The sequence below is a fragment of the Cupressus sempervirens genome, chromosome 11 (genome assembly GCF_028749045.1).
Source record: "Cupressus sempervirens isolate cs-2001-9-10 chromosome 11, ASM2874904v1, whole genome shotgun sequence".
Lineage (NCBI taxonomy): Eukaryota > Viridiplantae > Streptophyta > Pinopsida > Cupressales > Cupressaceae > Cupressus > Cupressus sempervirens.
The window spans coordinates 646956259-647100437 of NC_143128.1; the positions used below are offsets into that span (position 1 = coordinate 646956259).

The following is a 144179-nucleotide window of genomic DNA, read 5'->3' on the forward strand; positions in this document are numbered from 1 at the left end:
CGTATAATTATATATCCAATGTATCTCTTCCTATCATTTCTTCAATCATTCCACCATTAATATCCTAGTTCGAACTATCTTTAATTTGTGAAAATTATCTTCCTTGACTCAATCCAAATTCACCATTCTTATATGTGACCGTGCTAATCCTTTGTCTTTAGACACTATTTGACTCATTACTCCTTCCAATGTTGAGGTACCTTGCCTCGAGTCAATAAAATCTTGACTATGGTTTATTATTGTTTTATTAACATCGTGACCAAGCTTCTCAATAATTTGAAATAACTATGATAATAAATTCAAAGATATATCTTCTTGATTAACCAATGTTGACCAAGAATGAGATACTATTTCAAATAGAATCACTCGACCACTACTGATTGAGTGCTTGATCATATCGTATATATAAAACCTTCACTAATTTAGACTAGTCCTTTCAAAGATAGGGTAGATACATGGAAAATGTTCCCCTATTATTATATGATAGTGGAAACAAATTAAATAACAAGGAAATAATCCTCCACATGTCATATTGTTCTAAGGGGTCCACCAACACATAAGAATAAATGAAGCCTCTTGAAAGACCCAACTCAAGCTTCCAATATTCAATGTCAAATGACTTATAGTGTTAAGAGTGATCATGTGACTCATGTCAAAATCTTTCAAACCTTTTCTAGTGATTTTCTCATTACTAAGTTGTTCACTAGGACCTTTCATGAAAAATATTTCCAATGGTAATGTTCCTTACCTCCTTATTCCATTGACTCCTTTCAAAATATTATCACTATTTTCATTCAATAATTTAAAATTAATATTAGTCCTCAAGTTTCCTTGACTAATTTTAATGCATTGTAAACACGATGTTAAAGAAAAAGTTAGTGGCTTTGTTGGAAGATTTAAACATTTGCATGCTCAAATTTCTTATCATGTAATTGATATTAATACAATGCATATTTGTTTCCAATATGCAAAAATACATTAGAGATGGGATTCAAGGGTTTTTTTCTTTTTTCATAATTATATGAAGTGCTTCATCATTATCAAATGCAAGTGAGTAAGTTTGAGAGAAACAGTCCAATGGATTGTGTTACCATTGATAAGAGTGATGTCACATCTCATCCTAAAAAAATTAATAAGACTAAAAATTACATCAAGATAAACCAATCATCCAACACAGTAGATAATCAAGTGGCAATAGCATCTAGAGGTGTGGCTCCTTTGTCCTCTATTTTTAGACCTAACCATACTTGTACTCCATTATTTGAATCTTTGCATGCTATGACAATAAATTTAATAAACATTTATAATATTAATCTTTCTTCTATCAAACCAAAAAACTCATCCTAAATCCTTCGATTTCAAAGCCTTTTTCCATTCTGAAAAGTGTTATTCTTTGAAGTGCATTATCCAAGACCCCATTGACTCTAATGTTATACTTGTTGATATTAATACTAAATACAAAAACAAATTAGTTGCATCTCCTAATAATAATTTTTAAATTTACATTAATACTCTGCCATATCATTCTACAACTACTATTGTGTAACCTTTTTTTTCTTCTACGCACATTATTTATCATGATAAAGTTGAAGAAGTCAACCATGTTGTCAATCATGTTGAGTGTATCCAACCTCAACCTCAACTTTGCAATACCTTTGATAAATTTGAAATAAGTAAATAACCTCATGTTTATCTTTACATTAATGTTGGGTTTATTGGTATTCCTTCTCATAGTATCCTTGTTGACCGTTCTTTCATGGTGAATGTCACAATTAAATATGACAAACTTCAAAAGGACTTCTATGATACATTTGATTCTTAGATTTAAACATGTAATGGTTTCCTTTATCGTCCCCATGATTCTATCACTCTTCTTGTAGAACTTTGATATACAATTATGGACACTATCTTTCTTGTCATCCCTACTTCTAACCATGATGCAACGCAAGGCAAGAGAATCCCCAAAGGAGATTTCCTAACACCCATAAATTAACCACATGGTAGAATATAAACAATAACATGGAGATTTGGATCCATATATGTCAACTTTGATAATAGAATTGTAAGATTTTCATTCAACATGCTCGGTTCTAAGGTCTTTCGAGTAATGACCAAATACAATACAATTACAATAGTAAAATGCAAGACCTTGCATGATCCAATCTCCTAGCTAGTCCAAATCTATAATCTGGTAGAAACCCCAAAAAGAATCTAAACTTGTGCTCACAAGCCACCAAGAAATTTTCTTGTTTCCCAAGCCCCACTTAGCTATTAGCTATGCTCAAATTTCACTCCTTTTAGCTACTACATCTTCTCCATGCTGAATGAATAATGACTCTACACTCCACAAGACCCTTTACTTATACTAAACCAAGCCACAAGTTGTCCTAGCATAATTGACATTAAATAAATACCCTCAAGCCACAAGTAGGCTTGCAACAAACATTAAATACATGAAATAATTAAATACTTAGGATAGGCCCCAAGTTTACAATTCATAACTAACCCAAAAGACTACATAAGAATACATGCACTTAGACATAGGTCCACATGACATCCAACGATCCAAATCCAAGAGTGTACATGCTAAATCCCTTGGATCGAAGCTCATGAATACAATCTCCAAAGTCTTTCATTAAATTAGGAATAAGCAACCAACAATCACCAAAATAGCTCTAACTCCAAGATGATAACTCCAATCATCATGCACACTTAGGAAAAGGTTTCCCAATATGTCCCAAACACATTCTCAACCACATGAACCATAACTCCACAAATTTGAGCTCGAAGCCCCTACATACAAGATTGTTGACTTCCCTAGGATGCTCCTACATCAGATCAATTTTAACTAAAGCTTGGTAATCCTCAGTTCTCTTCCATGAAATTTGTAACTTATCCTATTCACAAATATATTGAGTTTCCTCATGATGGTGAGATAAAAACCATGAAGTATAGTCTTTAGTTTCCTTCTAGGCCATGAGACTATATTGAACTTGATTTCTTTTGACCTTTACTTCAATATCCTCAATTTGTTCTTATTATTTCTTCTGACCATATCAAGCTTTTTATGTTAAGAAGATTTTTGAACATATACAACCTAATCTTGATCCCAATCATTGTATTCTTTTGATACCACTTAATCATCTATTATCAACTTTCCACCTCCTTTTATGCATCCTCTTGTTGCTATATCTCAACCTACCATGGTTCCTTCGATTTTTCCCTCATAAGGATAAATGGAACCAATGTTGATTGATCATATCTTGCCTCAAAATATCTAGCAAGACTAAACATAGCTGACATGCTCCCGATCATATTTGCAAGAGTCAAGCTAGAACCTACACTTGTGCTTCTCAAACTATTTCATCACCTCACAAACCTCTCGCTTTACATCCCTTTTCCATACCATGATTGAGCCCATAGAGGAAGAAAAATTGAAAAAATATAATAATACTTGTTGATGTTTAGTATCTTCTATCGGATAAATCTATATATAATTATATATGAGATATAATTTATATACACATGATTATCATCTATAAGATATATGTTTATATGAGAGAAATTAATATGTGCGTGTGTGTGTGATCAAATTTATTATATTAATTATCTAGTTAATGAATCGACATGTCTTGTAAAGGGACACGTCTCTTCATCACTTATTCTCAATTTAACTAAGAGGTTGTTGTTGTTCGAAAAACACATATCTTCATAGATAGTGTCATTACACTTGTAGTGATCCTTAGAAAGACAACATGGTATTGGAGTAGGATTGCAAATGTAAGATAGATTCACACCTGCATTAGAGAACATGGCATTTCATGTTCAACTTTCTTAGGGTAATACTCCATCATTAGAGTAAGTGGGTTCTCCTATTAGGCTTGGCTTCTTCTTCTTCACACAATCAACAAACAAATTATGTTAGTAAACTATCTAGGCAGGGGCTTGAATTTAATGCCATATAGGAATTAATTCTCTCCTCCCACCAACCAAACTAAGTGATAGGAATAAGGAAATTGCTGACAAGGGAAACTGCTTATCAACTATTTCTCTATGAATTGTGGGTTCTCCTAACTTTTCACCAAGAGATAGGGTAGATGAGATGAATGGACTCTTGGATTAGCTAGAGAAAAAGAGTGTTTCAACAACTTGTGCATTTGAATTCATCAAATGTGATGGGTGATGAACTCATAAGAGAGGAAAAAGAGAATTTGACTAGAATAGAAACAGAGCAGTAAGACACAAATGAAGATGTTGGTGATGGATTTGAATTTGATTACTAGTTTTCAATGCTTATTCTTACATGAAATGATTGTATAGAAGAGAATATTGATCATTTATGGTCATACAATTCTCTTTTAGAAAATATATATCATCATTGCATACATAAAGGAACATAAAAACTCTTACCAATGTTCTCAGTAATATAAATAACTTCATTTTTGGATGGAAAATAAGGATCTAAATGATACATATACAAGTACTAATGATCGGTACCATGTATAACCTATGATGGTTCATATTAAACAAACATAGATGTAATAAACAAGAAGAAAATAGACAAGAGAAGAAGAACTAGCAACTTGATATAATTGAATAATGGGAGCCTATTTATACAACTAAATGAACAACCTACATTCCTAAAATATTGCAAAGGAGATTGAAAACAAACTGCTAAGAGTTTAACAAAACACTAAGAGAATTTGACACAAAAACAAGAGTAATGGACAAATGGACTACTCTAGAAAACTAAATGGATCTAAGAGAAGATCTGTAGTTAGTCATTGGTTCTAACTGGAACTCTATGATACAAGTATAATTAAACTGGACTCTTTCTACCAACAACTCAAACATGAGTTTCCACATGTGCAACATTATTATTCATTACTCTAGCACTCCCCCTCAATGAATAATTAAATTTTGTTTGACCCCTAACATCTCTCTAAATGTTGCAAACTTTATTTTTCTAATATATAAGCCATATTGTCATTGGTATCACATCAATTCATCTCTATCTCTTGTGACTGAACTTTTTCTCTTAAAAAATGATGTTGTGTTTTAATATGCTTTGATCTTGCATGATAAATATGACTTCTTGCAAGTTTGGTTGTACTTTGATTGTCACAATTGATTGAAGTGGGCCCTTCTTTCTTTTGTCCCATGTCTTTAAGAATTGTTCTAAGCCAAATTGCTTCACAAGAAGCACAATATAATGCTTTGTACTTAGCTTTAGTAGATGAAAGAGAAATAATTGTCTTTGCTATATTATTTTTGGACAGATTGTGTGATAATTTTTGCATCAACGTTTTGGATCACACTCTGTGGTCCATCATCGGGATGAAAGAGCTAAAATAGAAATGTGGTAAGATTGTAGACCCAAGCTGGATAAAGGGGGGTGGGGGGTGGGGGAAAAGGGGTGGGGTTGTTAGGGTGCACAATAGTCGAGGAGAGTTTTGAGGTTTGGCAACAAGGTGAATCAAGGAAGGATCACAGGTATAGGGAGAAAAAAGAAAAAATAAATCAAAATATGAGAAGACCTAAGCAAAAAATAAGGAAACAAACTTACTCATGAAAATAAAATAAAGATAAAAATAGCATGAATGGTGTATATATATATATATATATATATATAAAGAGAGTATCCCAGAAAGTAGATGTTGTCACTTAGGTTTGCACCCTTGTCCAAAGCCTATGCGTGAGGACAACCTAGTGAAACATGGAAACAACCTCCAAGTTGTGGGACTTGAACTGTGAGGTTGAGTCTCCAGAGAAGGCCGGCTTCCTCTTACTATCAGGATGCACCTAACTACTCTTGGAGAGGAAAAGGGAGAAGGAGAGCATGAAAGAAAATCTACCTAATCTAATCTAAAGAGGTGATGCACCAAAATAGTGTGTTCAAACCAATCTTTGCCCATATATGCACTATTGAACCAAAATGAAACTAAGGATATACACATTCAGACTTGCTTTTAATCTAATAACCACATGCAAACCAAAAAAGTTGAATGAATGACACAAGGAAAGAGAAGATTCACTTATATGTCATTCACAGGCTGAAAGAGATATAGTCAGGCAGATTACAGACTTTCACCTAACAATGACGAAGGAAAAGAGTTCTTGCACTTTCATACCAATGGCTGAAGGAGATAAGGTACAGAATCATACAATTTAGAGGCAAGGGGAATTTTACACTAGAATTGCAAAGCAATAGCAAAGAACAACAAAGAATGTTTCAACCCTTTCAAAATTTACAAAATCTGCCTTTATAGTGCAGGCATAACTGAGATATCCTCTAATTGTAGTTACTCCTCAACTACTGCATTGAAGTCCTACAAAGAACAATCATGGGGAAAATCTGATCATGGATACAGATCTAGGGCAATGATATCTGATCTTCTATGTCAAATAATGTCTCGAGAAGACAAAAACGGTCCCATAATTGTGCTTTGACTAGGTAGATGGATTATCGGAGGTGATGGAGTGCTCTCCTGCATTTAGCATTCATTTCCTGGTGGTTGGGATTGATCATGAAGATCGGATTCACAAAAAACCTTGATTTCCTCTATTCTTGGTTCATGAATTAGCAAGTTAACTTAGTCAATCTATCTTGGCACTAGGATGAGCCACGTGGGCCAATCAGCTCATTCCATTCTGCCACCTTGCGGGTCTTACATGGTTGACCATTCTTTCCTTCACTAACTGTGCCAACTTTTCTCAAAGAATCCTGACCGCGATGTTACACTAACCGTCGACTGCATCTATCCATTACTACCTCAACTGGACCCATAAAACTCTGAGGATACATGGAAAATCCTCACTATGTCACTATAGCTAAAGATCAAGCATCTTTCCATAATGACCTAGCGAGAAACATCGATCTTCCACCATTCGACAGTCTTGAAGATATACCCACTCTGTCAATGTGCTGACCAATAGAAACCTAGCCTTTCTCCAACTTGTCCAATAAGTTCTTGCTTTTTCCGCCCACTAAGGAAAATAAGACCCACAATCCATGTGTCGCCAGGTTGTTAACTTGCTATATCTAAACAGCATGCATCTTCCCAAAGCGAGTTAACAAGGACCTTTGATCCATGTTGATCTGACGATAGTGAAAGATGCACTGAAGGGACTGGCCCACTTTTTGCACTGTCATCGCCCTAACCAATGAGAAATTGACCAACCTCTGATGTGTCATTAATCTATACATTCATTCTTGGTGCATCATTGGTTCGAAGTCCACCCTGTGGCTTATGGAAAAAACTTGGCCCCACAAGACACGTGGCAAAAAATTGCTATCTCGCTATATATATCTTCTGAGCATCTTTCCATAGCGAGTTAGTGAGGACTGTTGATTTTGCATTGATCTGACGGTCAGAATCCCTCCTGAGCATCCACGTCGCATGAGGTACCACCAAACACTCATTTCACGGTGACTTGCTATGTTGCTAATGACGAGCTGTTTGAATTTTCTAGTAGCGAGGTAGTGAGTGCCGGTGACTTTATCCAAACTCGACATCGAAAAAAGAAAAAAACCACCGTTGCCAAATTGGGCCCGTCAATCTACGTGGCAAACACTCGCTAAGTCGCTATGCATATCTATCGAGCAACTTTTCTTGGCGACATAGCGAGGGTCGTAGATCTTGAGAAGATCCAACGATAGGATAGGATGCAAGCCAGCTGAAACATATCATAAGTTTGATTTTTTTTAATTTTTTCAATGTTTCTCAGTCATTTAAAATAACATTAACTCTGAGAACTAGCCATTGGTGGGTAAGCATTTAAAATTTGAATATTGGTAGGGCACAAAATGAGCAACATTTCTGGCGACTCACAGGGGATGCGAGCCTGCTACGCATAAGACCAGTGGCCTGAAGCATCCATTGGGTTATAGAGTCATAAAATATGTAGATTCTGAGCACTATGAAACCCTAACCTTACCTTTGAGATAGAAAAACACTGGAAAACCCTTGTTTCTGCAACTAGAACCAGAGACCAAAACCTTCATCTACAACCTTCAAAATTTCAAAACTTGTTGTCTTATGGAGACAACTGTGCCCGTGCACTTCTTGGAAAAGCAGAGAACAAACAAGAAAATGAAACTAAATTAACTATATACATGGAATCTCAAACCCTCAGAAACATGGCTTGAGATAAATCCCATTGACTGGGATGGGAAAAATTTCACCACCAGACCTGCTTAACTGGAAAGCATTGACTTGTTCACAACTTTCAATCAGATAGGGACCACTCCACAATGCATCAAACTTTGAGTGTCTTCCTAGTTTTTCCCTATTTGCATCCCATTTTAGAACCAAATCTCCCTCCCTGAAGATTCTGACCCTAGCCTTTTTGTCAAAACTCTTTTTGACCTGCTGTTGGTGTGTTTCTAGGGTCTACATAGCTTGATTCCTTTTCTCTTCCAGCTCCATCAGTTCTGCCATTCTCACTGTCATGGCCTTGTCTTCAATCAATTCCAACTGATGAGCTAACTCTAGGGCTGGGAACTCCAATGAAATTGGAAGCCTTGCTTCTCTACCATATACCAACACAAATGGTGAATTCCCTATTGATCTTTTAGGTGTTATCCTGTCAGCCCACAGAGTTGTCCTTAATTTTTTATGCCAACACCTCTGGTTATCCCCTAGTGTCCTTTTAATAATTCTAATCAAGTTCTTGTTAGATGATTCAGCCAGGCCATTACCTTGAGGATAGTAATTTGAGGATGTGCTCAAATAGATATTATGATCCACTTCCCATGCACAAATCTGAGCTCCACCAAAAGACTTTGCATTATCTAAACTAATGGTCAAAGGGGCACCAAACCTAGTCACAATTCCATCAAGGAACTCAACAACTAAAGATTTAGTGGCATCCTTCAATGCAACTGCCTCTGTCCATCTACTGAAGTAATCTGTAGCAGCTAAAATCCATTTGTGACCAGAACTAGAGGAAGGATTGATAGGGCCTATGAAATCCAATCCCCACTGAGCAAAAGGTTGATCCACCTAGATAGGATGAAGGGGAAGAGCTAAAAGTCTTTGTTTGCTAGAGAAGAAGGCACATTTTTCACATTTCCTCACATACTTATGATAATCATGGAACAAGGATGGCCAAAAGTAACCAGCCCTCATGATCTTCATTACAGTTGTCCTTGCTGAGAAATGGCCACCATCAGGACCATCATGAAGTTCTTTAATCATTCTTTCAGCTTGGTCTATATCAAGGCATCTTAATAGGGCTCCATTAAAATCTCTTCTAAAAAGGATACCATCAACTATGACATAAGGAATTGACTACAGTCTATATTGTCTCATTTTAGTTCTATCTAATCCTTGAGGGTATCTATTCCCTAATAAGAAATTCATCATACCATCCATCCATCTCTTTGGGTCACCATTTCTCACCTCTTGTTGCTTTGTCAGTACCATAGAAACCTCCTCATCAGGTTCCTGAGATGATAACATCTATTTACACAACCCCCTCCCTCTTACCAGCTTGGTAATCTGAATGTCAACATCATATTCCATTACCTTAGTAATCTAGCCAGCTCTTTTCTCACCAATATCTTTATTCAAAAGAAAATCCTTCACACTGGCATGGGGTACTAACAAATGAATCTTATTATCAGACAGGAGGTGTCTGAATTTCTCCAAAGCTCTGATGACTGCAAGAGCTTGCTTCTCAACATAATTGTACTTATCTTCATACTCTTTAAGCCCTTCACTAAAGAAAGCTATGGGCTGCTCGTCACCTTTATCATTTCTTTGAGTCAGGATAGCGAAAATGCTTGACTCACCACCTAGAGTATAAAGGATGAAATCCTTCTCAAACTTTGGGTTCATGAGAGTAGGGGTTTATACTATGGCTGCCTTAATCTCTTCAAAACTTTCCTTCCCTTCCTTGGTCCATGCAAAGACCATACCTTTCTTGAGCATAGTTGTAAGAGGTTTTACCATGGTAGCAAGATTAGGGATAAACCTTCTCACAAAATTTATCCTACCAAGGAAACTTTATAGCCCCTTCTTGTGTTTAGGAAGAGGGAGGGCAAGTATTTCCTTTTTTCTCTCTGGATCAATGGTTAAGCCATCCTTAGATACAACATCTCCTAATAATTTTCCTTGGCTAGCAGCAAAGACACACTTGCTTGGGTTAAGGGAAACCCCAAACTCTCTACATCTTAAGAATACCTGTCTTAGATGATCAAAATGATCTTCTACATCCTTTGAATACACAGTAATATCATCAAGGTAAACTAAGACAAACTTGTCAATCAATCTTTTGAAAGCCATCTCCATTTCCTTTTGAAATGTAGCACCTGCATTGGTTAGCCCAAATGGCATCTTACAATAAGCAATCTTGTATCTATCAAACTCCTTAACCAACACTTGATTGTAGCCAAAAAATCCATCAAGAAATGAAAATCTCTTTGAACCACTAACCTTGGACAAAATTTGCTCCATAGAAGGGAGGGGGTGGTGATCTTTAAGGGAAGCCTGGTTAAGGTCCCTAAAGTCCACACATAATCTAATTTCTCCATTCTTTTTCCTAACAGGGACAAGATTTTCTACCCATGATGAGTGCTTGATAGGGAAAATTATGTGGGCCTCAATAAATTTGGATAACTCCTTTCTCATTAAAGGTTCAATCTTGGGATTCACTGGTCTCTATTTTTGTCTTACTGGTTTTACATTATCAACTAGATCTATGGTATGTTGAAATAACCTCGGGTCAAAACCCTTTAAATCATCATATGTCTAAGTAAAAACATCATTAAATTCTTGACACAGATGAATAAAATTTTCTTGTTCAATTTCAGAACATACCTTACCCATATTTAAAGACCTTCCATCAAAAACCATGACTGGAATGTAGTCACTTTCATTAGCAGCTAGGTTCATGCCTCTGCCTCTTGTTTGGTCATCAGGATTAAAACCACTTTCTAAGGTGATGAGACCTTTAGGTAGCTTATTAGAACTAAGATGAATGATCTAATCACCATACTGATCCTACAGTCTTGACTGATTTCTCTCTAAAAAATCTGCCTCATTCTACAAGAAACTCACAATTTGCTCATCAGACTCAAACACTTGCCAATGGGTGTTGTTATCAGGGATAGCAGGCCTTACTACCACTCTGATTTGTTGCTTCTTCTCCTCCTCAAGATTCCCTGGCACATCATAAGATGCACCTATTGCTGCAAGTCTATCAACATGTCTATTTTCTTTTCTAAGGATGCTTTGAATGTTAAATGCATTGAAACCTTCAAGCAAATCCCACACTCTATGTTTATAAGACTTGATCAAACCATTATTGGTGGTATTCTGATTTCTCACTTGATTAACCACCAAATCACTATCTCCATACACCCTTAAGGCTTGGATTCCTCCTTTTTGAGCAAGGAGGAGGCCCTGAATCAAGGATTCATACTCGGTCACATTACTAGTGCAACTGAATTGGAGCCTAAATGAGAAGTAATACCTTACTTGTGCAAGAGAAATCAACATCACACCGACCCCTGATCCATTTTTATTTCTTGATCCATCAAAGTACATACTCCATATTCTGCTCATATCTTCTTTAGTACTCACAAGATTGGGAACTAGAGCATCTTTTTCCACTATGCAATATGTACTGAGGCCTGTCTCAAGGGTTTCTAACATAGGGTCAAATTGATAGGCATTAGCCCACTCATCCAAGAAAAAATTAGGTATCTCTGCTAGGGAAGCAGTGGGCTCATTCACTATGTCACTCTCATTCATCTCTAGGATAGGGAAATTCATGTTGATGGAGTTGGGGATGTAGGGTTCAGTATTATGGAGGGCTTGAGGCTCCGCTCTAATTGAAGCATTTGCTCCATATCTTGTCTTGAAAGACATATATGACCAATCAGAAGATATGAAACCACCTATTTGGGCAGTAAAGTCTATTGACAGACATATGGCAAAATATGGCTTGACTTCAGCAACAGAGATATCTTGGGTTACAGTACAACTAGGGCATGCGTGTAAGGCCATCTCCACATTTTTAAGGATCCCTACAGTCTTGACAGTACTACCATCCAACTGTAATACATCCTTGACAATGGGCTCATACTTCATTCACAAAGCATCAGCAACACACCTAGGCATCACTGAACTACTAGCTCCTGAATCAATCATGCAATTATGGACTAGCTTGCCCCCTATAATTAGAGAAACATAGAATGGAGGAGATCTAACCTTTTTACTTGTTTCTAATTCCCTTGATGGTTGTACTAGACTTGTGGCACTTTCCATACTAGGTGTCTGATCTTTTGGTTCAATATTTTCCAATTCTTGTTGCAGCAACCTCTTTTGCATAGGTATAATAGCAACAGCATCCCACATGGAGATATTCACATTTGTCTTCTTCATTTTCTCTACCATACTAAATGGCATAGCAGGTGTCTTGGTAGAAACTTTGGGAGCTGCAATTGTATGAGGTTGAGGTGGAATAGCCTGAGGATCACTTGTTTCCTTTCTGCCATGATTTTGTCTTTGTTGTTGAAAGGTAATCGATTGATTATTTTCTTCTTACTCATAAGATATTGCACTTGAAGTTGAGGCCTGATTAAGGGGAGGAGGGATAACATCTTCCATAGCTCTTCTTTTGCTTCTAGTGTTATGAGCAATGGAATCTTGGTTTACATTACAATGCTCCTCCATTTGATGATTCATAAAAGAGCAATCACCCTGTCTTTGCATATCTGAGGCATCCTTACGTTGGTCCTCTTTGTATGATTGTTTTGCTGCAGGCTCTTGGACTGTCAAAGCCATAAAAGATTTAGCCTTTTGACACATACAATAGGCATAGGAGTAGTTGCAGGATGGACAAAAATCCTGATCTTTAGCCATATTGTTTTGAGGGACTATGGCCCTACTTTGATTTACATTCGAGGTTGAAGCATGGCCACCCTGCCTATTCTGATCAAAATAATTATTCCAATGATTAGGATTTGGAGGCCTACCACCGCTTGGGGTTTGATATTGCAATTGATGAGGTTTACTACCTTGAGCTTGTTGTCTTTCTAAAGTCACCACCTTGTTGCTCACTTTCTACATCATAGAGAAATTATCCTCTAGCCTCTTTCCTTGATCTTGCAATCTTTTCTCTAGGTTCTTCTCTCTTTTGTCCATGTTCTGCATCAGAGATTGCATCATTTCTTTAACTTCGTCTATCCCATTTGAAGGTGTAGAAGCTTGAGGGACTAGGACAAGGGATTGTGATGTAGAAGTTGTGGGAAGAGGAGCCATTGGTTGATGATTTGGAACATCAGGGAAGAGGGGCATAGGAGGCCTTGGAGCTAACTTACCTCCTTGTATTAGGATGTTCTTTGATTTTATTGCTATTTCATAAGCATTAGGTAAGGTATCTCCTCCCATAGTTTGGATTGTGGTGGCAATATCACTGTTAAAAGCTCTAAGATAATGTAAGAAGGCATTACCAGGGGTAGGCTTCACTGAAGTCGATATTCTATCCCATGTCTTTTGAAATCTATAATTAAAATCAGTCATACATTCATGGGGGGCTCTTTTTATAGTAGTTAACTATTCTAAAAGTGACAAATAGTCACTTTTATCCTCAAAATGTTTGCACAATCCTGCTCTTAATCCATCCCAATCTGTTATAGAACCATGAGCTAAACCTCTATACCATTGTAGTGCTTTTCCTTTCAAGGATGAGGCTAGGAGCCTAACTGCAACATCATCCTCGATAATACCATGGATATTACAAACATTTTCAACCTCTTGAATGTGTTATGAGGGAGAGATAGAAGTTTCACCAGTAAACTTTGGTATACTTTTGAGAGCAGCTACTGGTATATCATGTCTTTGGGCTAATAGGAGAGGGCTCCCACCATTAAAGGTGGCAAAAGTATGAGCTCTAGGCAACGCCATATAGACAAGTGATCTATTGATATGTATTGATGGCAATCTAGGCTGAGATCTAACAACAGGAGGAGTAGAGATAGATCTTGCAGGGGTATTTGTTAGTATTGCACTCCTAACTGGTGATAAAGATATTCTAGTCCTCCTTCTTCTAGGATTTAAAAGCAAAAGCTCTTGGTAATGAAACTTACCTCTAGAAGATGCCCTTGTTTTAGCTCTGGGCATGAATCACTGCACCTTTGGTCTGGAACCAGATATGTATTGAAGCTCAGAGTCACCAAGTACTTTGAAGAATGAGCCTCTTGAAGGCTTGAACATCAAAGCTAGTACTATCTCCTCGGTATTGGTCTTGAAATCTTCCCTTTGACACCAGTAGGCTTGAAATTTTAAGATTTTTGTAGTCCCATCGAGCATGCCAAAAATTGTTGTCACTTAGGTTTGCACCCTTGTCCAAAGCCTATGCGTGAGGATAACCTAGTGAAACATGGAAACAACCTCCAAGTTGTGGGACTTGAACTGTGAGGTTGAGTCTCCAGAGAAGGTTGGCTTCTTCTTACTATTAGGATACACCTAACTACTCTTGGAGAGGAAAAGGGAGAAGGAGAGCATGAAAGCAAATCTACCTAGTCTAATCTAAAGAGGTGATGCACCAAAATAGAGTGTTCAAACCAATCTCTGCCCATATATGCACTATTGAACTAGAATGAAACTAAGGATATACATATTCAGACTTGCTTTTAATCTAATAACCACATGCAAACCAAAAAAGTTGAATGAATGACACAAAAAAAGAGAAGATTCACTTATATGTCATTCACAGGCTGAAATAGATACAGTCAGGCAGATTACAGACTTTCACCTAACAATGGCAAAGGCAAAGAGTTCTTGCACTTTCATACCAATGGCTGAAGGAGATAAGGTACAAAATCATACAGTTTAGAGGCAAGGGGAATTTTACATTGGAATTGCAAAGCAATAGCAAAGAACAACAGAGAATGTTTCGACCCTTTCAAAATTTACAAAATTTTCCTTTATAGTGCAGGCATAACTGAGATGTCCTCTAATTGTAGTTACTCCTCAACTACTACATTAAAGTCCTGTAGAGAACAATCATGGGAAAAATATGATCATGGATACAGATCTAGGGCAATGATATCTAATCTTCTGTGTCAAATAATATCTTGAGAAGATAGAAACAGTGTCATAATTGTGCTTTGACTAGGTAGATGGATTACCAAAGGTGGTGGAGTGCTCTCCCGCATTTAGCATTCATTTCTTGGTGGTTAGGATTGATCATGAAGATCAGATTCACAAAAAACCTTGATTTCCTCTGTTCCTGGTTCGTGAATTAGCAAGTTAACTTAGTCAATCTATCTTGGCACTGGGATGAGCCACGTGGGCCAATCAATTCATTCCATTCTACCACCTCGCGGGTCTTACATGGTTGACCATTCCTTCCTTCACTAATTGCGCCAACTTTTCTCAAAGAATCCTGACCACGACGTTACACTAACCGCCGACTGCATCTATCCATTACTACCTCAATTGGACCCACAAAACTCTGAGGATACATGGAAAATCCTTGCTATGTCACTATAGCTAAAGATCGAGCATCTTTCCATAACGACCTAGCAAGAAACATCGATCTTCCACCATCCGACAATCTTGAAGATATACCCACTCTGTCAGTGTGCTGACCAATAGAAACCTGGCCTTTCTCCAACTTGTCCAGTAAGTTCTTGCTTTTGCGGCCCTCCAAGGAAAATAGGACCCACAATCCACGTGTCACCAAGTCATTAACTCGCTATATCTAAACAACATGCATCTTCCCATAGCGAGTTAACGAGGACCTTTGATCCATGTTGATCTGATGATAGTGAAAGATGCACTAAAGGGACTGGCCCACTTTTTGCACTATCATCACCCTAGCCAATGAGAAATTGACCAACCACCGATGTGTCATTAATCTGTACATTCATTCTTGGTGCATCATTGGTTCGAAGTCCACTTTGTGGCTTATGGAAAAAACTTGGCCCCACAAGACACGTGGCAGCAAATCGCTATCTCGCTATATATATCTTCTGAGCATCTTTCCATAGCAAGTTAGCAAGGATTGTTGATTTTGCATTGATTTGATGATCAGAATCCCTCCTGAGCACCCATGTCGCATGAGGTCCCACCAAACACTCATTTCACAATGACTTGCTATGTCGCTAACGATGAGCTATTAGAATTTTCTAGTAGCGAGGTAGCGAGTGCTGGTGACTTTATCAAAACTCAGAGCTGAAAAAACAAAAAAAACCACCACTGCCAAACTGGGCCCACCAATATACGTGGAAAACACTCGCTAAGTCACTATGCATATCTATCGAGCAGCTTTTCTTGGCGACGTAGCGAGGGTTGTAGATCCTGAGAAGATCCAATGATGGGATAGGATGCAGGCCAGTCAAAACATATCATAAGTTTGATTTTTTTAAATTTTTTTGATGTTTCTTAGGCATTTAAAATAACATTAACTCTAGGAACTAGTCGTTGGCAGGTAAGCATTTAAAATTTGAATATTGGCGGAGCGCAAAATGAGCAACAGTAGAAAAAGAAAAAGATTAGAAATGATAGTAATAATGCTACTAAATATATATATATCTATATATATGTATGTGTATATATATACATATATATAATTGTAAATATAAATAAATTAATGATAATAATAATATTATTATTTTATATGTGTAACATAAAATAAAAATCAAGTACTTATATATATATATATATATATATATAAAATTGGTTGGTTGTTTCTTGCTACTCTGAGAGACGAATCCTAATCCTATGTTGACTGCATAACTAGTTGTTGATTTATGATCATTTGGATATTCTTGCCAATCAGAATTAGAGTAACATGTCAACACAATATTTATATGGTTAGTATATTCAATGCCAAAAGATATGGTGCCTTGTAGTTATTGAAAAAATCTTTTTTGGTGCATCCCAATGGACCTTGAGAGAATTAGCCATGAATTGGCTAAGTATGTTGGCAAAATATGAAATATCAGGTCTTGTAGTGGTCAAGTAGTTTAGACTTCCCACCATCTTCCTATACAATGTCCCATTGACTTCTGAAGTGTCATTATCACAAGAGAATTTGAAAATTTGTTCCAATGGAGTAAATATTGCTTTACAATCTTGCATATTAAACTTTTGGATTAACTTCTTTGCATACTTACTTCGAGTGATCGAAGTCCTACCATTTTGTTTCTGCACTTCAATTCCTAAGAAATAATTCATTTTTCCAAGATCTTTCATTTCAATTGCCTATGATAGAGATACATTGATTGCACCAATCAACTCTATAAAACTTCCTGTTATGATTAAGTCATCCACATACAAAGAAATCGAAACAACTTTCTCATGTTCATTATTCTTTATGTACAATTTTGGATCATTTTTGCTCTTCATATATCCTTGTTGAAAGAAAAATTTATTAATTTTCTCATACCATGATCTTGGTGCTTATTTGAGACCATATAATGCCTTTTTTAACTTACATACCAAATTTTATTTTCCCTATTTTACAAAACCTTTAGGTTGAATAAGATAAATGTCTTCTCTTAAATCACCATTCAAAAATGTTGATTTAATATCCATTTGATGAAGAACCCAATCAAATTTAGTAGCAAGTGCAACCATTAGTATAATATTATTCATTTTAGCCAATAGTGCAAAAGTATATTCATAATCAATTCCTTCCTTTTGTGAGTACTCTTTTGCAACTAATCTAGCTTTGAATTTATCAATAGTGTCATCAACATTAAACTTTGTTTTGAACAACCATTTACAACCAATAGGAATTTTGCTTGTTGGTAGTTCAATTAGTTCCCAAGTGTCATTGTTATAATTGAAAACTATTCTCCATGCATTGTATTCATCCATTCTTTATGATTCTTAGCTTCTTCAATTTTTTGAGGTTCATCTACACTCGTTACTCGAGTCATTAAACCATAATCATTATACTTTATTGGTGCCTTGATTTTCCTAGTAGATCTTCTGACTGCTTTATTATTGGTTGGAGTGGCCTCCACTTGACTTGTCTCATGACCACTTTGATCATGAGTTTGTTTATTTGCAATATCTGAACTTTCATTTTCTTCTTCAAGTAGTTTCAATGAAAGGGTTTTTCCCACCTTTTATTCTTCTTCAAAATCATTTGCAAATTCATGAAATACAACATCTCTACTAGAAAATACCTTATTAGTAGTAGGATTATACATATTGTAGGGTTTATGATCAATACAATAACCAAAAAATATACATTTGAATAACTTTGCACCAAGTTTTCTTCTATTGTCTTTTGGAATATGGCAATATACATTATTTCCAAAAAATCTCAAATGAGTAATAACTACTCATTTGTATTAATAGATTTAGCCCACACATTATTAGGGAGATTCTTTTCTTTCCACATACTCCTAGCACATTCAATTATTGTTCTATTTTTTTCTTTCAGCTACACAATTTTGTTTAGGACTACGAGCAACTGCATATTGCTTAATAATGTCATTATCTTTTCAATATTTCACAAATAATTTAGAAGTATATTCCCCCCTTGATCTAATCTAAAAATCTTAACATTGTTTTGAATTCTCTGAAAATTCAAACACATCACTCTTATTCCTTGAGAAATATACCCAAGTGTATCTAGTACAATCATCAACAAATATAAGAAAGTCAGATGCTCCCCCAAGTGATTGAATTTTCATAGGACCGCACACATCTAAATATATTGATTCAAGAATAGTTCTTTCCTTCACATTGGTTCTTACTAGAAATTCATTTTTATGTTATTTTCCTAATGCACATCCATCATAATTGATTTTTTCATCATTAAATATTGGAAGGCCTTGCACCATCTCTTATCTTTGTAGAGAAATAAGATATTTTAAATTTAGATGACCACACCTCTTATATCATAGATCTTCAATAGATGCACATGTAGTAATCATTACATGATGACTTTTTATTTTGACATCTAGTTTATACACACTTCCTATCCCAATTCTTTGAGCAATCACATTATCGTAATTTTCCATAACTTTAACTTGACAATATGTCTTCAAGAATTCAACTTTTAGATCTTGGTTAGCAATTGCTGAAACTAAAATCAAATTCTTCTTAACTCATGGGACATACATAATATTAGAAAGTTGATTTACATGAAATTTAGGTAGTTGAACACTTATATCACCACATCCCTTTACATCATGTGACTTATTATCTCCTAAATAGATCTTTTTATTGTCATCTTTCTCTTGAAAATTTTTAAACCAATTTCTATGACATGACATGTGGATTAATGCCCTTGAATCTATAAACTGATCTTTACAATCACTTGATTCAATTGAAAGAGCATAATCAAATATAGACAACTTTAAATCATGAAGGTTATTACTTATTTTATCATCACTATTCACAAAACTACCCTCATATTTATTGTTTTTAGATTTTTTATTTTTCTTTTTATAACAATCTTATGCATAATGACCAATTTTGCCACATTAATTACAATTTCTATTTTTTAGTGCATTCAATTTTGATGATTCTCCATTAAAATACATTTTTTCTTCTTTGTTCCTTTGGTTGTCAAACTTACCCTATCCTTTGTTCTTTGACTATTGCTTTCCTTTATATGGCTTATTGTCTCTCATCATCAAAGTTGGCTCTACATTTTGAGATCTGTTATGCACATGTTTCTTTCTCTCCTCTTCTTGTAGAAGGATACCTATCAAATTCTCAAAAGAAGGTGTATTTTCTCTTGTAGCCAAACCATAAATTAAAATGTGATAGTCACTAACCATTCCATTTGAAGTAATTGTTACTAGATACTTGTTCATCAACATTAGCTAACTTATCCCTCAATTCCTTAACTCTTGATATAAATTCACTAACACTTTCATTTACTTCCATTTTGATGGACAATAATTTGCTCTTTAAAAGAAAAATTCTATTTGAATTTTTAATCTCATACAAACCTTTCAAAGCTGACCAAGTATAATCACTAGAAGTAGTAATTACTCCTATGCGGGGATAATTGAGCCTTTTACTGACATGTGTAAGAGAATCTTGGCTTTTAATTCTCTTTTCTCCCAATCTTGGACAACAACTGGCATTATTCTAGGTGATGTAGGCTTGGCCTCTTTTCCATTTACAATGGCCCAAACATTATGCCCTTCTATAAGAGTTTGCATCTTAAACTTCTAATTAACATAATTGGTACCATCTAACATATTTTATTTAGTTAGCTAAGAATCTACAAGATTGGCCATAACAAGAGAAAACTAACAAGCAACTTTTACCAACTAAAAATTCTTACACTTGAGAGTATTGTCACAATGAGTACTCTTTCGCAATATCACCAATTAGATTAGCACTGCAAATCAATATAGGATCTCTAAAAGAGAATAGAAAGAATTATTTTAATGTTTCTCAAGTGAAAATATGATATGTATAATTTGTATGTTCAAATATGATATTAATTGTGACTATTTAGAACTATTTTAAATACTCTAGAACTGGTGTTAAACTTGATACAAATATCTTCAGATAAGCATGCAACTTAATGCAAGGAATAAGCTTTAGAATGAATGCATATGTGATAATGTATTTATTCGTTGTTGTAGATATAATACATGTTATAGATTGATGTGTATAACAACAACAATGTAGGCATGAAGAGTCATGCCCATGTGGAGACATGAATCTACATGGCACAAGTGCCGTATAGGGTCATGTCCCTACGTCGACATGAGATTAGTCAAACTAATAAGGTGTTGATATAACAAAAAAATTGATCATAAATATAGGCACCAACAACATGAGGTTTGATTGTTATATGACTTGTGATCATGATGTAGAACCTGATATTAATGATGAGTAATTCAATAAAATGAAGTTATATATATATATAGTTACTACATACTTCAATTTGACTGAAGGTACAATTTTAACACTCCCTCTTAGCGAGGGAGGATTGAATCATTTATGTTTCCTTACCATATTAATATTCACTTGATATGTGCACTGACATAAGACATGTGATATCTATCAAGAGAATAATTTATCTTATTTTCGGAAATCCAAGACAACTACTTGATGAAGTCAATCAAATAACAAGTAATCAAAATGTCATGAACTCTATCGTGATGGGTATCATGATATCCAACACTCCGAGACAAAAACTTAATGTAATATAATCATGACACATTTTTTATCATGACTACTAGCACTCTGAGACATCAACTTAATGTAGTCTTGTCATGATAATAGGCTCACAATACATAATTCTAGGGTTCAGAGGCTTCCCAAATAATCCAACTAGCAACTTTCTTAACTATACTGCTTCTCTAGCTCCCATAGAGGTAGCTATATATTTTGCTTCAGTAGAACTTAGGACAACTATTGACTATTTCCTACTAAACCAAGATATCATTGTTGATCTAAGAATAAAACAACATCCTGTAGTGTTTTTATGATCAATGGAGTTGGGAGCCTTATCAAAATCTGAGTACCCATGAAGTTCAATCTCAACTCGATCATTTTAAGACCAAAACCAATCATACCACATAGGTATTGTAAGATTTTATTGGCTTCTATGAGGTGGATCTTCTTAGGTTCACACATAATTTGTCTTAATGTATTAATTGCATAAAAAATGTTAGGATGAGTATTCACCAAGTACATTAGTGATTAGTTTATCTATTTGTAGTATATAGAATCAATAGGTTCATATTCAATTTCATTATTTTTAAGCTTGTGAATATTTGTTTCCATCGGTATGGATAAAGGCTTGTATTCCATCATTTCAAATTTGGTGAAGATGTCAACAATGTATTTTCCTTGGTTTAAGAAAATTTAGTTCTCATTTTTTATACTTCTAGACCCAAACAATAGTGTAGAAGTCCAAGATCTTTCATGTCAAATTCAGTTACCATATCTTGTTTACATTTTACAATGAGATGGTCTTCACCTATTATTAGTAAGTCATCAACATATAAAACAAGAATAATCATATTACCATTTGATATTTTAAAATATATATTAGGATCATCTTCATTTTTGGAGTACCCTAATTTAGTGAGATAATTGTATATCCTTTTGTACCATGCTCTGGGGGCTTGTTTAAGGTTGTAGAGTGTCTCCTTTAATTTGCACACATAGGAATTATTGTCATGAGTGACAAAGCCTTCTAGTTGTTCTATATATACTTCTTCATCGATAACCTCATTCAAAAAGGTAGTCTTAACATGTATTTGATGAATCTTCCATCCTTTAGATGTTGTAATAGAAATGATGGTTCTAACATAGGTGTATTTGGCAGCGAGATCAAATGTCTCTTCGTAATCAATTCCAGCCTTCTAAGAAAATCCATGGGCAACTAATATGGCTTTGTATTTCTCAATACTACCATATAGTGCATGTTTGATTTTAAATAACCATTTAGAGGAAACAATTGATTTGTCCTTAATACTACGTACGACATCCCAAACATTATTTTTTAATATGGATTGATATTCTTCAATCATTGCATCTTTCCAAGGTTGACATGATAATGCATCTTCAACACTTGATGGCTATGATTTGATGAGTTTGGATACCAAAGAAACATAAAACAAATGGCTTCTAGTTTTGTTGCTTTCTCTAAATATTTCATTAGCCTCTATATGGTTTTCTTCAATCATCTTTCTTGCCCATAGTGGCCTTTTCTTACTGTTAGGGTGTCCAACATTTTTCATATTTGGAGATTGGAGTTAATGATCTTTTGAACTACTCTCCCTTTGATTTTCAACTATTAATTTCTCATCTAATCATGTAGTTGATTCCTAATTTGATTCTTTAATATTTTTGGATAGGTTATAAGTAATATCTTCTTTAAATTTTACATCTTTGTTGATTTCAATAGTTCTTTATCTTGGAATGTAAATCATGTACCCTTTAGAGGATTCACTATAGCTTACAAAATGCATTTCTTCCCGAAGGGTTCGAGTTTGGTTTTCTTTTCTTTTGGAATATGAATATAAATTGGACATCCAAACATTCTTAGGTCACTTAAATCTATTTGATTTGTATGAAGGCTTCTTCAGGGGTTATATCCTCTAAAATTGAATGAGGGCATCTATTTTGAATGTATACTTTGGTATTAGAGGCTTCAACCCAGAATGAGACATGGAGGCTTTGATCATGCATCATAGCTCTAGCATATTCGATGATTATTATGTTTTTCCTTTCTGCTACTCCATTTAGTTGAGGATTATAAGGTACAATAAACATCCTCTTAATCCCAATAGAGGTGCATAAAAATTTAAAGTTCTAAAAAAAATATTCACGCCCATTGTTAGATCTTAGTGTTTTGATTTTCGACTAAATCCTTAAACTCTTTGAACTTTGATAATACTTCATTTGATTCCTTAAGTTTAAGAAGTAAATCCAGGTTTTCTTAGATAAATCATCTATAAATATTTCAAAATACAAGAACCCACTTAGTGAAGGGACTGACATAGGACCACATAGGTCAGTGTGAACAAGTTCAAGTGCAGTTTTAGATTTATTTTCACTCTTAGGAAATGATCCTTTGGTATTTTTCCTAAGGCACATCCCTTGCATGTTCCAATATGATCAATCTTTAGACTAGGTAGACCTATTACAATCTTTTTCTACAGATAGCAAAACACAAAAAATAAGGTGGCTAAGTCTTATATGCCATATTTCATTTAAGTTTGAAACTTCATGATTTAATGATAGGTTTTGAGGGTTATATATCTTATACAAACTTCCATCTCTAAGACCAATGGTGATTACACTCTTAATATTGGAGTTCTTGGGCCAGGATAGGACTTTATCTTCTTGAAATGTGATACGAAACCCTTGATCTGCAAGGTCTAAAATTGAAACCAAATTCATTTTGATACCAAATAAAAATAATAAAACTTCTAGTTGTAGAGTGACACCATTTTTTAGTTGAATTAAATAGGTTATAATTCCTTTTACTAGATAGGTGGAATTATCCCCTATTGTCACTTCTTCACTAGAGTGACTTTCAAAAGTTTCAAATTTGTCTTTGAATCCAATTATGTGACAAAAGGATCCATTGTCTATTATCCACACATTTTTATTGGTATTTATTTCACTTTATAGGGCTAAAACCAAATTAAAAATGTTTTCATAATTTACTTCTAATAGGGCAGCTTGAATTTTCTTCCTTTCTAGGCAAAATTTGTGAGTGTGACCAAATTTGTCACATTTGTAGCATTGTACTCTAGACAAGTTTCTTTTCTTATATATTTGATTTCCTTTTCCTATTTTCCATTTAAATTAAGCTTTATTTCCTTTATACTTCGTATTATTTTGTAGGACTTGAATCTCTCCCTCTTGATATGGACTGATTCCTCTTGTGATCAGTCTTGAGACTTCTTGTGTGCAATCATTCTTAAGTTGGTTGAAATTTGGCAATTCAGGTCTAGAGATCATTCCTTGAATAAAGGATTCCCAAGCCATGGGTAACCCTTTGAGGGATATTAGAGATAGTTCTTTGTCGTCTACCTGATTTCCAATGGTTGCAAGTTGGTCTTTTAATTTTGCAATTCTAAGGAAATAAGATGTAATGGTGTCACCTTTGCTCATCTTGATGTATAGTAGTTTCTATTTCAAAGTTATTAGTATACTAATGTTATTGATTTTGAATGTATTTTTAATATTCATGAACACCTTATAAGAGGTTTTGAGATTTGATATGGATGGAAGTACTTCATGGCTTTATTGTTATGTCTTTCCAAGTTGATTTATCTGGATCATTTTCAAGCATTTTCTTATTTTCTTTCACATACCCTTCTAATTCAAGTTCTCATAGAATCATCATAATTTAATATTTAATCTAAAATTTTAATGTATATATGCTCTATCGGTTAGGCTTCGATACCATGTAAATGAATATAGGATCTCTGATAGAGAATAGAAAGAATGATTCTAATGTTGCTCAACTTAAAATTTGGTATGTATAATTTGTATATTCAAATCTAATATTAACTGTGACTATTTAGAACTTTTTCAAATACTTTATAACTGATGCTAAACTTGATACAATGATCTACATATAAGAATGTGACTTAATGCAATAAATAAGCTTCAAATTGAATGCATGTGTCATAAAGTATTTATTCATTATTGTAGATATAATACATGTCATAGATTGATGATTGTATAATATCAACGATGTTAATTATTATAAATAAGGCACAAAGAGTCATACCCATGTAGAAACATGACTCTACTGTGTCTACCTGGCACAAGTGCCATATAGGATCGTGTTGTTTGAGCCCATATCTATGATCAAGTTTTGTTTGTATCAACATCTTATTAGTTTGAATAATCTCATGTCCATGTAGTGACATGACTCTAAGTCATGTTGTTTGAGCTCATAAAGTGTCACGTAGAGTCATGTCCCTACGTGGACATGAGATTAGTCAAACTAATAAGGTGTCGATACAAACAAGACTCGATCATAGATATGGGCTCAAACAACATGAGGCCCAATTTTTATATGATCTGTGATCATGATATAGAATTTAATACTAATGATGATAAATTCAATAAAATGAAGTTCAATATGATGTTAGTAAATCATATTTTACATTATATACAGATATATAAAAATGTGTGTGTGTGTGTGTGTGTGTGTGTGTGTGTGTGTGTGTGTGTGTGTGTGTGTGTGTGTGTGTGTGTGTGTGTGTGTGTGTGTGTGTGTGTGTGTGTGTGTGTGTGTGTGTGTGTGTGTGTGTGTGTGTGTGTGTGTGCATGTGTGTATGTGTATGTGTTTAGGTTATATGAAAAGATACATATATTGATTTACTACATGCTTCAATTTGTAATGTCCCTACTATTAGGGTTAGTTTCAAAGAAGTAATTCCTACAAAATAATGATTAGAATTACAACAATAACAAAACTAACTATATTTCTCTACCCACTAATTTAACCCCAATCTTAAGGATGTCTCCAAGTCAGGCTTCTTAGGTCATAGCTACATTGTCGTCATCCCAGGAGTGCACCCCTTAAGATTCTTCTTTGACGGGCATCCTCTATCCAAGGCCAACAACATATGCATATGTTTGACAACATCAAAATATTTTGGTACATTGATTATCGGCCATGGCGGACAATGAAAATCATAAATATCTCACATGCTCCATGCTTCGATATTGACTCTTGGTCATGGCAGACAATGGAGATCTTAAATATCTCATGTGCTCCATGCTTCGAGTTTCATTAGTATCCATGATATTAACCTCGTAGGTTAACACAATATTATCCACAAGTATGATTTATTAATATAAATAAATTCATAAATATAATTAAACAAATATAATCCATAAACATACCTTTCTTACCTTCTTCTTTTCTCGGTCCATGTGGCTCTATCCTTAGTAAGCCCTTTAATTAATTATTCCTTCTAGATTATCTCAACTCTATATTTACTTTTCAAAATTCTTCATTTTCTAATTATAAGGAAAGGACAAAATTATATTTTTATATTTCTTCTTTTCCAAGAGTCACAACCTTTCATAATACAAATGCTTTGAAAAGTCACAACACTTCATAATTAAAATCCTTTTGAAAAGTCATGACACTTCATAACTAAAATCCTTTTGAAAAGTCTCACTATTTTATAATCACAATATTTTTGAAGAGTCGCAACTATTCATAATTATGACCCTTTCGAAAGTTCACATCCTTTCAATATCATTGACACATTTTCAAAAAGTCACTTCCTTATTTTCTTCATGTTACATTCCTCTTCCATTTTTCCTTTTTGAACTCCTCTCTTCTCCTCTTCCTTTTTTCCACAATCTAAAATAAACTCTCCTTCCTTTTATATCTTAATTTTAAGTATTCATGCATATTTGTTAAACATCTCTTGATTTTTTATTAGATTTAGTTAATTTATATTATTTTATGTTATATTATTTATTTACTTACTTATTTGTGTTTATTTTATTTATTATTAAATTCTATTAGAAAGTTAACTCTACGATATTGTCTCTTAATTTTCTTTCTTTCTTTACTCATTGAAATTTTATTATTTAAAATGTCATACTAAATATTATTTTATTAATAATATAGATTAAATAATTATTATTTTCTTGTTTTATATTTTAGTATTAGTTTTAATATAACTTTACTGTTTATTTAATAGCATTGTATTATCTAATAATTATTAAAATTCTATCTTAAAATGGGGATACGATAGTCCACCCTTGCTCAAATTGCTTGTCCTCAAGCAATTAGATAATTTCTTTTGTTGAGTTGAAATATATATTTCTTTTTGTCCAAATTATTAGGTTTATATCATGGATATGTTTGAATCCTTTTTAATATTCATTAGCTTTCTACATTAGTATTTCGTATAAAATATTTTTATAGATCCTCTTTAACCCTAGAAGATGGCAAGATCATGCTTTGATACCACTATAATGTCCCCATTATTAGGGTTAGTTTAAGACAAGTAATTCCTGCAAAATAATGGTTAGAATTACAATAATAACAAAACTAACTATATTACTCTACCCACTAATTTAACCCCAATCTTAAGGATGTCTCCAAGTCGGGCTTCTTAGCTCATAGCTACCTCATGATCATCCTGGAAGCGCACCCCTTAAGATTCTTCTTGGACGAGCATCCTCTATCCAAGGCCAATGACATTTGCATATGTTTGACAACATCAAAATATTTTGGTATGTCGATTATCGGCCATGGCGGACAATGGAGATCATAAATATCTCACATGCTCCATGCTTCAATATTGACTCTCGACCATGGCGGACAATGGAGATCTTAAATATCTCACATGTTCCATGCCTCGAGATTCATTAGTATCCACGGTATTAACCTCATAGGTTAACACAATATTATCCACAAGTATGATTTATTAATATAAATAAATTCATAAATATAATTTAACAAATATAATCCATAAAAAATACCTTTCTTACCTTCTTCTTTTCTTGGTCCATGTGGCTCTATCCTTAGTCGACCCTTTAATGAATTATTCCTTCTAGATTATCTCAACTCTATATTTACTTTTCAAAATTCTTCATTTTCTAATTATAAGGAAAGAACAAAATTGTACTTTTTTGTTTCTTTTTTTCCAAGAGTCATGACCTTTCATAATACAAATGCTTTGAAAAGTCACAACTCTTCATAATTGTAATCCTTTTGAAAAGTCATCACACTTCATAACTAAAATCCTTTTGAAAAGTCTCACTACTTTGTAATCACAATATTTTTGAAGAGTTGCAACTATTCATAATTATGACCCTTCGAAGGTTCATATCCTTTCAATATCATTGGCACATTTTCAAAAAGTTACTTCCTTGTTTTCTTCATATTACTTTCCTCTTCCATTTTTCCTTTTTGAACTCCTCTCTTCTCCTCTTCCTTTTTTCCACAATCTAAAATAAATTATCCTCCCTTTTATATCTTAGTTTCAAGGACTCATGTCTCTTTGTTAAACATCTCTTGCCTTTTTATTAGATTTTGTTAATTTATATGAATTTATGTTATATTATTTATTTACTTACTTATTTGTGTTTATTTTTTTTATTATTAAATTCTATTAGAAAGTTAACTCTACAATATTGTCTCTTAATTTTATTTCTTTCATTACTCACTAAAATTTTAATATTTTTTAATTATTTAAAATATAATACTAAATATTATTTTATTAATAATATAAATTAAATAATTATTATTTTCTTGTTTTATATTATAGTATTAGTTTTAATATAACTTCATTATTTATTTAATAACATTGTATTATCTAATAATTATTAAAATTATATCTTAAAATGGGGATATGACACAATTTGGCTAAAGCTACAATTTTAACAAGTACACTAACTGATATAACTTGCAGTAGCTCCTTCTTTTGCAAATATACTGCATCTTCAACACTCGAAAGAATTTTGAAAATACCACTAAATGAATCTCAAACTTGGCGCTAATACCATATTGAAAAAATAAAGATGCAAGAAGAAAATAGATAAGAGAAGAAGAACTAGTAATTGATATTATTGAATAGTGGAAGCCTATTTATACAATTGAATGAACAACCCACAATCCTAAAATATTGCAAATGAGACTAACAATAAATTGTTAAGAGTTTGACAACACACTAAGAGGATTTGATACCACAACAAGAGTAATGGACAAGTGGACTACTCTGGACAACTAACTAGATCTAAGATAAAGATCTACAATTAGTCATTGGTTCTAAGTGGAGCTTTATGACACAACTTTCAAGTTGGCCTAAAATCCTCACTTATCAATGTGATAGTCTGGCATTAGTGGTCGACTACTTGAAGAGAAATTGGGATTTTGTAGAAGGAAATTGTAACCATCATTGTGATATATTCAAAAGTTCTTGGATTAAATTTGTTTTTTCATGTCAAAGTCCACCATATATAGGAAAAGTCAATTCCTATGACAATATATCGTGCCAAAAGAAGAAATCTCAATATCAGAAGAAGGAGATAATAAAGGGAGGAAGTCAATCAAAACAAATTGTTGGCATTGTATAGTGACACATCATCCACAATTTCACATGCTACGTAGATACCAAGAACCCTTCACAAATGAAGTATAGCTTGAACGAAAAGATATAATCTATAAGAATACACAAGGATGTAAGATGTGGGCCCTACATGTCATGTTGCACAAAATCTAATTATGCACACAGATGATAGAAAAAGCAAGTCAACTAGAGTGTGCAAAAGAAACATCAAGCACTAACCGATAAGTCTAAGTTTGTGTCATTACAAATAAGAATATTAATTACTATTTGGTAGTTATATTATATTATATTAAATGAGATATCATAACCAAAGAGTGATCAAGGCTTGGGATACCAATCACATTAAAAGGTAGGTATAAGAGGTATATTGTTTATGCTACTCTTTTTTCATTTGAAATATTTTACTTAATTTTATTATTTAGATATATGGTAAATATATATAAGAATCATAAGAAACTCATTTCTTCCATATGAAGATATAAAAAGAAATAAGAATTGTGAGAAGAATGTTTACAAAATATTAAAGTATATATAAGATTAAATATATGGATATATGTTAAGAGTATTTAAATATTTATCTATGTTATATATTGAAATGATCTTATATTATTATGCAAACTATTTCTTATTATTTGAGTATTATTTTAGAGCCCCTCTCTCTTTTTTTTATAAGAGCTATGTGTCTTGATCTTTTCCTCTAAGAATGTTATTGCATGAAAAGGGAGACTGATATCAGATTCAAAGGGAGTCTAACGCTTCTTCAAAAGTAAAGGAGCCCAGAAGATTGATGTTTAGAGGAAGCCTGACGCATTCATCTGAAGGAGTATATAGAATATATGTTTTATTTGATCCATGAATATTTGATCATATTAGAATGAGAGGGAGTTTCAACTTCATGTAAACTTTTGGTATCATGTGTGTGATTGCATTACTTAATGGGCCTAATCCCTGTGTACATCATGAGGAAGTGATGACATGCAAATGATCATCACTTGTATTAGAAGAAGTTATTAAAAGGTGATGATCTTATAATAACTTAATTTTATATTATGATGCATATCTTACGATGTCTATGCAGATCATGATAGATTATACTTTTGCATGTTGGATATTTATATGGTAAGCATTATGAGAATGTGTATGCACGGACTTTACAAACATTTTTTGAGTACATGGTGAATGTTATGTAACTTGATGTTCTAGAAGGCCATTACACAAAATACTTGGTGAATATCATGCAACTTGATGTTTTGGAGATCATTACTAACAATACTTGGTGAATATCTTGCATCTTGACATTCTGGAGACCATTACTCAAAGCATATTTGGTGAATATCATATGTTGATATTATGTAGACCAATACTTAAATGTGATATCAAAATGGTGAATATCATATGTTGATATTTTGCAGACCATTACCTTGTTGAGTATAGGGTAGCTATCAAGTGTTGATATTTCAGAGACCATTACTTAGAGTATTTGGTGAATATCATATGTTGATATTCTGAAGGCCAATACTCGTGATATCAAAATGGTGGATATCATTTGATCAAAGATGTCCTTAAAATTTGTCATGCTTAATATCATCAATAGTGTAATATATGTCGTGTTTATCCTCCTTGGCTAAGAGGAAGTGTTGATGTTTGGTAGCTTCTATAGGATAAATCTATACATAATTATATATGAGACAAAATTTGTATATACGTGTTCATCATATATGAGATATAAGTTTATATGAGAGAAAATAATATTATATATATATATGTGTGTGTGTGTGATTAAGTTTTTATTATATTAATTGTCCAATTAATGAGTAGACATGTCCCATAAAGGGATGTGTCTCTTTATCACTTGTTTTCAATTTAAATAAGAGGTCATTGCCATTTGGAAAATACACATCTTAATAGGAAGTGGTGCCATTACACTTTTAGTGATCCTCAAAAATCCAACAATACTATTTGTATATTGATTCTATTACAAATTATCCAGATGAAGAAGATATTCTTCGTAATAATCATGATACTAACAATGATATGTATGTTAGTGACTTTGATTATTTGTATGAGACTATTTATTGATCAACACATACCAAATATGTTTTCTAAATAATTATCTATCATGCCTATTGATGAACATAGTGACCTATTCACAACATGGTCCTTATTTGGAACTAGGTATTGTTCCTTCTACTATGCTTTATTTTCTCCACTTGTAAGTTGGTGTCCTTTTGTAAACACTATAGACCAGGATAGGGGGAAGGTAATGCACTTGATTAGATCCTCTTGTGTGATGGATTTTAGGTGTTTTCCTATTATAAATTACTTCTACCATGTTGTGTTACTTCTTTTATATTATGTTTATATTTTTTTAAATGGTCCTTGTTTTACTTCATTGATGTGAGGTGATAAATGAATTGAACATATCACAATCATTATTCTATCTGTACCTTACTTCTTATATTCTTTGTTACATGTTGTATTGTACATGTGTCATTGTTTGTAAATATTCCTCTATGCAGTCTATTTGGGATGATCCAGTATGGTAGCACATATTATTTTTAGCATTCATGGTGTAAACCCCAAATTACTCTTCTTCGTAACTCTTATGTGTCGTTCTCCTATTTTGTTGTAGTTTTGTTTCCTGTAGGGAATGATGGAATTTTATTTGGATGTAATATTTCATATATTATTATATGATCATATTGATCCTAGAGTTGGTAGATCCCTCATTTTATATTTTTGTCTTCGTGTGCTCATTTCCTTTGATGTGTCCTTAATTGAGGGCATTCTATAATGGAAGAATATCTAGTGGATACATGTATGTTTTGTTAAAGTTATTGCTTTTGTTAAGGTATTTATAATTTCTTTGATGTGAGGGCATACACTCCACTCACATTCTGCACACATGTACTATGTTTGATGATATTATACATTTTGGATCTCTTTTTGGATTACTAATAATCATTAAGGCTTGATCCTTGCAATTTGAATCCCTTCTTGGATTACTAACAATCCCTAAGGCATAATCCCCACATTTTGAATATCTTCTTAGATAACAATCCTTAAAGTTTGATCCATGTATTTTCATCCATTTTGATCCCTCGAGGATACACAAATCCTTAAGCTCAAATTATTTTTGTTGGATTCCCTTTTTGGAAACACAAACCCCTAAGGATGAATAATTGTGAAGTTAATTAGTGTGGCACATAATCCTATAGACTATCAATGTCTCCTTTTCATAGCAAGTCATTTTATGTGATTCACAATAAGAAAAACATTCTTACTAGCCAAATGCACTCACACCCTTTTTCATTTTTTCCTTTTTTTTAGTTACGTCTCCCTTGTAATTTTTAATTCAACGAGGACTCAATTCTACATGGAGCTTAATGTTTCTTTGTCTCCTCAATTTTGATAAGATAATCTCACACATTTAATCTACTTTACTACAAATACGAGTTAATCTCATGCTAAAGTGGGGGCTAAATGTGTCATGATAAAAGTTATCATCCATTAATTTGTAGTCTCAAATATTTCTTAGGTTGCACTTTAGTGATCTCCTAGAACAAGGATGCATTTATGATTGATTTTCCCAATTTTTCTTGTGTCTATCCATTTATGATTGTTTCTTGTCTACTCCCAAGATTCAGGAGATAATAGCAATGTTAAGGTGCCCCCACATGTAGGTCAAGTTTGATCTATACATGGTATAGGTATAGGTTTATCTATGTCTAAAGGGTTCTTTTTGTAGGATTGTAGGCCCATTTAAGGGTTTTTTATTTCTTTCCCATCCAATGTATTTGACCCTTTTTGATGTAGATTCCAAAATTGGTATTAAAGGAGGTTCACTCACCTCATTTTGATAGACACACAATACACAAGTTCTATGAGCATTTCATTAGTCAATTGTAAGCAAGTGATTGAGGTACATTCAAGGAGTTCAATCCAAGCAATAACTAATTCATTGAAGACCCCCATTCCATTCAATCGAGCAACTATTTCCTTCCATGAATATAACTTCTTTCTTAATTGGAGATGTTGGAGTTGGCCATAACAGGAAGGAGATTTGCATTCATTAGCATTTCACTTAAGCATTCAATCATTCAAGAATTTGAGAAGACTTACAACCATGGATTAGTTGCGAATAAATCCCACATCATATCTAGATCTACACATAAGCATCCATATGTCCTTGTGGTAGAAAATTTAAATTCATCCATGGAGGTTTGGCAGGTGAGGTGAATATTTATATTTTTCTTGCTTTTACATGCTTTCTCATTTTAAGGTTAATTCCTATAAAGGCCCCAACAACTTCCATTTTTATTACATGGAGGAATAGATTCACAAACTTTTGAATTTACAAAATTGGGGATTGTAGGTCCAGGGTTACAATCTCTATTAGAGCTTGAGATCTCATATTTTTCAGTAGATTAGGACCAATTGAACTCAATCTATACCTAGGTCGATATATACCCTAGAATTCAACCTTTTCCCAAGGCTTCCAAATTTTCACAACCAATAGATTCCAGCTTCAAGCTTGCAGGTTCTAGATCAAACTCGGTTTCTATTTCTATTGCAATTTGATAGTCCATTTTTAGATCTATTTTTGTTTCCTATACTAACCTTCAAGGCGAGTTAAAATTTATCTTTATCATTTTATAGCATTTATTTGGCATATCAGATTAGATCTCTTTAAGTAATTAATTGTCATGTAAGCTTCTACTTTACTCACATCACATTTAGTTAATCAATTTGCATTAATCAAACATAATCAATCAATCAATTAATTGAAGGGAAAGAATAATCATTGAAAGGGATCCTTTAGTATGCATGTTTGAAAGTTCTTGGGTTTAGCATTACCACCTCCATGTCCATTTTGGGTTGTGTTGATTTAATTTGTGTTCTCTTGAAGATTATGCTTGAAAGTCCCTCTTTCTCTTTCCCCATTGTGGGTAATAGGTTAGATAAAACTCCCAATTCCATGTGCATCCAATATTTTATGATATAACTCCTAACCAATTTGATGAAGTAAAGTGTTGAGATTCTTGGTGTTGCTTTGGAGATGCTATTGTGTGTTTGTGGTTGTTTATTTGGGTCCTATCTGAGTCTCGGACAACTTGATTTGGACCTCATTGGTGTTTGAGCGTAATGTTTGTATCTTTTATTGTAATAGGTCTTGGTTGACCTAATAAATGTTTAATCTATGTAACATGTATAAATGAATGATCATTTATAATTGAAAAGAAGAGAGGCATGTGTAGATGTAAGAGATGTGCAAAGGAAGATGAATAGATATTATATGCACTTCATTGGAACTACATTGAAATTGAAGATGTTATATATCAATTCACTTGTAATGGATAATAAATCCAATCTATTGTAATGGAGATTAGACCGGTGAACATGACCAATGGTCAAATTTGTGATCATATTGTATTGCAAGCAATAAGCGCTTGGTAGAGATCCTACATATTGGGTTGTAAGCCTATGGATGCAAATGCATTCTATTGATATCTATTTTGATCTTAACTAGACAATACTTTTAGCAGAGTACATTCATCTTTTGGGCTAGACTCTTTCTAGGGTTTTCCATGATAGTTAGCCCTTATTTCTAGGTGTACTTTATTTTTTGTTCCAACTCCTTGCCTAGGTCCTATACATTTATTTTTGACCTTGATGATTTGTCCAAACCTTAGAATGAGCCATACTTAGAAATCCCGTGCACATTCCTCGTCTTACATAAATGGCTAAATCATAAACCAAAACATAATGCTTACCAAGCGAAAAAAGTGAGTTACTATAAAAATAAACCAAGTGTCCCCCTTGGTAAGCGTTATGTTTTAGTTTATGATTTAACCATTCATTATGTTACTAACACCAAGATCAAATACAAGCTCATTCTACTAGGAAAATGTCACCATAGGTGAAATATCCTAGAAGGATGGGACCTAAATCTAGCTCAGAGACCCATGCTAGGGTTTTGAGGGGAAGTATGGACATGTGGTCAACCTACTTATTCTTAACACCCAAAATAATATGAGATGAATAAAAACCATCCATCTCTCCTCATTTTGTAATCATGATCCATTATTAGCGATCCATTATCTATTGTTGGCAACTATTATTAAGATCTTCTTCTTTTTTGGTCAATAATCGCTTTTGACCAGGGTTTTGAACCAGTGAGGCCACATTCTTGAGGGACCTCATCCTCATTGTTTGTTGGCATTCTATTTCTGCCATCCACTACCCCCATGCCATACACCTTATATCTCTTCAAACCTTTTCACTCCGGCTCGAAATCACTCTATACTCCTTATCTCTCCATACAACTTCACCATGTTTCTCCATAACCTTATCACTCCAAACTCCTTAGATCACTCGTTGTGAATCCCAAAATTATTGCTACTATACACCTTAAAACTCTCAAATAGTTTACAATGACCCCCTTGAAGCACATGAAACCCCTTGTTACTCCAACTCCATTTTGTTTTACCTCCAACTTCATTCACGGTTAGAACAAACTGGGGACCACCAAACACATCATGACACGAGGGACACATCGTCATGTGGCCATGAACCTCTATATTCCATGCTGACACCTGCAACACACTGCACACAATAGGCCATTAACGAGCACACAAGGGCGGAGGGAAAATCTTGGCCTTAAACGGCCCCGCCTGCAAATCATAAACACAACCACCCTGCCAAGAATCAAACACTAGACTTCATACAACGAGGCTTGTGAGTTCATTGTCACACTGCGGGGCCATCCCACTATTATTAAGATCTTCAAGAGCATCCATTGTCACAATTAATTTATCAAATGTAGATAATCAAATCAACAAAATCAAGAGCCATCAAGTCCAAGCTTAAAAGTATCCATTATTGTGAAAAGATCAAGGTGTTTTCTTGCATATATAGCTTATTTCTCCCATTAGAGGCCAAGTAAAGGAGATTTATATCAACAAAGGAGATCCATATTAATCTATCTCCATTCAAGTCTTCTCTTTATTCTCCTCAATCAAACATTGTGGTAAATGATAACATCTATTTTGTGGGTTTTATTTTTCATGATTTCTTTTTGAGTTTTTGTGTTTAGTCAAAGATTACAACAATGTATATGATCACACGTAAATAAGTATTTGCATCTGCAAGGTATGATATGATTCATTTTCTAGATCCAACCTCAACTACATGACAACCCACCTCCTTTTATTGTTTTCCTTGATTCCTAAACATGATTTTGATTGTGGCAAACTCCCCTCTCAACTTTTTTTTTTTTTTTTTTCCTTCTGTGTGTGCAAGAACGTGTTACAAAACTATCATATAAAAAATAAATAAATTTATGTATGTAGTCACACAAAATTCTTCAATCAAAATGACCAAATTGCAATGGCATATTAAGAAGCTTGTAATTGAAATATGTCAAATGTGTTCATTATTAGAGCTTAGAAAAATGCAATAAAAAAACACTTTTGCATACAAATATGCACAAAATAAGAGCTCTTGGAGAGCTTGAGGTATTGCCTTATGTAATGAGTACATGAAGCATCGACTAAATAAACATGAATATTTAATGGATGATTTCAAATCATAAACTTTGTTCGTATAAAATATGAATATTAATATTAAAGTACAATTTTATACGATCAATGCGTAAGTGAAAAAATATAATATTTAATAGATATTGTTTATATAATTTTTTATATAAAACCTAAACCTCAGCAAAAACATTGATAACAAGTTGTAGCTCTCATGCTCATTAAAGGTTTCATTTTGAGAGTTGCCCCTATAATGTTTTCTCCCTCTTCAATAGAATTGACACAATTACAAAAGACAAATAATAACCTAAATTTTAAATAACTACTGATAAATTATTTAAGAATAAATGATCATCCAATTTTTTCTATAAAACAACCTCTTACCAAAAATCACATAGTGAAAATCAATCTATCTATTAACTAAACTCCATCTCTCTCTTTCAACTAAATTCTCTCTCTCTCTCTCTCTCTCTCTCTCTCTCTCTCTCTCTCTCTCACACACACACACACACACACACACACACACACACACACACACACACACACACACACACACACACACACACACACACACACACATGTGTGTGTGTGTGTGTGCGTGAGTGCGTGTGCGCGCGCGCGCACGTGTGTATGTGTGTATATATGTGTGCATATATACATGTATATATATACAAATATATACAGACACACATGTGTGTGTATATATATATATATATATATAAGTATATATGTACACACACACACACACACACACACACACACACACACACACACACACACACACACACACACACACACACACACACACACACTTCTTAATAATATATTAAAATTACAAAAAAAAAAAACCAATATTGCATTGAGAGTAAATAACAACTTAAACAATGTAAATACCTTTCAAATTTTGTTAGATTGAAATGTTTATTTACATTGTTTATTGATCATCAAGGTTAAAAATGGTAATACGAATACCTTTTTTTACTTCTTTTATTGGAGCCATTTAAATTTGAACAACCTTCCATATTTGATACCATCAATGCACCTGCCACTCGTAAATGACGCACCTTGCATGTAGCAAACCATGTGATACGTGTTACATAGGGAAAGTGAATGGATAAGATTAAAATATGTACTCATTTCTATTTTATTCATCAACAAACTACTTTTAACTTCAAAAGGGTTGCCAGTGCACCTCCAAAATTGTGTCTAGTAAATGTTATGCTCAAGTCTTATCCTTGATATGTGTATTTCTTCACTAGTGTGGTTATCTCACCCATTACAATTTCCCCTGCACTAAGTGTGCATCTAATAGAGTCCACGTCAGTGGAGGAATAACAATCGAGAAACCCCTTTTCTATTTCGACATTTGGATTTGAAATGGTTTGGATGTTAGAGCATGTTGTCGCCTTTGATGTCATGATAGGAACCAATATGTCTCTGAGATTTTGCATCCATTCAAAGGGAGTTTGGGTGCCTCTCCATAACAACTACGTCACATCTTCCCAATCTCTTTATCTCATATGTGTTAGTGCAAACCATAATATAACCTATTTAGGCAATGGCTTCACTTGACTCCTCACAAAAAATGGAGTCCATTAGACTCATATTAGTGTTTATGTATTTGGTAACTTCATATCCATGTCTACAATTTAGCAATTCTACTCTTCAGTCGAGATTGCTTTTGTTGTGCGTATAATTCACATAGTATGCGGAAGAGGATTTGTTGTCAAATGAATCGTAGCATTGCTGTGCAAAATCGTTGTATCTGAGTATCTCTACTTTCAAAGTTGGGTTGAAGGGATTCAACATGTCATTCCAATGGTTGGCGCCTTGGATATCTCGCCACATATCACAAAGCTTTTAATTGGTTTGTTTTGCCTTCTACATCTCCATTAGTTTTGTTGTGTGCAAATTTCAAGTTACTATGACCCACAACTAAATGTGATAGCACCATACTCTCTCTCTACAACCTCTACTCGTTCATGGCACTGTCGATGGTGACTTTCATGTCCTTCCATGCACAAGGGCTCCCGTCCAATACAACAGCAATGAAATTTCATTCGTCACCAGAAGAAGTTTCTAGATATCTATTTTGTTTAATTTTTGTATGATCAAATTAATTTTACCCCTAGCAAAATTACTTCTGATCAATTAAAAAATAGTAATCAGTAATTAAAAATTAATTGAAAACTAAAGCTATTTTTAACTTTAGAGGTTTAGTAATTTTGATTATAAAATTTAATTGTGACACTCAATTGGGAAATAAAAATGACTCTATTGCAACCATGTACTAAAAAACATATAGGTAGTATTATGCAAATAAATTCTTACTTTATATCCATCTTCTAACAATACAACAAATATCTCGTCGAAATGTACCTATTCTTGCATATTTTTCAATGAAACAAGCACAATGTTAGACATTAGCGACGCTTTTAAATAAAAAGAATTGAACATCACATCCCACAACGGATCGAGCGACAACTAATTTCCACCGTCGATAAGGAAACCAGATCGGAGGGTGGGGAAACATTCCCTCCTCCCGCCAGTCATACAAAATTTGAATTGAAACGAAACGGTAACCATGTATATAACCCTGAGAAACCTATAATTTACATCAAACATTCGCGCTTTTACACAATATTTTCAGCAGATTTCATAGCAGAACGAGAGATGGCAAGAACAAAGCAGACCGCAAGGAAATCGACAGGAGGAAAGGCTCCTCGCAAGCAATTGGCAACAAAGGCCGCTCGCAAATCGGCGCCAGCAACAGGCGGAGTGAAGAAGCCGCACAGATTCAGGCCCGGAACAGTTGCCCTTCGAGAGATCCGCAAATATCAGAAGAGCACCGAGTTGCTCATCAGGAAGCTGCCGTTTCAGCGCCTTGTCAGGGAAATTGCACAGGATTTCAAGACGGATCTGAGGTTTCAGAGCTCGGCCGTGTCTGCCCTGCAGGAGGCATCCGAGGCTTATCTTGTAGGTCTCTTTGAGGACACTAATCTCTGCGCCATCCATGCGAAGAGGGTTACCATTATGCCCAAGGATATTCAGCTTGCCCGCCGCATCAGAGGCGAAAGGGCTTGATTATGTTCAATACCTTTCCATTTATTCTGCTCTTTGTTCCTTTTTAAGGTGTGTTTTCACACCATCTTTTTCAAGGAAAGTTTGTTTCTAGGGTTTGGATTTTGACTGTTGCAGAAAATTTGATGTCTCTGGTTGTAGCATCGACAGACTTTGGGGGTTAGCTCTTATTTTTTATGTTTTATGGTTTAAACTCGTCTCATTGGCAATTGTGGCTCATGATGTCTTTTAGATACGAATGAAAAGCATTCAATAAGAATTAGATGTTCAATACTTTGACCTTTATCCAAGAGGGCTTTGGTCTTAAAATGCTCTTTAGGATCTTGAGGGTAGAGAAAGAATGGTTAGACATGGATGGAAATTTGAGAAGTTGCAACATTTCAAGCATAAATGCATCCATTTTATGAGAGTTGTCAAAAGGAAGGCTAAAAGGTCTTACAAAATAAGTGTACACTTTTTGAGATATGTTTTCACATGACTAGTCCCATATAATTTCCATATGTAATCTTCAAAAGAAGGGCTAAGAGGTCTTACAAAGTATGTGTACACTTTTTGAGATAAAAAAGTTATATGGATATATTTTCAAAGTAATTGGCTACTTGGATTAGTCATTTGAAAACATATCCATATAACTTAGTACTTGCAACAATATTTTCGTATTTCAATTTGTGAAACCTTGTTTTAAATTGGGTGAGAATAGGAAATTTAAATATCAACATTTGTTAATTTGATGTTTGTTTGCAAAATATAAAATTGGAATTAGAATAAAGATAGTTTATATTTATTTAGTTTTTAATAAACTCAATTTGATGGGTTGGTGGGCTTGTGACTTTGTTATTTGATTGTATTTTGCCACTCATACTTTTTTGGACTATTTTCTACATTAATCATAAGATAAAAACTATGTCAATATTATTTAATGTTTAACATGTGTTTTTTTAAATGACAAAAAGACTAATATCAAGTTTGATATATTTTCTAAAATTTCATAAAATTATTTTTATAAATAAATTTTGTGTTTAGTCTTATAATTAAAACTATGTTGAAAGATCATTTAAATATTATATTAATGATTTTGACTTATTTGTATTTTTATATTCTTTAATATATTTTAAAATAAAATAATTTTAATTTTTATCTTATAAATTTCATTAAAATAATTTGATTTAATTTAGAACTAAATTTATAATATACAATATAATATGTCCTTTGAATTTGATGAATTTCAAAGGTTGTGGTATATCTTTCACATATAAAGTCAATTTAAAAATAAAAATAAAGTCTAATTAAATAATTTGGTTTTTTAAAATATTAATAAAAAACTAGTTTTTATAAACAAAAAATCTTGTTTATTTAAAATATTACAAAACTAAAAATAATAATTTAATTATTAATTTTTTAAAACAAAATTTATTTCAATTGTTGCAACCAAGCATAAAATATGCATATTTCAACTCCTCTTCTAGGTCAATCAAATATGTCCAATTATAAGAATGTACGAATACAAAAAGAGAGCTTATTCCAACATAGATGAATGATGCATATTGTAATTCTTGTAGCCAAATAGGTTAGAGGATGCATACTTTATTGAACCTTTATTCCCTTTTTAAATGAAGCTTTTAAACTTTGGTTCAATGGATGGTAAAATCCCTTTAAGCATTGGAAAAATTGACATTATGTAATTGAAATGCTAGCCAAGATATGATTTGACCATATGAATTTTTTTATAATGGGCTTCTAGAAGTGGCCTTTGTTTCTACTTGAGAAAAGATAGGAATGCCAAGATATATGCTTTGAAGAGCTAACATTTTAGTTGCAATCTTTGGAAATGCAATCGTAGATAGAACTACAAAGAGAAGAGATTCAAGTTGGAAAATGAAATTTGATCCTAAGTTATAGGAATGTCAATAATTGTAGTGGTTACCAACAAGAACTTGAGTCCACTTTTTGGCTAAAAAGTGAAACTGTTTTCACCATTATTTTAGATTTGTCCCAATTGACCTAAATATTTGAAGCATTTGAAGATTGAATCACCAAAAACATTTGTAATAAGAATTACAATACAATTGATATTTATTTTCTAAATCTATAATTTATATGGATGCCTAGATGATATAATTTTATATTCAATAAACATTACTAAAATATACTTTTTAAAAGTAAATTTTTATGACCATATTATGCTTGTGCTTGTGTATGACAAGCATAATTTGACCTAAATGAATGTAATTTTTAGAATCATATTGGAAAAACTCTAACACATTCAAAATTGATGATAATTATTTTGATAGCTTTTTAAATTAATTAATTTTATTGGACATAATTGTTGTTTTAAAGCTGCTCATGTATGACAAGCATACTTTTATCATTTTATCATTATTTTTTTCAAAGTAAATATATTTTTCTCTAATTTCATGCAAAATAATTTATTTAAAAATATATATACAATTTTTTTTTATTAAAACAATAAGAAATATGTTATTCTAGTAAAAATAAATTAATCAATTTATTTTTTAAAATTATATATTTAGAATCTATGTAATGCCCATCCCTTTGCTAACTTGTTATAACACTTCTCATGTGCATGCTAGATCTTTAGTTATATTTGATTATGTTTTTATGTTATTACAATATCTATTGATGATGAAAAACATTGATACTTGGAGTATTTGATTTATATCATGTTAGTTAGAGGATGATGATTAGTTACCTAATGCAGTTAAGGGACAAAGTTGTAGTCACTTGTTTGCAAAATCTAGATGATGTACAATCCCTACCATTGCTTGTTATATATATATATATATATATATATATGGTATAATCAAGCCCTTAGGGGGTGTGGATCAATAATCTTCCAATAATAAAAAAGTAGATTTGATCAAATCTATCCTTTAGATCCTCACCACTTGCATGAAATATATAATACTTGTAATAAAACATGCACCAAAAAATAAGCACCCACACACATTTAACACATAACACAAGTTTTTTTAATCATGGAAACCAAAAATGGAATAATCATGGTGGGAATCATGCCAACGAGTAAGACAATACTCTTCTAAAGTATGTCTAGTTAGGAGCTTAGTCTTGTTAGGAGCTTACAATAAAGTCAAGTTAAGAACAAACCTTGTTAGGAGTAACCTTGTGAGAGGGCTTCAAACCTTAGCTAAAATACCTTTGTGTTAAAGGATTTACGGTAAAGATATATTAGGATCTTCTTGATTAAGGTATTTAACTTACTATAACTATTAGGGAACAACAATAAGGTTGATTTGGAAAATAGAACCAATGCCTTGCTTGTACAATTCCAATCAAGCTCACACTTCTTCGTCATTACAAATTAGAGTGGGTTCACACAAGTTGCATTGCCAGATCGATCACCATTTGGTCAAAGATGATCAGATCTGTCGCCTTTGTACTCTATCTAAGATGGAGATCGAGATCCATGCCATCTTTATATGACCCATCTACTATAAGATCAGAGGTAGGTTTCACTGCCTATTTAGAGACTGTAGATCTCTGTCGGCCTTCTTCAGCTACCTTGACTAGCAGTGTTTAGCCCTCTACCTTTGTGAGACTTCGCAGCTCACGTTTCCTCAGAGTCAAGCCTCAGATCAGCTCATCACCACCTTCTTCCCCCCCTTGTCACCCTCCATAGGCAGGAAGCGACCACCACATACATCCACATTGGGACACACCAAATTTGTTCGATCACGTCACAGATTCATCAGGTAGCAACATTCTACTCCCAGTGCTACTTGGATTTCAGCTTGGGCTTTTAGTCTCCCTGGGTCTTATCCCTTAATGATGCATTTCTTTGTACTGAGAAAGGATATCTAGTCCTTCTTTCGTTTGTTCATTCTCGTTTCCTCTCTTTGTTTTGTTCTTTTTCAGACTTTGTTTGGTGCTCCTATTGGGTTGCTTTTCTGCCCTGTTGTATCTTCTAGTCCCTTGGACCCTTCATTGGTCTTTTTTTGGACATTAATATCATTATCTTATCTTATCTCCTTTGGATTGCACCTCTTGATTCACTATCTATCTCTATCACTCAGCCTCATCATAGGGCCTCTGGTACCCTTCCAGATCAGTCATTGTTGGACTTTTTCCTCGTGAGGATGGATACCTGATCTTTTCTGTGATGTCTCCTACTTTCTTCTTCATTTGTTGTACTTGTTCTTTTGTGGACATTGTTTGGTGCTCTGTTTGTCTGCTATCTTCTTGGTGTAAGCTTCCAGTCCCATAGACCCACATTGTGGTCTTTTGTTGGACATTAATAAAATTATCTTATCTTATCTACTACTCACACTCTTTTTGTACATACATAAATGATATTAGTACAATTTCAAAAACTAGGGCATGTAGTTGCCCCAACATCTCTTCTAAAATTCAAATTCTACTTCATAGAAGTCTACCAAATAAGTTGGAATGATTTTCCAGCTGATACTATCATTAGGATCTAGTCACACTTTGATTTGACAACAAAAAGTCAAACATATTACACTTCCCTAGGTTCATGATCCTCTTCATCTATTATAAACCAAATTGCCTAATAAGAGTCATATCTTATTTCTACAACATCTTGAACATGTAATCACATATTCAACAATCTTGAGTTGTCTTCACAAATCAATTTGCCTTCACCAATCAATGATCTAATTGATTGTTCTCTTCTTCACCATCTGAACTTTTAGATACATGCAACTTTGTCCATCGATCACCAATCTTGATGTAATAACAACCACCTAATAACATCATTGAGATCAAACATCTCCAATCACAATACCTAATTCTATTCATATATAACATAACAATCAAATCTATTGTCTCTATTCCCGCACTATTGAATCAATTCTCTGTCTTCAACAAATTGGTTGTAACTTGCATCAAACTCATCACACACATATTGGATCATAGACATAGCATGATACACACCTCTAGAGATTGTACCAAATCACATACCCCAATTCAGGACACAACTCTCAACTTATCTACTACATTATGATTTAGTACATAGTCGACCAAGAATGCCTAAGTTGACATCAATGAAAACAACATAACTAACAAAACACATCATTAAGCCAACAACATACCTATCTCATCTACATCAGTTATGCCAACATACATACATACATACATGTTAGATAGCTAAGAGGGGAGGGATGAATAAGTTATCGTCAAGTCCTTTATCTATTTGTAACAACTTAAACAATTTATACCCTCAATACACAAGCTCGGGTGGATGGGTTGGATAGCTCTTCTAATATCAATCTCACTTTGGATGAGGATTCTACTGATGCCTCTGATGATTTGAATGCTGTCCCTATGACGATTTTGACTCAGAATGTTGATGTTGACCCATCTCCTGCTGCTGACTCTATTGATTTGTTTGATGTCCCTTTGGCAGCTTTGAGTTAAAATGCTTTTGTTGTGCCTTCTGTTGCTGACTCTATCCAGAACACTGTTGTTGGTGCTTCTCTTGCTGCGAGGGTTAGTGGGGATTGGCAGAAAACTACTAGGAAGGTGGAGGATGGTTGGACATTAGTTAAAGGGAAAAAAGGAAAATCCTCCAAACCTTCATTTGATATTTCTTTACGTTCTCAGAAGATTGGACCAACATGTAAATCTTGATTGTATGTGGACTCTTAGGCTGTTTGCCCTCTAGTTTGTGAGGCGATTTTTCACAGTTGTTTTAAGATCCTCATTGTTATATCTTTCTTGTCCCTTTGTACAAGGTTTGAGGTCCTTTCAAAACTTGTTTTTACTTAATCAAAACATATCTAAACTGCTAACTTCATTAACTTCATCTACTAAGTACTAAGTATCAAAGCAATTAACTATTTGTATATACCGAGTTGTAGCAATAGAGAATGAAACATGAAATAACATGCAACAAATTCATCCACACATTTTGACACAAAATGTTTTTTAATGCATAAACTCTATAAAGGGAAAAACCACCTGGGAACTATCAACCCAAAAAATTCACTCTTCTGAAGTGAGCTCTATTAGGAGCCAACCTTGTTAAAGGTTACATACACATTGTTAGATGTGACCCTGTTAGGGGATTTACAAAAAAGATCATCTAGAACTTATCACTCCTCATTAGAGTGACCTTCTCTAAAGGACTTACAAACATTCAATGGAATGTTACCTTAAAAGGGGTTTATAAATAAGATTGTTAAGTCCACTTAGTTAAGAGATTTTTTGCTACAATTGTTAGAGAGTAACAATGCAATGATATGATAAGTAATGTAACTACCTTTGTTGTTCCAAATCTCTATTTCACTCCTCTTTCTTCTTTTTTTCTTCCTCTTTCTTCCTTCTGGCTGATCCACTCACATACACATCAACTTCATACTTCACTTGCTTGATTTCACAATGACGCTCTGCTCAATTTCACTTTTTGTCTTCTTCTTCACTAACAACCTGATAAGCAACAATGAACAAGATGTTCATCCCTTAAATAGACAGTTTATTGCTGGTTAAACACAATTGTTCGATCTCCATCCAGCTTAGATTCATTGTATCTAGACACTCAGGTATCATGCTTTCTCCTTGAAATTTGTACTCCATTTTAAATCATTAAACCTCCATCATCATATCTTCTTTGAATTTTTCCAGCTATTTGAATTTTTCTAGCTATAGATCTCATAACATAAGTTGTCCTTACCTTAGAAACTTTTCGATCAATCCATATTTTTATCAAATGTTAGCCTCAAACAGATTCTTTTGAAAACTGTTCATCTTTCCCTTGCTCGGCTAACACTACACTCGCTCGGTCAATACTTTGCTCAGTGACCACTATTCTAGCTCGATTAATACTGCTCATTCTTTACTTACTTATCTTGTGCTCGATGATTACTAGTCCTTTTACCAACCTCGGTTGTCTAGCTTGATGCAACTTACTTAACTTCTTTCCTATTTTGTCAACCAACATATCTCACTTATACATGATCTTTACACTTAATCAACTCATGTAAAACAATCAAATCAACATTATATAGTCAAAGTCTAACTCATCAAGGGCCCATTAAAATCCTTTACTTATCAATACTTTCTTCCATTTCCTTTTCAAATACTCTTCATCAATCAACATGACATCCTTTAGATGATTTAGCACTTTGCTGAATTAGCATAATGGCTTACCCATTCAAGCTTGACATCAATGAAAACTTAAAAATTGATACGACTCTTTCACATACATTATCTCCCTTATCTTTAACATTATCAGATGGGGCTAACAACACACACACACACACACACACACACACACACACACACACACACACACACACACACACACACACACACACACACACACACACACAATGTAATGCCCCCTCAAGGAATCCAAAAGAAAATCAACCTAAAGTTCCACTAAGTTTGTTAAACATTTTTTTTAAAGATAATAACAACAAAGATAATATAGTGAAAGCAATAACTCACATACATACAACCATCATAAATAGATTACATCTCTTAAGGGTCCCATGACGTTGAATCAAACATAAATAAGTTTTATTAATACTAAATTCAATACACAAAAATTCCAATTAAATAATATACAATTACATAAGATGCCGCTTGGCATAACTAGAATGCATAGAATGCATAGTCATCCACTATACAAGTCATAGGGTATGAAAAGCTCAAAAAATATACATCATGAATAAATACATCATCTCATACGATCTCTGATAATCAAATACAATATAACAGAATATAACCATCCAACAGAAATACAAGATTAGAAAGAAAAGAATAACTACACAAGTACAGCCAACAATGACATCCAGCTGTCGGATCTCAATGGTACAAGAAAAAGCACTACCACCCAACCTCGTGGAACCTAACTGGCCCACTCCCACTGCATTGAGGAGATACTCTCAAGTCCCAAATGAATATCAATCCACAAGTCATAACCAACATCTAGGTTAAGGAAATTTTGATAGCAATCTATCTCAAAGGTACCAAGACACAAGTAACATCTAAACCTAGAGGCAACAAAGACACGTAGGAAATCTACTATGTAAGTGGGCAAGTGTCATCACATGAGCCAACTCTAAAGTTACCCTGGCAGCCTCTCTAGACTTCAACCCCCTAGTGTCTATATGCAACATTAGTATCCTTTTGTACAAACAAGGCATACTAATGAGGCCAGGTTGCAACCAAGCATCCTCTCTACTCCCATCCTAGCCTGTACTAACACTCAAGGCATGGGCGAGGAAAAACATTGACTCTTATTAATTCATTTTACTCTCATTTAATGAAATGTTATCACTTATTAAAACAACTTACAATGGGTTACCAGGCAACCTCTTTAGGGCTCCAACCTCTATTGCAAGCCATTTCCCAACATACAAATAGATTACCTACCCTAAGCTCATGAAAAGTACAACTCATAAAATTACAATTTTCACCTCAGTCCTTTACAAGCAACTAGAAAGCACCTAAAGATAAATCACAATATTCATCCCAGTCCTATGCAAGCAACTGGAAAGCACCTAAAGATAAATCACGATATTCACCTTAGTTCTATACAAGCAACTGGAAAGCATAAAAAACTAATTGATCAAAACTCAAAATGTTACAACAAGAAAGTCACAAAAATCACCTTAGTTCTATAATAGCAACTAGAAAGCACCGACAAGCACTGATCGAAACTCATCATAGAAACACACAACAAATCACCATGGTCAAGTATAAAAGATCATATACATAACATCATCATAGAACAAAACTCTCAAAGCCTTTGGTAAACATCCTGACTGGTCAATGCACTAAGTCAAACCCAAACCCCAACATGAAATACAAGATACATCGTCATCAAGAAAATTTAACAAGTGTTTTCATACTTCATTTGGTTTTAAAATCACAAAGGTTTGATATACGAACAAGGTTTTCAGTTTTCATTCCATTTCCCAAAGTGTCCTAATTACTAAGTTTTTTTTGAACTATCAAAAGTAATAAAATTCCCTAGTAATAAACATCGTCTCATTCAAATTGAACCATATCACCAAATCCAAACTTATTAAAACCCATTAATTTTCCCAAATTAAAGTACTATTTTCAATTTACTTTATAATTATATTTTAAATAATAAAGTAAAAATTTCAAATAAATATTAAATTATAAATATTATTAATTATTAATAAAATAATTTATATTAAATTATTAATAAAACAATTATTAAATTTATTAAATAAATTAACATTAATTAATAATAATAATATCTATAATAATTAATACTTAACATATTAAAAAGAACATATATATAAGTTTATATATATAAAAACTAAATAAAAATTAAATTAAAAAAAACTAAAAAAAAACTTACCTTTAATTTTTTTAAAGCCTGTAGGCTGGCGTGCTACCATAGCAGCCCTCCTGTCATAGCAGCAGGGTATTGCATCAGCAGTACTATTGCTACAACAACAAGTCTATTGTGTGCAGGCCCTTTTAAAAAGGTCACCGACAAACCCAACATAGGAGGAAGGAAAGAAGGGGGGTGAGAGGGAGGTGGCCCTCGGCCACCAAAAAAAAATTTCTTTATTAAAACCAAATTTGTCCATCAAACGTCCAATGCAATTTTTTTTTTTTTTTTTTAGAAAAGAAATATTATTACCATAGTAACACACACACACACACACACACACACACACACACACACACACACACACACACACACACACACACACACACACACACACACACACACACACACACACACACACACACACACACACACACACACACACACATATATATATAAGTAAATGGCCAAAGCCAATAATTATATTAAAGAAATTATAGGAAATTACAAGATTCTCCGTTCTGACAAGCACTGGTAGGAAAGAATGGAGAAAGAAAAGCTCCAGTCTAGCCTGAGGCCGAAGTCCTTTATTATACAAAATTAAAAGGGGCATACCCTAGTGATTTTGAAAAAATAAATTACATAGCTTTCTTTATACAAATATTCTTTTAGTAATTTAGTTTTGATAATTCGCCTCCACTCTGAGGAATGTCATCTAGTATTTGGAATTAGAAACCTGCTAACATAATACACACCACCACTAACCACCATACAATTATTAATCCATAGTTAGAATAAAATTAGATACCATATCTTTACAATCTAAAAAAAGGAGAGTAATAATAAAGGGTCCGGCAGGCTTTAGTATGAAATCCAACTTTGAAAATATAAATGACTGAATCTTAGTGAATAACTATTTTCCTTAATTATTGAATGGCTAAGAGTTTGTGTCTAGATTAATTAATAGATTAAAACATAGAATAAGGATGAAGGTACTCTTAACTGATTATGAGGTGTATTAAAATGATTGTCCTCTTGTTAACTTTATTATAATGTTACTTGTGTTCCGTATTAATTCTGGTATCTTTAAAATTATTAGCAATCTTGTTTGCCCGTGCCGAAATGTAGCTTTGTAAACCAGATTAGGGTGAAGCTAAGATGAAAATAGATTAAAGATAAAATGCAGACTTTCGGAAGAATTTCTGGCCAGGAGCCAAACTAGGCCAAATCATAAATGAGTCAAGATAAGCTAAATAAGGATTTCGTATTAATATTGCTTGATTTATACAATACAAACTACCCAACCATAATACACCAAAAAACTATCCTAGCTACCTATGTAAAGCACAACACGATTGCATCTATTAATTTTTATACATAATATAGACAACCAAGGTAAAATGTAGCTTATGTATATCTAAAACTTAGAAGAATATATACATTGATAGGGAAATAAACCAACCAAACCAAACCTAACACTATAGACTAGCTACAGTTATATTAGCTTTGAAGCTATATTGACGGAAGAGGGAAAAAGCAAAAACCAAAGCAAGACATAGGTTTCATCCGTAGACTTGATAGAGCAGCCTAGTTCCATTTCTTGAATACCATGATAATTTTTGTGGCTTCTTGGAGGTTTCTCGCCCTTGAACCCGAAGGAAATTCGTAAGTATTCTTGGTCTTGCTTGACCTATCGTAGTTGGGTAGGCATAATTCTATTCCATCCAGATCGAAAAAATCCACCTCCAGGTGAATGTAGGCATCAAAGGCCTACAAGTAATTTGTGAGCCAATCCCTTGAGGGGTCTTCTATGATAGCTTGCTAATGCAGTAAAAATTGCACACTTGCCTCCATTCTTGGCCATTCTCTATAAAAGAGGATGTTGTCTCGAATCACTAAACTAGGCCATTTTAGGCTTCTAGCTATTTCAGGGCTGCCTAATTGGTACTCCATATATGCCTTCGGTAAAGGAATTTTTAATTTGTCATCAATGTTGTATAGTGCTTCCTCCAAACCTATCAGCCAACTTGGGTCGAAAAGGTTGAGGCTCAATTTGATAATATCCCATTTTGCTACTCTAGTCCTAGCCAGGCAACCTATCCATAACCCTAGTATATCACTGTTGGTTCACCACGGTATTCATAGTTAAAAAATCCTTCTCCTAGCACCCTACTAACAACCACTCTCCTCATGTCATCAATGGGTCGAAACAACCAGTTCCATCTTTCCGGCTTAACAGGGCCACAAAAGGCCATTGTTCTACTTTCAAAGGCATGGTACAAGAAAATGTTAGTTTCCATAATGCCAAAGCTAACTAGTGCCTATTGCGTGGAAGAAGTGGTTGAAATGAGGAGACCAGATAAGGGAGAGATTTAAATATCTAGATGGAAGGATCTAGAACTACTCGAGGTGACGCCATTCCAAGTTCTTTTAATGATGGTTCCTTCTCAAGTCATAATTAAAGTATCATTTTGATATCTTTTATTTCTGCAGGCCGATATTTTGCAATCATTGAATCGTGAGCCAATATAAACCACTTTGGGAGATCATAAAGCCAATTATCAAGGGGGATAATTGGAGTGTCTTCGAATAATATATACACTAGCAATGATTAAATATAGAGATGTGTTCTCCATCTGTACCTATGTTAGCTAGATGATCTACTTCATAGTTGCCTTCTCTAAATATATGGGACAATCTAACTTCTTTGAATTCTTTCAATAATTTTAAAGTTACTTCCAATCGAGAGTTTATAATCCAATTTGGGGTTTTCCCTTTCCTAAGTGCATTTAAGATTATCTGTGAATCTCCTTCAATTATTATTTTCTTAATTTTTAGTTTGATACAAATTTTTAACCCTTCTTCTACTGCTTCTAATTCTGCCATATTATTTGATGCAACTCCCAGAGGTTTTGCTCTTTTGGCTATCCAGTTCCCCAATCTTCCTTAACTATACATTCTATTCCAGCCTTGCCTGGATTGCCTCTGGAGGCCCCATCGAAATTCAAAAATTTCCAACCTTTCAGGGGAGGTTCCCATTTACATTTTTTTCTAGCCATTTTATTGTTCCTCATGTATATTTGAGGTGGATTGATTAGAAGTTTCCAGTGTTTTTTGATTTCGGCATCCCATTCTGTGAATGAGCCTTCTTCTATCATCTTTTTTCTTAAATTGCTATTTATAACTTCCACTATATTAGCTTCAATTTTATTGTAGAACGATAGTGTATTTAGTTCTTTGTCTTGAAAGATCCATCTATTTCTCTCTTTCGATATCTCCCATACCAGGATTGCTGGGGTGACGTTCCATAGTTTTCCATATACATGCTTGCTTGTTTGTTTTGGCCATCCAAATATATGATCTTGCCAATTTTTCTGGTAGGGGGGTTGTCCAATTTAGCTTTGATTTGAGCCATGTCCAGCACTCCTTCACAAATTCACATTGATATAGGAGGTGCTCTGTAGTTTCTGATTCTTTTTTATATAAGATACATCTTGATGGGCCTTCTAATCCCATTTTTATAATTTTGTCCACTGTGAGGATTCTTTTTTGGATACTGCCCAAAGGAAGATGCCAGCTTTTGGTAGCCCTATTGGGTCCCAACATAGGTTCATTAGGATGTTTAAAGTTTCCCTTCTTTGTGAGTTGGTTATTTGTTTATATCCTTCTTTAGCTTTATAGTTTCCATCTTTGGATGCTGCCCAGATAAGCCCATCCTCCCTATTTTAAACTTTAATCAGCCTATCTTTCAAAATGTTTTCTAGGGTTTCCTAGTCTGTCTAATTTAGGCCACAGTCTGCTAAGGATTTCCATTCCCAGGAGGTTTCTCTGAGGGTTTTGGTTACTCTTATGTAATCTTTAACCTTGGAGCCCCATCTATTTTTTAAATGGCAAATGACATTGTGATTCAGACCTAATTTTTCAATGGGGGGTATCCATTCCAGGAGTCTTCCCAGAATAACGCTTTATCTCCTTTCCCAATATCTTAAGTCGTATATTTGGTTATGAGGGGGCGACACTTCATTAAGAAATTCCAAGCTGCCGAGCCTCTGGGGGGCTTCCTTGTTCTAAATTATGAAGTGCTTTCATTTATATCTAGGTATTTATTGAAAAGAATTCTAGCCCATTTGCTATCTCTTTCTTGATACAATCTCCATACTTGTTTTGCTCCCAAAGCTTCGTTTTGCCATTCAAGGTTTTTGATTCGTAGATCTCCTTCTTCTTTGGGTCTGCATATTTTCTCCCATTTGATTAGTGTTGCTTTCTTTTTGTCTTCTAGGCCATTCCAAAAGAAGTCTCTAAACTTCTTTTCAATATTTTGATTTATGTTCTTAGGTAGTTGTAAACATGAGAGTTGATAGATGGGTAAGGCTGATAATATTGCTTTGATTTTTGTGGCTTTTCCTAACTTGGTTAGCCATTTCCCTCTCCATGCTTATGTTTCTTTGTCTATTCTTTCCCAATTTTGTTCCCAACCTTGGTTTTTTTTGTTTCCTTTTTCTAGATAAATTCCTAGATACTTAAAGGGGAATGTACCCTTTTTGAATCCTAGCCTATTGCAGATATAGTCTTCTCTATCCACTGTTGTATTTAAGAAAAAGATTTCCGTTTTTTCTACATTGACTTTTTGATCTGATGCCTCAGTGTAATTGTTTAGGATATTTTTAAAGTGATATGTTTCTTTCTTGGTACTTACTCCGGCTAGAATTGTATCATCAGCAAATTGCTGGTGAGTAGTATTTTCCACATTTTTGGTGACCTTTACACCACAGATTTTGTTTTGAAGTTGCACTGATTTGATTGCTCTTCCAAAGGATTCAACCATAATGATAAGCAAGAAAGGTGAAATAGGGTCACCTTCTCTGATTTCCCTTGATATACTAAAGAATCCTTTTGGGGTTCCATTGACGAGAATTGATATTTTAGGGGTGGACATACATTGAAAAATGATATTAATCCATTGTTTTGAAAATTCAAAAGCTTCAAGAGTTTTACATAAGAATCTTCAGTCAACTTTATCGTAGGCTTTTTGTACATCTAATTTTAGAAACATACATGCTTCTTTATTTTTGATTGTTGAATGGATTGTTTCTTGGATAATTGAGATGCCATCTAGGATAGATCTCCCAGGTACAAAACCTATTTGTTCTTCTGATATTAACTTAGGGAGAAATTTTTTGAGGCGATTAGCTAAGGTTTTGGAGAATACCTTGTATATAGTGTTACAAAGAGCTACCAGTCTATAGTCCCCTGGTTCTTCACTCTTATTTTTCTTGGGTATAAGAGTCAAAAAGGTATTATTGATTTCTGCTAGAAGTGTTCCTCCATTCCTGAATGCTTCCAATGCTTTCCATAAGTCTTCTCCTATTATCTCCCAACATTGTTGAAAGAAGAAACCTTGAAATCCATCAGGCCCGGGAGATTTGTCTAGATTGATATTGAATAGAGTTGTTTTGATTCCTTGTAGCGTGAATGGTTTGCTGAGAAATTTGTTTTCATCAGGTGTGATAATCTTAGGGATAGTTTTCAAAATTTCTTCTTGTTTTAATTTATTAGATGTTTCATAATTATTGAGAATATCTTTAAGGTATCTTACAAAAAAAAATTGCTATATTATCTGGATTATCTGTAAGTATTCCTTGCTTATTTTTTTATTTTTGATATGTTATTACAACCCCTGTGGTGTAAGGTGCTGTTATGAAAGAATTTCGTGTTACAGTCTCCTTCTGCAAACTATTTTTCTTTGGATTTTTGCTTCCAATACAAATCTTCTTTGGCCAATATTTCCTTTTGTTTTATCAAGTATTCTTTTTCTAGTTGGTAAGTTTCATTATTCATTCCATTTTTAATAACTTCTTTATTTAGTTTTTCCAGTTTCTCTTTTATATCTAACTTTTCTTTAAATATATTTTTGAATTGTTGGTTATTCCATTTTAGCATCTTTTCTTTTAAGCTCTTAAGTTTAGATACAAAGCAGAACATTTTGGATCCCTAAAATTGTTCTTCTTGCCACTAGTTTTTAATATTATTCATGAAGTTTTTATCCATAAACCACATCTTTTCACATTTGAAGGGGTTTCTACTAGGTTCGGTTTGTTCTTTGATTTCAGTTCTTACCAAAAAATGATCTGATCCTGCCATTAGTAGAATTTCTACCTTAATCTCTTTGTTTAGGTTGCTTGATTCTCCTTTGAAGAAAAACCTGTCCAGTCTTTCTGCTATGTAGCCAAAGTCTTTCCTTCTGTTGTTCCAAGTGTACATTCCATTAGTTGTTGGAATGTCAATGAGAGTGTTCCTATTTATCCATTCTTTGAAATCTTTTGTAGCTCTAGATATTGTTCTAGCTCCACCAATTTTTTTTTCTCTGTTTAAAATAGCATTGAAGTTGCCCCCAATAATGATGTTCTCTTCCTTTAATGTGCTGAGGTATGAATTAATCTCATTCCAGACTAATAATTTTTATGTTTTTTGTATGGGTCCATAGACATTAATTACTATCATATGTAAATTCGTCTTAGTACAGGAAACTCTACTCCCCATCCAGTTTGAATGTGAAATAATGTCTTCTATATTAACTTTTCAATTGTTCCAAATAGTGCCCAATCCTCCTGATGCTCCCTAAGATGGTTTAAATTCTGATTTCCAGATTCCTAGTTTCTATCCTAATTTGAGACCTTCTTCTTTATTTAGTTTTGTTTCTTGGATTAATAGGATCTCTGTATTGAAGATTGTTAGGTTATGCTTCAATAAGCATTTTTTGCTAGGGGCATTTCGACCCCTAGCGTTCCATGTAGTGACTTTCATTGTTCCTTGGGAAGGTTCTGCCCCTTCCCTCCTTGTAGGATTTCACTTATTTTAATTTGTTCCTTTAACTGTCCTAGCTTCCCTTAACTCTTTCAATGATTTTCGTCCTCTTTTCTATTTTTGTTTTCCACAAATGGGTGCCTTTATACCTTCTTGATTCATTACTATACCCAAGTTTTCCAAATTTGCTTGGTTGATTACTCTTTCTGCAATTTCAGATTCTTCTATTATTTGCTTATCTTTTGTTAAGAGTTGGTTATTTATTTGGTCCTCTTCTGCTTCCAAATTTTTCCCTTCTTCCTCCATTCTTATTTCTCTTGTTTCATTCTTCCTAGTGGTGCTTTCCACCAAAGATCTATAATCTTCCCCTATTTCCTCTTCTTGATTTTCCTGTTCTTCTCTTTGCATGCTTATTTGTTGTTCTGTTTGTCCTATTCCTAATGCCGCTTTTCCTTTTTCTATCTCCTTCCTTAATTCTCTTTTATCTAGATTGAACATATCCTTTCCGTCACTTGGTGTTTGGCAGAATTTGTAGCTCTTCTTTTTTGTCTTTTTCCTGATTGTTATGTTACTCCATTGTGCTGATTTTGCTGGTGGGATATTTGGGTTTTGTTCCTTTTTCTTCATTGCTTGATCCTGTTCTTGATTCGTTTCTGGCCCTGGTTCAAATTTACTATGAGTTCCTTTTTTTGATTGGTTGTTACAGATCTCTTCCTCTGCTTGTGTATTGTTGTTGTTTGATTTTTCTTCCTCTGCATCTGTTTCCAAAATTCTTGTACCTTTGTGTATTGTGTGATTAGCTTCAGCAATGATACACTGGTCTTCCAAATCATTTTGTAGTAGCAAGAACTCATGAGTGAGCATTTTTATTCTTTTGACGTTGGTCTCTATTTCGTCTATTGAATCCATCTATGTTTTGCAGTCCAGACATTTCCTGTATTTCTTTAGTAAATGTTGATAGTCTATGTTTGTTATCCATCTGTTTTCTGCCTCTTCTTTCCTTTCCAAATCCTCCGTTTGTGTCTCTTGGTTTATTTTTGCTTTCTTTACATTTTTGCTTCTGTCCTTATCTGTTAATCCTCTTGTCCTATTTTTCTCAAATTTTCCATCCTTTTTCCTGTCTACCCTTAATAATTTTTTCATGTTGTTTTTTATTGTAGTTTTATTAAAGTTCGTTCCTATAATATTATTGATTTCTCTTGTGTATTCAGTAAATGTAAGTTTGTATATTGATCTATTTGTTATGATTTTCTTATTTATGGAGTTATTATGATTAGTTTTGACTAGAAATCTTATTTTGCTTGTTTTGTTTTTATTTGATTCAAAACCTATTAATGTTCCCAACAATTGACCTATTCTTTTGATAATATAGTTTTCATTTAATTCTGATGGTATGTGTGCACATTCCATCCATTTGATTGTCTATTTATGCTTATTATCATTTTCATTGAAGTTTGGCTTCCATGCTATTAAATCTATATGATGCCCTTTGTAATAACAGTTTGATAATTCTAATAGTTCATTTCTAGATTTTGTATTCAGACATTGCAAAAACCTATAATGCTTAGTATAGGGTATTATGTTACTTACCTTTGCCTGTGAGATTTCTACTAGATACCTTTCCAGATTAGCTTTGAATTTGTCTGGACCATTCCAATATGCATACATACCTTTTTCTGCGCATTCCTTCCATTTTGCTTCGCTGTATATATTGCTAATGATTATAATGTTGGTATGATCTTTTTCCATAGAGCCACTTTGCTTAGGGTTTCTTCCGTCACTCGATTTGCTTGAATTATTATGCAACTTCAAATGAGGTGGACTGTAAACTCATCGGGCCCTTTCTTTTAATTTCCTCTAACTTAATGCTAGATTTTTTGGTCTAGTTTCATATACTTCCTTTTTATTAAAAGGAGCTCATGTTTGTGACGATGAGTGACCTAGTGGAATATTGTTGGGTTCAGATATTTGAGTGCGCTGATCTACATGCTTATAGTCTTGGCTTTGCTTCACCAGAGATTTTTTATTTACTTTGCTAGGGTATTTGGTTTTATTGAAAAATACCTCTTGATTTTTGAGCCGCTAGTTTATATCTTCGTTCCCTTTGCATTGTGTTGAATACTGGTTTCTATTGCTTTGTCTCTGCTTCTTTTTGTTTAACACTATCTTCCATTCTTGCTCTTTTATACTATTTTGGGACCTCTGGATGTTTGCATTGTGTTTTGAATGAAGCCGAATTAGAGTTTCGAATCCCTTTTTTTTTTGGTGTTCTGCCTTTTTGTGGGCCCTCTTGAGACTCTACGGATGCTTGAAGCTGGTGGCTAACTAGGTTAAGATGATTTTCCTTAGGATGAAAGTGAGGCCTAGTTTTGGCCATTAATATTTCTTCTATTATTCGTGCTTCGTGTTTTTTAACCATATCTCGAGAAGCGTTTTCCTTCTAGTCGCCTTTTGTGAGTACTTGAAATTTATTGCTGATTGGAATGCAGGGGTGTGCCTACCTTCCTCTCAGTTCCTTTGCCTGTAAAAACACTTTGTTTATGCAACCATTTGTAGGTACTTTGCTTCTAGCACGGGAAGGTTTGTGATTAGCTCGAAGGTTATTTTCACCACAGGCTGCTTTTTTCGCTTTCTCTGCTTTTTTTGCCATTTTCCTTCACAAGAATTTACCACAGTAATATATTATTACTGTGGTATTAATACACAGACACACACACATAAATACATATATAGTGATTTAATTCAATAATAGATATGGTAGGAAAATAATTGCAAAACTATCAAATTTGTTTAATTAGATTCAGATTTTCTTTTCCAAACCTTATCCCAATTTAGTATTTTCTAAAACAAACCCGTCCTCTAAAAAGAGTATTCAATAACAAAAATCAAGATTTCTCGTACGAGGGTTTCATATTGATTTAAATTCACAAACCTTTTCAAAGTACAGTAAATTTCAACACAAGGGTTTCAACTCGAATAATTTCTGAAAACAAATCCATACAAACACGAAGAAGATAGAGAAATTTCGAAGGGAAATTACTGTGCAAAATCAACAAGATCCTACCTTGATCTGATGCTAACCAATCGGATGCTCAGAGCTCGTAAGAAATTCTCGTCCTTTTGAAAACCCTCTTTCTCAAAAATTTACTCCTCCAAACCTATGTGGAGAAAAGCTCTAATTTCTTAATAAAGAGCTTTCTCCCTTTAGGGTTTCAATTTTGCAATCAAGCAAAACCTTTTCCTTAATTATTTTATTATATTTTAGTTTCACGTGCAACCTTTTTGTAATTTAATTAAAATAAAATTTATTAAATTATTTATTACTCTCTTATTAATTCACAAGGCGTCTTCAATAAAATATTTATTAATTTAACTAATAATAATATTTTGAGTTTATTATAAAAATGAAAACTCCTAAATAAATTATTATTAAATTAAATAAATATGATTATGTCAAATTTATAACTTTAATTGAATCTTTAATTTTAATTCTTTTATTTAATTTTCTTTATAAAATTTTCATTAAATTAAATCATTTAATACTCTTTTAATTTGATTTAATTATAACTGAAAATCACAACAAACAGACAAAACTAAATACAAAAATTCGTTATAAAGTACATAATACTAAATCAGACTCAAGGGTCAAAATCACAAATTTACATCACTTGATGAATTCGGAAGGGTAAAACTCAGATACTTGCTTAAGGTTAGGATTTGGACTTAAGAATTATCTCCCCTCTTTTACCATTGAGATACTACGATAGGGCATGCTTATCCTGGCAATTCAGGGAAGTCGATGCCCAGTACCTACAATCTGCACAAAATTCGAGCATGTACATACACATATAATCTAAACTAAACAGACAATGGTGAGAAGTGGTGCATCGTGTAGATCCCGATTGGGAGGTGATTACGACTCCCTCTTTAGAGTACATCAGAAACGTCAGACATACAAGTATACCATACGCATGCAAATATGGGGTAAGTATCCATAGAAACTGCATATAAATCATCCATCTAACTATCATCATGAAATAACTGAAATCACTATAGGCATCATCATCAAAAGAATAATTACGAATACATGAAATAACTGAGTATCAAGTAGCTCATCAAATATATCAACTGAGTATGAAATAACATCCAATCAAATCCGGTAACCAAATACCCCTAATCATAAAATTGGCCTAAAAGAATCCAATAATCCAACATGAAAAGTAAACTAGGGGGTAGGCATTACACACAACTTTGTGAGGCAAGTTTATAGGTATCAAATATCAACTTCTTTGGATTGGCAAGATGAGCACGCCCTATTGCATTATCTCAATGGCAAGACATGAAAAATACAATTCATGTATCCCATCATTTGTTCTAAATTAGTGGACAAGTATTTGATTGAGTACCTCACTCAAATCATTACTCAAATTCATTAAGGTGACATATATTCATAAAGCATTTTTTGAGCATACTTATGTTTGTTGTATCTTTTCTACATTCTGATTTCGTCAATGTTAGTATGCATGTTTGTATGCGAGTCAATGATGCTTTTTGTCATGAGGTTAGTAAAAAATTAGGGCACACAGTCACCCCAACATTACTTCTGAAATTCAAATTTTCCTCCATAGCCACCAAATAAGTTGGAATCATTTTCTAGCTCATACTATCATTAGGATCCAGTCACACTTTGATTTGACAACAAAAATTCAAACATATACTTCCCTAGATTCATGCTCCTCTTCATGAAATCAACCAAATCAACCAATAAGAGGCATACCTAATATTCTACACAATCTTGGACACTTCATCACATATTCAAAAATCTTGAGTCATCTTCACAAACCAATTTATCTTCATCAATTAATGATCTAATTGATTGTTCTTCTCTTCTTCAACGTTTGAACTTTAGAGTCATGCAACTTTGTCCACCAATCACTAATCTTGACGTGATTGCAACAACCACCCAATAACATCATCGAAATCAAACACCTTCAATAGCAATACCTGATTCTATTCCTATAGAACATACCAACCAATTCTCTATCTTCACCAAATTGGTTGTAACTTGCATCAAACTCATCACACACATATGCGATCATAGATATAGCATGATACACACTTCTAGAGATTGTAGCAAATCACATACCACAATTCATGACATAACTCTTAGTTTATCTACTACATTATGATTTAGTACATCAAGAACATAGTCAATCAATGAAAACAACATAATTGACAAAACATGTCATCAAGCCAACAACATACTTACCTCATCTACATAAGTTATGCCCCCCCACACACACAAATAACTTTGTGATGCAAGTTTATATGCATCAGACATCAACTTCTTTGAATTGGTGGGATGAGCATGCCCTATTGTATTATCTCAATGGTAAGACATGAAAGATAACATTCATGTATCCAACCATTTGTCCTAAATTAGTGGACAAGTATTTGATTGACTACCTCACTCGAATTCATTAAGACGACATGAATTGGTGAACATTTTTTGAGCATACTTATGTTTGTTGTATCTTTTCTACATTCCGATATGCTCAATATCAGTATGCATGTGGGTCAATGATGCTTTTTGTCATGAAGTTAGCAAAAGATTTATTAAAGGCTTATTATAAAGTTTGAATAATTAAACCTTCCAAAATGTTAAAGATATTAATATGAGGATATTTAATCAACTAGTATTGATTAAATACCTATATTTATCAAATGCTTTAATGATGTTGTCTAAAAAAAATTATTCAAAGATTTGATTGATATTAAATCAAAATTGAATTAAAATGCATAATTTCGTCATGTAAAATTTGATTCACTTATATTTTTAATTTGCATATTTTAATTATTTAAAAAATTATTCATATAATAAAAATAAAAATTCTTCAAGTTTAATTGTACTTGATTTAATAAATTATGCTTTTATTATAATTGTAAAATTTAGTTAAATAAGTCAACTAAAGCGAAATTATAATAATAGTATCTTTTAAATGATTTTTTGGGTTGAGTTTGTTTATTTTTTAGATTTATCTAATTTGAATATTAGGTTTTGGTTTTCCCTTCAAAACTAGTTGAGATTGTTTGTTTGGGGGTTCAATTTTTTAAGTTTGAAGTATTTTCAAAAAAATTGGAAGACAAAGAAATTGATTCAAAATTTGTTTTCTTTTTACTCAAATTACTTCTTGGATTTGAGGTAGGGTTTTGAACCTTTATAATTTACATTTGAAAAGTTTGTAATTTTTGTGTAGTCTTCAATAACAACTTATGCATCTTGGCGTCTTTTATTGCTTTACTTGCTAAATGTTCTTGAAGTCTTAGAGTTTGTATTGGACGTTTAATATAATATTTGGTTATCAATGTTTTAAAAAGTGTTGCATCATGCTGACTAGGTAGTAAGCTAAACACCAAACATTGCTAAGACACTTAAACACACACATGTCTACCTCACAAAAAGTATATTTCTAATTTTTTGTCAATAACATTTTATTCCTTGAAATTGAAATAATAAAAAACCTAACTTTGAACATGATTTTGTTGGCCACAAATATCTACATATATGAACTTTTCCAATTCATACCATCCTCTATTATTCCCTTCTTCTGAACATTGCTCTCATCTTAAACTTGTCAAAACCATCCACACACACCTTATTCCTACCCACCATAGGCAGGGACTATTGTTGCACACAAACTTTGTTCATTATATTAAGTCACATTTTTATATTCAAACAATAACTCTAAAATGATCTATTAGTGGGTTATAATATAAAGAATACCCTCACAACTATTGGGATGAATTGAACTATTAGATTATTTCCCATAATTAAATTGTATTTCTTTATTTCTTTGGATTAGTATAAAATCAGAAGAGGGCAGTATTTCATTTCTTTCCAGTACTAATTTACAAGATAAATTCAGGAGTGAATTACATCGTTATAGACTTTGTTAATCTTACAAAGCAATTTAATAAGAAGTCCTTATCACCATTGTAATAATCCATGTCTTCTATTCCTATTGTGATTGTGATTGGGGATTGAAACTTAGGAAAAGTATGATGAAATTAGTACACCTAACATCCCTTAGGGTCATCCTTCCAACCGATAAATAAATAATTTCTTTTCTCCTTTATACCCCTATGACAATTTGAAGAGTGACCTCCCTCAGTTCAAAGGGGAGGCACTATTCTTCAAATTGGTGCCTATGTCTAAGGTTCCACCTTCCTTTGAAAAAGTACCCCATTATTGCTGTGTATTCCCTCCCAAGGCCCCAATGAGACTCAAAACCACAATATTTAATGAAAATGACTATAGTATTCAGGCAGTTCTATAATTATAAAAGAGAACAAAACTAAGCATCGAGAAATAATAAATGAAAATCAAGCATATCCTTCCAATCTTTGTAAGTCTCCTCATATCTAAAATCCTTAAAATAAAGGGCATTGTTGGAGACATAATGCACACCTTTTCTTAATATTCATATTACCTTAGATTTCCTAATGTAGGTCCAATCCTTTAGAATTAACTTCTTGTTTGACCTTGGATTTAGTTTCTTGTAAGAAAAATAACGGGTTTGAAGTCCAATTTAGTTGTGATTTGTTAATGACTTTTTCTATTTTAACCATAATAATTTTTATGGGAGTTTTTGTGCAGGATTTGAAAATCACTAGTTTCCCAATCTCTTTCTTCAGTTTTTTTAGGCCAAGAGAATACACGATATATGTGAAGGCATTTGGGTGGTTAGAAAATTTAGTTTCCCACAAATCTGATGCATCAGACTCTAGTTTTAATAGTGTTGCTTAAGGTGAAAATCCCTTCCAATCACATGTGACTACAAGTTTTTGAAGACCATTTTGGATGTGCATGGAGAGGTGTTAGGTGTACAATTAAGCAAATGTAAGTCTAGATTTTCCTTCTTTGAACATGAATAATCCTAGCATCCTTAGGGTAAGGCAATAGTTTAATAGATAAGATAAGATAAATATATTAATGTTTGACGAGAGACCACAACGCGGGTCTATGGGACTGGAAGCTTACAGCCAATACAATAGCACTAGACGGAACACCAAACAGTATTTTTGAAAGAACAAGAACAAAGTCAAGCAACAGGCGAAGAAGAGAGAGAGAGAGAGAGAGAGAGAGAGAGAGAGCAAGGGAGTGAGGATATGTGTGTGGCAAAGCTGTATAGACTGTACACATCAAATAGCCTTAGAGGCTGACCTCGACTCCCAATCCGCAGGAAAAGCGTCTCGAATCAACGCCTTGAGGTTTCTGATTACTGCCCACTTACCCTCTTGTCGAGTAGCCATAACAAGAACCCGGGCCTGCTTAAGTTCTGTCACTTGAGATCTAGTAAGATCCTCATCAAGATAAATCTTGGTAGAGAGAGGGAAAAGCTTCCTCTTTGCCCTAAGAACCTGAAGTCGGTCAACAAGTGAGAGGAACTGGATAAAGAGAGTGCTATCATGCCCAACCCAAGCACAGTCTAGTGTGATGTCAGTGATATTCAATTGGTCCTTGAGAAAAGAGTAACCCGCCACAAGAGGCTCTGAAGAAGAAGGAGGAGGAAGAGGAAGAGGGAGACCATGAACTCGCAAGTTGAGCTCACAGGCGCCCCTGACCCTTTCATCTGCTATCTTAGTTTGGACCAACGTCTCCACTCCAGGGAGAGAAGTGGAAGTGGAGATGTGGTTGTTACAAATAGATGCCCATGATTTCAACTGTTGTTTTGTTTCCGTTTTCAAGGAGGATTGTTTGTTGTCGAGTTCAGATTGTTTCTTCCTCAGTTGGTCGATATCAGACAATTGCAAATTGATCATTTGAAGTTTGAGTTGAGCAACATCCATATTAGTTGTACTTAGCTTTGTCGGTACATCCAGGTTCTTTTGCATATGACAATCAAGTTGACTCTTCAAATTAGTCAGTGTTTCTGAAAGTGTCTCACGTAGGGACTGCACAGTACCCCGGAGAGATTAATTCTCTGCTTCAACCTTAATCAACCTATCACCAAGGCTAAGAGAGGGCGAGGATGACAAAAGAGCTGCGTCTTGCAGGGCCTTGTGATCAGTCTCCATTTTTGTCAAGCGAGCAACTATTTGTTGGAATGTGATTGGGTCGGATTGGGGATCCATAGCAAACGGATAAACTTGCACTCGTCCAGGAAATGTGCCCTCCATTGGATGTTGTTACACAAATTTCAATTGGCAATCTGTCAAACAGTTTGCAAACAACCCGTAGACACTAGTTGCACAACTTGCAACTTTCAAAACGGGTTTGGCAATCTGTCGAACAGTTGGCATGCAATCCGTAGTCACCAACAAATAGCGAAGAGAACCAGAGAAAACCCCGGCAGAAAACCCACGGCACTCGGCAGGTTACGACATCCACAACACAGCTCTCCCGGCTCTCACACGGATAGCAACAGTCGAAGGAACACCTAAGAAAACACACAAGAGGAGAGAAACAAACGATCTAGATCCGGTCAGAGGCTAAGATTAGGTTTCCCTATCTCTACTCATGGCATTATGGCATCATGGCTCCCGGCCTCTTTAGCAATGTTGTTAATCCATGCTTCCGAGTTTTGTAAATGCAGGTGTTATTCTTTCTGCAGAAGAACTCACAACTATCTCCTTCAAACACGACAACACAACAGGCTGCGGCCCTGCACACGACTGGCGGCTCCAGAGGAGGTTGGATCCACGACAGGCACGACACAGGTACGCCACGACACAATAGGCACAAGCACAACACGGCTCCCGGCACCAGAGCCGAGCACGAGCACGAGCAGGAACCAGCAGCTAGGGCATCACGACGGCAGCACGAGCAGGAACCAGTGGCTAGGGCAGTGCCATATTTTTATACGATACTGACTTCATTAGCCAACAAATTTAACTCTTGCTTCCAGCCTTCACTCTGCACTTTGTAGCACAAGCTTTTAAGTGTAAGGGATGATAGTACTGGTGGAAGTAGAGAGGGGAAGAGCAATCTTGCACATATGAACACCTGTTCAGTACTGAGATTTGTTTCCCGGGCTTGAGGAAATATTGAATAAATTGTATTTTACGCACCAAGATGTGGTTGTGATTGTGAGGGAGTTTGTAATGCAGCAAACAAGTACACAATTTTGCAATGACTAATTCTCAATGCGAATAATTTTTTATTCCATAAATATGAAATTAGCCTTCAAATTGTATTTCTTGTAATCAGTTTGTTCCCTCAAATAGTTTGTTATAGCTGTCATTCAGTAAATAGCATAGTTATTTTGAAACATCTAGAGTACCGGGGGGGTATTGCTACCCCTTTCCTACCTTGATCCATCTCCGTCCTTTACCTTGTTAAATAAAATCAACTTTATGGAAGACCAAATTTGATTTTCCCAGAATTACATGGAACCAGCTCAACAATAATAATTGAATAGTAGTCTCAAAATTGGCATGTTTGGCTTCACTTCCATAGTCTAAATTGGTGTGTGGTTAGGCTGTTGCCTTAAAGAAAATCCAACTCAGTTAAGTTCTGATTATAAGGTTTGACATGTTGGCATTGCTATCACACACCAAAGTTGTCCCAACCTCTGGACCATTTCTCAGTCAAAATTGGCATGTTTAACTTCACTTTCATTCTCTAAAATAGTGCGCTCGTTGGACTGTTGCCCTTATAGACTATCTACCTTGTATGATGCAGTTATTTTCTGATTATAAGGATTGACAATTAATCATACACCAAAGTAGTCCATCCTTGGGACATATGACTCGCTCTCATAATCTGTATTGTTGTACTGGTTGGGTTGTTACCATAAAAACCAGATCTGCGAACCTTTGCAATTTTTGAAAAGGGCAAGTAAATTAATATTTACTACCTAGACCAACTTCATGTCCTTCCTCAATAAAAACAAGCAATAAGAGCAACTTCAATTTGTCCTAGACTTTTATTGCGGCTCAAAGACCAAATGGCATTACACGTCCTTGATGTTTTTCTATCTCTGTCTTCAGCAGTATTTTGTCTCAAGATTCTTTGAACCTTAATCATTTATTGCAACCTATGTCAAATTACTGCTTTGAAGACTTTTAAGATTTTTCAGCATACAAACTAAAGAAGAACTCTTCATTGTTTCTCATTTTGAACCAGTAATTTAGGATTTATCACTTGTCTCTTTCTTCTATAAAAAAGAAAAAATATATATTATTTTGCCGACCAAGTACTAAATGTTTGTCCCAAAATTTCATGAAAGTCAACTCATCAGCCAATTCAAAGTAACTGTAAATCCAGAAAATACTACATTTTGCAATATTGTTGATGGTCATCATGGAACTAAGTCAGTTGTATGAGAATAATGAAACCCAATGTTTAGCATACTTGCCATTTTGTATGCCTTGTTTTATGAATGCATCGATTTACCTGGTCCATTTAATTATCAAAATACATTTCAACAGAAGCAGTATGCAGGGCTGCTCCTATAGGAAGCACATCTTCATCCAAAAAGAAAAATGGTGAATGTACAGAATGGATTGACCCAATATTTTCATTTCTAATACCAATAGTAAACATTACACCTGGTATAATCTCTTGATAGAATGAAAAATCTTCACCTACCATCATTTGCTGTGTAATTTTCACATTGTTTGAATTATGCAAAGTTGCACCAACCTTCTTTATATGCTCATGCAAATTTTCATCATTTTCAACAGCTGGGCATGTTGGGTACTCTTTCTCTAAGAAATCTACATAAGCCTTGCATCTGTGTACAGCAGCTTGACTTTCTATTATCTGCCAGAAAAAATATTAGTTAATACATTTCATCCATTCATAAGACTGGCTTAATATTTGAACTAATCATCAAAACAAATGAAATTTGATGGTTTAATCCAGCATAACAATCAGAGTAGGAATTAACCTCCTTCAGTCTTTTCTTAAGATCAATAAGATCTTCTGTTACTAAGCTCCGCAAAGTGCCTCCAAATTTAACCCTTCCTGGAATGACATTATACCCTTCTCCACCATTTATAAATCCAATTGATAGCACCTTATTTTATTAAACAAACTTGCATCAGTTCTCATCTTTATGGATGTAGCAAAACACGTTTTCACTTTTGCTTAGAATTAACTAGTGATGTAATGACAAAGAATGTGTCTGGTTCACAATAGCAGGCAATGGATAATATTTCCTTATTGCCCATGAAATCCATCTTATAAACAACTTATATTGACATTTTGGAATTTATTAAGATCTGACATGTTAATATATAGGTTAATATCTCTCGCAAATGTTTCAAATGTTCTGTAAGCAAGGGCTGTGTTGCAAATTTTAGAACAATTAATTACTGGCAAAAATTGGTGTTAAAATTAAAACAATATTTCTCTACAATATCATCAAATCCTGGTTATAGATACAAGAGCAATATTTGGACACTGCATGCTCTGAGACAAGAAATAGCGTGTACTGATTTCATAACAAGAGTAGACCAAGAAAACTAAAGAATACAATAAATCTCGATGTATTAAACTTTATATTCAATAGTATTCAATCTTTCTATTAATAACTCAATGTTTTGTGGCTTCTCTAGTGTCCTCTCATGGACAAAATATGTCTTTATAACCAACATACTTGACTATCAAGATTTGGAATAGTCTAGACTGCCCCCCAAAATTTTGCATCTGTGAAGCTTGCATTGTATTTTAGGAACAAATATTTGATCATGCAAACAGCAATAAATATTGAAATCTACTAGACTGATGTTCAGAAAAAGGTGTGGCTTTACAAATACATAACCATACCCTGGCTGTGTAGAAAATGATTTTGAATGCTTCCACTAACAATGGACAAGCCTTCTCTTAGTTAAATCTTCTAGATGGAGGCTATGCTCTGCGTATGTAATTTTTTTTATCAACTTTCAGTTGTTTATAATCTCAATTATTCGATATTACCTGACACAGGCTTCAAAATTCTGTTTTTCTGTTTTTAGGTTTATCATCATATTTGTAATATTCACAGGACTACCAAATACAATCAAAGAACAGACATAATGGACTGTATAGGATTTCCTATCTCAATGCAGTAAGAGGGTTGTGAGTCTCAGGCTTGAGACTTTGTTTTCACAAATGTTTATGGGTCTTGTAGCTTCTGGGAGCTCTTTTAGATAGCAGTTTCTCTTGTTTAAGGGTAATCTGTGCATGGACCATGGTTATCTTAGGAAAAAAGATAGTACTTACACATGTAAAGGATATTTAAAGGTATTTGTACACAATGTGGAACGAAAGGGAAACAGAAAATGCACAAACAACAATATTATTAGATGGAAAACATGTCTGAAAGAGTTAAAATGAATCTTATTGTAGAATAGTGATAGTACTGTCATATCTATATTATGATATTGCTATCAGGATTCAACTGTGTAGCATATTAGTTATGTCTGTCTGTCTTGTAGCATATGCATGCACGCAACAATCTAATAGTAATATAAATTGTTCTAAATTGTTCTGGAGAGTTAATGTTATATTACAGCTTATTTTGTTGTATAAATAACAGTTTGTGCACATTAATATCATATAGATTGTTTTGTGTAGCAATTCTATGAAGACTGTACTGGAGGATTTAAATGTCAATATTTTTGTTTAATAAGGACTATCCTATCCTTTTGATTGGAGTACAAACACAAGATACTGAACATTGAAATAGTATTGCATATTGTGCGATGAAAACCAAGGAGAAAGACAACGGCTATTCCAGTCAAAACAAGTCTATAGTGGTGGAGAGGAAGACTAGTGCTCAAAGCATCCTAAAGACTAAAATTTGAACAATGAAATGTGGAAACACAGCTCTAATACGAACCAATAATGTGTTAGCAATAAACACAGGTTGAGAATCTAAACAGAAAACCAAAATATCACTCCAAGGAACAAAAACTAGCTTAAAAATGATGCATTTGTATTTCCTAATTTATGGACAGTTATTTACACTAGAAGATGCTCAGATCATTAGATGAATACCACCTTATGTTAGAGTTCAAAAATACTGTCTAGATGTAGAAGCTACAACTATGCTTCAACAAAATATACTACTAAAACAAACTTACAGTTATACTAGATGAAAAAATTCAGCAAAGCAAAATTTACCATGACAAACTACTTGCTTACTATAAAAAATGTAAGGTGCACTTATGGGATTTATCAAATATCAATGTTATGCACAGTAGAGTCAGTATTACCTGGCTATGAAGGGGATCTGTTTCTCGAGAAATAATCTCCTGCAAACTCAAAATTATAAATGATGCTGCAACAATTGGGTCTATACTCGTGTGGAAATGCTGCATGCCCGCCTTTGCCATCTATAATTACTTCAAATGTAGCTCCACCAGCACATACTGGTCCTGGTCTTGAGGAAATGGTACCAGTTGGCAATGAATAATCAATATGCATTGCAAAAATAGCCTCAGCATCTGCAAGTGCACCTTCCTTGATCATAAGATTTGCACCTTCTCCTCCTTCTTCTGCAGGTTGGAATATAAGTCTTACTGTGCCCTTCAATGTTCAACAATAATCGTGTCGTGTACACAACCAAACACAGGAAGCACGGGTATTAAATGATTAACATGTGACAAAAATTCAATTGGGGAATCATACCCAGAATTTTAGGAACAGCAATATACCATAGTTTACAAAATTATGTATTTAGGTTTGCAAACTTTTTATAACTAGCCAAAGGTATCCTAGAGTTATAATATACTACTTTGAAGTGTCAAAATAAATTCTATTGGCTTTAATGGCAAGTAGAAAGAGAAAAATATTTGCAATGCCTACTACTTGGAAATGTTAGGATTAATTTTTTTTATTTTAATAACTAATTGAAATAGACAAAGAAGAGTATACTGTTGTAGCTCAAAAAGTATGGTGACTGAAAAATAATACATAACTGTGATAGATTACAGATATGTGGTTATAAACATTATACAAATTGACAGCAGAGTAACTAGGCTCAGGCAATCGTACCCAATTACTCTTGTGGAAATAACTCTGGACCATTACTTTGTACGAATGTTACAGCAAACATAGCCGTCCAATGCCACATATTTTTCTTAAGAAAAATATGATAGCTATCAAAATCTTACTCCATGCTCACGGAGATTCTTGCTAGTAATGCATGTGACTCAAAAGTACTACATTTGACATGAGCTTGATGTTTGTGGAAGAATGAAAAGGACAACATTGCATATATACCATTTAAATGCAACAATCATGGCAAGACTCTATTTGCATGAAACCACAGAGATTATAATATCAAATTAATAGGTATATATATTATAGACCTCTTCTGGTTATTATCACCCATCTTGGAAGCCACAGAAGTATTGAAATCTTTTCATTAAACCACTCGGATATGTTTTCATGTAAATAATGATCTGGATAATATGATACCTATACTTATGTTTGGGGTCTGTTGTACAGAGGTACTTATCTGGTATGCTTTAAGTCTCCTCCAATGATTAGCTCATTTAGCTCAATCAACTGAAGATGCAGAACTGAAATTACAAACTGAAATCCTCTTCAGTGAAGCCCAATTGTGATTCCTGAGTGAAACCACCTCCCATGCTAGATCATTCACCAATGAAGAAGATGTGCTTTGCAAGGATCTTCATCCTCACAAAACCACAGGATGAACAAGTTTGATCCAATTAGTCCTGTTTTCAATATCAAATCCATACTTAATCCAAAAAGGCCTCCATTCTTTTAGGGTTGCAACATTTTAAATTAAGTAAATTATCGCCTATGATTCCCTTTTGGGCACCCCAACCTAGGAAACATTTTATTAAACAAAACAACTTTAATCTTTCTAGGTGCCCACTTAAACAATTTATTAAATTAAACAACATTAAAGTTTAATACTTAATTTAGCTTTGATACTTTTTAACATTATCTGAAAATAATCGTTCTGGATCATGTTAAATGCCATTATCTTATCATCAAATGCATTTTTCATCACTCCTATTAGAGAAATACTACCAACTAATCAAGTTTGTGTCTGGATTGTGACTTACTAAAAACAGTAAAAAACAAATTGTCCAAATTCACTCCAGAAAAGGTCATAATGCAAGTTCCAACCAAATGAGCTCAGAGCAACACCTGCCATCACTAAATAAATTGAATTGAGTGGTTACGAACCAATGAGTTCCCTAACCCTTGCTCATTAGCCCATGAGAACCCATTGAATAGGCTAACAGTTAATCATGCTAAAATGCTTAGGAAAGGAACATTATAGCCCTCCCTCCCCAAAGTTTGTGCCCCCAAGGAATTTAAAGTTCAAATGCTGAAAAGTTTGTTCAATTTCCCATGTTGCATCCTCTATTGGCAAATTCTTGAACAAGTACTCTGTGATATTCTTTTTCCACAGAGTACACTCCCTGTAATTTAAAAATGGCCTCTGAATCAAAATCAGCTTCCCCTCCTCATCTAATGGTGGAAACTCTGATAAAGGAACCATATCCTAGTTACATGAATAGATTATGCACTGCTACTAGAAATCAAAGAGCAAATCAACAAAATTAGGAGTTTTGTAACTGTACAATGCCATGAGTGGTGATGTCCTATAGAAAAGTGATATGTGAAATCATAACAATATTCTCCAAGGTACAACCATCTAATCTATGGTCTATGTTGTTCTGAATATAATTCCTAAGATACCCTTCAACCCATTTATTAACTATCTCTATGTGCCCATTTGTATGTGGATGATAACTAATGCTAGGATTGAGCTCAGTCCGCTCAATCTGAAAAGCTCCTGCCAATAGAGGCTCAAGAACATGTTGTCCTTGTCTCTAGAAAATCCTGATTTATACAAGACTGGAAAAGTGGTTGGTGCATTAGTCAAACTAAAAGGAATTACCAGTAACTCAAAGGGACTAAAATGACATCTGAAAGTTGTCTTCACTATGTCCTCTTCTCATTTTAATTTGGTGGTATCCAGATCTCAAATCAATTTTAGAAAAATAACAAGCATCATGCAACTCATCAATCCAAGGATTAGGGTACCTTTTCTTGATTGTCTTCTTGTTTAGAGCTCTGTGATCAATGCACATTCCTATTGTGTCATCCTTCTAAACCAGAATTACTGTAGCAGCAAAAGGGCACTTGCTAGCTTTAATGTGATCCATATCTAGTAACTCTTTGATAGAATTTTCTATTTCATCCTTATGCCTCTTAGGACGTCTATGGTATATCACTATATAGTAATCACTACTTTAGACCCATCCTCCAACTCTGTGACATGCTCTATGACTCTCTCTAGTGGTACCCCAAGTGGTATACTACTGAACAACATGCCCGAGGATGGCCTTTTATGCTGAGCACTTTTTGGATATTCGGGATGAGATTATTGTTCGCCTTGGCTACTTGTCTCAATGTTGGTGCCATGCCCTAGGCATCTCCCTGGGGTCCTTCAGAGTGGGCTCCCACTGGCTTCAAATCCAGACTAATCACCATATTGATAGAGGACCGAGTCTTCCAGCTGTGATGGCTGGCCGAGAGACTTTGCATCTCTACAACCCCACACTACAACTGCTATTCCCCCAAAGACAGGCCTTGGATCAGCTCATCCTCACCTTTTTCTCACCCTCGTCTCCGACGCAAGGGGTGAAGTGACCATCTAGTGCCTCTACCACTGGTTACTCCAGATTTGTGAGACCCCATCGCATTTCTACTCGTCAACTACACTCCTTCAGCAGTTCTCAGTGACGGTTCGGGGTTCCTACTCGCCCTGGCCTGTATCCTTCGGTGTTGGATTTCTTTCAATCAAGGAAGGATCGCTAGTCCTTGCCTTGGGGCTAGTTCCTTTGTTTGTTTCTTTTGCTTCTTGCTTGCTCTTTTCCAGACACCATTTGGTGGTCCTTTGGTCCCCTGCTTCTTTGGTTGTATGCTTTCAATCCCTTATCTATCTACGGAAGACTACTCTTGGAGCACCATTTGACATCCCTTTGAGTACTATCTTTTTCCCAACAGATTCATAACCTACAATCTCATCATGAATTCCATGAGTGTCCTCATCTAATGCATTCATAGGAACACATTAGTATCCTCCATGTTCACCACATAGAAATCATCATTCAATTCAAACTCCCCCAACTAGACACATTATCACTTGCCTTCTCTACCTCCCTCGTGCATTTGCACTTTGAATAAACCTCATCATTCAAAACTTTCTTTTGTAAATAACCCCATTAAATCCGTTTTTGGGAGGTTGTCCACCACATCTTCTCTAGGTCCCTAATCAACTTGAACAATTAATAGCTCAAAGAAAGTAAGAGCTAGCTTCACATGCAATCATATTATCGATGTGTGGTCGATGTCTCATATTTGTCCACCCATCCATGATAATAGAGTAGCCCATTCTTAGCAATTTTTTCTCATGTCCATCACCAAACTCACCTTAGAATACTTTTTATCAAGGAGGTCAATGTGTAGTTTATGATCTCAGAGGGGGCCTATGAGGGACCAACAAAATTTGTTTGACGTAGGGGGAACGAGCCATGTGAAAGGGGATTGTACGTGACAAGAGAACTTCAATACCTAAATAGTCTACCACTTCCTATGATTGCATATTGAACATTCTTGCAACATTAGCAGCCCTTCTATTTTCCTTGGTCTGTCTACCTTCTAAGTCTCAATATCTATAACTAGAGTGAGCAATGGAGTACTAGATTTCGTAGTTTATACTAGTTTCTACTAACATTCCCTTTTTGTTTTGTCTCACCTTCCACAACAACCTAGACACACTGGCATCCTTGGCTAATTTTCCTTTATTTTGTTTGACCTCTCTATCCACCTATGCATAAAAGATAATTGTAAACCATAGTTAGACTGCCCTGGGGAACGGGGGGACGAGTTTCTAGGACGAGGGAACAAAGGGGCCTTAATTTGGGGAAGGTGGGGGGATGGCGGGGGGATTGTGGTGAGGGACGGGAGGGGTTGTATGTACTATACATATGGCACTTAAAATACTAGTTATGAAAAAATGTATTGCAATATAAGATATAAAGATGTAAAAGAGTAAATACTTGAACATTGCATTGAATTGGAACATCGAACATCAAACATATATAGTTGAATCAACAAATAGTCAACACTAGGGCATCCCCCCATCCTCAGTGGAGGTGGCAGAATCTGGTAGCGCCACTGGGGACAAGGGAACGGAGACCCCAAGTCCCTAATGCATCCCCGTCTCTAGGACACAGACAAAAAGGAAGGGGGCGCATCCCCATGTTACTATGTTGTAAATCCTTGTAATGTTGCTCGTAAAGTTTTTATTAGACAACCTTAACATTTTTTTGCGCCTTTGTCTATGGCTGTTGCAAATTGCAAAAAGGAGTTTTTAAAATTGAATGGACCCTCTGCACGAGTTATTAGAAAAGAAAAAGGGAATTCAAATGGTTATTGAACACATAGTACCTAGAACACTCCCACAACTAGAAGAACTCTCAATACCTCTATGGCTTCTTTGTTGTCTCTCAAGCTTTTCACCTTCACTACTAATTGTTTTTTCTTTTGAAAATAAAGTTGCAAGTGCAAGCATTTGAAAAAAACACTATAACATCGCCTTCATAAACACCCTCAGCTTGGTGATCATTAGCCTATTTAGTGGGTTCCCCTAAGGTAATGAGCTAGGGTTAGACACTCGTGGTGACAATTTGACGCTATGTATTTGGTGATGGTAGGTGTTGTATTGAGCTCAATTTGTTAAGATTAGCATAACACCCCTTTCAAAGGTGAATTCAAGTATTTTGTCCATACTATATTTTTAATAATCTCAAGAACTTGGCAAGTTGTCAATATTTCTATTCTTGGCATGTTTTTTGGGTAGGTAATGACGATATTTTGGGTTTCAATGAGGTCCAGAGCATTTAATAATAAACATTTACTTTAATGTTATTTAACTTTTAGTTGCAAGATGCGCCTCTTGCAAGATCATGCCAGATGCAGATGCGCCTACAAATGTACATTAGGTGCACATAGAAATGGAAGTCTGCCTACAAATGTCTGTTGGATGCGCATCCACATACTATGGTACACATCTTGTCAAACCTAGTGTGCCTCTAAATGAATCGATGAGCAGAGTCACTTAAAGTGACCAAAAAACATGTTAAAAAGTGTTTTTGTTCTAAAACGTCTAAAACAACTCTTTAAGAGACATTCAACCAAAAATATATCAATTTGGTTGTTCTTTTGCTCTCAACCAGTGTTACCTAGAAACTCATTACCACCTGTAATGGCATGTTTTCCTAAATGAAAATGGTATCAAGGACAGAAGGATGGCAGAGGACAATTCCAAGTTGTCCTTGATCGCCAAATATTTCAAAAACGTTTTCGAAAACATAAAATCATCAATTGTTTCTTGAGTGTGTTAACCATCCCCTGTGTTAAAACTACAGCCCAAAAATCAAAAATGATAAATAACAATAATAAAAAGCCAAAACTGAACCAATAAACACAAGAAATATCCTAGGAAAACCCTTCCAAAATGAAGTGAAAAACCCAGCCACACAACAAAAAATATCATTTTATTGATCATAAAAGTTCAAGTGTACAATGCCTATCGCTAGATGCGATATAAATAACTGAAGGAGAGACTCTTCACATTCCAACCAAAGGTCTCTCCAAATTCCAAAAGTGTGACTCTTTATTAAAATTACAATCAAACTCTTCGAATTTTCATGCCTCAATGCATGTCGAATGACACATGTCATTACATTAAATTTTACAATTTAAACATTCAGTTGAAGGTGACAATAACAGTAATAATGTCCATATTTCTAGAGATAAAGACTCTATCGCAGCTACAATCTTCAACACTCCATCTTAGCCAAAGAGAGACCTTTAGCTGAACAATCACACAAGACTACAATCAAAATGTCAATGATAAAATCTCAACATATAGATCCTATAAAATTCATGGAATCATTCAACATGAAGACCTGTAGTAGTTACTCATATTCATGGAATCACTCAACATGAAAAACTCGAATAGCTACTCATATCCATGGCATCACTCAACATGAAAACTTGTAACAATTTCTCATAATCATAGAATCACTCAACAGAATTGTAAGACTCACAACTAAGCTTTTAATCATAGACTCTATCAACGTGAACTATCATGGAATCTCTCAACATGACATCCAAGTTTCCAACTCCCATCACGGAATCTCTCAACGTGATGACATCATGGACTCTCTCAACATGATGTTCACTATCACATAGTGAAAAAGTTATCATAGCTGATCTTACAATCTTATTTATTCACACAAGATTAGTAATAGGCATAAAAAAACAAGACTTAGTTCCTTTAAGTCTTAAATTTTACAAATACCACAAACATCAAAAGTATATATGAGAATGAAGGGGATTCCATAAGCACTGCCTCTTAATTAAGAATTATTTTGATCACAACAATAAGAAGAGAATGTAACCTCCCTTTGACGCTGAATATCTCCCTCTGAAACCCAAGCTCCCTCTGAATCTCATGCAAATTAATTCAATTCAGTAAGCAACATCCTCATGCACTCTGCACAATCACCTCATTGTTTCCTGCAATCAAATAACTCATAAAACCAAACTAGAGATAAATCTGAATGTACTTTCAGACATGTACTAGACTCATGGAATCCTATCCTTTTTACCATCATAAAGTTGCAGTTGCCTATCCTTTTCTTTACAATTATCTCAAGAATATATAACCTAATGAATCTCATACAGTATGGCAGACTGTCTTATGATATTCCACAATCTCAACTGAATGATAACATATATACATTCTAAAGTTAAAATAATGATCAATACCCAAAATAAAATACTTATCTCAAAAATTATTCTACCCAGAATGTTCTTTGAAACTCGAAGCACTAGCAACATCCACAACACTACTTGCATATTTCTCAAAAAAATAGTGTTGAAAACCAATTTCTTACAGTTTTGTAAGTTCTTTGAATGCAATTCTTCTTTTATCCTTGTCTACATACAAAGGCATGCACAAAGATTAAAAAAAAATTCAATTGGTAACACCCGATTCCTTTAGTGTTTCATTGCAAGAACTTGCTCAGAAGATAGTTCCACGCTCCAAAATTGAATCTATTAGAAGAAGAGGGAAAGAGCAAAGCTCTGTCTGCTCTCAGACTCTCAAAACACTAGAAAGCTTGAAGACAAGACAAGACTAGAGCACACATACCATTGCTGATTCAATAAGAAAAATTAATCTGAACTTCTAACATTAAAAGCCGATAATCTTGACTCAAGCTGAAGTAGAAGATATAGCAAAATATACAAGAATAAAGGCCACCAATGCCTGAATTGTACAAAACTACCATTGCCAAACTTAGCAACCCACGCACTGAACCAATACGATATAGGAAATATATCTCAACATAGGTTTTATTCACAACAGAACATGAATAGATAGCAGATGATTTAAATCTATCAAGAATAAGATACACAACATATTGAGATATAGAATAAATTTGATCATCACTTGAACTCAAGTAGTTAAACAGAATGACTCTTGATGAATACCCGATACCTAACAATGGTAGCGACACAAAGAACCAAGACGAAAGATCATTTGATGTTACACACATGCAATAATGCAAGAAGAGGCCAACCGACACATTTATAATCTCAATATGTTGAGCAAGAAACGATTGTATAGGAAATCATTCATGAATAGGTAACACTACAAATTCACGGAGGAAACTGATGGTAAGGAAAACGCTTTCGAATGAACATGAATCATAAACATTTAGACATAAAAATAAAACCACCACCAATACTGAGTCATCTTGGCAGATTATCATTGGAATAGGTTGTAGTCCTCAATCATGCCAAGATCAACAAGGGCCACTATCAAGAAAAAGAAAGACACATGCGCACGAAGACAAATCAAGGAGAAAGAAGAGGAACGAGCAATACCCTGAGCAAAACCCGACACTACCAAAGTTAAAATATGATAAAAATTACGCATAATAAAACTACTAAAAATATTCAAGCTGCTTCACAACAAGAAGCAATCAAGCACCTCCGAAAAGAGCATGCACGTGAAAGCTCGGCTCTCAATTAACAATCAATGGATAGCCACATGCAAGTGTAATGTTCCAATGTCCTCTGACCCTTAGTAATAGGAGCGTATGCCTGAAGAATGATTGAATCTGATTTACCACAAGCCATAGGGAAGGCCGTACAATAGTTGAGAGTCCATAAGGTATGTGGAAATGACCAAACTGGCCATACGCTGGAGGTAACTGGGTTGTATGGCAGGCAGAAGGGATGTACGGCGGCAATGAAGGTATCTCAGCTAGATGGCCGGACGATTGGCAAATGGAGGTTTGTACGATGACTATGAGGGCTGTACAGTTGGGTAAAGACAGTCTATGTACGGAAAACAATCATGCCTACTGCTGTACGGCTAGACTAGGAGGTCGTACGATGGTGTATGAAGGTCGTACGGCTGTACTGGTAGGCCGTACGGTAGACAGAAACACAAGCCGTACAATAAAGAATGGATAATATGGATGGACGGAGGGTTGAGGGGCCGTACAATCAAGGAGTGATCAGTATGGGAAATGACAAGAGGCCACACAATTAGGTACCCAAGCCCAATACGGAATACAATCTTGTTCATACACAAAACACAATAGATCTTGATAAAATCCACACAATAATAGAGACTTGAATGCGAATAATAATTGCCGAAAGATGGTGCTCCAATTTGCCAGATCCGAGCGAAGAATTACATGCAACAATGGAATAGGGTGAGGGTTGAATCCCAACAAAACTGCAAAGCCAAATAGGGAAGATCTTTCACTTCCGAAATGGTGAACAATCCAAAACTCCAACAAGAATTCGCAATACAAAAAAATAATCCCCCAAAAGCATACCTAAAGACTACCTACAAGCCGTGCTTAAATACCCGTCGGGAAACTTTTCAAGGGTGTACAAAGATAGCCGACGGAGACCAACTACGAAAACAAACTAAAAATGGGCCCGAGAGATATTAAATCAATTGGCCCATTAACAAGGTTTAATTAAATAAATTCATTTTATGACAGGGACATTACAGTCCTCCCATCCCAAAATTTGCTTGTCCTCAAGAAAATGCTCGTCCGGTTCTAGGAAACCTTCCGTAATCAACTCCTTCAGATCCGAGTCAGGCACTAAGTAGATCTTCTCGCCGAAGTAAATGATGTCATCAATAACTTTATATCTTTCATCGCTACATAGCCATCCATCAACTCACATGCAAAAGTGTTCTTGGAATACTCAACCGATAGATGGGCTCGCCGGTTATCCAAGGAATGCAGTGTGATGTTGACTATCTTATTTTTACTTGCCGCATCTAGGACCAAATCTTGTTTAAAAATTGCCTCCATCTTCTTGATTGCAACTTCCCTCGATCCTTTATTTGACATTCCTCTTAGCATCACCTTCTTGCCATCTGTCTCGAATGAAAAGTCCATCCTTTTGAAACTTTGGGTATACTGGTCAAGAGTTTCTAACCATTGAATGCCCAAAATGATATCAGTATCAACCAAATCTATGACAAAGAAATCATCTGCCATGGTATAGTTTCCCATGGAAACTTGCAGGCATGGGATCACATGAGTGCAAGGTAACAAGGTTCCTCTTGCAACCTTAACCTCAAATCCTCCATGCTCAACTGCGCGCAGGCCTTTACTAGTGACCAAAGATGAATTGATGAAATTGAGTGTGGCGCCACTATCAATCATGATTGGGACTTGTTCTCCGTGAAGTGTGCCGCGAACCCTGAAGATACCACTTCCAATCAATGTAGTGAGGGTAGCAATGGAACCCCCTTTTTGTATCAGGGCATTTATTCTCTCCTACTGGGTAATGTCTTCATCAGTTGCTGCAAGTATTTGTCCTTCGTCGTCATCGAGCATCACCTCAATGTAATGAATTTTTCCCTTCCCAAGGCAATGATGACCAAGTCCCCATGGTTCTTTGCATGTGAAACAGAGCTTTTTCCTCCGGAGTTCTTGCCAAGAATCTTCATCAATCTAAGGTTTCTTCTGAACTGTCTCCTTGTCCTTGTCTTCTTGTGGGGATGGTGTTGGTGTAGCTACGTGAGTTTTGGAGCAAGATGCGGCCATGTCACGCACCTTCTTAATAGCTTCGTTGAGTGCACATAGGTTGAACCCTTTGATCCAACCTCTCAAAGGCTCCCTCAGCCCATCCATGAATAACACAATTCGGCGTATTTCAGAGATGTCTGTGACTAGTACTGACAGCCTTTGAAACTCAGTGATGTAGTTGTCTACCATGCCCATTTGCTTTAGTTGAGCTAGATCTTTGAAGTTTAGCTCGGGATCTTTCCCATCGAAACAGTCAATGAGTCTCTCAGTGAACTCGACATAAGAGGTCACTTGGTCGTGACCGAGAGTGACCAATCCATGATGCCACCACTCATGCGCCACTCCTTCCAGATTAAGTGCTGCGAACTTCATTGCTTCCTCTTCGAGCATTGGATTGAGTTGGAAATAGGTATCTGCCTTTAGGACCCATGACTGTGCGGTAATGACTCCAGAGCCATCAAATGGTGATAGGTTTACCTTTCCAATCTTTCTCCTCAGATCCTCATTAAAATAACCGCAATTTCCACCGCCAGAATATCTCATTCTTAGGTCAGCATAGTCTCTGTAAGATATATCACCTTCCATATTCGCGTTCCACCAATCTTCCCGAATTTTTTCTTGCATTTCCTCAAAAGTGGGCTCTCTTCCTTTGCGTGGTGCTTCCGTCCTTGGAAGGAAGATGGGTATCAAGGGTCGAGAGGGTTGAAAATTTGTCCTTCCCGAAATAGAATCATTGCTATGCCCATTTTGTTCTCCTGTCTTTCTCTTAGCCAATTTTTGTAGAGTTTCCTGCATAAGCCTTTGGGTTTCATTGATTTGCATTTGGTTTCTATTCAACTCTCTTAAAAGATTCATGAGTTCTGTCATGGAATCCTGATGATCTGCCATTCTATCAATAGGGTTACTTCACCTTCTCCTTCGAGTATAAACTTGCATTCACTTCTGCAGGTAGGCAAGATCAAAAGCTCTAATACCACTGTAATGTTGCAATGTCCTCTAACCCTTAGTAACAGGAGCGTATGCCTGAAGGATGATCGAATTTGATTTACCACGTGACGCAGGGAAGGACGTATGGTAGCTGGGAGTCCGTAAGGTATGTGGAAGTGATCAAATTGGAAGTACGCTGGAGGTAACTGGGCTATACAACAGGCAAAAGGGATGTACAGCGACAATGAAGGTATCTCAGCGATGGCTGTACAGTTGGTAGATGGAGGTCCGTACGGTGACCATGAGAGTCGTACGGTTGGGTAAAGACAGTCTATGTACAGAAAACAATCATGCCTGTTGTTGTACTGTGTGTAAGCGAGCTGTACGGCTGGACTAGGAGGTCGTACGGTGGTGTATGAAGGTTGTAGGGCTGAACTGGGAGGCCGTACGATAGACCGATAGACAAAAACACAAGCCGTACAATGAAGGATGGATAATATGGATGGACGGAGGGTTGAGGGGTCGTACGGTCAAGGAGTGATCAGTACGGAAAATGACAAGAGGCCACACAGTTAGGTACCCGAGCCCAATACAGAATACAATCTTGTTCAGACACAAAACACAATAGATCTTGATAAAATCCACACAATAATAGAGACTTGAATGCGAATAATAATTGTCGAAAGATGGTGCTCTGATTTGCCAGATCCGAGAGAACAATTACATGCAACAACAGAATAGGGTGAGGACTAAATCCCACCGAAACAACAAAGCCAAATAGGGAAGATCTTTCACTTCCAAAATGGCAAACAATCCAGAACTCCATTAGGAATTCGCAATATTTCTAGGAATTCGCAATATAAAGAAATAATCCCCCAAAAGCATACCTAAAGACTACCTACAAGCGTGCTTAAATACCCGTCAGGAAACTTTTCGAGGGTGTACAAAGATAGCTGATGGCGACACCAACTACGAAAACAAAATAAAAATGGGTCCGAGATATATTAAATCAATCGGCCCATTAACAAGGTTTAATTAAATACATTTATTTTATGACGGGGACATTACAACAAGAATGCAAAAACATAAATGAATTTAGGAGACTATTACATTGCTATTGAGAAAAGGATAAAGACATGAGGATAAGACAGCACAACTCGGCTCTCCATGATGCCAGGCGAAAACAAACATGCAACAAAGCAAAGATAAATAAAATCACCATGAGCACACGATGTACATGACAACAGAGAGAAGACTCTTCAAAAAACGATAAAACAAGAATATCTGCACAATACCACAAAGAATCGATGCTCATATGCACTCAAAAAAAGAATCCGATAACTCAACCGCCAAGAAATAAGATGAATTTCAAGCCTTCAAGAAAACGACGCACACAAAAATCATGCAAACATTCTAGAACTCTCGAGAGAAAAACAAAAACAACTTAGCTTGAGATAAATTCATTTTATTGAGGTTATCAAGCTGGCTCTGATACCATGTTAAAACTAAAGCCCAGAAATCAAAGATGATAATCAAGAATAATAAAGAGCTAAAACTAAACCAATAAACACCAAAAATATCCTAAGAAAACCCTTCTAGAATGAAGGGAAAAACCTAGCCACACAACAAAAAATATCATTTTATTGATGATAAAAGTTCAAGTGTACAATGCCTATCGCTAGATGCGATATAAATAACTGAAGGAGAGACTCTTCACATTCCAACCAAAGGTCTCTCCAAATTCCCAAAGTGTGACTCTTTATTACAATTAAAATTACAACTCTTTGAATTTCCATGCCTCAGTGCATGTCGAATGACACATGTCATTACATTTAATATTACAATTTAAACATAAGTGTCCTTTTCAGCTGAAGGTGACAATAATAGTAATAATGTCCATATTTCTAGAGGTAAAGATCTCGATCGTAGCTACAATCTTCAACACCACGAACAACTGGGGATGACCAATCCATTCCCTGACCGTCCTAGAGGCGAATTGGCATTTCTGGCAGCATTCAATGGTTTTGCAAATTTTGTATTCTTTTTGTGGACCCCACAACTTCATGCAACCTTCAAAATATTAAAATATGCTATAATGTTTTAAGATTGTATAGTGAACTTTCTCCTACATTTTACACTTACATTTTTCCTACACGCCATTGCATGCTATTTGCATTCACCAAGAAGGTTGGTTTGCCCGTTTGCAACCTGCATGAGAAAACGGTAAAACTTCAAAGCCCACGTACGAAATTTCAAAGGTTGCATTTTCTCAAATATCTCAAAGCCCATTTTCAGCAGTGACATTTTCAATGGTAAAACTTAAGTCTAAAAATCATTGGTTAATATTATTATCATTGAGTCATTGGTCAATGATTATTATTAAATTTTAACTTTTTTCAAAAATCATTGATTAATGAAAGAGGGGTAAACGCTTTGACCTGGAGCTATGAACCAGTGAGGCCACAAACGGGGGACCTCATCCCCATTAGATTGAACCTTGATGGCAAGGATAACAAGTCAACAACTTAACCATCACAACATGCCACTATTGGCAAAAAATCATTGATTAATGATTCAATTGTTTTGTTTTACATTTTTTTTTTAAAATTAACCATTGATTATCAGAGGTAAAGTCTAAAAATCATTGGTTAATATGATTAACTTATTAACCATTAAGTCATTGATCAATGATTCAATGGTTTTATTTTTATAATTTATTGACATATTGTTTCTAGTTTGAAATTTAGTGGAAATTGATACTAAATTAAAGACTTCGCAAAACAGTTTCAGATTTCAATTTCTAATAAATTTCATAGTTTCAAAAATATAAAAATTCTATATAATTTAAAGCATGAAAGGTATGATGAATATTACAATGTTTTGTAATTCTGAGATTCTTGAATATATTTGAGATTATATATATATATATATATATATATATATATATATATATATATATATATATATATATATATAAAGTTTACTAGTATGCATATACACACACACACGTACCCTTAACACCCAAAAAAAAATTAGGGGTTTGGATCTATAAGAATACGTGTGTATACAAAACAAAGAGATATATACTGAATTGTTAAAATTAAATCATTCCCTAATATGATACTATTAGAAATTTGTTCAGCGCTCCCCTCGGGATTCATGACAAGGGCTTAACCGCCTCCTATGTACTATAAGTTGACTAGTTGTATCGGGCATTAATAGATTTGTCTTTTGGTGCAATGGCAACCCCACTTTAACAAGTGGTATTAGAGCTTGGTCACAGGTTCGAATCCTCAAAGCCTCGAGTAACGCTGAAGGGGAGATTGTTGAAAATTTGTTCAGCGCTCCCCTCAGGATTCGTGACAAGGGCTTAACCGCCTCCTGTGTACTATAAGTTGAGTGGTTGTATCGGGCATTGATAAATCGGTCTTTTGGTGCAACGGCAACCCCACTTTAACAAATACTTGTTCATTGATCAATACCAAATGCCAAACATAAATATTTAATGCCAAATGACAGCTGAAAAGTACTTTTCAAAAGAATATTTTTTTTCTTAATTTTCACTTTGACTCAAGAGTACTCTAATGCAAAAGCGACTGAAGGTGGCTCAATGCAATTCTAATGTTGCCAATTAGAAATCATTGACTAACATCTATCAACTTTTTTAGGCATTACATTTATTATTCTGAATAAATAGAGTTTTGTTAGGTGTTGCCTTGGCATGCTCTAGTCACTTAAGTATTATGATATGTTGTGTTTCCAAGCATGTCTATTTGTTTGTCCAAGTGATATTTAAGCTTTCAGATCGGTCATGGTCATCACTATGTTTGTTATGAGTGGTTACCAGACATATGTTGAATCGACAAAACTTCATGGTGGATGCCCATGTATGTTATGATTGGACATGTTTAAGGAGCTCTCTCTAGCATTCTCTTAAGTTGAAAGAGTAATCTATATTTTTGAAGAATGTGATTAGAATGAACATTTTGGTATATGAATACTACGTTAAAGTTCCATTTATGCTCAGTTTTATCATTAGAAAAAAAACAATTCTCTAACACTTTTTAATTTAGTAGGCCCGAATGTTTGTGTTGGGTGTGCCCAAGTCCGTGTTGGGTGTGCGCCTAGTGTTGTGGGCCTTCTCGACTTTGTAGGTGTGTGAACCATGGTGCACCCACACAGTTGGGCGCGCACCCAACACGTACCATACACAACCGAAGCCAGTACATATTGCACCTCGCATAGAGCATGTACATATATATGTGTGTGCATTAGAGTTTTAGGTGGTTCTACAACACCCTAAGTATCAAAGGAAAGACCAAAATAACTTCCACAAGAGAATGGTAAGATAATTGCAACAAGATGCAAGAATGATGTTATTGCTAATGAACATTATCAAAATGGACATAGTGAGCCTGCTATATAGGCAAGGCAATAAAAAACTATGATAAGGAGATAAGGTATCACCCACACAAAATGGAATCGCATGTCTACCAAAGGTGAATCATCCGCCATTGTACAATGAAATATGTGCAACATGTGAAGGATGATAATGTGATAAGTGCACTAAAGGTGGAGATGACACATAATGCAAAATGTGATAACAACTATCAACACTTAAAAGAGGAATTTCTCCTACACCATGTGCAAATAAAGGTACAAACTCCCAAGTGCCTCAAATGCAAACTATTATGCAATGCATTATCCCAAGTAATAAGCTCAAATGTAATTAGTGAATATTTAATTGCACCTACTCTGGCTAAAATAAAGAGTCTTGGAAACTCATTTTGCCTTAACTGCAACTACTCTGACTTGACCATGCTTGGGGGATGTCTATAATAACATGGACATGATGTTGAAGGAAATAAAAGTGGCAATACAAAAAAGAGAGAATGATACCAAAGAAACCTTTTTCAAAAGGGCAGAAGCAATCATTCTTCATCGTTGGAACAAGATGACTATGCCATTGCACCTCCTTGCATATACCCTATCTCTGAGGTAACATAGCAACATTGTACCTTTTATCCTAGCGAGAGTACCACTATATAGAGATTTTGAACTTGCTAATGGGTACAAGCCGTCATTTAGTAGACTCTTCTAAGATCTAAAAGTGGAGACAAATGTTACGAGAGAATTTGGCTTGTAAGTCTCAAGAAGAAATCACACTCCTTGTGTTGTTAATGATCAATCTATATGGATGGTACCACATAGTGGTCCCTTCATGGTTAGGATTATATGTAACTCCAAACTCTTGCAATCCAGATCCTCTCACAACAATTCTTTTTGTAGTTTTTACAACATGCATTGTGAATTTAGTACTTAACATTCTTTAATTTAGTTTTTAGTTTTTAGTTTTTATTTTGTTGGTTTTCTCTCCAAGTTGCAAGTTATTCCATCACTGAACAGAATTGGAATACATACTCCTTTATCCACTCAGTGAAGCATATCTGGTTAGCTGCGAAAAGCGTTCAAGACTTGATATATATTCATTCCAGCTTGTGTCTTTTGTCATGTAAGGAATCCCACTACAGGGAGGGGAGGGGGCAGCAAAGGTTTGGGATGCAGCAGCTGAGTATACCAACTTGGATGCAACTGTTGAGGATCTTGCTAGAGTTTCTATGGATGATGATGGTGAAGATGATGGCATACCTATGCATGGTGCATCTAGTGCCAGTGGAACTACTTTGGGTTCAAATGATATTGAACTTGCAGCAGCTGAAAATCCAAAGGATGATTTTTATTATAATCCTTTTGATGATTGATGAATCATTAACTACATTTTGTAATTGTAATGACTTCTATTGGAATCGTGAATGTAGACATAAATGATATGGCCTATTTGAATATTTTTGAAATTTCAAATGGCACTTAATATTTATCTTTGGCATTTGGAATTGATCAATGATGAAATATCATACTATCAAATGCTTTAGTTTTACAATTTTGTATATTTCTTTAATTTTTTTGTGTGTCAATACACACATACCCAAACATGCAAAAACCCCCACAAAAAATTCCATGGACCAGGTTCTTGTACCAGCATTCACACCGGTAACTAAAATTTTAATTTATTGAATATTTGGCTGTATGGGCATCTGAGGTTAAAAAAACCTAAAAGGTACTCCAGGAAAAGTTTAATAAAGTGATCTTGCGGGATTTGGCACCAACTTTTGGGAGTTATAAGGATGTTTAAATTTAAATTAAAAAGAGAACCATAAAGGGAGTGTGGCCTTTTTGAAGGCTTTTTATTTGAGTTTGAAGTTTGAACTCATTTTCTCATATGTTGGAATTGATATTATGAAATATATTTGGCTGTTGAACTAGTTCATCCTATAGTTTTGCGAGGACAGAAGCCCTAAAAAACATCCTCTATATTAGTGAAAGACGTAATCTTCAATTGGTGATTTCACTCAGGAATCACAGCTCTGCTTCATTTGTTGACTATCTTCAGTTGAGCACAGAGTATTGAGAGCGAATTTGAGGAGAACAATTGAGGAAGATTGGAGGTGTTTATTTACAGATCTATCACTCTTTCGCTGGGTGGCATCTTCCAAGCAAGTTGTACAGACCTATTGAAGGGTTTTGGAGCTAGACATTCCTTCGTTGGGAGTGACCATTGCTGCAAAAGTGAGTGCCTGGGGTTTATTGTGATATATATTGCTAAACATGGTCAAATGAAGCTTTCCCAAGGTGTGGCCTCCAAATCTGGCATCTCCAATTTGCTGGTTGTATTGCTAATTCAATATTGTAGACCCCAGAATTTTATGGGTATGTTGGAAATGGCATTGTGATGTATTTGATGATCTTTGTAGTTCATATTCTTATGAGATTTTGTACTTCCAGTTCTGGGAAAAAAATGAAAATCATTGCTGGTCCTAAATATTTCTCCAATATTTTATTTGTAAGTATGTTTTTGTTTTTTCATTGCTGCAAATGAGTTTACTGTGAAAAGAATATCTCCATCTATTTCTCTAAAACAATTCAAAATAGACAAAAAAAATACCAGGGTGCATATTACACACTCCCGCAGTGTTTGAAATTTTAAGGATGAAATTAATCAAATGGATTTCTGTAAATGAGCAATGGGTAGTACCCTTATTTTAAGGATTGTAGTGTTGATGTTCTGCCGTTTTCTTCCCGTTGGTGTTCTTTTCTCGGGAAATTCTTGTTTTTAGGTGCTTGTGTCTTTGTTTTAGGTTTAAGGTTGTTGTAAAGGGGTGCGGGGATCATCCTAAACTTAGTCATACCGGTTGAGCCATGGAAAACATCAAGCCATCCCTTGTCATTTTTGAGATGTACAAGAAACATTTCCTCTATTTTAATTTGGTAGAGGATGGCAACTGGGGACATTTTCTACCCATCCCCGCAGCCCTAGTGTGGGGGAGGGGTGGAAATACCAAGGTAATGCATCCCCGTGCATTTTGATTCGTACGGATTTATCAGAGGCAAGCTCCAAATGGTATTACAGCTAGCTTCGATAACTATATGGCTCTGGCAAAAACGTTTCGAATCACTCTTAACTAGCACAAAATTATAGACAAAGAATAGTACTAACCTTGAGCTTGTCTCTCCGTTGGTGAAGCAATTTAGCAGCCCCAAGTAGCATTGTGACATGTGCATCATGCCCACATGCATGCATTCTTCCTGCAATTTTGCTCTTGTGCTCCCACTCCACAAGCTCCTTTATTAACATCAAGAAGAAGACATTAGAAATGACCTAGACCTTGCAAAACACAACCTTAATTGGGCCTGTTTCCAAAAAATTGCAGGGCACGGGTCTTTAGGTATACTTGCAAAGGCAGTGCATCCATATCGGCCCTAAGAGCAACGACAGGAGGCAGTCCAGAGCCTATCTGGGCCACTACACCAGTCTTGACATAAGGCCATTCATACGATACCCCAATCTTATCGAGCTCTCTTCTGATAAGAGCACTCGTGTTGTATTCCTCATAGAGAAGTTCTGGGTACTCGTGAATCCTTCTCCTTATGGATTTTAACCATTCAATTTCCCTCTTGGCACTGTCCATGAGCTCCTTAGCATAAATTTCCACTGTTTTAAGATTATCATCTTGCAATCCCACTGCAAAAACCGGCGGCAACACTAGAATGACAGTAATAACAGTGAGTAGAGAGAAGGTGAAAATAGCCATAGTTGCTTCCTGATGAGACCATACGGGCAATCCGAAAACCGTAGAAATTTCATGGAATACCGTAGTTAACGAATACGTAGTCTCTATTTACTTCCACCATTATAAAACGAAAAAAAAGTCGAGGAGCAACCTTCCCAGATTCGCATAGTGTGATGTTTAAGTCGTTCGCTATTTTCCTCTCGTGAATTCATAAATCTTGTCGTTGTATTTTATGCTTTAAACCTTTTCATTTTGATATGTTGACCGGTGGCCCAATCACAGCACGCAACACGTGATAAACCATAACATAATGAGTCAATGGGTGAATCATGGATGAACTAAAGTTTTTTAATTAAGTTTATAGGTTACATGAGGGAGAATCAATATGTGTGGGGTTTAATATATGCAATAGCATTGAGATAGGTAGAGACTTATATGTGTATGTGATTGATTGTTAGTCCCGGAGACTATAGTTTTCAGTTGTTTCATTTCTAATTATTTTATGCTTTGAAAACAGTGCTTAGAGTTTTAAGCTATGGTTTTTTCAACTGATTCCATTAAAACACAATTTTATTCTTGTATCGTTATTTTACAATTGGTCACATAAATTTTACTAGTAGTCTTTTTAATTTATCATTTAACAAATTAAAAGAAATTGGATAGTGTCATTTGGCAACATTAAAGCTTAGGTGGTGCGCATGCTCATAGAGTGGTTGCATGATTGTTCACTGGTCAAGAAGAACGGATGTAAAAACGTGGCTTGCTGCATGGAGATTCCACAATTAACATGGTTTATGTAAGTTTCGTTACATTTCACAATCCAGATTGTGGAATTTCATGATTGTCTATGTGTTAATGGTGATCAACTAGTTTTTTTATGCAATTGGGTGGAGTTCATTTGTGTTTTTTCCAACAATGCTAATCCAGAGTCCATATAATGTCGAAGGGAAGAAGTGGCGTTGTTCTAGGACTGTCGTTCCAAACCAGAATTATTGTCAATGGAAGCGACCCTCATGGTTCAAGAGACCGTTGAGAATCTTGTTAATACAAATAGTCCAGGTGCAATTATAATAGCAATTACCCAGGGCTTAAAAACTCCGCTAATTCGAGTATGTACAAAGATTTTAAGCCTTCCACAAATGAACTAATCCCAGTCTGTACAAAGAAATATCTAGGTATGTTTTTAAAAAATTTCATTATGCATTTTTCATTTTTTCATTTCTGATGACGAGATTTCAAATCGTTTAGTTTTTAAGTTCTAATGACAAGTTTTCAAACTACTATGGTTTTAGGTGGGATGTTGCAAACCTCTCATCTTCTGTATCTACCATCAAATTATAGATTCCTCTCAGTGTAGATCGGATCATGGCTAATTTCTCAGAGTAGCTTTATGATTATCACGACGCTTTGTATGATAATTACAATGGGAGGATAGATTTGAAATTTGGGGAAAATGCACGGAAACTAGGGTTGTGGATGAATTTTTTTCTCAGATGGAAGCCATTTATAATTTGATGGCAACAGAGGAGAATGAACAGGGGAAAAAGGAAATCGTGGGAGATTTAGAAGAGGACTTGATAGATTTAGATCTGGTTATTTCTATTTTCAACAACTGCAGTGTTGTTTTGAGTGAATCATATGAGGTTAAAGGAGAGATATTTGTAGTGGGAGGCCATGTGCAGGAATGAGTGTGATTAATCTGTCGAAGATCTTCTTTTGAAAGTGTGTGCTTTTAATCCATTTTTTCGGGAGCCTTATTTGGTAATGGGTCAGATTTATTTGTCAATGGAGAGATTTGGTGAAGCTAAAAGAGAGGTTGAGATTGGGCTGAATTTGTTGTGGGAGTGGGGAACCAGGTGGGATATAGTTATCAAATTGGGTAAATTTTCCACTCTAAGACTAAGTCTGGGACAAAACTCTCTACTGACTAGCAACTCGTTAATTTCAGCCAATCCTCTAAAATGTATGGTTTCAAGGTTACTCATAGCCCTACATGTAGACGACTCCAAAATACTTGAATATCTTCCTCTGCGTAAATTTAAACTCCTTTCTTTGTAGAAAATGTTGTCATTTAATAGGAATCGAAATGATCTAAGAGTAATAATTTGTTTAATTGATTGTAGGAGGGATGGTATGTCAGTCATTGCAAAAGAATCCTCTATCCCTAGTAGTGATGTTGAATCGGTCTTCTCAAAAGAAGCCTCTGTTTCCAATTCTTCCAAATGACTGAATATTCCTGGCATCTTTCCCAACCGGTGACAATCTATAATTCTTAGCTTTTTGAACTCAAAATAGGCCTGTCATTCACGTTTGCTCGAAACAATGAATTAATTATCAAAATTAAACAACCTTAGATAAAACTAAATGTTCTTGCATGACTAATTTGCAGCAAAGTATTGTGAAATACCTGGGCATTGGTCTCCAACTGTTGATGAAAAGGGCTCCACAAATATCTCACATTGAGAACTGTTAAATAATGCAATTTGTGTAGACGAACCCATGGGGGAAATTCGTTTGAGCCTCCATGTTGTAAAAATTAAAAATCTTATATCGAATCCTCTACAATTGCAATTCTTAGAGGGCTAGGGTTTTGAATAATACTAAGGAAAGGTGGATGCAGTTGAATTTTTTGTACGCGCCTTTCTTAGATAACGTACCCTTCATTTTTGTGCTATCTTATGTTCTTTTCTTCCTCTAATCATGTTGGTGCCTCCTTTTTTTCATATTTTTGTACAACAATCATGGATAGAGCTTATCCCTACTTAGATCTTGAAGGTGCCCTTCATTTATGTTCAATTTTTTCTTTTCACCTTTCCTCATGTGGGATCTTTTTATTTTTTCAAAATTTTGAACAAGAATCGTGGATAGAGCTTGTGACGGTAACTTTTTATTTTTTCAAAATTTTGAACAAGAATCGTGGATAGAGCTTGTGACGGTAACGATATACTATTAAGTTGAAGACAGAGTATAGTTATTGCTGGCAACATGTCAAGCAAAGGTGCAAAAGGTGTACTAATATCTAAATTGTGTTCATGATTTAGATGGATGTATTTCACACTTTGTTTTTTTGTCTTGCATTACTTCAGGACATAATTTTCTTCTCCAAATCAAGATCACTGCTCTCCTAAATGTAGGAGAGTCCTTATGACAATCACTGGTAATTTGATCATAGTTTTTCATATGTATTGAATGCCTTGCGTGATTTCATGACTTGATCATTTCCAATGCCATTGCTCCAAGTTTGGTTATCTTTTTTGTTATCTTCTAATTGTGCATGTCTTTATTAAATTTATTGCTCGCTGGATTATAATTACTAATGCATGTTCAAAGCCATGCATAATTCCATTGCTTTATCATTAAGAATTCATTGTTTTAGTTTTATCTCTCTTACCTCTCTTCTATCATAATGATAGATAAGGAGAGTGATTACAAATATGTAAGAAAATAAATCTCATGCAGTCTAATTTTAAAAGTATAGGAAAAAATTTAATCCTGTTATCACTTTTTTATGGTTTATCTGTAGAAAAATATTCTTTTAGAAGAAATGGCCAAGCCCATGGAAGTTCCATGCTTGATGTTTTCAATTTCTCTTGCTATGTCTGATAGTTGTTTACAGGCCATTTGCAATGGTACAATAAGAAGAATATCAAGTGTATAAAGAAACTAACTTTTCGATTTCAATGTAAGATATAATATATTATGTAAAACAAGTGCTTATTTAGATATTTAGGTATTACAAGATCTGAAATTCAGGGTTTTGATGACATAATTTCTGAACTAAGTGGTAGAAAAGGCCCATTGAAATACTTTCAACTTTCTTCCCCTCAGAACAAATAATTTACACTTTCAGCATATAGATTGAATGTCTACCGCTTATTTTTCTTTTATAGTATGTGCATCTTCACTATTAAATTTGGTTGCTATGATTTGATTCTAGAACTTGAAAATTAGATTTCTCATGTTTTTGTTTTTGCTTTTCTTGAAATTTTATGATAGCATAAAGCTTCTTGGATTCAACCTATTACTCAATTGAACAATTATATTTCATAAATATGAATTCTAAATGGTCAATATTTCATTCACAAACCAACTATTTTAGGTTGAAATTTAAATTTCGAGCATCTAAAGTAGTGGCAAGCATTTGAGCCATAAGTTTCAAAAACTAAAGCTCAAAATTGAGTTTTGTGACAATTTATTTGAGGGAAAAAAAATATTCTATGATGTAGGGTATCTAGTTGAATATCCTCTATATAGAACTAGTGATATATTAAAATAGGCCACGCTTTTTGAAATAGACCACGCTTTTTTATGCAACGGTCTTAGGAAAGCTTGTTTGTAGAGCTTGTAAATAATTCATTTATAAATGTTTATAAAACTATGGGCCATGAGAAGAACTGTTGATGAGATAAATGCCAAAATGTAAATATGTGCTTGTATTCTAATCGTTAGATATATCTCCATATTAGTGTTACACTATTCACTAATATTGTTTTCTAAATCATTTCTAGGCATGTGATCCACTAAGTAAATGGTGTTGTGGCATTGTTTCTCTAAGCACAAAGTATATGTTTTAGCAAACTAAAGTCTATTTGGATTTCTCAACAAAGCATAATGTGGATTAAGATTTGTGAGCTTTTTTAGAAGTATCTCATCGAATTAGGCTTGACAAGATTTATACAAGGCAAGCCATTTAAAACTTTGAAGCTCAATTAGCTGTTGATTATAATGGTCGGTTATGGATTTTATTATTGGAAATACAATTATGCCTTCTTCTACTCTCAACTATAGGTGGTCACAGCTCAATGTTCTAGGATGTAGATGATTGCTTGTAAAATCACATTCCAAGAAAACTAAACCAAGTACAAGATTTTATGTTTTGTACATAGCACATTGTGTACGATTTTTTCAGCTTTTCTTTGTTCTTCTTTTATATATTTTTTGTGAATATCATAGGAAGGGAATATATTGGTGTGAACTGAGCACATACATTAATTTTAATGTGATAAATGTGTGTGAGGCCACAAAATTTGTGAAACCTTTACTGTCACTTTGTCTATATATTTTGTATGAAAATGGGTTGATTAGGAAAAACATGAATCAAATATAGTTGTTGGCTTTGTACACAAATTACATTTGGAAAGTCATTTGCACATTTTTATAATATTTTGCTCTTCTATCAACTATGATGGACAATCTATTAGTTAAATGAAAATTTACAATTCTAAAGTAATTTAAGATTTTCGTATGGTTCCAAACATTGTAACCTCTTTTTAGTAAGCACCTCTCTCAACAATACACAATAAAATTATTTTTTTTTTAAATAAAAAATTAAAAATTAAATTGTTAATTGTTTTAAATTATATTTTATAGATTGCTATATTAGATTACTTAATTATTATTTTTCATTAAATTTGTAAACCTTGTCTTCTTTATTATTATGTTTATATTATTAAAAATGTTGTAGAATGCACTTCTTTAAATTATTTGATTCTAAATAGTTCTTTTAATAGTTTGATTCAAATTATCTTTAATACTTCTGGATAAGTTCATTATACTTTGCTATGACTAGGTATGTAACTAAAATATTTGAATTGGCTTCTATGTGGCACTTAGAATGTTTGCCCAATCCCTCGTGTTGATCTAATTCCCTTCATCTTACAACTTGCATCTCCACGTAGAAAATTAATTATCATATAAATGGAAAAATGTATCCTTACTTAGAATTAATTGAAAAAATCTTCATGATCATTTACATATTGGATCATGTTATTTTCCACAAACTTTTACCCCAGATCATGTTTGATTGTCTTTTATTTCAATCTAGAACTTCTTAAGGTGGGACTCTAGCTCTACAAAGCGATTGTTCATTAGACATTAATTAAATTTTTTCATTGGAAGAAGAATACAAAATAAGAATTATATATCTTGTAGTTGTAATAACATTGTTATAGCATAATTACAAGAACATGTTCATCACATCACACTTAATCATAATTGACATGCAGGAGATATTTTCCACAGCAAGTCAAATTGTGACATTGCTATCAAGATTAACCGTGTAATTTTTGAGTCAAACTCATTGACTCATATATCATGAGTAGTGATTCACGCATGAATCCATCTCTCATGAGAATAAATGGAACACTCAGCACTCATTGGATCTAGGTGATGCTCACAAAGTCTCGATGCTTCACCTTTGTTTATTGTTTGTTGTTACTATTTCACATCCTTGTTGTTTTAGTGTCTGAATAGGCTATCAAATAATATTGCAAGCTTAATGATAAAAAATAACATTATATAAAGTGAACCATACAACTTTTGTTCGTTATCATCTTACACAATATATAATTAAATTTCAAAATACATAACCCATTTTTTCATCGTGTGTCACTCTAGAAACTGACATGCTTAGTTTTTTCTATTTCATAGTTTCACATTGTCCACCATACTTCAATTTGGTCACAAGTTGAATTTATAATCTCAAGCATGATGTTGATGGCTGTTGATATTAATCATAGAGAACAAACATGGACACAAACAAGTGTGGATATTAATCACAAAGATCAATAATGTCAAATTGTAAAAAGAAAAAGAAAATGATGGAGAAAACAATTTCAATGTTCATCACAAACTCAAATGTCAAGGCACTCTTGCAACATACTCTCCAATGGATATAGATGAGAAAATCCTAAGATATCTCGGGGATTTTTCCCCTGCACTTGATAAATCATTTTCCATCATAGAATGACATGTGAAGATCACATATCTACTAATTTGAGTAGCTCAAAGATAGCTTGGAAACCTTGCTAATATTATTGAGAAATTCTTTGTCAAACCATATACCTATGATGATCTTGTCTTCCTGACAAGATCTTGTTTCTATTCAAATTTATTCAAGTCCAATATTAAATCACAACAAAATAACTACTTTACCAAAAAAAAATAGAAAAATGTGGTCCATGGGTTAGGGAAAGCTAAAAAAATATTTCATGGTAATAGAAGCTTTGAAGGGTTGTGAATGAAAAAATTTAATCTTAGATCATTACTAAGGTATATGTTCTACACCATGGTCAGCTAGGTGCTTCCTCTCCTAATATGAATTGTCAATTCTCCAATCACATAATTCTTTGGAAAGAACATAATCTAGATATGCCACCACATCTGGCATCAATGGATTCAACCATGAATTCCTCGTAAACTAATTTGTAGGTTTGTTAAGGTATTATTGTTTCATGTCCCTATTATTTAATCATTCAAGTATGTTAATAAATAACATGTCCATACATCACTATCAAAAAATAGAACATTATGAAAAGGGAATCATACTCGTTCTCTTTAAGTGTCATTCATATCTTACACTATATTTTCATTAAATATAAAAATGCATAATCATTTCTCATCAAGTATCACTGTTAATATTAATCAACAATTATTAGTCTACAAAACGACATGGCTAGTTTGTTTTGTTTTATAACTACCCATGTTCTACTATACTTTATTTTTTAGGACAATTGAAATTTACAATCTAAAGCATCAATATCCTAAGAAGTTAGTTAGCTTTGAAATTTATTGTTTTTGCTACTAACATAATTATTATACTTATTGTTTGCAAATGATGAAGGAAGATCGAATTAAAACTCATCGTGCAAAAGAAATAACATACAAAAGGTAGTCTACTCATAGAAGAGGATTCAAGTTCCCTCGAGAGTGTAAAAATTTACCTTCCATTGTTAGAAATCAACAACTTGTAACATCAATAGTGTAGGGTAAAATACTTGCCAGGCCACCAAAATTTACAATGCAACTATAGTTGTGGTCTATAGTTCATATGGAAGAGGCACTCAAAGATGTTGAGTGAAATGGCATGTCGATAGGCATTGCATCTAAATAACCACACTCTCCAAATGGTTGGGTGGTCTCAAATCACCTCCAAGAATCCCCCAACAATCCTCACTAATGTTGAAGAAGATCAAATTTTTGAATGGTGCAAAGAGATGGTAGTAGTTGGTTATATATTGGAGACTGCCAACTTGAATGTGATTATCACTCATGTTTGTGAAACTAGACCCATCCCTTTCAAAAATGATTTGCCTGGGAAGTCTTGGTGGTCAGGGTTTAAGGTCTGACATCTAGAATTAACATTGCAAACAAATAAAAGTCTCAAAAAAGATAAGGCATTGAGACTCAACCCAAAACTTGTCAGTACATTTTACGAGACATTGTTGAAAGCATATCCTAAAAATCCAAATAGTTTTGATCACATATGAAATTGTGAAAAAAATAGTTTCAAAGTAGATATAAGTGACTCAAAAGGTATTGGCTAGAAGAGGAAGCAAGATCATCTCTTATATAATTCTTAATAGTCAAGAACAACTTACCATTATATCTTGTGTTAATGCTTATGAGCAAATCATTCCAAGATTCTACTTATTTAAAGGAAAAATTCACTTATAAAATTACATATATAAATATAAACTAGGTACTTGCATTGTAGTGAAACAACATACCTGAATGACAAATGAAAGATTCATTAAATAGTTGCACCACTTCACACTCTCTATTCTAGTGGGTGTTTCATCCACCAACATGCACTTGCTAGTCCATCCACTCTCCTAATTTTGAAACCATGGCATACTGTAGAATATGATCAACATAAACATCCCTAAGTTTTTAGCATCGTTAAATTATCCAATCAGCTCACCATCCCTTACATGTTATTCTCCTATGAACTATATTATCGGGGTCTCATTATATGTTACCAATACTAGATATTGTAGCCCAATTCCAACACAAGTGACTAGCACTCCACAACTAATGGTTAGGGGATGAGAACATGGCTCTCATTGCATCCTCAAGGACCCAACCTACACCATGGACATCTTCTTTATCTATTTAGCTTACCTAAATTTAAGTGAACATAGATATGCACAATTTATAAAGGTGTATCTTTTTTTATTATACTACCAAACTATTGAGCTTAGTTTAGAAAATATTGAGCTTAATTGGATTTGCATTGGTAAAGGAGAAGTGTTGTTCTCATGTCACTGTTACTTATTGAATCATATCAGATTCTCCAGGGAAATCCCTTAATTAGGTAGATCCCAATAGGTCTAAAGTTTAAATTATCTAATCATGTGGCTCTTTAATTAGGGTTTGAAATCCCTTAACTGGTTTACTCTTATTAGGGTAAAGCTCCTGACAAGGCTGGAGGTTAATCCCTTGATTAGGTGACTCCTAACAAAGTATTTCTCCTAACAGGGCATTGCACATATCCTAACAAGGATAAGCCTTTAGAAAGGCATACTTTAGAAGAGTGCAAATAGTTGTGGGTACTAATTTGCACCGTGGTTTTTCCTCCTAACCAAGGGTTTCCACAATATAAAAAATATTGGTGTTCTTGTGTTACATGTTTGGATGGTGTTATTTGCTCAAGTTCTAAGTTACTAAATATTATTGAATGATTGATGAAAATTTTGCATTTGGTAGATCACTTATTCGCCCCATCATGTCCCCTCGTAGTAATCTTGTACCTTATAATACTAGAAAGTGGTATAAAATCCTTGGTCCTCTTCGTGGGAAGATTAACATCTTGGAGAAAATATTTAGTGATGAATAAATGGCCTAAATTCACAAGAGATAACTACAACACATGGAGTGACCTAATGAAGATTTATCTAAAAGGTATGGGGCAAGAGTTTTGGAACCATGTTGAAAATAAATATGCAATTCCTATTGGGACTCTTATTGCATATCAACTAGAGGAGTATGTAATGTTCTTGTCATTAGGGATAGCTTGGGACAAGTATTACCTACAAAATAAATGTCATAATTGAACAATAAAAAATCTAACTATACTACTGTACCCTTTATCCCAACCCCAAATCTTATCCCTACAATTCTCATTTGTAAGAAAGTAAACTTAGAGAGAATGATGTATGTACCTCTTTATATAAGGGGGATTCTTATATATTTATTTGACTTACTACTTTCCTTATTTTATATATAATATCATTGATATCTAATCGAAGGCTTATGTAGGATGTTTTCCATCGTGTTTTATTTACTACTCCTCATTTTTGGTTCCCATTATTATTATTATTATTCTCAAAGGAGATCTAGATAACATCCATGAACCCCAAGAGGGAGATATTAATATATCTATCCCAAGAACAATGTTCTTTTTATGACCAAATTTTTTTTTCAAGTAGCATGGTTAAATATACATGTTTATTTACAACAAATCATAACATAATCAAAATAGAAAGTAACAACCCTCAAGTGGCCTCGCACAAGACAAGGGCTCAAGGTTACAAGTATACATCTACTAGACACCAATGGAAGGTTGAACTTAACTCTTGCCATGAAAATTTAGTATCGCGCCAACCCAATTAGGGCAGAGATGACAAATGTCAAGAAGAGATGTCACTTTGTTGGTGCAGAAACCAAAATCTAGACAGAGACACCAAACCAACAATGTAGACGCTAAAGAAAATGGTGAAGTTTGGCAATACAGACACAGTCCAGTGAGGGCACAAACCATATCCTATAGGTGCAAATTCCAAAATACCCAAATGCCAAATTGTAGATGCCATATTACCCAAACACAAAATGTAAATGTCATTCCACTAAAAGATGTGTAAAGTCTTAGACCAAAGTGGGCATAGATAGAAGACTCTAGGCATAGATGACATTTTAGCAATTTTGAAGAAAAAATTGAAGTAAAAGGTTGAAACTAAAATAGAATCAAAGTATATTCAAAAGACAACAATATCCACACCAAGGAGTACTAGATACATACAATTTGAGGCAATAGTCACTCAAGTACACCAATGTATAAATGAGAGCATAATAACAAAACTAGACCACAACATTACTACATTCATCTGTACAGTAGATAGAGAAGAATGCATGCTCCAAATCTTACAACTAGAGGAAGTTCGTCCTAGTTCACTAGTCTCAATTAGTGGTATAGTTAGAAACATCTCCCACCAATATGGAACCTATAGGGCCAACCCATCATTCTCATGGAGATAATAACCAAACCACAAACAAAGGCATACTCACAAGTAGGGAGCGGCTAACACACACTAGATAAATGCATAATCTCATAGGACATCACATGTCTAATATATTATACTAGAGCGAAATGCAATCATACATGGAGAACACTCAACATGAGATCCACTCTCCAAATATAATCAAAGACACCATATGTCATAGTACACCAAGGGCACTACTCAATACTAACATAGGCTTAGTGTGGAGACATGGGGATGAAGCTTTATTACACATCTCACAAAGCTTGTGCAACGTAAAATTACCCTTCTCTCATCAAGGATGCTTGGAAAATCCATATAAACATCCATAGATGGAAAGACTATAGTTTACCATATCAACATCCTTAAACAATGGCACAATATTGTGTCGTATCAACGTCTTCAATAACAACAAGGCGAGACACACTTGTACCATCTTAAATTGGATGCACTCCAATTTAATTAAGGTTTAACACCTATTTAATGTGAGATCATCAATCTCCTTGTGTCTTTCATTCCTTCTTTCCTTTGTCGGCCTTCCTCCTAGGTGGAATTGGGGTAAAACCTAATAGATCCTCTTTAAATCTCATGTTTTCATAGTGTTACACTTGAGGTAGGATCTATCCCCCTAGGTGCTCCCTTCTTTACATCTATCCACTTGGAATCTACTCCTTACACTATAATGACTATATCTCAAACTTTGCACCTAATTCTAGAGATCTGGGACATGTTTTGGGTCTCCTCTTTGGATCGTGTGTCCTGATTGGGACCTATTTTGAATCTCCTCTTCAGGTATTGTGTCCAAGAACATTTGGGGTGTTGATTCCTATGTAAGTTAGCCTATAGTTGTTAGTCAATTATGAGCTCTATATAAACACCTCCATTTCCTTCATTTCTCATCCATCAACTTCACATCCAAGCATCTCATTTTCAAGTGTTCAAGCTCTCAAGCACTCAAGTTTTCAAGCCTTCAATTCTTCAAGAATTCATTCAAGCATCCCTCCATTGAAGATCAAGTATTCAAGCATTCAAATAATTGAAGGAGTTTATCTTCATGATCTCCTTCAATCCATTCACGATCCTTTGTTGCATCTTCTACATCCATTCATTTTCGTCTTCTTGATTCAAAACAATTGGTAAAGTGAGCACATTATATTTAATTCAAGAGATCTAGCTATTGTAAGGTGAATTCATACATTTACTTTACATTCATACTATTTCAATTATTTTAATTCAAGGTGTTGGAGACAATTGTTCAATTGCACATTGTCTTTAATGTTACACAAAATGTCAAGTCTTTATCAGCCAATGTCTGTCAAGCTCACTCGGGTGATGAAGACAATTTCCAATAAATGGTGAGCATTACAGAGATAATCATGCTCAGAGACAGTATCTATCGAGTTCACTTGGGCACTAAAGGAAGTTTGCAGGGAAACAGTGTTTGTCGAGTTCACTCAGGCACCAAAGGAAATTTGCAGGGAAACGGTATCTACTGAGTTCACTAGGGCACCAAAGGAAGTTTGTAGGGAAACAATGTCTATCGAGTTCACTCGGGCGTCAAAGAGAAGTTGGCACAGAACTAGTGTTAACCGAGCTCACTTGGTTACCAAAGGGATTCAATTCAAGATGTAGTGTTAATCGAGGTCACGTGGTTAACAAATGAAGTCTAAAGAAAGTCTTTTCTAAGTTAGTGTTGACTAAGTTGGGTTGGCTAACGAAGGATTTTCTTGAATCAACATATTTAGTTTGATTAATTTATTTGTAAAGTCTAGCCGACTTAAGGGATGAATTTTGAATATTTGTAAGTGTATTCAAGGCAACTTAACTAGGCATAAGATATAAGTATAAGGTCAAGTTGTGGGATTGAAAGAGAGAAGCATGGGATTGAAAAGATAAACCAAGGAAGTGAATTGGAAGAATAGTAGAGTATCTTGAATTGACCAAACTGCAAAGTTTTATCTAATTAAGGAGGATCAAGCATTCAAGCCAGAACATAGATCTAAAATCAACAATATAGTTGCATCAACAATCAAGTCGTATCATTGTTACTCTCTAATAATTCCAGCAGTGTATCAAATCTCTTAATAGAGTTAGCTTAACAGCTATTTGCCAAATCCTCTAACAAGGTGGCATTTCTAGATTGAAGTGTCTAAAGACCTCTAACAAGGCCACTCCTAATAGGGTAATTAAATCCTTTAACAGGGTCACACCTAATAGTGTGTTTTGTAACCTTTAACAGGGTTGACTCCTAACAGGGCTCATTTCAAAAGAGTGAAAAACAATAACTAGTTGCAATTGGTGTTTTTTCCCAAATTGGGTTTCTACGTTAAATCCTGGTGTCATATGTGTTCATGTTATTTACTTTCTATTATTTCAACTAAGTTAATTGTGGTTAATAACATTAAACATCCTAAGAAGCATTTATTTCAGTAATTACTGAGTAACAAAGATTCTTACTATTTGTTGAGTGATTCAGTGCTAACCGAGTTACAACAGTATTTTCAGTTTCAATAGAGTTTGGTTTTGATTTGTATTAACATCTAAGGGATCTAGGATTTTTTTTTTTGTGGTAATTGATTCACCCCTCCCCTCTTAGTTACTCCTCTTACATTTCCAACACAAGATTTTTTCATAAACTAGGGTTTTACCAAGGAAAAACCCTGTCAACAAAAAAAAACCCTTTTTTATTATAGGTTGTGGATATCGAATCAATGAATAGGTTACAAATCTCAGTACCCTTTTTAGAATTTCTCATGACTATGAAATTAGAATCAACATCGCACATAGTCAATCAGAGGTGCATTATACCCCTAATTATCCATTTGGCCCTTGAAGATCTAGTTTTCCACTAACAGTTTATCGAAATATTTATGGATTTTTGTCTGTTGTGCAATTTTAGGCCCATATTTGATGATTTCCATTAATTTCAATCAGAATAGAAAGCATAAAATAGACTTTAAACGTGTGTTATTTACCCTCTTCATCCTTTCAAAATATTTAATTATATCTATCTCTAGCTTCTTACATTCATCTAGGGCTTTCAAGGACTTGGATACCTTTTCACCTATTCTTCCAAGACCTAGTTTGCATTAGTGTTCCTTACTAATTTGGTTAGCACTAATCTCTCTAGATTTGGTTCTCTAGAATTAGGATTGAAAGCGCTCTTTTCCTTGACTTCACTCCCTCTTTATGTATATGTATGTGTGGTTATGTGTCGAAATTAGGCTTCTATCCTTGATTCATATATCCACCACTACATTTACATATCTATGTCCTCAAATGACAACAAGGTAGTCATTCACATAAATCTCTTTAATCTCTTGTTAATATTTTTAAGATCTCATGCATTTATTTAGTAATCACTTATTAAGCACTTTGTCAAGGGATACCCTGAGACCCCTTTGTCTCACATCACATCTTGGAGAGCCACTCGACTCCACTTCTTAGATACTAAGAGAGCTCCTCTCATTACAACAACAAGGCACTGAGAAAAATCATAAATAAGAAGAGATCAATGCTATAAAAGCCATAAAAGAATCTCAAAGTTATAAACCACAAAACATGGCAAACTTGATTGGTCTCAAATATCAATAGTTCAGGCCACTCTGATGTCAACATTTGATCTTAGCTCGACTACATACCTAGATGTGTTCTTATACACCATACATCAACATATCACAAGCAATCTCAAACTGAAGCATGGTAGGTGCCAACATAAGGGCAAAACCAATAGGGAGGATATCTTAACTCCAAAACACTCAAGACAAATAATCGAGTGAAACCAAAGAAAGGAACAACAACACATAGCTCAATGAACCACTATGCCAAGAGCAAAAATTCCCATGAAGTCAAAAATCATCTCCTTAAAACACGAGGACGACAATAAACACCCAAAAGTAACAAAATAATTAAATTTCAAAAAAAAATGACAAACGGCAAAAATCATCATTTTAACATTAAAGAAGCACTTTTCGATCAAAATATAAAATACTCAAAATGTCCTCTATTGCATTCTCTCTCCCATGATCCTACTTGTTGTAGCAGAGTCTATTAAATTCATAGTTCAATCAAACCAAAACATGGTGACAGATAGGTTCTAGGTGGAATGAAAAATGATGCAACAAATAAAAAGCCCAAAAATCAAACATCAAATATATTTGACAAAATTAAAACACATTAGTCTAAATCCATCCAACATCACACTTTTTAAATAAAATCTTGGATCCAGGCACTTCATGAAAATTTGGTAGCATAACATCGTAAAAAGCTTCAAACCCCACATGGAGAAACAACAAAAACTCACTCTCACCCAACTGGGTGGAGGAAAGCAATGGAAATGTGAGGGAATACTATTTCTCACTCCACAGAGTAATATCAATTTACTTTATTTGAAAATATGAAGTGATCAAAAATATGAACCTCACCCTACCTCACACATATGGTAAAAACTAAGAAATAAAATAATAAAATAGAGACTACACCTAATTAGAAAAAGTCTCCCGTGAGACAAAATAATTATGGCATGAATCCAACGAGCCTCTCTATGCACAATTTCGACACCCAAGTTTTACCCAACAAGTAAAAGATCAAATTTCTCCAAGAAGGTTTGAAGCAAAATCACCAAATTCTCACAATAAAAAATGAGAAGTGAGCCATAATAAGTACTTTCTGAAAAATAACCTTCAAATAGATTATTTCAATAATTAAATGATCTATTTGAGTTTTTCCCATATTAAAATAAATCAATTCCAATTAGACAGAATCCAACTACAAAAAATTAACCAGTCGTTAAAATAAAATAATTAAAATCCCCAAAATGCATTAAATCATCATTTAAATAATATCTTTTTTGTGAGAACTGTGGGAACTCTAAGGCATATACATTCATTGATCTATCACAAATGCAATGAGTATGAATTTACCAATCATGTACTAGAGGGATAATATATAATAATCAGATATGTTGCCCATAAAGGGATGACATTGGCTTAGCATGCAAGGCCAAAGCTATTATCTCTTGGTGTCATACTAGGGATATATGTACACACTCAATTCTTGCAATTCAGGATGAATGTACTAGGTACCTTTAGTAGACATGTAAACATCAAGTATAGATGCCCAATATATAAATAGATAAGGTACAATATATAGAAGTCATATGAAGGACAATGAGACATCGTGTAGATCTCGCAAGCAAATGACTACAGATTCTGTTACAGTTTTATAGTCAATTAGGAAATTTTTTATTGAAAAGTTATGTATTTCATACTTATGAATATGTGTACATGTGTGCATGTGTGTGTCTATATGTATATAAATAATTTTATGATCTATTTAAATGAAATATTGTATATACTTCATTGTTTATTAGTCGGGTTATTAGTAAGTGAAACGTGACTTATTAGTCATGACCTGATGGTTGTGAATATTCTAGTCAATGTCATCTTCCTTCATATTTATATTCCTTTCAAAGCAAGCTTAATAGTGAATTGAATGTAATGATTGATATCAACGGTTTGCAGTCTGTAATATTAGCATATGATCTGTATCAGGCAATGAACATGACAAGTAAATACTTGGCAAAGAAGTGATATACACTCAACAAAAGTAGTCAACGAAGGCAGATAAACACTTGATATATTTGGCTAAGAAGTATATACAAGCAAATAAATGCATGATATTAAAAGGCTCAAAGAAGATAACCACAAGTTATAATAACAACATATTATAATAAAATTAAAAGAAGCTCTCAATTATTATAACATATTGTGTAGTCTTTTCAATTGGTCATCTATCAAATCTGAGGTTGAATTATAAGGAAGTATAACATTGAAAAATCTAGTCAAGGATATAGTCTAAAAATTAATAGATTCATTCTCACTATGTACTAATACACACAGGCGATACATGCACAGTAGTGGTGCAATACAACATAACAACATATAATCATATAATAAAGAATTTAAATTAAATAATTTTATAATTATTCTAAGCATATATTAATAGAAGTAAACAATTAAAATAGCCAACACCATATATGGCACAATATACAATAAAATATGATAAAATCATCTCGATATGACATCCATAATTTGAATGCAAAGTACTCTAGCTAACATCATAAAGTATCATTATATAGATATGATCAAAATACTATTAACCACATAATCTAACATATATTTATCAACACTAATATAGAAACTAGAATAAGGTGCAACAATCAAATGTATCATATAGGACAACCATTGATCACATCTAAGGGTACTCACATAATAACATCACGATACCATCTAGACAAGCTAACCACTAACACATACCTTAGTGAAACTATCAAAACACATCATACTCTCATAGGCCAAATGCCAATTGAAACCACAACAATCATCTCAGAAAGGACATAAGACTTAATTATATAGGGTGCATTTCACAGGGTCACATATGAGCATAACATGGGGATAATTGTTGCTTCACAAGATCAACTCAATTGATCACATAGGATTAAAAATACACGTACAAAACCAACTCAAGGCATATCAAATTTGGTATCCAACCAGCCAAAGCACCCTAGTTCACATAGCTAGTTATAATCCATAAACAATTTATTAATACAATAGCATAAGTCAAATCACCCCAAATGTGTAGACCACTCATGGGTTTGACATGATCATGCAATAAGATTGAACCATTGAAGTCACATCTATCAAGATTGCATGTAGAATGTGAATGGGAGAGGCACTATAGGTTCTATCAGAAGCATTCATGGTAACATTGAAGAAAAGGATGTGGTAAGTAAAATGTTGAAAACCCTACTACCTATTTATTCCATTAAGGTTTTTATGTCATTCATGGATTGAAAATAATAAACAATGTATTTATTGATGGATTGATTGGTAATCTTATTGATTTTGAATTGAGTAAGTATGACAATATTATTCCTAGAGTTGAAGCATCTTTTAAATCCTCCTTGTCTATGATTTTGGTAAAGAAGGTAAAGAGATAATCCATGAACAATCCATGCATAGTAGTGGTGCAGTACACCATAACAACATATAATCATATAATAAAGAATTTAAATTAAATCATTTAATTAATCATTTTATAATTATTCTAAGCACGTATTAATAGAAGTAAATAACTAAGATACCCAACACCATATATATGGCATAGTATGCAATGAAATCCCATAAAATTGTCTCGATATGACATATATGATTTGAATGCAAAGTACGCCAACTTACATCATAAAGTATCATTATATAGATATGATCAAAATACTATTAACCACACAATCTAACATATATTTATCAACACTACTGTAGAAACTAGAACAAGGTGCAATAATCAAATGTATTATATAGGGAAATCACTGATCACATCTAAGGGTACTCACATAAGAACATCACGATACCATCTAGACAAGCTAACCATTGGCACATACCTCAGTGAAACTATCAAAGGACATCATAACTCTTATAGGCCAAGTACCAAGCAAAACCACAACAATCATCTCATAAAATGACATAATAATTAATTACATAAGGTGCATCTCACAAAGTCAAATCAATTGATCACACATGAGCAAAAATACACGTACAAAACCTACCCAAGGCATCTCAAATCTGCTACCCAACTGGCCAAAGCACCCTAGTTCACATGTTTATTTATAATTCATAAATAATTTGTTTCTGCAACAACATAAGCCCCAAAGGTGTAGACCACTCATGGGTTTGACATGATAATACAATAAGATTGAACCATTAAAGGAACACCTATCAGGATGACATGTAGAATGGAAATGGGAGATGCATTGCAGGTTCTATCACAAGTGTTCACGGTAACGTTGAAGAAAAGGATGTGGCAAGTAAAAAGTTGAAAACCTTACTACCTATTTATTCCATTAGTTTTTTTATGTCATTCATGGGTTGAGAATAATAAATAATGTATCTATTGATGGATTGATTGGTAATCTCATTGCTTTTGAACTGAGTAACTATGACAATATTATTCCTAGAGTTGAAGAAACTTTTAAATCCTCTTTGTCTATGGTTTTGGTAAATAAGGTAAAGAGATAAGCCATAAATTAGTCAATATGTAAAGTTGTTTCTTCAAACTTGAATCTATTTTAGAAGAAGAAAGAAAGAAATAATACATTGCAACATTACTTGCAAAGAGATTACCTAGCAGTGCAGATAAGTACAAAAGCAAATTACCCTTAAAGTGTTTCTCATGTAATAAGATAAGACATATTGTTTCCAGGTTTCCTAATGATGAGTATAAAAAAAAGATCAAAAGATTCATGGAAAAAGGAAATAAATAATGTTATGTTGCAATGGATGAAGGTGTATCTAATGAAGAGGCTAGAGAAAATGAAGAAGAGTAAGTAGTATTTGTTGCAGTAAAAGAATATGCCTCAAAGGGACAAAAGGAATTGGTTTCACACATGGAACACAATAATGAGCAGATTATTGATAATGGGAGTTCACATCTCATGACCAATGACAAAATAAATTTCATAAATCTAGAAGATTTTGAAGGAGATTGAGACATCGTGTAGATCTCATAAGCAAGTGACTGCAACTCTGTTCATCACTCACAAGAAATCCATGCATAGCAGTGGTGCAACACAACATGAACATGTAATCATATTATAAAGAATTTAAATTAAATCATTTAATTAGTCAAATTAAAATTGTTCCAAGCTTATATCAATAGAAGTAAACTACTAAAATACCCAACAACATATATGATACAGTATATAATGAAGTCCCAAAAAATCATCTTGATATAACATCCATAATTTGAAAGCAAAATACACTAGCTAACATCATGAAGCATCATTATATAGAATTATCAAAACACTATTAACTACGTAATAAGGTACAATAATCAAATGCATCACACATAGCAACCATTGATCCTATCATAAGAGTACTCACAAAATAACATTGTGATACTATCCAAACTAGGGAACCACTAGTATATAGCTCAGTGAAACCATTGAAACACAAATCTCATAGGCCAAATACCAATCAAAACCACAATAATCATCTCGAAAAGGACATAATAATCAATTATATATGGTGCATCTCACAAGGTTGCATAATAGCATAACATAGGGATAATTATTGCTTCACAAGATCAGCTTGATTTATCACATGGGAGAAACAATACACATACAAAACTAACTCAAGGCATATCAAATACGGCACCCAACTAGCCAAATTACCTTGCTTCTCACAACCAAATATAATCCATAAATAGTATGTTAATGCAACAATATAAGTCAAATCACCCCAAAAGTGTAGACCACTCACGGGCCCAACATGATCACATAATAATATTGAATCATCAAAGTCACATCCATCAAAATGACATGTATAATGCAAATGGGAGAGGCACTAAAGGTGCTATCAGAAGTGTTGGTGATAACATTAAAGAAAAGGACATGGTAAGTAAAATGTTAAAAATCATACTACCTATTATGCCATTGGGGTTTATGTCATTCACGAGTCGAGAATAATAAATATTGTATCTATTGATGGATTGATTGGTAATCTTATTGATTTTGAATTGAGTAACTATGATAATATTATTCCTAGAGTTGAATAATCTTTCAAATCCTTATTGTCTATGGTTTCAATAAAGAAGGTAAAGAGATAAGTCACGAATCAGTCAATATGTCGAGTTACTCTAGTGAACTTGAATCTATTTTGCAAGAAAAAAGAAAGCAAGAATAAATTGAAGCATTGCTTGCAAAGAGATTACCTAGAGATATCATTAAGTACAAAGGAAAATTACCTTAAAGTGTTTCTCGTGCAATAAGATAAGACATTTTGTTGCTAGGTTTCCTAATGTTGATTAGAAAGAAAAGATCAAAAGATTCGTCAAAAAAAGGAAATAAATAATGTTATGTTGAAGTGGGTGAAGGTGTATACAGTGAAGAGTTTGGAGGCAATGAAGAAGAAGAGGTAGTATTTGTTGCAGTAAAAGAAGATGTCTCAAAAAGAGAAAAGACATTAGTTTTACACATGGAACACAATAATGAGTGGGTTATTGATATTGGGTGCCCACATCACATGGTTGGTAACATAAGCAAGTTCATAAATCTAGAAGATTTTGATGGTAGTGTAGTCAGGTTTGGAAACAAATCACCTTGCTTGGTGCAAACTAAAGGTTCATTTTATCTGAAAGGAAAGATTAATGTGGATGATGTATAATTAGTAGACAGTTTGAAATATTATAAATTTTTGAGTGTCGATCAGTTGAATGACAATTTTGATCACCTAGAGTTCAAAGGAGGAATATGTGGGATACTTGGAAGCTCTAGAGATCTGATTGCTAGTGAAAGGTAAACTAAAGGTAATTTATTCCATATAAATACTATTGTTAATATAGTTGTCTGGTTTTTATAGTTAAAGATAGTTGGTTGTGGCATAAAGGTTTTGTGATGTAGATTTTGATAGCTTGATCAAAGCTAGTGAGTCAAATGCAGTTAGGGGATAGCCACAACAAGTAAAGCTAGACAATATAACATGAAAAGAATGTTAGTTGGGTAAAATAACAAGTTTGATTGTAGTAGTAAGACATTTTCATCTGAGAATACATCAAATTTGGTATATATTGATATTTCTGGTCCTATGAGAATAATAAGTTATCGTAGCAATAAATATTTTATGTTATTTATTTATGATTACTCAAGGATGTTGTGGGTGGATTTCTTGAAATATAAGTTTGAAGCCTTCTAGAAGTTCAGATTGCTCAAAGCACTTGTTAGCAATGAAACATGTATAAGCTTGAAGTTTGTAAGGTTACACAAAGTAGAGTTTACTAAATTCTAATTTATCCAATGCTGTAAGGAAAATGGAATCAAAAGATAAATGTTAGCACAAAGGACTCCACAATAGAATAGTATTGTGGAAAGGAGAAACAAGACTACAACAGATCCAACCAGGAATATGATGATTAAAGGTGATGTATCTAAGATGTATTAGAGAGAAACCATTGGCACTGCAATGTACACATTGAACTTGGTACAAGTGAAGAAAGGATATGGTAAGACACCTTGTGAATTGTGATATGATCATACACTTAGTGTTAATCATTTAAAAGTCTTTGACGGTAGATGTTATATCAAGAGAGATGAGTTCACTTGGTAAATTTGATCCCAAGAGCGGTGATTATATTTTCTTGGGATACTCTACTACATGTGAATGTAAATCTAGATGAATATCTTTAAAAATTTGATGATTCCAACAAGAAAGAAATATAAGATATCCAAGAGATTGATTTTATGCAACCAGAAGTGCAAAATATAGTTGAACAGAACAATTAGGAAGAAGTGGCTTAACCAAAAGAAAAAAAGCTCATAGACCTAAACTAGTTTTTCTAAGGTATATAAAGTTGAATCATTATATTGATCAAATCATTGGTGATAAAGATGTAGGTGTGAAATCAAGAAGAAGATTTAGGGAAAGTACATGTTTGATTTCTAAATTTAAGCCCAATACTACAAATAAATCTTTAAAGAATGATTATTGGATAAAAACCTTGGAAGAGGAGTTTGATAATATTGAAAAGAATGACACATGGACACTTGTTCCAAGATTAGCATATAAGAATGTGATTGGTACAAAATATGTTTTTAGAAATAAATGAAGTGAAAATGGGAAAGTAATTTGGAATGAGGAAATACTCGTGTGTAAGGCCGATGCGTAAGAAGAAGGTTTATATTATAAAGATATTTTTTCTTATGTGGCAAGACTTGAAGGAGGTAAGAATATTACTTGCTCATGGAGCTCGCAAAATGTGCAAGGTTTTCCAAATGGATGTTAAGTATACCTTTTTGAATGTAATTCCTTGAGAGGAAATATACATAAAACAACCATATGGGTTTGCATTAACAAAAGACAAGGATATGATGTGTAAGTTTGATGTAGAGGCCTAGGTTACCTTCTAGTTAATATCCAAAACCTCACCTTCTTTAACCTCTCAAGGCACCATCCTATGGCTCACCTTCCCATATTCTCAAGAGGATTTGATCTATCTTTTTATTTCCATATGTGCACCTCCTAGGGATCCTTTCCAATAGAAACTAACCCACCTTTTGAGAGTTCCCAACCCTTCCACAACCTTGACCCTTCCCAAGGGTTACCTTTTCACCTAGACTTTGCCCTAATCAAGATGTATATGTCTTCGAAACATTACAAGGTTATCTAATACCCCTAACATCCCTTCATAATAATTATACACCCTTTCATTAGGTTCAATACCTTATAAGGCCATTGATTACCAAACAAACCTGTTAGGAAAAGATATTGAATTAACCTTCATGTTTTGCTTTTTCAGTCACAACTCCTAAACTTCTTGAATAAGTGTACAAACTAAAACCATATTTGAGTATCCTTTTGGATCCACTTTTGAATAATAGAAATTCACATTTGGGTTTTATCACTGGCTGGGTCAACCAAAATGCCCTTAATTTAGGCCTAATTGGTGTCTTGGAACCTAATCAACCCAAACACTTCTCCAACTATATTTTCCAATGAAACTAACTATTGGAACATGTATACACACACTTAAGGGGTATTACCAAATATGTCTTTCACACCCTTCTACCCAATTCCTCCTTCTGCAACATAATTTTCTCTAAATCTAGGCGTGTCATATACTTATGCCAAGCCTAGGACATCACCTTAGAAATAAGAGATCTACTTATTTTGATTGGTGAGTGATTCTCAATATTGCACACTCACTTCGAGTTGTAATTTCTTGTAATTAGAGTCCTATATTTTGGTCAACTAGAGAGGAAATATTTTTTCCTCTATTCCTATATGTTGGTTCACAAAAAAGTATATGTTTATTTCACCTTCTTTCGTAGGAGCTATGTCTTAAGGAACTACAAATGCTGCCATTGTGAGTCATTGTCTTCAACATATTTTAATTAAGTTTAACATCTAATTTCACAAGCTATGTATTGTATTTTAAGATGATACAAATACTATGATGATCTCATAAAATGTGAATGACCATTAGTATACCAAATAAATTGATAGCCATGTTCACTACATGTGGGACATCATTGACATTTCTTATCACCTTACTTTAAAATAAGTAGTTGATATCTTCAATAAATCCTTTGTCAAAATTAATTTTGTTCATTTATGGGTTTTTCTTGAGGTACAAAAGGCTACATTGAAGGGGGCTAGTTGGTGTTCTTATTTCTAATAAATATCTTTAATTTTGGGGTTGTTACATCTCTTCTTATTGACATGAATTTTGTGTACAATGATACCTCATGAAGCTTCCTTTACTAAAACCCATTTTTTCACCTGCCTAAGCTATACACGTTGACATGTATTTTATTTTCCTTTGTATTAAAGTATAGTTTGTTTTCTTCTAGTTGTTACTAATATTTTTATGTTAGCACACATAATAATTATAAGGATACGTGACTTATTTTATGAGTAACATGTGTAACTCTTACATTTTAAAGAGTATTTCAAGTTATTTCCTTTCTTTTTTATACATTAAAGGTTTCACATAACCATTTATTTGTCTTCTTCTAGACAAGTGCATCTATTCATTTGGTATATTTCAAGTAGATACAACACTTAGCTATTTTTGGTAGGTGGAAGAACTCCTCTTATTAGTTGCATTTACCATGCTTGTTACTAGTACACATGCATGTCAAGTACACCAAGATATATCATATCAACTTATCTAAATAATATAATTTTCTTTAAAATTTGAGGAATGGCTCACACGCATAGCCCGTCCTTTGAGGGGGTTTCTCTTGGAGGAGTTGTGTCTCCTTTTGGTGACCATGCTGACATTCCTCCTTCTATTGCTCATGGGGTTTACAACATATGTTCTTTTGGCATGGCTACCCCCATGTTTTTGGGTGGGGGCACCAAAGGTTGGTCCTTTGTGCCCTGCTACTCTTGCCAGTGGGACTCCTTCAATAGTGTTGGCTCCTATGAAGGGTATTGGATCTCTTCCTTTGTCTACTAGTGCTAGGGGTCACGTTGACCTCCTTGTGGGCTCTTATATTCATCTTGTGGGCTCAAACGATCATTTGGGTCCTCCAACTATAAATCCTTGTACGAGGGTGGATTTGTGTGGCTACCATCTGATAATGGTGTTTTCCCCTCCTCTTCTAGCATGGTTGCAATAAAAAGTTTGCAAAATAAGAAACCTTTTCATGTTTGTAGATTTATAGCCTTTCAACTTTTTTAAGAGAGCAAGAGGGACGTTTCTCACAAACTATTATTTTTACTTTCCATGACCTGACTTATCAATTTCAAGGTTTTTGGTCAAGTCTCCTATAGTTGCATGATTGGATTTCTCAAAATTGGGAACCAATCTTATTTGGTGTGATTCACATTCTGCCTATGATAAAGAGCAATTCCATTGCAAAGTTTGATATCGCTGAATATAGAACTAAGATATTGTGTGATCACTTCATCAGCTAGGATGATCAATCTATGCTAATGATTAAACCATGACATGCTAATTTTAATCCATCCTCAATTTTTTTTTAGCAAGATTCCTATTTGGGCTAGAGTCCCCAACCTTCCCCATCATCTATGGATTGATTCCCTCTTAGAGGAAGTGGGTGAGGCTTTGGGGGATTTTGTGTTATTGGATGATAAATCTTCTAATATTTTTCACTTTACTTATCCTTTCATTTTGGTTGATTCAAATATTTCTAAGGGCCTCCTTACTGAGGTCAAGATTGATTCTTCTTTGGGATTTTGGATATAACCACTCTAGACTATGAGGGTATTGAAGATGTTTGAAGACTGTGAGTTAGAGAAAAAAAAGCTACTTCATGGTGGAAGGGGGTTTCTTGTAAGAATTATAGAGTTAGGAAGAAAATTTTCTTCGAGGTAGTTGTTTAAGGTTCACAAAAGTGAGATTATTGCCAATGGTTCTCCTCCATATGAGGCTATGGATGATGGTAGGTCTACTAAGATTTTTGCTACTGATTTTGTTCAGGTGATGGTTGATGGTTGTCCCTCGTTAGGTATTTCTATTCCCATTATTCTTGTTGGGCCTTTCTAGGATTTGGATTCTACTCGTAACGCTAATCACGTTGTCCCTTTGGTGAGTGTTATCACTGTCTAGGTGTCAGATAATGGTTTTGTGGATGTCATGGGTCTTCGATATGATGCTTATGCTAATATCACTACTCTTAGTTTTGTTGTCCCTCCCATAGGGCCCTCTGATGATCTTCCTTCCCAAATTGTGGGCACTTCCATTTGGACTCTATTGTTTTGGAGTCTGTTATTGCTAAGGTGGAAGAGGGGTGAATTAGTTAAAGATAATAAATATAAATAATCTCACTCCTCATTTAACACAACCCTTCATTTCCATAAGGTTAAGATTAAGGATAAATCTTAATTCTTTTTGGTTGGATTGGGCTAGTCTCTCCACTGGCTCTTTTTCTTTTTTAGTTGCATTATGGTTATTCGTGAATATTCTTCTATTTGATTGTTCCCCCTTTTCCTCTTTGACTTTGGTCTATCCTATTTTCTCTCATATCATGTTGTGTAGTCTTGAATGCTTTTAGATTTGGGGTTTTAGGTCACCTCTTAAACTTGCTTTATAAAGGGTTTCAACTGCCCTTCAAAACATGTTTTCATTTAATAAAAAACATATCTAAATAACATATATAATGATACATGTGAGATATTAAATGAATTAGGTTTAGGGTTAGGGTTAGGGTTAGGATAAGAATTAGAGTTAGGTTTGGGGTTGTTTTAGGGCAAGGGTTAGGTTTTCAAGTTAGAATTAGGGTCACAATAATATTTAAAGATAGAATTAGGGTTAGGATTAGGGTTAGGATTAGGGTAAGCATTTAAATTATAGATAGTTTTAGGGATTGGACTTATGATTAGGTTTAGAGACATTTTTAAGGTAGTGGTTTAATTTTAGGTTAAGATCAATGTTTTTGATTGAGTAAAATAGGTTTTAACGAGTGCCTGAAACTCCACAATAAAAAAAAATTACTGAATTAAAGTTCAGAACATAAAGCATAACAACAATAAACAATAGGCCAAGGAAGGCCGCAAACTAGTCCTAAGACAAAATAACCTCTAAAGGAGTAGGCAAACCCAACTAAACTAAAAACTAGGGGGAAACAATAGAAAATCCAGGAGAACAAACCAAGGCATCGTTTCTTTGACTAGCTCAGTTGTCTTGAGATTTAACTTTTCCATGTCTTTGTTGCTTCACTCATCATTTGATTGTCATCTAGAGTATCCTCCCTGTCCCTCTTCCTCTTGTTCAATCTCATTTTATAGCTCAGGGTTTCATCCAGGGGGTTGGCATCCACTTTAGTAGCCTTGTTTTCCTCATTGACTATGTCAACTTTCATGTTTGTACCAACTTTCATCATCTCTTGCATTTTTTCGATATTATTATTTAATCTTTTGATAATATTAAGGTTCTAGCTAGCAAAACTGTGAAGAGTGCACTCCATCCTATCCAATCTCTTATCCATCTCAATAAGCCTGGTTTCCAGAATGCTAATTTCATCAGACCCATCATCTCCTTCCTTTCCTTCCAGCCTCGTAAACCTATTATTTAGCTCTTTCGTTTCATGGAAAATCTACTTGATTGACCAGAAGTTATCCACCATGCTATTGCAAGCATTGTTGAGGAGTTTCATCTCCATCTCCCTAACATTGTCACTGAGTACCGCCATTGTTGGATCAATTAGTTCCTCCAAATGAATTTTACCATCATCTCCCTCTAAGACCTTAGGTTGTATAGTCTCTTTAACAATGCCCATCTTCACAGTCCGAGACTCGAAGTTCCTCTTGACCATTTTCCTGCCCTTGGAACCGAAAGATATAATAGTTTTCTCCTTGCCATATTCCTCATTCTTGACCTCCTGGGTGATGGAAGTTGTCTCCTAACCCTTGCTAGAATCCTGATCAACTTCACTTTCAATTCCCCTTCTCCTCTTTGTTGGACTTTCCACCTTCTTGTGAGCCTGGACCTTACTGGTACCCTCCTCTTTCACAATAGTCTCCTCTTCCGTATCCATCTCCTCATCCTCTTCATTATAATCCTTGGTTGAATTAACCTTTGACTTGAAACTTTTACCTATTGAGCCTTTCCCAGTCTTTTTCTTCTTGTGCTTGACCAAATCCTTAATTAACTTGGTCACCTCCTCATCATCATCCGAGTGGAGCCCCACACTATCCTTAGTATTAGAAAGGAGCTATGAGCTTTTTGTATCGTCCGAGGACTCCACTTTGTGGGCAATAGATCTACCACGGGTTTGAGCCTTGAAGTGCCCATAGATTAGTAACAATAAGCCCTCATAGAAAGTTGGGTTAGCATACAATTTCTTCTTGTAACTTGTGATATTCTTATTAACTAAGAAGAAGAGGTAGTAGGGTATGGAGATTTTTGTACCATTCTTGAAGTGGTTAAGAATGAAAAAGTGATGGGCATGAATTCTATCATACCCTGTATCCAGCGCAATGTAAGAAATATTCACCCGTAGGATGAACCTCCAGAGTTTTTAAATTAAATCTGGTTCATAGTATGCTCCCGTCTTCACCAATTCTTTCATCTCCTTGGCATCTTTAGCAAAATCTTTCACTGCATTAAGGGAAACTTTCTTGTCCCTAAAGAATTTGATTCCCTCGGTAGGGGAACTAGTGACCTCTACTATGAGGCCTTCATTAACCCAAAAATCAACACTATCAATCTTTACTTTCCCATCTTTCTAGGACGTGAGCATAAGATTAGCAACCTTAGGGTTGTAGCCATGCAATTTCTCAATGAACTTGGAAATGCCACCATCCCTTAGTTTCTCCCATACCTTCAACCACCTTTTCCATTTCGCCGCCTCATCCTCTGGCTCTCTACGATGCCTTTCACCCACCATCTTGTTGCTTAGAGTAGAAATTTTCTGCAACATCCGATAACGAAGAACTAATTGCTTATAAAACTCACTGAAATAAAGCTTGCCTTTGTTCTTTGGAACGTGATAGCAATTAAGCTTATCAATCACCCATAAAGCGTGCCAAAAATGACTCATGTTTGACCTGTGCTTAGTTCTCAATAAAATTAATGTGATTCTGACAACATTACCTTTCATTACTACTCTTAATATTTCTCGTCCTCCCCTGGATTCTCTCGATCTCTATCATGCTTTTTGCCACCACCGGAAGCCCGTCACCATTAATACACTTGTATGACATTTTCCTTTTGACCGCCTCATTGGCCATCCAGTCAGCAACCGAGTTAGCCTCTCTATATTCATGTGACACGTAGACCCTATCGAAAGTGAGCAGGATTTGTTTGGTTTCTTCCACCAAATTCTTGATTGATCAAGATGGAGGATGCTCACCTCTTAGGCATTTTATGATGTTGTTTGAGCCCCCCTCAAGCCAAAGGCATTTAACACCAATATCCTTAGCCAATCAATGTTAAGTTGATAATGACATATATAATAAAGTTAAGGTTAGAATGAAATTTAGGTTAGGAGTAGGGTTAAGGTCAAGGTTGGGGTTGGGATTATAGTAGGAGTTAATTAAGGGTGGGGTTAGTGATAAAGTTAAGGTAGGGGTTGGGATTAGAATTGGTGTTGAGGAAATAGTTAAGGTTAAGGTTGGGGTATAAGATAAAACTAGGGTCGTGGTTAGAATTAGAGATAGAATTAGGATAGGTATGAAGATTACAACTATGGTTACAATCAAGATTTGGTCAAGGATTATGGTTAGTGTTAAGTTTATGGTAAGGGGTAGGATTTTAGAAGTCGATTTAGTGTTGGGATTAAAATTAGAGTTAGTGTTAAAGTTACGATTGGGGCTAAGGGTGGATGTAATTCAATGTTAGGATTAAGATTATGATTAGATATAAAATTTGGCTTAGGGTTATGATTAAAATTTGGGTTATGTTTTAGGTAAAGATAAATCTCAAGGTCAAGATTAATATTGGGGTTAGGGTTAAGTTTAGAGATGTAATTAGAGTTAGAGACAAAGTTATAATTCTACTTAGTGTTGGGGGAAATGAAATGTTTAAGTTTAGGGTAAGGGATAGAGATGCAATTAAGGTCTCAGATGAGGTTAGAACCAGAGATAAAACTAGGGTTAAAGGTAGTGTTACAACTAGAGGATAATGCTTACAATTAGGTATAGAATCAAGGTTAGACTAGGTTTAAGGTTATCATTAGAGATTGAGTTAAGATTAAGGTTAGGGTTATGATTATGACTAGGGTTAGAATTATGATTGTGATAAGGGTTAAAGTTAGGATTAGGTTTACTATTTAGATTAATATTTTAGTTGATGTTGAGGCAAGTGTTAGGTTTAGGCTACGGTCAAGGATATAACTAAAGATAGAATTGGGGTTAGGATTTATGTTATGATTGTTATTAAAGATAGTGTCAGGGTTAACATTAAACATAGAGTTAAAGGTAGGGTTAGCTACAAGGCTAAGATCATAGATAAATTGGGGTTATGGCCATGTTTAGAGATTGAATGAGGGTTAGGATTAAATTCTAATCAGTGTTAGTTACTATCAAAACTCTATTTAAACCAATTAAACTATATAACCTATTACATTTATTGAATCAAGTTTTTAAAAATAATTATTTTATTTCTTTTCACCATATTTTAAGGTTTATAAATATTTATACATGAAATGACATGATAAATTATCATTTTATGTTATTAGAGAGTGCCACTTAAGCCAAAATCTACAAAAGGCATCATTATTGACTATTTATATAAGTCATTTTATTTAAGATAAAAATCAACCTAGTATCATTTTTGTATTGTAGCTCATTGGCACATAGGGTACATATGAACATTGTTTAAATAAGCAATCTCTTTTATCCAAAACTAAGATGCAAGGCATAGATACTAACTAGTAGTTGCACACTTTTGTGCATGTAATGGCGAGATGATAGTTTTCTTTTCAATTTAGAATAGGAAACTTAGACTGAATATTCAATCACATTGAAGTTAATTTCATTGATTACGTAGACTTTGATCAACCATATAATACACGATCATTTAACATGTTCAAGTAAATTTTTGACTATCAAATTCATACATCACAATGCATGTTAATTCATAATTAAGAGCATCATGTTGATTGTTTCAGTAGAAAATAAATGTTTCATTATTTCACATGAATGCATAGCAATATTATGATGATTTAGAGATTAAGATGCCAAATTTAATTTATTTATTTTGCAATAGAAGTACATTAATCCATCACAAAATTTGAGTATACATTAGAAAAGCAAGAAATTCAAGGAAACTATATTTTGTCAGCACGAGAGAGTTTGACATTGTTTCTTTAAATGAACTATAATCATTACAAAGCTATGGCAAATAAAATCTAACCATTCAACAAAAATAAATCATATGAATTATCACAAAGAAATCATGCTTGTCATGCAAAGCATCCATGAAAACTACTAGTTGTAGCACAAAATAGTCAAAGTGAGATTTTATGAAATCCCAAGAAGCTATATAATCCCAAATATGGGGCCTATTTACAAGATCAAAAGCCTTTAAAGTTATAGGCATATGTTGTCCTACTACAAAGATAATTAGACAACAAGAGTATACACGGAAGAAAAAACACAAAGATAGACTCTTAAAAAAAGATAGTGACCAAAAAGAAAAGGAAAAAGAAAGAAAGCAAGAAGAAGATGAAAATAAATACAACTATTGGATGGACAAAAAGAGTAAGTTACTATTTTTGTTTTATGTTGTTAGAAACGACCTACTTTCGGAGAGGAGGGCTAACAACTATTTGGGAGAAGAAAGTCATTTCTCGGAGCAACGCTCCCACACATAGTGTATTGACTTAACAAGATTGCTCGCAACATGATCCAAACCCTATCCTTCAAAATAATAAGTATCTTAATCTATAATAATATTTTTATGAATCATTTTAACTTCACATATCGATCCATTTGAAAACACATAATAAGTCAAATCAAATAAAACATAATCATTTATAACATTTTCATATATCATTAAACTTCATTACAAAACCAACCAAATTTATAACATATAATCAAGTCAATCAAATAAAGCTCAATCTATACTTTTTTATATCATAAATCATTCAACTTCTACTATAGCCAAATTCAAATCACATAATCAATTTAATCAAATAAAACTTAATCCGGTATAAAATATTCTTGAATCATCCAACCTCACCTAAAAACCAAACATAAAACAAAAGAGGTTCCTCAAGAGCAAGGCAAAAAGCCTCTCTTTAGTATCCGTGGGAGATCGAGGAAACGAGGGCTATGAGCCCTTGATAAAGGAAAATGATCGTAGGGCGGAGAATCATTCTCACGTTCCCTCCTTTCCTTCTTTCAAAAAGAGGAAGCCTATATAAATAGTCACTCCCTTTTCTTTCAGTCATCACCATTCATTATTGAAATTGAAATATCGTTTGGAGTTTTTTGAGAGAGGCAGAGATGGCAAGAACAAAGCAAACTGCAAGGAAATCCACAGGAGGAAAGGCTCCTCGGAAGCAGCTGGCAACAAAGGCGGCTCGTAAATCGGCGCCAGCAACAGGCGGAGTGAAGAAGCCGCACAGATTCAGACCCGGAACTGTTGCCCTTCGAGAGATCCGCAAATATCAGAAGAGCACTGAGTTGCTCATCAGGAAGCTGCCGTTTCAACGTCTGGTCAGGGAAATTGCTCAGGATTTCAAGACGGATCTGAGGTTCCAGAGCTCGGCCGTGTCTGCCCTTCAGGAGGCATCTGAGGCTTATCTTGTAGGTCTCTTTGAGGACACTAATCTTTGCGCTATTCATGCGAAGAGAGTTACCATTATGCCGAAGGATATTCAGCTTGCCCGCCGTATCAGAGGCGAAAGGGCTTGATTTTGTTCATTTTATCGTTCTGCTGCGTTTATTTTGCATTTTAAAGGTGTGTATCCACACCACTGTTTTACAAAGGAAATATGGTGCCAGGGTTTGATTTTTAATGAAGACTTAAAGGATTCTTGTAAAGACGTATTTCCAGACTTTCTTACTTCCATAAGAAGAAAAAGTGAGGGCCGATCCTAAACACATGGACTGCGATAGCAAGTATTTGTTTCGAGGTTAGTAGCCTGTTAGTTTTGCTCTGTGTTTTTATTGACTACTTTTGGAGGTCATTTGGGTTTCCTCTGTCTTTTGTTTTGATTTGTTTGCAATTTCAAAATTTCATTTTTAGATGTGTTGGGGAGAAGCACTAGGGTTAAATGGAAAGATTGTAGTAAATTTGGTAGGTTTCTTGCATAGTTAAATTCTGGTAGCAATATGACAATTTGACCAGCTGTGGAAATTATCTCCTATTTATCAGGTTTCTTACATGTTTAATCAGGATTTTGAGAGGATTGGTTTGCTTTGTGTTTTCATTGACTACTTTTATCAGATTTTGAAATTTTGGATCAGTTTGTTTTATGTATTCATTGACTACTTTTTTACTTATATCTGATATGAAAGTTATTAATGTTTTTAAATCAAACATGCAGCTGGTTAAAATTTTGTTTGATGTGGTTGGTTATTATGCATTTCATCAATAGAGCTTCTTTCCATGAAAAGTGGGCAAAAACATTTCAACCAATGAAATTTTTATAAATAATAAATTTTCCAAATTATAGTGAATAATAATATACTATTGTCATTGGTGAAGTCTCAAAGATGTGTCCTTGAATTGTACTTTAATTGAAAAAATAAAAAGTAAAGCAAGTGAATAATTTAAAATTGTCATGAAAATCAACATTTTAAAATTTGAGTAATAAGTATAATTTAAAATGAATATTCTTAATATAATTTATAATCAATATTCAATATCATTAATAGTTTGTATTTACAATAAATATTTTCTATACTCATGCATAGTTTTTTTAGTAATAATTTTTATTTACAATAAATATTTACTATACTCATACATAATATTTTTTTTGAAATTACTCATTTATTATTTTATTGTTTACATTAAAATAACCTTATAATTATAACATTATATTTATTACATTTATAAAAATATTGATAACAATTATTTTATATCATTATATTTATTATTATACACTTATTGTTCCTCACTAATAAGTAACAAGATTGAATAAATTTAAAAATAATCACAAATATAATTCAATACTTTATTTATTGAAAATAAAAATAATAAAATATCTCAAAGAAAACACAAACAAAAATCAAATTATGCATACTCACAACCTAAAAACAAAAGAATTTAAAAGATGAACATAGATATATGATTTTAGAATTATCTCAAACCACTCTACTACCTATAATCACCATGCTTTTCTTTACAAATTCCAACAAGAGACAATTAATAAAAGGGTAAAATTCAAATATGGAGGACTACAAACTTATGCTTGCAAATATAAAACCAAGAAAACTTCCAATTTTCATGAAAAAGCCATTTCTTTTTCTTCATTGAATCACAATGCTTTTAACTAAAATTTCAAACTAGTTTAAATTTAGAGATATTTTTTTGAACTTATTATATGCTAATATAGTATAATCAATTTAAAAGAAAAATTTCTAATATGAAGATAGCTTCATTCCATGAAAAGTGTCTATATGACATAATTCAACCAATCATATTCATTTCAACTAGTCATATTTTAGATGAATAAGATTTTTGTAAACAATATTTTTTCTTAACTATAGTTTATTTTATAGTGAATAATAATACATTATTGTGATTGGTTGAGTCTCATTAACTAATTATTAATAACCAATGCAATAGTATTTGCCTTATGACAAGTACTAATAAAATTTACTAGTGTATTTTGCTCTAATATTATCTTTGGATTGAATAAAGTGGTAGCCAACTACTAGAAGAATCTCTAAAATAGTTTTAATACAAAAGTGTATGGGAATACCTTCATTAGTATGAGTACAAATTTGTCATAACATATCCACACACTTATCCTTCAATAATGAAAATTTAAAAATAAACATGTAAGATTTAGGTTCAATCTTACATAACAAAGATATAGCAAGGTTACATGCACACATCATATTGATGCAACTCCTTTTTAGGTAGGTGTGCAAAACATTGATTAGGCATGATAATGCACCTCATGTTGCTTTTTTTGATTCTTACACATTGGAATTATTCCCTTGATAATGGTGTTGTTCCAATTGTTACAATCAAAGAAGGCCTTGGTAAATTAGAATGTAGAGGAGCTTGCAGTTTGACTTGCTTTAGCATTTCCACACATTAACTGACTTTAGCTTCATGGCCTAATTAGACACTATTGCCAAACTCAATTGATAAAAAGGAGTTGCACAGAAAAGGATTGTATTGATGCTATGGCACCATAAATTTTCACAGTGATGTAGTTTTTAATCTTTTTTATATCATTTAAAAACCTTGACATTTTCCCTCCTTGAACATAAGCATTTGTATCCCAATCAATCTCTTTCCCAATATGCACCAAGAAATATAACAAAATGGAATCCTTGAGTAGGTTGAGAGAACTAAAATAAGTTGGCATTAATGTGCTATAAAATTGGATCATAATAAAAAATGCTTGCATGTCACAAATATCTAAGGCAGTTATTAGCATAGCTTGAGATAAAGTACAACATATTTTGGATCATACCATACAATGCATTTGTACTGAAAATGTCTAAGGTAAGCATTACCCAAAATGGAATATGACAATAGCGATTCTAAGTTGGAAATATTAGTCCTAAATTGATAAATCAAAAAATTTAGTGAAAATTCAAGCTCAATTTTTCCAATTGTGGCACAAAGCAACAAACTTAACAATCCTAGCATTGAAAGTGCATTATGGAAGCAAATAAACTAGAAATCTATTTGCAATTTTTCTACCTTATCCTCATTTGTTTCAATTGCAAACATGACAACTCTGTTCTAGCATTCATACTCCAATGCAAGGAGGTGCAAAAATGAAGAGAAGACAACAAAAAGAAGACCTGCCACTAAAATATACATAGCTAGTGCTCACACCAAGGTAGGGTGCAAGTGTAGTTGATATGTGGGAGATTGTAGAGCAAGCTTATGGAACTATAATATTGTTTGATTGTTTTAAAGGGAATGAGACAAAATCTCTAAAATTACATAATAAAATAATTTGAAGTACTTTAAATTGCATTAGCAAATAATTCATGTAATGGGTTCAGAGGAAGAAATTACATTATTTGGCTTCAATAAATTGTCAGAGGCATTGTTGAAACATTCATCATCTACTTTTCACATATGGATCACAGACATATCAAAGGACTTCGTAAAGCAACCACAATGAAAACCAATAGATAGAGTATGTATTTATCAATGAAATTATTTAACGAAAATTGTCATTAAAAACTACTTTTCATTCTTAGTAATACCATGATTGCTATTGATAAAACTTAATTTCATTATAATATAAAAGAATCAATATACATGTCATCAGAAACTTTATTAACATCACAAAATTGTCCAAAAAGTCTTGTCTTGTTTATCCATCCCTAATAATATTTTGAGCATGTTCTCTAACAGACCTCAACATTTGTCTTAACTCCAATTGTGTGATAGAAATATGTCTCCAATGTCATTAAAAATGCAAAGTATGAATTTGAAACATAACATTCTCCCAAGCAAACTATTCTTATTTGAAGTATTTGGTTAGTCAATAATTATGTTCTTTAATGTGCACTTGAGAAATATTTCTGCAATTTTGGTGGAACTCATCAAACAAAACAAAATTAAAAAAACATTTGAAATCTTAAACTCTCATATTTAGCTATATTGGACCTTAAGCAAAATTAATAATATATGTATTCAATCGAAGGAGATGTGTGAGAAGTTATTGGGATCTTATAACAAAATGAATGAACGGAGGCCGGTGGAGATGCACCTATGTTGTAGAGCTTCTATCTTCTATTTGCTAGTAGAAATCAATGACAACGAATAGATGGTACTAAAATTAAAGAATCAACTTTGATGATGATGTATATTTGGAATTCACCTATTCATAGCACCAGATCTTTCACCTATTCATGGCAACGAATAGATGGTGCTAATTAAAGAATCAACTTTGATGATGATGTATATTTGGAATTCACCTATTTGAATCCACTAGATCTTTCTCCTTTCCTTTCTCCATTTTCACCCTCTTCCCAGTGGCCATCTGTGGGGTCTTCTCAATCTCCTTTAGGGACATGCTAGGAGAGGGTTGGGGGGGGGGGGGTGGGTGGTGTGCCCTAGGTCCAGTAATTCTTAGAGGGACATGTGGAGGGTGAGGGTCATGATAAGTAGGGATATCAACTTCCACAATTCTAGGGGGTAATAGGGCGAAATGAAAATGGTAGAGACAAAACATCAAACCTTGGTGAAGGATAGTGTAATTAGCACCCTTTTTTCATTTTTTCCTTCACATCCATAATAATGTCCACTAACTCATGCAACAAAAAGAAAGGAATGGAAAGACTATCGCCATGTTTGAAATGGTTAAGGAGGGGAAAGTGGTAATAATAACACACCCCATACCTTCCTTCTAGCATGAGATACTTCATCATAACTAAGCATACCTCATTCTAGGGCTCAGAGAGCTTCTCCCTAAGAAACCCACCATGATGGCATACATGTTCTTCCCCCAAAAGAAATGGTTCATACTAGTCTCGTTCGCAACCCTCGTCACTTTCTGCCATTTTTAACCTTTCAGAGCAAGGCCCGTTGCCATCACAATAACTTCCTCTGACACCTAGAAAGTGATACCATTCATTGTCACCCTTCTGTCATCTGAAGAATTCACAAATTGAAGCGAACAACTTTAATCATAACCATTCATCGCTTCCGTAAACGAGACTAGGCCCCTCTCCTTTAACATTTACTAGGTGAGGGGTTTTTAAGCACTTCACTTAATCGTCGAAGGTTCAATCCGAAGCAGATCGCCCCCCATTGCAAATTCCTTCACAATACTGCTCTCACTCTTCTGAGCCCTAGGCCAGGATTGTAAAATGAAACCACAGTAACACTTAGGCAAAGGACAAAGTTGCACAAAATAAAACACATAAATGTCTTTAATGCCATGAAACCTTGTGTCTTTGCTCGACTTTGTTACCACATGCCATCTGCCACTTCCCCCATTCCACTCTATCTCATCATCAATAAGGAACCAATGCCATTTGAAATTTGAATCATTACTCGACGTTCAGTACAAATTCATTATAAGAAAAATCATAAAATATATACTCAAATCATACTTCAATTTTCTTTCCCTCGTGAACCTCACGTCTTTATTATTGGAAGTACTCTTTCCATAAGTTCTCGCCATCTATCAGCTATGCCCCAATCCCATCAGTTGACTCAACACTAAGTTGTCATCATAATAAAAAAACCCCTTCCACGTAGACCCACTCATGGGTGGTTCTCTTTATTCATCAAAGGTATTACAAAATTTGGTAATGCCCCAACATCCCTCCAACAATGTAATCCATGCATCTTTAGACCCATCATAGCCATCGCATCTGCCACCGCATTCCCTTCCTGGTAAATATGCTGTAGGTTATATTGCTTCAGGGTCATTAATAAATGCCACACTTCTTCAATCACCCTTCTAAACGCCCAACCCTCTTTCATCAGACCCTTCACCGTGTCTATGATAACCCTCAAGTCTCCTTCAATAACTACATTATCCCATCCCACACCAATGGTTAGTTTTAGACCCCAAAGGAGAGCCATAGCCTCAACAACGTTATTCCAAACCTTACCTAAATTACTAGCATAAGCCAACAAATTTTTTCCTTTGCTATCTCTTACCATACCTCCTCCTGCTGACCTGTCCCCTCTCGCAGCTCCATCAAAGTTTAGCTTGACACAGTTTTCCTTCGGAAGGCACCATTTCATTTTTGCTCAGCCAAGCTGTTTTGAACTATCAATCTCCATAAATCCCTCCTCAAGTTTCCACTTCCTCGTAATCCTCTATTCACCCAACATGGGGGGGGGAGGGGATGACAATTTCTTCCACTTGCTATTCTCCATGTTCTCCACTATCAACTTAACAATCACTCCCATTACAACTTCCTCATTCCTTTCTTCATTTCTGAAGACCCTATTATTTCTTTCCTTCCAAATACCCCAGCAGACAGGGGAGGGAATAACATTCCACATTTGGGTGAGGAAAGGATGGTGGAATGGACTCTGCCAATTCACAACAAATTGTTCTATCCCAATATGAAAGACCCACTCCACCTCCAACATTTGTAAAATTGTTCCCCAAATATTTTTAGTAAAGCTACATTCTAGAAAGAGATCGAGAATACTTTCTTTTCTCCTCTTTACACAAATAACATCTATTAGGTATTTGGAAACCTCTTTGTCTAAGGTTGTCAATCTTTAGAATCTTCCCATGCATTGTGACCCACCAGAAAATGTTGACTTTCAGAATTAATTGTTGAAGCCAAATCCTCCTAAAAAATCATCCTGTAAGTTGAGCTAACTGAGAATTCTCCAGATAAAGTAGCCCTCCATATGAAAGTATCCTCCTGTGTCACCCTTGGAATCTTTTATCCTTTAAGCAACTCACCAAGGTCCCCCACCGGGCTCCCCCCATTGTAATTTCTCTAAGGCAGAAGTAAATTCCTCCACCTCCTGTTAGCCCCAATATAATCCACCACCTTATTTCCCAACACTGGTTGAAGATAATCCCTAAGCACTCCAAATTTTGAATGAATCAACAATTTTCCATCCAACCAAGATTCTTCCCAGAATCTAAATTTACTAACCTCTCACACCTTCCATGAGCAAACTTCTATTCTTGATGATATTTACCCACACCCTAGACCCCAAGAGAAGATCATTCTCCCAAATACAATAAACAAATTTCATATTCCCAAGGTACTTCACTTTGAGGATTCTACACCAACTAGCTTCATCCTTTGCCAGCTAATTCCATCCCACCTTAGTAAGGAGAGCTTTATTTAGATCAACAATCTTTCTGATACCTAACCCAAGTTTACATTTGGGTTTACACATACTATCCCAACTCACTGGGTTCAATCATTTCTTCTCCTCCCCACCCGACCACAAGAAGTTTCTTTGAATTCTCTCTAGTTTCTCTTCCATAGCCTGAGAGATTTCAAAAAGGGAAAGAAAGTAAACAAGGATACCTTGGAGGGAGGACACAAGAAGTTGGAGCTTCCCCACATTGCTCAAGAGTTTTCCCTTCCACCCAATCAACTTCTTCTACATTTTTTCAAGTATAATATTCCAAAATTGACTAGTTACCTCTTTCACAATCAGCAGACCCAAATAAGTATATGGAAGGAAGGCCGTATTACACCCCAAAATATTAAGCACCCTCATATGAATATCAAGCTTTGTGTTAAAGAAGAACACCTTACTTTTATCTAGATTATTTTTTTGACCGACATTAACTGTGTAGATCTCCAAAATATGTTTCTAGGCTCTAGCTTTAGACACCAAAGAATCCCCACTCAGGAAGGTATCATCCACAAATTGTTGAATAACCTCCTCTAGGAGGGAGGTGTTTAGTTTAATACCTTTTATATCTCCCCTCTCCACCATTCACAAGAAATCTCTTCCCAACACTTTAGCAACAATGATGAACATGTATGGTGAAATCAAGTTCCCCTGTCTAAGTCCCCTTTCCACATCAAGATTTCCCCAGGGTGAACCATTCACCAACACCGAGTAGTTCATAGTTTCAATCATTGTTCTAATAATTTTAATGACTTTTTGGTTGAAGCCAATCTTCTCCATGATCTCATAGAGAAAATACCAACTGACCCTGTCATAGGCTTTTGAAATATCTAGCTTCAGAGCCATACCTAGATTACCACTCTTATCCATTGAGTGAAGCACCTCATGGGTGGTAATAATAGCATCCAAAATTTGGTGACTCGGGACAAACCGATTCTGGGGTTTGCCAATAAATTTGTGTAGTAACGGCTTCAAGCGATTCACTAAGATCTTTGAGAAGATCTTGTAGGTTGTATTACATAAGCTAATAGGTCTGAAGTTAGTGAGAGCCTCTGGGTCCTTAATCTTTGGGGCTAGAATAATAAATGTTCTTTTAAGTCTTCAAAGTATCTTCTCAATTCTGAAGAAATCCCTAGCAGCTCTAACAACATCAACTTTTATTACATCCCAAAAGTGTTGGAAGAAGGTTGGGGGGAACCCATAAGGTCCTGGTGTTTTGTAGGCCTTCATGGAGAAAACAATTCTTCAAACTTCTCCTTTGTAACCTATTGATTAAGGTCAACATTATCATCTGCCGAGATCACATTAGGCATGGAGTTGATCAACCACTTCTTGTTCTCCCTATTGGACACAATATTCTGCTCCTTATAAGAATTTTGGAAGAAATTACTTGCCTAGCTATTGATCTCCTCCATCATAGTAAACTTATTGTTCTGGTCATCCATCACAGAGTCAACCATATTTCTCCTTTTATGATTAGAGGTTGACCTATGGAAAAATGCTATATTCGTATCCCCTAGCTTCAACCATAGGATTCTCGATCTTTGTTTCTAGAACACTTCCTCCCTAGTTATTGTGTCCTTCCATAGCCTCCTACAATTTTCCTCTTCCTGAATCATATCTTCCAAGGCCAACTTATCCCCCATCGCTTTTTGGAGATTCTCCAGTTCCCTTTCCACCTCCTTCTTGATCTTAAAGATATCACCAAAGGATATAAATTATTTATCAATACTCACTCAATTTAGAAAATATTTCTAAATGACTCAAGTTTGAACCCTACATTTCCTCATATTTCAAGCATTTCTAAATAGTGTAATATGTTATGATTGGTGGGAATATGCCAAGCCAATCAATGTGTAAAACTTAGAAGGAATGGGAAGTTTCCAAACATGTAAACCCTTGTAGCGATGAGAATCTTCCAACAAAACATTTTAAATTATTTTACGTTTTTCTTTTATTGATTGAATAGAAAAATATTTAAAACTTGAACATGCAATTGAAAAAGGAAAATAATTCTTTGAAATTTCAAAATAAACATTAAAGATTTCTGTACATTGGATATCATGCTTTATTTTTTAATTGTCATGCACAGTCTTTAATGTAACCTAATAATAATAGAAAATGGATTCAACTTAAACATTAGTCTTTGCAACTAAATTGAAAAACTTAGTAACATTCCAATTCTAATATTGTTCATAATATTTGATTTTCCAAAAACATAGAACATATGACTTCCAACATTTCATCTAGTGTGTTCTCTTGCATATCTTTGAGTCCATAAGAATGTTGTACTAAATAATTAATAGGTCTATTTTTTAAGGTTATGGTTTCATGTCTTTGGATTCTTTTTCTTCTACCCTTGAAGCCTTAGATTCATTTCAAAACCTGTACCCGTTCATAGCTCCTACATATCATCAAATTTATGAGGGTATTTTATATTTTTCATTTATTATTATTTAATTTTCCTTTCCTTTTTATGTATAGGATTTTTGAGTTTATTTGAAAACCCATTACACTCCTTTTTCATCCTTCAAAAACATCTATGATAGCCCTCATTTTTAAACCTCTCTATAAATGCTTTTCCATATATTATTTTGATGTCCATTTTCTTCCACCAAAGTTTGATGTTTTTTGTTTGGGGGATGATTTCAATTTATATTTATAGCGTTTGTGTTAATTGTAGTAGAGAGTAATGAGAGAACAAGGGGAAGTGTATTCATAGAAGAGGAAGATTGCAGCATGGGTGAAAAGGACCATTAGAGGGCTGATAAGAGCTCTTCTACAATTGCAAGCAATACACACAACAAATATTATTGAATGACTTATAAAATTGAAAGTGAAGGTATTTGATGGGTGAAAGTATAGAAAAATAGTACAAAATTTACTCGATATGCATATAAAAAGGAATAAGCGATTTGTACACATTTCATGTTTCATTCCAAAAATTAAACCCAAGAAAATAATTTTAAATCCAAATTTTCACCTACAAATGATATTTCAAAACAAATATTACATGACAAAGTGCTCAAAAGAATACATGAAAGAACAAATGAATCTCTAGAATCGAAGGTGGAACAAATTAGAGAGCTTGATGAACTCCTGCAAGGACGGGTGAGGCATGGGTTCAAAAACAAAGTGCGGAATGAGCAGAAGGATAAAATGAAGACATAGATAGCCCAAAACACTAGGTGGAAGACAAATATCCGACTTCTCCACATACTATATGCTAATATGCATACACACCACACATGGAAAGGTAAGGGCTTTTTGAAAAAAAAGTGTCATTGCCCACTGCTACCACTTGGCATGTCATTGCTCTTCGAATTCAATTTTGGACTAAATTTTATGATAGTTGCCCTCTCAAAGTGTCAACAAGTAGCCACACATGCAGAAGACGTGTCTAAGAAGATAATTTTCTAAATTTTTTTATAATAATTTAGATTTTTGAAATTCAAAAATAAAGGACTACCAAAAATAATCAAAACAACCAATGATAAAATAGAAATAAATTTGAGAAAATCAACTTTAATAAGAATTTTTCTAAAGAGCATAGGGTAATGGTTGTAAATTATTATCGAAGCATGGATTAATAGAAACTAGAAGCATGAAAACTATATTCTCTGCCTATTTGGTGGGGCTAATAAGACATGTTATGCATAGAAGACACTGAGTGTAGTCGTCATGAGGAGAATTAAACACAACAAATGACTAAGGACAAAGGTTTTGATTAGCTAAAGGACATATATACTAAGCTTCTTAGGGATTCTATGGGCATACTAAGGGATGGGTCAATGAAAAAAATAAAAGGTCAAGCATAGGGTGGAGAGAATCACAGACCTAGGCATGGAAAAATTTATCACAAGACAAAGGTGTACAACCATGTTAGAATTAAATAAGTAGTATCTTTTATAAAAGAAAGAAAGAAGTTCAAATTGGCTATTTGTTTTTGAGTCTCTATATAGTAACATTTATATATGATTATGGTATGTTTTATTTTTGTACTGGACAACTAAATTATGCCAAAGATGAAGTTTATATTAGCCTCTAAAGAATTAGAACATATGACATTTAAAAAATAAAAATAAACTAAAAGGCTATAGTAGATTTGAAATGAGCATGACAATAATGTTTAGCTTATAAGGCTAATAAGGTGTTTTCTTATTAATTATATTATTTTAATTTAATCATTAAATCATTTAAATATTATTTCTAATTTACTTAAGCTAAAGCTTAGACATAAAGTAATTAATTATTATCATGCAATCTAGGTTAGTTGCCTTTTAGGATTTAGATATTTTTTAATAAGGATTGATCTCTTTTTGTAAGATTTCTTCATTCAATTTGATTCAATATATTTTTGATTCACTTGCAATGTTTTCTATTTTATGGATTTGTGAATTTAAGTCTCCATACCTTTGTTTCTTTTTTTTCTATGACAAGTTTTTGCATGCAAATGATTCTTGAAAGTTGTAGGTTGATCATTCCTCAACTTCAACATGGTATTAGAGCTTTAGACTTTCATGTCTTTGTTCTCTTTATAAAAGAATTGGCTTTGTTTTTCCCATTTGTGTTTTTTCTAGACTTTTTTGTATTGGACCTGGGTGGACATTTTTGGAGCACTTTGAGTCCAAACAAATTTCATCGTTGGATTTGTAGAGCTCCAAAACCCCTATTTCCTTATAAATTTTGTCAAGATTGGATGTTGTTCATTTCAAAGGCAATTTTTTTGCTCCTAGGTTGTACGATCTTAGCATACATCCCAAGCCACTAATATTTTTTCCCAAAACATAAATAAATGCAAAAATATAAAAATATAAAAAGTGCTTGCATGTCTTTTTAAAATAAAACATTTGTTTTAAAAAACTAAAAAAAAATTAAAAGAAAGTTGCATTGCATTATGGAAAAGGAAGTATGTGCCTTTTTGAAAAAGATGTATGCTTACACCGACACAACTACCAGTAGACATAGGTGCACATACGTATAGTGACTTTGTAGAATTTGAGGAATACAAATTCATAGAACTATAAAGAACACCTGTATGCAAGAATCTATCACAAATAAGTAAAGAGAAAAAAATAAGGGTTTGACTTTGACAATATGCAAGATTATATTATCAAACTAAAAGAATAAGTAAAATATACAATGTATCAAAGCTTCTAGAAGGAGATCAAAATCCTACAAGGAAAACCCTTAGAGGTAAAAATATTTAATAATTATATTAATTATTAAATGTGCCTAATCCAAATGTATGGAAGCGAAATATAAAGAAGGGGATAAAGTTAATTTAATCAATGTAATTAAATCAATACTTTAACACGCTCTCTTAAGATGAGCAACAATGTAGTGACAAACAATGCAAATACAATAACAAAAGAACTACAATGCTCAAAGAAAACTTGGGTCTTGATAACATGGCTTAATGAGGTACCTAATCACAACCAAATCTCTATGAAATAAAGAAATAGATAAAACCACATGAAAAAAATCCTACTCTAAAAAGAGATAGAAAGAACGCTGATTGCCAAAAAAGAAGACCTCACTAGTGAGACCCCCAAGGACAACTTCCTTCACCCCAAGCATAGAACAAAACTAAAGATACCACAGGGGTGCAAAAGGTTTAGTGAAGATGTAAGTAGCCTGCTAGGTAGTGGGAATATACTCCAAGCTAAGAGAACTATCCTGCATCAAATGCTTGATGAAGTCCATATGAAGCTCAATGTACTTGGCCCTCTAATGCTCAACTGGGTTGCAAGAAATTTTAATAGCACTATGATTGTCACACCAAAGCACACTGAGACTATAATGAGGGAAACAAAACTCTGTCATCAACTGCCAAAGCCAAAAAACCTCCTAACTAGTTAGTACTATTGTTTGATACTTTGCCTTTATAGATAATAATGCATGAGATGTCTGCTTCTTGCAAGACCATGTGATTGGCCCAGAACCAAGACATAAGGAAAAGCTAGAAGTGGACTTTCATTAATCACCATCACAATATGAGCCAGTGTAACCAACAATGTTAGGAACCCATGATGTGTAGTGAATGCCATAAAATGTACTGCCCTATATGTACCTCAAGATATGTTTGGAAGCTTATCAATGACTCTTATGAGGATCATGTGAGAATCTAGACACAAGTCCAACTATAAAGGAAAGATCAAGATGAGTGTGTTAGGTACAACAAATTACCCACAAGCTATTTGTAGAAGGTGGATTTCACTGTAGGAATAGAGTAAGTGGTAGAGAAAACAACACCTAATTGAAAAGGTATGGGTGTAGGATTGCAATCAAGCATGCTGAATCTCTAGAGCATATCAAGAGCATACTTTAGTTGGAGTATGGAAATCCCATCCAAAGACTAAATAACCTATAGGCCCAAAAATAAGTGTAGAAGACCAAGATCTATCATCTCAAACTTTTGCAGTAAAACTCATTGAACACTTTGTTACATAGAGGATGCATTGCATGTGGTAATAAGGTCATCAATATATAACACAAGTATCGAAAGATCAGCCCCATGATACTGAATGTAAACTGTAGGATTATAATGACATCATCTGAAGTGTTAATCAAGCAAAAAAGAGTCCATCTTCTCATACCAAGACCAAGGGGCTTGTTTGAGACTATATTATGACCTCCTAAGTTTGTAAACCATAGAAGAGTCATGAAAAGATCCCTTAGGCTGTGCCATATAGATCTCCTCACGAAGATCCCCACACAAGAAGGCACTCTTCACATCCATCTAATATATTTTCCATTCCTAAGAAGAAAGAAGAGAGAGTACAAGGTGAATAGAATTCATCTTGGTGACAAGAGAAAATGTCTCAAAATAATCAATACCATCCACCCAGGAAAACCTTGTCACAAAAAGAGATGCCTTATACCTATCAATATAACCATCTACAACAAACTTGGTACAAGACACCCACTTGCATCAAACCAACTTTCTTCCTTTTGGAAGATGATAAAGATCCCAATTGTGATTCTTCATCAAAGAAGAATACTCCTCATCTATAGTCCTATCCCATTCAGGCTGTCCTGTCACATCTGAAAACTTCTCAGGATTGAATCTAAAATGGCATGACTCAAAAGATCAATATTAGATGTCTGAGCATGAGCTCAACTATAATTTGAAGTATTTCCTGCCAAAGGACCAACTGCATCAACAACATCATGAGCCCTCTTGGGCACACCCTAAATATCTAGAAAAGGCAAGGAAAATGGATCATCATCCAAATCATCCTTAGAGGATATAGAATCCTAAAGAGAAGAAGAGGAAGTCCTAGGTAGTGAGGGAGAACTTGGTGATGGAGGCTCCATTTGAGGATAACACTCATAACAAAATTAGACATCTTGTTGAAACATGACCTCTCTGGAATCAGGATCAAATAACATGTACGCCTTCACATCTTTATAGTAGCCAACAAATTTGAGTTGTCGAATCTTCCTCTCCATGGATTTTCTTTGAACATATGGAATAAATGCCAAGACTCACTACCAAAAACTCAGAAAGTAGAAACATCGAGCTTGACATGAGTCCAAGCCTCCTCAAGAATCAAATGTCACAACATCCAATTTTGAATATAGTTGGCACAATTGATATCCTCATCCCAAAATGATGAAATCATATCTCAAGACTTTACTATACAATTGGTCATCTCCTGTACTATTCTATTGTTTCTTTCAACAACCCCATTCTGTTGAGGGGTAAAGGGAACTGAAAATTGATGTTCTAAACCATGTTCAGTGCAAAAGTCTTTGAAAGCCTGATTCACATATTACCCCATTATCAATGCGTATCTTCCTAACAAAAAGACTAATTTGCTTCTCCATAAATGTCTTTAAGATTTGTAATGAGTCAAAGACACCAAACTTGCACTTCAAGAAGTACACCCATGTGCATTTGGAGAAATCATCTATGAAGGTGACAACATAATGAGCACCCAAAAAAGGAGTGGGAAATGACATAAGATCATTTTGTATCAACTTCAATGATGCCTTAGCATGCGAGGCTCCACCCGTTGGAAAAAATCTTAGTGATGTTTTCCAAGTGCACAACCTTGACAAACATAATCAATACAAGAGATTTGAGGTAGCCCAATCACTAGATCTAGTGTATTGACTTGGTGTAGGTATCTTTAATTGACATGGCCAAAATACTCATGCTAAAGTCTACTCATTATGTCTGCATGGGCAACAAGAGAAATAACTATAGAATCAGAGCTCTTGAAGCCATCAAACCTGTATAAGTGAGCCACTAAATCAACACTCCCTATAGCAACAACAAAGTCAGGATCATAGAGGTCTTGAATAATGACATCATGTGGTGAGAACTCATCTGGTTTACTAGAGCCAAAATGAAAATTTGATAAAAAAACAAGAGGTTTGTAGAAATGATAGGAACCAACATCTTGTACAGAACCACCATCCAATGAAGTAGTGACACAACTTGTAAGTAAAAGATGTGTCGAGTCACTAACTACAATTTGTAAAGTAGCTCCCTTAGCAAGTAAAGTAACTAGATCAGGTGAGTGTGACATATGGTGCAAAGCACTAGAATCAATGATCCATGTAATATGAGAAGACAAAGCTTGTGCAAAAAGATCACGTCCTTTCCCTATGGGAGAGGGTGGAGGCTTCAGAGAAGCAATACTATGCTACTACATAGCCTCCTCTAAAGCCTCAAGATGTTTCCAACAGTTGGGAACTTCCCTGCCACAAAAAATGCAAGGATCGCTTGTAAAATTCTTAGTCTTGTTGGAAGACTCACCAGACTTTGAAGGTTTACCCTTCGGAATGGATTTTTTTATATTTGATCTAGGAGGTGGCTTGGAGGAATTCTCACTACTAGATGAATCTATTTTGGGCTTCAATTTTGCTTCTACTTTCCTATAAATGTCTGGGCAACCAATGCCTGGTTCTTTGATCCTATTGGAGAGTGTAATTGTGTAAGCTTGACTTTCTCTCTAGTCAACCGATGACATAATACTTCAAATGTGGGCATGGTAAATCTAGGACCCAAAGCATCCATAGTGGAATGGAAGGTAGATGAGAAAATCTATAAGTTTCCTCGAAGTTGTGACATAATCAGATAAATACACTCCTCATCAGTCTTTGATTTTCCACAACCATGTAACAAAGATCTCTGTGCCGTAAACTTCACTATAATGTCCTCAATAGAGGGAAAATAATCAAGTATAAGTGATGTAAGGTCTACCTCAATCTAAAATGCTCTGAAATCATTGCTGGTACCAAATAAGTTTTCAAACTTTTCCCAAATCTCTCAAGGAATATTACATCCATCAAGATGAAAATGTAAGCTGTTTGAAACCTGTAAATAAATAAACCCCATGGCCTCGTCCATCTTGTTCCTATGTTGCATGACCTAAAATGGCCTTGTACTATTGGTTGCACTGCATCTAAACAAGGCCACAACCCTCTTGAATGAAGAAGTTGTGTCAGAATAGTTTTCCAAGTGTGATAATAGTGTGGGGTTAGAAGTTCTAGACAAGAAGAGGTCTCAACCATTTTTTTAGAAGGATTTTGTTTTGATCTATTTCTAGTTTACCAATGTAAATGACATAAAAAATAAATAAAAAATACCCCCATAATGCAAATAATCGAACCCCAAAAGCTAGATTAAAAAAAAAACAAGAAAAGAGAAAAAAATGCTTCAGATTGAGTCAAGTGTACCTAAGAAATTATCTGATGAAAAGAACTATAGATATGGATAGAGCACTGAAATATCTTTCCAATACCTTTTCATTGGCACAAAATAGAGTATGGATGCAAAAGATATGCCTCCTAGAGTGCAAAAACAAACTTCTAACTTTGACTGTGAAAACATAGATCAAATGGAAAAATAAGAAGATTAAACGTAACCATTGGATAGTTCTCAGAATCATCTTTCCAACAATATCTCATTTGCCCAATTTTGACATTGTATGTTCAAGACATAGCCAAAAAACCCAATGCTTCTCTCCATCACAAAAAAATCAAACACATGATGGTTGAATGACTGTAAATTTTTGACATGAATGTGATGACATCAACACATTCGTGTACTATGCATGCATAGATTTTTCAATGTCCTTGTTGATGTCAACAACTTTTTACATGAAAATAATAAAGTACCTTTTTTAAACAGAAAAAGATAAGGGCTTGTTTTAATATTTTTTTGAAACCCTTCTTTAAAAAAAAAAACATTTTTTAAATTGTTCTTTTGTTTGCGAAAATTCCCTTGAGATGTGCGCAAAGGGTTCTACAATGCATAAGGATTTTTTCACCTCTTAGGTCAACAATGTCCAAATGGGACATGCTTTATATCAAAATTGGGGGCTTTGGGCAATGCAAGCTCAACAGTGAGGTCCGATTTGTCTCAAAGTGCTCCAAACAATAACGATCCCCTATTGCAATGAAAAACCTAAAAAAAATTTAGATATGATCCAATCAAACTCTCATTTCTTTATTTCCTTCAAACTTGAACAAGTTGTAGTAGATCCAACTTTGATACCATGTAGAATTTGAGCAATACAAATTCATAGAACCTAGAAGATGCTGCATGCAAGCACCTGTCACAAATAGGTAAAGAGAAAAAGACAAGGGTTTAACTCTAACAATATACAAGATTATATTATTAGACTAAAAGAATAAGTAAAATATATAATGGATCAATTCTTATATAAGGAGATTGAAAGCCTAAAAGGGAAAGCCTAAGAGGTAAAAACATTTAATAATTAAATGTGACTAATGAAATGTATGAAACTGAAATCTTAAGAATGAAGTAAAGTGAATTTAATCAATATAATTAAATTAATACTTTACTCTAACAAACATGTTAGTCCACACTAGGAGTAGGGTTGTTAGGCTCCCCCACCACCTCAACAAGTCAAGTTATCCTTTCCTCATCATCAACGGGTCCCACCTTTCCCACGTCAGTCCTTGCATCATTGTACATTCATTTCTACATCATTAACACATCAACAAGTCATTTATTTTCCTGTTACATTCATACAATCACCAAATTTAGACCAGGGATGTGATGACATCATTATTGCATCATGGCTTCAAGCCCCTCCTAGGCCTTTTTGAGCACTATTTGGTTTCTTGGCCGTATCTAGGTCATACAGAGGCATTTTTCAATAAATATTATATCGTCTGAAAGCTCTTTTTGAGCCTGTCGCATTAGTTCAAGTTTGATTTACTAATTTTTCATTTTTGATGACTTTTACTTTCAAAGTTAGGAGTTTTATTTTTTATTTTATTTTACTATGGGAGACATATCTTGAGCATCCAATATTGAGTTTGGGAAAATTTTGTATCGTTGAAAATCTTGTTTTGTGCTCTTTCTATTGATGGTGGTTTTCTTTTTGATTTTTCTCTAGGTACATTCTATTAAGTTTTTTATATTTTTGCACTGTGGTGGATATCATGGTTATTTAAGGTCCAAGGATTATTTTTGTTGCATGGGGTGACTCGTGTTGGGCTATACTTTCTGTGTACCAACCTTATGTCTCTTCTAATCCTTTAAGACATCTTTTGTAAGCATTTTTCTAAATGCACAAAGATAAAGTACCATATTTCATCTATATTTCTCTTTAGTTATTTTGCCTTATTTTTCCTTCTGATTTGAGTAGTGTTATTTGAGGGAGCTCATACATATTACTGTATTCTTGGGATCTACCTTATCTTGTGGCTTTTTGTAAATGCACTCCTCTAATTAAGTTCCATGGTTGGGGGGGGGGGGTGTTGATGTTTTCCTTTGCTTTCCATCTACCTTTGTTAGTGAGTAATACTTCCATGACATTAGCCTCATGACATGTTTGAGATTGATAACCTCATTACACTATTCTATATTCTCTTATGCATCTTGATCGTGGCTCCTTGACATACAACTCAACTGACACACTTTTTCAAATTTTTGTCATGTCACCCTTGCTTGTATTAGGGGGTTCTCATGTTGGTTCTTAGGATGTATTCACTATTTGTTCCTCTATACTAGGCAGATGCAGTGGCTATGTACCTATACATTTTGGTGAGATGAATCATTTACCATTTGGACACTTTCCTTTTCATCCCTATTTTGGATGCAACCTTCCATGTTTGATTGATCAACTCTTCAAGATTAAGTGTTTTATGCAATATGTATCTTCTAGTTAAGTTAATTTCCTTTGTTTGCCTCTTGATTCAAGTAGTGTCATTTGAGGGCACTCATGTAGATTATAGTCTTCTCTACCTGGTCAGGTTCTATTTTAGTGGAGGTTCTTCAAATTGGCAATAAATAAATAAATATCCTTTTTCTTTATTCAAAATGATCTAAATTTCATATAAATTATGTATAGGTAACATGATAGATAATGAGAACAAAATTGTCGAATGGTGCAAAGCTCATTTTTCTAGTCAAGATACCCAAATAAACATTATTTTTGGAAAGCGAAAGGTAATTTTTATGTATAAATTGTTCAAATTCAAGTTTAATTTATTTTGAATCATGACTTGATTTTCACTTAAGCATCACATGTAAATTTTTATTTCTTTAAAGATGTGCATTTATTTATTTATTTCATATTTGTAATAGATATAGATTGATATAATCCTTACAATTATCAAAGAATTGGTGGTACTTGTTGAAACAAAAGTTTGCACCCGCCTAAAGTCTTACCTAAAGGCAACCTTATGTAACATGGAAACAATCTCTAAAGTGTGGGACTTTGTGACTTGAGATTGAGTTTTCGAAGAAGGCCAACTTCCTTACCATCAGGATGCACCTAGCTATTTCTTGAGAGGAAAAAGGAGAAGGAACGCATGAAAAAAAACTACCTAACCTAACCTAAGAGGAGTTGATACACCAAATAGTATGTTCAACCTTATCTTTGGCCAAGAATGCAAAGTTCATCAATATAACCTCAAAGTATACAAATTCAATCCTTTCTTAATCCAACAACCATATGTAGATCAGAAACCAAAAGAATGTTATAAGGAAGATACTTCACTTTATATCATTCAAAAAAGCCAAGTAGATACAATCATACAGTTGAGAAATAAAGAAAATACATTAATACAAAGGCAAGAAGGTATTGCACAGTATATTAATGGAAGAAAGAGATACAACAAAGGAGTGTATTAACTTAGAGGCAAAGAAAATTACAATGGCAGAGTGTAGACATATAATGCTACAGAATCAGAGAAAAGATTGACCCTAAGAAGGGTTACAAAATCTTCTTTTATAGTGCAAGCACAACTCATATAGCTTCTACCCTAAGGAAAAAATGAATAACTGCATTTAAGGTTGTAGAGAACAATCACTGCAAATCTAGGAAAATCCTAATCATGGCACACATCTAAACGTAGGAAAGTCATATTATTCACCAAACAAAACCTTGAGAAGATAGAAACAATGACCATTATTGTTCTAACTAGGTAGATGGATAACTAGGTGGCGATGGAGTGTCCTTTGCATTTATCAAGCATGGATAATGATGAAAGTGGTTGAAGGTGATCGAGAAGATCAGATCCACCATTAAAGAGTTGCTTCCTTTGTTATTAGCACACCAAGTCACCCATGTCATCGGTCAACTAGAGTCAATCCTCAAGCTTCGCCACATGGACCAATTATATTTTATCATTCCACCACCTAGCCACTCTTCTATCTTTCATGTTTGACCTTTGACTGCAATCGATCGTGGCTTCACAACCCTTTACCTTCATTAATTGCTTTACCTTGCAAAACCATGAACA

General features: G+C 34.3%; 2 protein-coding genes and 1 pseudogene across 3 annotated transcripts; 2 read left to right on the forward strand and 1 right to left on the reverse strand.

Annotated features, from left to right (window-relative positions):
- The first annotated feature begins 39668 nt into the window (after positions 1-39668).
- Positions 39669-40212, forward strand: LOC149531426 (histone H3.2). The gene has a single exon (XM_089810576.1). It carries the CDS (start codon positions 39736-39738, stop codon positions 40144-40146), a length of 411 nt encoding a protein of 136 aa, XP_089666702.1. The 5' UTR covers positions 39669-39735; the 3' UTR covers positions 40147-40212.
- A 27287-nt stretch (positions 40213-67499) lies between these two features.
- On the reverse strand, positions 67500-90640 carry LOC149531427 (IAA-amino acid hydrolase ILR1-like 5; annotated as a pseudogene). The gene is made up of 5 exons (XR_016358524.1): positions 90103-90640; positions 89868-89993; positions 70466-70778; positions 68155-68283; positions 67500-68027 (listed from the first exon to the last, which is right to left on the reverse strand). The product of XR_016358524.1 is annotated as an IAA-amino acid hydrolase ILR1-like 5 (transcript).
- A 32249-nt stretch (positions 90641-122889) lies between these two features.
- LOC149531428 (histone H3.2) lies at positions 122890-123490 on the forward strand. The gene has a single exon (XM_089808781.1). The coding sequence runs from the start codon at positions 122945-122947 to the stop codon at positions 123353-123355; it is 411 nt and encodes a 136-aa protein (XP_089664907.1). The 5' UTR covers positions 122890-122944; the 3' UTR covers positions 123356-123490.
- Positions 123491-144179: the final 20689 nt, after the last annotated feature.

Bases quoted from the DNA above. Each gene is read 5' to 3' on its own strand.
- LOC149531428 (XM_089808781.1), top strand. From the start codon at position 122,945: ATGGCAAGAACAAAGCAAACTGCAAGGAAATCCACAGGAGGAAAGGCT.
- LOC149531426 (XM_089810576.1), top strand. From the start codon at position 39,736: ATGGCAAGAACAAAGCAGACCGCAAGGAAATCGACAGGAGGAAAGGCT.